We start from the raw sequence: 130,964 nt of genomic DNA on the forward strand, positions 1-130,964 counted from the left end.
CACTCCCTCGAGGTGAGCAGGCATCAACCCCCCGCTGGCATCCATTGCCATTCCCATGCCCCTCTCAAGATGGAGGACCTCAGACACCTGTCTGCTTGCATGCGCCTTTAGTTCTGCACGTGGACCCGGTGGCCTAAAAACTGTCCATTTGTACGGCTTTTCATGCTCAGGGCCAAAAACCACTTTCCAGTGAAGGCACACATTCCCGCTGGGCATCCTTCTCCCCCTTGCCAATCCTTACGTAGAAACGTTTCTTCTATTCAATTTAATTATAAAAATTCCAAAAAGGGGCGCCTGGGTGGCTCAGTCGGTGAAGCGTCTGCCTTCGGCTCAGGTCATGGTCCCAGGGTCCTGGGATAGAGCCCCGCGTCGGGCTCCCTGCTCAGCCGGAAGCCTGCTTCTCCCTCTGCCTGTCACTCCCCCTGCTTGTGCTCACTCTGACAAAATTGTGAACTCTAGGAACGGGATTGCTGGTGGGGAGGGGATGGGGTGATGGGCACTAAGGAGGGCATGTGATGGAATTGCCCGGGCACTGGGTGCTAGTATACAACTGGATCAATCACTAATTTCTATTCCTGAAACTAATAAAAACTCCCAAGATAGACAACTGAGACCAGTGAGCCCTCACCTTCCTCTTGGTGGGGCCACGTGGGCCCGAGTCTGAGGTCACACAAAGACTTGGCTGCTTCAAGTGCTGTGAGTACAGACGGTACCGACCAGTGTGCAGGCAATGGCACTGACGATGGCCTTGAAACCACGGAAGCACTGGCCTGACTCAGTGAATGTCCCATCTAACACACCCAAACTTCACAGCATAGACTGGAAGTTTCTAGTCAGTCTCTCTGCAGTCAAACCAGGGTAGAGGGCTGTCACAAGGGCCCCCAGTCCCCCACCTTTGCCGTTCATCAGTGTCCCCCTGGAAGCTCCAGGGCCCTCCTATCAGCCTCCCTTCCCACCAGGCCTGGAACCAACCACTTCTGCACGGCAACTTTGGGGGGGCTTTAGAAATGCAAGGGGGCGCCTGGGCGGCTCAGGTTCAGCGTCTGCCTTTGGCTCAGGTCACGATCCCAGGGTCCTGGGACTGAGTCCCGCACAGGGCGCCCTGCAAGTGAAACCTGCTTCTCCCTCTCCCTGCTGCTCTCCCTGCTTGTGCTCTGTGTCAAATAAATAAAATCTTTTAAAATATAATAAAAACAAATGATTATCTTAAAAAAAAAAGCAAGAAAAAAACAAGTTGAGCCCAAGTATTTTGATTTTGCCTGTTCAGACACTCGGCCCCACTTCTTACAGGGCTGTTATTTCCCTTAGGGCTTTGTAAGCGCGTGGTGTCCCAGGGAAAGTGCCAGACAGCTGCACACACTTCCAGGCCATCTGGTCTCCACACTGTGGTTCCCTTCTGCCGAACTGGAGGACCTGTGCCGTCTTGTCACACCCTGTCCCGGTGCTTTCCCGGCCTTCTGCTACAAACCACGAACAAAACAGCCCCAGCTTTCTAACAATTTAACCAACTCCAACTCGAGAGATAACAGCGCGAGCAGACTATGCTGCAACCCGGAGGTAAAGTCTAGGAAAAAACAAACAGCCAGAGATGACAGCAGTCAGCACTGTAGGGAGGGGGGAGAGGTGGGGGAGGCAGGAGGCTCCTTTCATTTCATTGCCTCCCCTCCCTGCCTCCGGACCCCAGCTCAGTGCCCTGTCCATCCCTCACCTCCAGAGGTGCCGACACCTTATGCGTAGCAGGCACCTAATTTCACGTCCCCCTGCTACCCCCACGTCACCTTACTCAGGCCAAAACCTCAATACCACCTCGCCTCTCCCCTACACGCATCCCCAGCGAGTCACAGAAACTGCGGCCTGGACAGTCACAGGGGGTCTACTGCAGCACCTGCCATCTTGGCTCGGCTCTTTGCTGGTGGGCAGGAGACAAACCGGAGGAAAAACGCTCTACGGAGCAGCGCTGAGACCCTTCGTCAAATCCTAAGGGGGGTGCCAGGACACCATGAAAGACCCGGGGACTCGAGACAGACGCAGGCTGCGCTGCAAGGGACACAGGGCAGGTGTGTCTGCTGGAGGGAAGAAAGGCTCAAGGTGTGCAGAGGCTCCTACCGATCATGCGCTTCAGCTGTGGAAACCGCCCCCGTGATGGAGAACGTGGCAGGAGCAGCCCGGCAAGGGCAGGGCAGCTCCACCCGTGTCTCTGAGGCTGGAGGGTCCACGGGCCGGGGCACAAGCCAGCACAGGACCCCCGGTTTGTCTCAGGGCGCCAACAACCCGACGCAAGTGTGGCCACGCCCTGCCCACAGCAGGACACCAGGAAGGAACGCTCGGACTCCGGACTGTATACACAAGTCTGTGCCTTTATTGGGCGGACGGGCTACTTGAGCGGGATGAAGCGGGACGAGTGGGTGGCCCCGATGCCCGGCCTGCCGTGCTTCACGGGCTTGTAGGTGATGGAGAACTCGCCCAGGTAGTGGCCGATCATCTCTGGCTGCGGGGGGGCGAGCAGGGCGGGGCGTCAGGTGACCGTGTGCGGACAGGACCGCCCCCGCCCACCCAGACCAGCTCCCCACGAACCTTGATTTCCACCTGGTTGAAGGTCTTGCCGTTGTAGACCCCCACCATGCTGCCCACCATCTCCGGCAGAATGATCATGTCCCGCAGGTGCGTCTTCACCACCTCGGGCTTCTCCATCGGCGGCGCCTCCTTCTTGGCCTTGCGCAGGCGCTTGAGCAGCGAGTGCTGCTTCCGGCGCAGGCCGCGATTCAGCCGGCGCCGCTGCCGCGCGCTGTACAGCTGCATCAGCTGCTCGCTGCGGCCGGGGCAGAGCGCGGCGCCTGAGCCGGAGAACGCCCGCCGGCCCCCCGGCCCCGGCCCTCCCGCCGCGAGGACACCCCCAGCCCCCGGCCCTCCGCAGGACCCCGGCCCTCCCGCCCCGAGGACACCCCCAGTCCCCGGCCCTCCGCAGGACCCCGGACGTCCCCGCCCCCCGCCCCTCCCCGGCCCCCGCCCCCCCCCCCCGTCCGCCGCTTACTAGGACATGTCCAGCAGCTGGTCCAGGTCCACGCCGCGGTAGGTGAACTTGCGGAACGTGCGCTTCTTCTTCTGCTCCACTTCCGCCTGCGCGGGCCGGGGCGCGGGTCAGACGAGGCCCACCCGGCCCGAGGCCCCCCGCGCCCGGACGGCGGAAGGGAGCCCGCCCGGCCCGCGTCGTCCCGACACTAGCTAGGCCCACCCCGCGCCCCCATAGTCGGAGGCCCCAGAGGCTTGGAGGAGGCTGCGCAGCCGAGCGGCCCGACCCCGGCCCTCACGGCGCCGCTAAACCGCGGATGGCGTCGGATGGGCCAGGAACAACCGCGCCAACCCCAAGCACTCACCATCTTGTCAGCTCTACGGAAAGGACCGCCCCCTCTGCGCCTGCGCAGTTATCACGAGGTCGCCAGCGCGCCCCGCCCTTGGGCCGTCCGCGCGGAGGTGTTTCCGCTTCCTGGGCGGAGGAGCGCGCCCTCTGCTGGCCGGAGGGCCGAGCGCGGGAGGCGCAAACTGAAGCGGCCGCCGCGGTTGTTCGGGGCTGCGATCCCGGGGGCTGGGGCTGGGGCTGGGGCTGGGGCCGGCGCCGGCCGCCTCGTGTTTGGGAGACATGGGAACCTCATATTCCTGCAGAGGTGTGCGGGTTCAGGCCCAGCGCCGCGCGGGAGCTGGCACTCCAACGGGGGCGACGGTCAGCCGGGAGCGAGGAGGAAAAGCCGGGGCGCGGGACGCCCGCTCTGCCCAATGCTCCCAGGAGGCGCCCCTCATGGGGACCTGCCAGCCTTCAGCAAGTAACGAAGTCACGTAACCGCCGTGCACTGCTAGGTTTCTGTAACACGTGTGCGGGTCTGACAGTGACAGCACGGCGGGGACAAGGGGTTAGAGCTGTCAGCCCGAGGGACTCGAACAGACTCACGTGTGCGCAGCAGGAGTCACGGCGGCCAAAGGGGGAAGCACCCGGGTGTCCGTCCACGCACTGGAATACGACCCAGCCCTAGGACGAAGGGACCCTGACACCTGCCACGACGTGGACGGACCCCGAAGGCACTGGGCTCAGCGAGAGCAGCCAGACCCAGAAGGACACATCCCGCAGGACCCCACTCCCAGGAGGTCCCCAGAGGCGTCCCATCCACACAGACAGAGAGGAGCTGGTGGGAGCCAGGGCTGGGGCAGAGGGTGCGGAGTCCGTGCTTCCTGGGGACAGCGTCTCCGTGTGGGGAGACGGAACGTTCTGGAGACGGAGGGTGGGGGTGGCTGCAGGACGGGGTGAGCGTGCTTCATGCCGCGGGGCTGTGCACCTGGAGACGGTTATGATTGCAAATCTTAATGTATGTTTTGTCACAATAAAAAAAACAACCAAACATATGGTACGAAAAAAATCATTAGAAGAATTAAAATGGTACACTAGAAAATACTCATTTAACGCAAAAGCATCAACAGAAGCATACAGAAGAAACACACACAGAAAATGAGGCGAAATGGCCGTGGGAAACCCAAGCATATGGGTCACACCGTTGAACACCAGGGGTGGAAGAGGCTCCGGGCCCAGAGCCTGCAAAGACCCTGGGGGAGGAGTGAGGTAGGTGCCTCTGCCCCACCCCGTTTCCCTGTGGGACCAGCAGCCACTGAGCCTCCAGCCCCTTCCTGGCCTCAGGCCAGATTGCTGGGTGGGGTTTGGCTTCGACCAGTATCTTTATGGGGAGCTGGTGCTTGCTGGCCGGGAGGGAACAGGAAGTCTCGAAGGAAGCCGGGCCTCCCCAGCCATTTCCACAACCCCGTGGGTAGAGCCCGATAAACTGTACCAACAAAGGGGATGTCCCTCCCTTTCCCCAGTGGGGCAGGAGCACAGGGTTGGGGGTCGCAGGATGAGCAAGTTGTGGTGCCGGGGATCCCTGGCCAGCTGGAAATCCCTGCGTTGCTTGCATGATGCTCTTTTGCCAGGGAGCCTTAATTTTGCAGAGAATTGATTTCCCAGAAGAAAGGGGCCAAGGTTTCACACTGAGAGCACATGCAGTGTGGACGGAGGGCGCCGGCCTGAGGTTCCTTCTGTAAACCGGGGCGGCAGCAGCTCCAGAGGGAAGGGGAGAGGGCGCTGCCTCACAGGACACTTGAACACTGCAGGGCCGGCGCCCCTTCTCTTGGCCTTTGAGCTGAACCCACCTTCCCTGCCCCAGAATGTGCACTGGGCCATGGGCCGGATGGGGGTTTCTGGCTGTTTTGTCCATTACTTTATCTCAGGCTGGTGCATTGGACACATCGGTTGCATTTTGGATGCATCTGTTCTTTTTACATTTTAATTGCTTTTTTAAAAGATTATATTTGTGAGAGAGAGTGTGTGCGTGCACAAGCAGGGGGAGCGGCAGAAGGAGGGGGAGAAGCAGACTCCCCACTGAGCAGGGAGCCCAGAAGTGGGACTCGATCCCAGGACCCCGGGATCAGGGGCTAAGCGGAAGGCAGGTGACAACTGAGCCCCCAGGTGCCCCTGTTCTTTTTACATTTTAAAATCTTGACGGTGGTCTTTAGGACATAAAAGTCTCCAAAGGCTGGGACCTGGGACGTGTCCCCTCACAGTGGGACCCCAGGGGGACCAGCCCTGCCCACGGCTGGGTTTTAGGACTTCAGACCCCAGCAGTGTCAGAGAATCAGTGTGGTTTGGGTTTGCGACAGTGGCCCTCAGGCCCCTGCACACTAGAACAGGGGAGGACTCACCCATTTTGTTCCTAGCTGATTCCCAGGGCCAGGTGCCCCTGGACCCAGGAGTCCCTCCCACTCTCGAAGAGAGGCCAGCCCAGAGCCGAAGAAGTCCTGTGTGCAAGTGAACTTTGACTCCCCTCCCTTGTCACTGACGGTCACAGCCCCTTTTATCTGGGGAGAGGGGCAGTCAAGAAAATGGACAGGAATGGAATATCCAGAATACCCAGGGCTGGAAAGGCCCGGCACACACCTTGTTGGCCAGGCCCTGTGTGTTAGGCAGGGGAGTGGCCACTGAGGGTTGCTGGAGCTCATTCCCACCCCACCTCCTGCCCCCGGCTGGGGGTCCTAGCTAGGATGGCCAGGCCCCACCAGGTGCCCCTGGGGCGTCCACCCAAGCTCTAGGGGCTTGGGCCACCATGCTGCCTCCTGCCGGCCCTCAACTGGGTGTCCCAATGCCCACACCATCCACGTCAACAGCTCAGTTTGTGGAAAGGTGAGTGGCCTACCCAAGGCCACAATCCAGGTGTCACTCCCATGGGATGGGGGAGGCCTGGCCAGTCCCCACCCAAATCTGTCCAGGCACCTCTCCCTCGGCGCTCAGCGAGCGGCCACTGAGCCTGGAACCTGGGCCCCTTCACACTGGATCTGCAGCTTTCACCAGGCTCCCCCAGCCCCAGGCCATCTTAAATTCACATCGACTACAACGCCAAGACCCTAGGCGCACCGTGGTAGGGCCCTGTGCTCCCCACTCCAGCGGGCCGCGCATGCCTGAGACCGCTGAGGAGGCTGAGGGCCAGTGCAGGTCTTCCCTTGGGGACGCACAGCCGAGAGCGGGGAGGGAATAAAAGGACACAACGTGGGTTTCTAATCCAAACGCACTTCTCTTTATTCAAACCAGGGTCAAACTGGTCAGTGGGGATGCCCTGAAACCACGTGTGTGGGAGAACGGCTGACACAGCCTCCCTGTCCCTGCTGCCGGGGCGGACGCGGGGCGGTGCCCGCAGAGGCTGGGCAGGCGCGGCCCCCACCGCGCACCTGCAGACGGCGCAGGCAGGTCAGTCGACAAAAGCAAGGAATAAACAAAAAACAAAACACGCTCAGTAGACTTCTGTAAGCTCCCAGAGTTTCTGGACCAACGAGCCCCAACCCTCAAAGCCAGGAGTGAGGCACTGAGAATGCCCCTCACTGCCACCAGTGCCGACGGAAACCCTGCTTTAAATTAAAAAATAAGCCAGTATACATCGTAGAAAATTTCTCTTAAAAATCTCACAATTTGTAAATGTATATTTTTTCTTTAACATAAAAGTTTACAATATACGGTAAAACAAAAGGCTCAGGAAAATAATTCCAAAAAAAAGGAAGAAAAAGAAACCTGAAGTTTTTGAATTAAAGCTGAAGACATTTTTTTTTAAACCCTGTTGTTGAACCAGTGACGTTTTTTTATTGTGCTGATGGGTTAGAGAAAGAAATATATTTAAAAACTTCAGTCCAGACACCCACAGCCGCCTCCAAAAGCCTCTCGCCCCCCTCCCCCCACCGTCGAGTCGCTATTTTTCTGCCAAGTTTGTGATTGTCACGAGTTCACAAGTTCTAAATCCTGGGTCTCAGCCACCCCGACGTCCACAAGGCGCCGGCCGGCTAGCGTCGGTACGGGTGGAATCCTTGCACGTTGTGGTTCTGACCTCGTCCAAAGCCACTGCCGCCGGCGGGGGGGCCCCCCGAGCCTGGCACCGAGGGGCCCCCGTAGGAGGGGGGCTGCTGGCTGGGGTCTGAGAAGCCCTGTCCAAAGCCAGCCAAGTCCTGTCCGTAACCTGTAGGGAAAAAGCCCGGTAAGCTCGGGAGGGACGGCAGCTCTGCGCGGACGGCCTAGGAGGGATCAACGCCCACACAGCCCATCCTACTCCCCCACAGGACCCTGACCACAGTCTCTGCGCAGAAGGAAAAGCAACTCAGAGACCTCGAGGACCCCCTGGTCTGTCCCATCCGTCCTCATCCTTGGCCTTGCCTCCCCATCCACTCCCAAGGACCCGGGGCTGGGCCCCGGCGGCCCCTCTGAGCCACTGGAAACCTTTGAGCTTGGAGACGTAAGAGTACCTGGCCTGGCTCCGTGGCCCAAGGGCTTCTAGAAAGTTTATTTTTGAGTGGAGTGCACAGGGAACTCAGACACAGCCCCCAGAATTTAAGAAAATGTCAGACTAGCACCAGGCCTCCCTCCCAGATGACCGCCAGACCCGAGACAGTCCTCTCTGCAGAACTGACCCAACCTGGCAGCTTCCATAAAACCGACGGGTGCAGGGAAAGACTGTGTGCCCAACACCAGGTGTGACTCACGGCACCACGCCTGCAGAGACTGCCTGGGTCGGGCAGGTCCCTCCTCCACACAGGACCTAGACCCTGCACCTGCTGACCTCAAAAGGCAGGGGAGGCGCCTCTGGAAGGGGAACAGCACCAGACTGCACACCTGGGATGGAGGTGTGTCCCGGGGGCCCCGGGTCCCCAGCAGCAGGTGCACGTAGGCACGGGGGCCTATGTCTGCTGCCCTATAGAAGCAGACCTCCTGGGGCCAGTCGAGATCCTCGCCCCGGCAAGGGCCCCGTCCCGAGGGCACCGCCAGGTCCACCCCCGCCCAGAACGGCAGAGGCGGCGTCCGCTGCCCGGGTGCAGGCGGAGTGGGGGTCGTGGATGAGGAGGCGCCACCTACCTAGGCCACATCACTGCTCAGCCTGACCATAAGGGTGTAAACAAAGTATGGGCCCGAAGCCTGACGGGTCTTGAGAATAGGTACCCAGGCCTGGTAAGAGACGAGACCAGGGTGACTACCCCAGGGCAGCCTCCACAGAGGGGCGGGGCCACGCTGGCGGTCAGCACGTCCCCACCCAGGGCTGCTCACGCACGCCAGACGCCACATGTCCTGCTCTGGGGGTGGGGGGCTGACAACCCATGGCTTGGGGACCGCTGCCGGGCACGGCGCCAGGGGGGACAAGCCTGTATGATGCTGGGCTGCCGGGAGCAGCTGGCCAGGGATGGCATTCAAGGGCAAGAACAGCTTCAACTGCAGACACAGCGGTCTTAGGCCAAACACAGTTTGAGCAACGAACTGGGACTGGCAGAGCCCCAGGCGAGGAAACGTGGGCTGAAGCTGTGGCTCCTGCAGGAGCCCCGGGAGCCCTGGCGACAGGCAGCAACCCCCCCCCACCCCCGCGTGGCCCAGCAGAGGCGGCAGGAGACCCCCAGATGAGGGCCTGCTTGATCCGGGACACCTGGCCCAACCCTGTCCTCACACGACCTCCTCCCTCACAGGCTCGGTCGCCACCCTGCAGACCCCAGGCTCAGAAGCACCTCCTCCAGGAGCAGCCCCTCGAGTGAAGCCCACGGTAACACCCAAGCCAGTGTGCGCCCAGACCAGAGCCACGAAGCCATGTGGCCCAGAGGTGCCCGCCCCGTGCTCAGAAGAAAACGAGGCAACCAAGGAACAGGGCCCGCCAGGGGTGCCCCAAAAGCCCTCGCGTCATCCTCCTAGGGGCCCTGTCACAGCTCCGGGCTCCCAAACCCACAGGCCCTGGAACACCTGCTGCACGACCGAAGCTTTGCTAAGACTAGCTCCCTGGCCAAAACCCAAGAGACCGAAACCCTGCTTTCCATCTTGCTCGACCCTGTCCAACCAGCCCCTGCACAGCGGGCCTCCCACCACATTCCCGCTGGCGGGGAGGAAGGCAGGCGATGGCGGGGCCAGGTCTCCAACTCACCGTACTGACTATAGGGGAAGTCTGGCTGGGCCGTCGGAGGCTTGCTCATGTCTGGGGCGGCCTGTGACGGAGGCGGAGGGAAGGCCAGAGGTGCTGCCCCGGGAGTCGCAGGTGGAGGAGGGACCCCCGGGGGGGCGAACTGATCCGGTGGTGGGGGTGGAGGCCCGTAGCCAAAACCTGCACACAAACAGGAGAGAAAGCCACAGACACAGTGCACGGCCACTTCCTGCTGAAACCCACTGAGCGGCCAGGCCCTGGGGACGTAGCTAGGGTGGGCCCGGGGCCGAGCGTGAGGCAGGGACCCCACAGACAGTACTCTTGAGAAGGACAAAGCCCACCTGCCAGACGCAGCACAGCCCTCCACCACAGCAAGCCTTCCACTGCATCCTGGGGCTCGACACCCCTGTTTCTACCCACCCGTCTTCTGGTTAGAACTCAAATCAGACGTGGTCCAGGCCAGGGAGAGGCACACCTGTTCCATGAGGGGCCACATGGCTGCCAAGCGGCCTGACCCAAGCTGGGGTGCACTCCGACAGAACACACCCGGACCCACAAGCACTTCCCAGCAAGACTGTGGGATGACTGTCTGGGCCGGCCACGTGGCACGTGGAAATGACAGCAGTCAGCCACAGTGTGTCAGGCAAGGGCTTCTCATCACTGCTGAGGACCTAGCCACCAGGCGTGGCCGCACGGCCACCTTTCTACCAAGGGCTAGCACAGAGCCTTGCAGGCGCGCTGGCTGCCCAAGGCCCAGGTGCCCCACCGCAGAGCCGAGCACAGGCGAGAGCTCCTGACACACTCAAGCCCCTCACTGCCGAGTTACGACACCAGGTCCAGACGCCCCAGCGAGAGGGCACACTTCCCTCTCAAAACAGATGTGCCACCCACACGGCCCTCCGAGCAGAGGGACCAGGACAGGCAGCACCCCAGCCACGTGCCTCAAGCAAGAGACAGGCGCAGGCTGCAAGGATCATCTTGGGATGGGCCCCCAGCCCCCCTCCAGGGGCCCGCAGGACTTACTGAACTGTGGGGGGGCACCGTAGCCCTGTGGGAAGCCCTGAGGAGGGGGGAACCCTCCGGGAGGGGTGGACACGATGTAAGAGGTGAATGGTGGGGGCGGTGGGGGAGCTCCTCTCCCTGCAGGCGGCGGTCCATAGCCACCTGGAACACAGGACGCAGAGGTGAGTGAGGGGGAAAGGGTGTGGCGCACATAGCTCCCAGCTGCCCAGGCCCCCCGGGGGCCCACCCCAGTTCAGATTCGGTTCTCTCTTGGGTGCCCACAAATAAGGACTTACCAATTGCCTGTCCTGCCGGAACCCACATTCCTAAACAGGAAAACAAAGAGGGCGGTCGGTGTCCTGTCCGTGTCCCAGCCTAACAGCTGACCCACCCCCAGCAGCACTCGCCCTGCTGGCAAAGCCCTCCTGGAAACACTCTCCAGGGGCTGGGCGTCCTGCCGCGCTGCGGGCACGGGGAGGACGTCCCGGCCCCGAGGAAGGCATCAGAGGAGCCCGTGGTGTCAGGAACACAGGCACCTGAGTGTGGGAAAAGGGCTGCCACTCGTGTCCTGCTTCTATGGGGGAAGGCTCCCCAAGAGAAGCCTGCTGGTCAGGTGGCCCTGGCTCTTCGACAGAACCCACCAGAAAGGGTGAAGGGGACACCCACAGATTAGGGGCTCCAATGAACGGGTGGGACCTTGACCTTATGCTGGGTGGTGGGAGCCTCAGGCCGGCTACCAGTCAAGTGCTAGCGGGCAAGAGCTCTGGTCTCAGTAACTGGTCTCCTGTGGCTGTGTCCGCCCCCCCTCCCCGGCAAAGACTTATTTATTTGGGGGAGAGAGAGAGTGACAGAGAGCACAGGTGGGGAGGAGAGAAGCAGGCTCCCCACTGAGCAGGGAGCCTGACACGGGACTCAACCCCAGGACCCTTAGCCGAAGGCAGACGCTTCACTGACTGATCCACCCAGGAGCCCCTGACTATGTTTTATTTTGCGATAAAATATTTTAAAAAAGACAAGTCTGAAAGCTTTGGCTGGCTGGTGGGGTGGTGTGGAGGTGGGGGTGGGGCGTGCCAGGTGCCTCTGGGTGCAGACAGACCCACCTGGCCTCCTTTTGCCCCTCCTTGGACACCGTCCCTTCTTTGCACTTCTAAAGGAGGCACAGGCTACCAGATCCCGTCCTGGGGGCCCTGGGAACCTCAGCCCTTCTGCCAGGCTGTCCTTAACCACTCTGCTGACCCTTCGCGGAGGCCGTGACAGCCCAGCTAGCATCAGCCCAGAGCCCAGGGAGCAGGAGCAGATTCAGAAGGCCCAGGAGGCAGGACTCTGTGCCCCCTTCCGGCCGGACAAAACCCCCAGACTCCCTTAAAGCATCTGATCGGAGCCTCTGAGATGGCCAGGCCAGGCCCGCTTCCCACTCTAACCTCACTGACAACTGTTTCCCACGGTGCAGCACTTGCTGGGGCGATGGCGGCACTGACAGACTCTACGATCCACCATCCACCCGGTCCTCCCGGCTTCCCCTAGGGGCACTGTCCGGCACGGCCACGGACCACAGGGACAGCACGCGTGGCCGCACGCGGCATCGAACTCTCCCTTAGATGCACGTGGCCTCCTCCACAGCACGGCGCGTGGGGCGAGGACACTCCTGCAGCTCCGCTGCCTGCACTGAGACCCATGTGCTCAAACCACAGCTGGGGCCTCACACAGGTGGCCCAAGCACACCACCGAGGGTCACACCACACTCACAGGGGACCAGGTGAGGACGTGGAAACCAGCTCCTTTCTCAACTGTGGGCCGACTGGACAGCACCCCTCTGGTTCAGGGGCTCTAGGGTTCCCAGCAGAGCCCACGTGCTGGCTCCTGGGATGAGCACACAGCTCTGCATGCCAACCCTGCAGCTGGACAGGGAGGAAGCCCCACCTCTGCCGTCATGTACTCCCTCAAGGCCTGCACACCTGTCCAGCCAGCACTGAGCCCCACCTCTGCAGGGAGTCTGCAGGAAAAGGGGGCGACTATGGGGAGCTGCTGCCCCTCAGGCTTGGGACCCTGGCCTCCAAGCAGGCCTCCGTGACACGGCTGCCGGGGCGGGGGGGGGGGGCGGGGCACGACCGGTTCTGGGTACTGGAGCCTTACCCTGCGGGCCGTATCCTTGCTGCCACGTAGGTGGGGGCTGTCCCGCCCAGCCATTGGCGGCATTGGGCACGACCCGGCTGCCCCACTGACTGGCACCTGGCTGTCCCGGCGCTTGGCTTTTGCTGTCCCGTGGCTCAGCCCGTTTAACTTCCACCTAGACAAATGAAGCTCTGGTTTAGGGAGATGCCGAGGGTCCTGGACCCCCTTCCCTTCAGACACACCCTCAAATAACTTACGACTACACTTAGCATCTTATTATGACTTAAAACTAAATACTTAACTATAAACCTTATTTAGGCCAGTATTTTTTTCTTTAAAAATTTATGATTTTTCTTTTCTTTTTTTTTCTTTTTTTTTTCTTTTTGCTTAAAACATGTTTCTCAGGTACAACAGATGTAACCGTAAGACATGTTAAGCCCTACCCGCTGCAGAGCACGGACCGAAGGCCGAGAGCCCTCAGTTTTGTGTGACAAGGGTCTTTCAGTCAAGGTGAAATGACAGCTTTCTCCTTCGATGGCCTCGTCACCCCAGGGACACAGAGACCAGGACCAAACAGTCGCAGCCCTCTTTCCGGGCTCTCAGGGCCCCAGCGCGGCAGGAGCCGGACGCCACCCCAGCCCCACGGTGGAGGAGGGAGTGGAGGAGGGACCTCCGCTGGGCAGAGCCAGGCCGGCAGACACACAGACCTTTCCAGAGCCCGCCCACCCAGCCTGTGCTTTAAGCTCATACCTGAGAAACACAGTTGGTCTACTTAGGTGTTTTATTTAAAATGTCTAATGGAAGATAAAGACTTACCTTCCCCAGGCTAACGCTTAAAGAATCTCAATTAACTCAAAATAATGTCAGAGGGAATGGATGTGATAAAGAGAATCTTACATTACATCTAACAAAAAAAGTAAACAAACATGCAATAAAATGGACATTTGAATCAGTAAGCAATCTTCATACTGTGTTAGGTCAGCAGCCCAGGACCCTTCCTCTTTTGGACGTTGCCAGGATCCGCAGCACTCGGAGGGGCTGCACCGCGGGAGCGAGCGTGCGTGCCCTCCTTGCACCAAGCGCTGTGGCCGCCAGAAGGCCCCCTCCCCTACGCAGCTTTTATGATGTGGGCAGACTGACAACTCAAAGACCCCCAATTACAGGGCTGCCTCAGCACTGAGTCTCCAATTTTTTTTAATGATGAATTTTAACGAGAAGGAAGAGATAATAAATCCACTTGGAGTCATCCTTGGGGTCTCACAGTCTGGTGGGCTAAGCATTATGTATGCAGAATTCCATCAGTTCTGCCTTCAGACCCCTTCCCTTTGGAGAACAAACAGGAAGTGGGACAGAGGCACAAAGACCCTACCTTCCTGATGCCCCAAGGACACTCCAGGATAGGAACAAATCCCCGTTAGCTCAAGGCGATGTGACAGCAGGACCAAGGGACCCGTTTCAAAGAGCTCGAATTAATGAGTCTTCACATACTCTCCTTAAGGGAATTTGGTTCCTGCTTACAAGGCAAAGCAGCCCTTGTAAATTTTTTTTTTTTTTTTTTTACTCTCTTCCTATCAGAACACGGATGCACTCTGGTTTTAATTAGAAGTGGGACCCAAGCCCTTTACGGGGACGAACCCCCACCAAGGAACCGAGAGGCTGCTGTGGCCTGCCCACCAGTGAAGGTCGGGCAACGGGAACAGGGCGAGCCGGGGGCTGCTGCCAGGAGCCAGGCTCCCACACATGTGCACCTTACTTTAGAAGTCGAGCCCCATACCGAGAAGCCACCTCAGTCTCCGCTCTGTGCTCCGTGCAGACCAGACTCAGACACCGATGCGTCCTACAAAACCGGGGCGGGGCCGGCCGCCTGGAGATAGGAGCAGATCCGTGCGCTTAGCAGCCTTTCTGCCCCTAGAGCAGGACCAGGCTTCCTCCAAGTTTTAAATGTCACAGTACCTTAAAATACTGAACGTGGACTCCTTTGAACTTGTGTTCATAACTGGCATGCGTCCTTGAAATCTGCATGCTAATTTTAAACTAAAAGCTTCAATGAACGTCGGAGCGAGATTTGTGTCTGCTGCTGAGGTTCAAATGGAATTAATTAAGCCCGCAACGAAACCTCACCACCTCTATGTAAAAATAGCTCCATGCCGCTGTGTTTATCAACTTTCAGGGAGCGGCTGTGGGGCTGGGGTGGGAGTGCTGGAGAGGCAGGAACTCGTGGTGCCTTAGTCCCTCCGCAGTATCATGATGGACAAAAACAGCCGTGGTCCCGCCCCGAGGGCAGGACACGTCAAAGGGAACTAGGGAACGCCGCCCGCGTGACACCCGCCCGCCGCCAGGGTGGGCGAGCAGGCTGCAGAAGGGCGGGCACAGGAATCCTGCAGAAATGCGGACCCAAAGCCTCTCACTGACTCTAAGAGATCCCACTGCAGAATTTCTACCAGCGATTCATTTTAGAGTGAACCTCCCCAAGAGCTCTGGGGCCCCAGTCAAACGAGCAGGGGCCCCATTCTGAGCCGGCCGTCTCCGCGGCAGCAACACAGTATGAAGATGACACCAGAGGTCACTTGACTGCATGGAGTTAAGTACTACCGAGAGCATGTGGTCGGGACCGGAGTTCCACAGTAAGTGACCCAAGTAAAAAGAACCAATCCTTCAGGATGTTTACGTCTCTTTCAGTTTGACGCGGAACCTGTTGTCAACGGTCCGCTGCCCACCACACATCGGGGGCGGCAGGAGGCAAATGGAGTGAAGGACAGACATCTGAAGGAGTGGTCACTGAAACCAAGCCTGAGGCAACCTGCAATTTCACTGGAGGCCAGCCCAGGAGGCCCCCACAGACCGTGCCCCTCGGCCGGGGGGCCACCCCACCCACCGGTCCCATGTGATCCCGAGCGAGGGGCTCCGGGAGCAGAGCCGGCGAGACGGGAGACGCCACGCCGCGGACAGAACCCCTCGGGTAGGATGGGCCCCTTGCTTCTGCAGGAGGAGGCCCGAGCCCACACAGCACAATAGCCCAGGGCGGCTCGCCCGGCCCTCTTTCTGTCCCGGAATTATGTTTCCAGTGAAATCCCTAAGTTGCCTAAGACTTGGTTTGGTCTTAAGGTAAAATAAAACTACAACTACACACTTTTTTGCCCATGATGTCGTGAAAATGCATGTTGACAGCCTGGTCCACTGATTGTTCGTCCTCGAAAGTAATAAATCCAAAACCTAGCCAACGACGAAGAGTGAATCAAGGTAGCAGGGCGTTGTGACACAAAACAGGATGATGAACAGTATCAGGGCCGGGCCGAGGGGTCGCCCGAGGGTTTCAGGGAAGCGCAGTGTGTGAGGCTGCAGGGCGGGGCCCGAGCCGGCGATGGAGGCAGGGTTCCGCGTGAAGACACCGTGGGAACCCCCAGGGGCTGGCCTCAGAGAGAGGGCGGCCTGGACAGGAGAAAGGCGAGGGCTGGGCCCACGCGCGAGCCCGGTGCACCCGGTGTGTGCCAGAGCACCCCGCGGAGGGGACCGCGGGTCGCGGGCGCTGCCTCGGGCGGGGTGTGTGCCGTGGGTGCGCGGCTGCTTTTCTGAAACCCAAGATTCTCCCCCTCGGCTTGCAATTTGCTTTGCAACTAGTGCTGACAGCAGCCGTATATCGTTCTAGCGCGTTAAACAGAAGTACGGTCTCTACACAGTTAGTGCCTCGCTAAGCTTATCCAACACTGTTGGGTAAGCCCAAGGAGTCCTGTCAAAGTAACATACGTCTGTATACAGGTATCTATCTGTACATATCTATGTAAATAAATACACAGAGATACAGGCCACAACGGGTTCCAGCAGGTCCAACTCTGCTGTCAGCAGCAAGAGCAAGAGGCACCATACCATCGAAAAGAGAATTTTAAAGGGAAAAAAAATTTAGCATCTCCCAAACACAAGAAAGTGGCAGTATAAACGAAGTTTGGTCGGTCTGGGTGAGTGTGACCGCCCAGCTAACGTGGCATGTCTGGTCCTCAGTCGGCTGCACTGTCTCCCCCGGGGCCCATCTGCTCTAAGCACAAAAGGACGCGTGCGGCAGACAGCTGCCAGAAGGACCCCGAAGAACAAAGGACGGGTGAGGGGAAGGGCTGAGAGCCCAGACTGGGCTCAAGAAGGGCATGGGGTGCGGAGGGGGGCAGAGCAACTGAGCGTCACGTGGCCGGTGCAAAGAGCCCAGGTCAGGCCTGCGGTGCGGAGCGGGCAGGGAGGGGGCGTCGGGAAGCAGCAGCCGAGCCCAAGGCCTCTCAAGCTGACGGGAGAGGGACGCTGAGGCTGCAGAAGCTGGGCTGTGTGGGGAGACTGTAGGTAAAACCTTGGGATGTGTGGGGGGGAGAAGACAGCTCAGAAACTTGGGAGATGACAGCCTAGCAGGGAGGGACACCGGGACTCAGGCGGCTTCTGATGTGTCTCTGCACACGCGTGTGTCTGAGTGTGACTATGCACACACTTACGCAAGAATCTGCACACGGCGCGCGAGGAGCGGGGTCACGGCAGCAGAACAATGACAAGACACACAGAAGGAGACAGAAGCTGGAGCTGGGGGAGGGGAGTGGCGGGGGGGATGCCAAAGAGGAAGGTGTGAGGCGAGCAAAGGCAGCGGCCAGGGCGAGGGGCGAGGTCAGGGCTTCACTGTCCCCAGTGAGACACATGCAGAACCCTCGGGTCAGGGACAGGGACATGGTCTTAGATTGGCCGAGGGGGAGGAGGGAGGCGGAGCCCTGGAAAAGACCTGGGAAGGGGAGAGAGCAGGATGAGCTCTCTGGGACGCCCCCAGCCCACCGGGGGCTCCTGCTGTCGCTCCCACCCTCTGCTGGCCTCGTGCTCGCAGGGACCTGACATGGAGGACATTGTGAGCCCCCCACGGGAACATGAGCCCCAAAGTCAAGGCCGAAGTGCCCTCCCCGCCAGCTCCTCCTGCCTGCATCCCCAGCCCACAGCGGCCTGGCGTGCTCCCCGGGCCCAGGGCGAGGCCTCGGGGGCTGACTGGGGGGTAGGACTCTAAGAGCAGCCGTCAGGATTCCCATGTCCTGAAGTTTCACAAGACCGGAGGCAAATGGTAGAACACAACATGGGTGATGAACAGCATGTTAAAAAGTTAACATTTTCTCCAAGTGCAGGAGTGTTTGCAACCACAGGGCCCGGTGGTCCGTTATAGCGCAAGAGGCGGTGAGTCTTGGGTAAGGAGCCCGGGGCGGGGCGTCTAGGGGTGCGTCTGTCTGTCAAGAGGCGACATCACCACTGAGGAAGCGGACAGAAACACACTGAAACTTCGTTTACACCCCACTGGAGCAAAGCCCGTTCCCTCCTCTGACTGCGGGACTGGCCTGTACCTGTGTGATATAATTTAGCACCTGGAGAAGAGAAATCTAAAGAGATATCGTTAATCACAAACAATTCACAGAGAGAAAAGGAAAAACAACTTACTTAACGTTACTGTACTTCACTATGAGACACTTAAGTACGTCACTAAGCATGTACGCTACGTTAAAGTTAAGCTAAGACTTAACAGCTTAATCGACATGAAGTGAGGATACGTCACTTATCATGGAGGAAGAGAAGGATGGAAGTTCAAATGGCAAACTATTCTCCAGCATGGCGGGCGCATGCTGCGGCGGCGCCGGCTCTGTGCGCTAGGGGGGCCTCCGACGGGGCTGGGGCAGGGGCTGCACGGCGCCCAGACTGCCAGGGCAGCTCACACAGCCGGTCCAAAAGCGGTGGATGCACCAAAACATACGGCCGGGCACAAACAGCAGCAGCCACAAAAAAAATTTTTTAAATAAAAACAAAAATAAATAATAATAATAAAAAAGGGCACGGAAACCAGGTGCCCGCCGTCCCAGCCCCACAAACCCATCAGGACGTGCGAGCGCGGGCAGCTCCCGAACGCCACAGGGGTGCGCTGAGGCGGCTCCTCACCCTCCTCCCGCTGCCCCACGGTCTCGGGGGAACAAGAAACAAGAAAAACAGGGGAAGCCTGGGACGGATAAAGGGAAGTCCACGTTCAAGCCGAGCTGGGGCAGACCTAGCCTGACGCCGCGGGACGAGACCGGCCTGGGCAGGGACTCCAAGCGGGACGCAGCCCTGTGTGACAAGTGCACCCTTCGAAAAAAGCACCAAGCTTTCAGTACACATTTAAAAACAGAAACCATATCAAAATTCATGTCACGTTGTAAAAACTTCAAAAGAACGAGCCAAAAAAACCCTGTGACGTCTGACCTTGGGAAGCAGACAGGCTGGGGCTGCACAGGAAGGGCCTACGTTTTAATCGTGTCTCCAAATCATCCTTCTCTGAGGCAATGCTCGCTACCACCACCACCTAATTGTGAAATAGTTTGCCATCTGAAGGGGGCAGGTCAAGGACAAACTCCATCTCTTTTACCTCGAGGCCTCTGCTTCTCTGCGTCGTAGATCATAACCACTTCTGTAACCTGCAAGAGAGACGAGCGTTCGAGAACCCGGGTGCCACGGGCAGCCACGGGCACATCTGGCTACCACAAAACTCCTGAGGCAAATGACAGCTTGGGAACATCTCCAGACACTCCTCGGGAAAGTCCTGAGGCAAAAGGCCGGCCTTATGGGGTTTGATGCCTGAGACTCATGGGACCCAAAGGAGGCCAAGGGAAGTGCATGCTGCCCCTGCCCCAAGTGCTCACGGGGAGCCCCACACTCCAGCTGGGGAGGTGAGAGCTGGGAGAACCATAGTGCGCCCTTCCATTCACAGACAAAGCCCAAGGCTCGGAGGCTGGGACAGGAGGACCCAGAGCTCTGGTGCTCAGCCACACACTCCAAGACCACCCATCTGACCCGCACGCAGCTCGGCACTCCTGGTACATGTCCAGCCAGCAAGCAGCCCTCTGGGGGCCCTGGCTCACTGAGCACACGTCACCATGTGCTCTGGCGCTCCTCATTCCTGGCCCAGGCCCTCGGCATGCTCAGCCCCCCGCCCCCCGACAGACCGGCGGTCCCACCAACAGGGTGTGTGACCCGGTGGGAACCCGGGGTGACACCGTGCCTTTGCCTCCAATGACTGGGATGGCCCCCCACATGAGCTTCTTCCCTACTACAACGGAGTTTCCTGCAGGAGCCCAAGTAACTCTAAACCCCCATAAGATTCTAAAAGATTTCAGCCTCTTCCAGAAACAAAACCAGCCTCCAATGACTGGGATGGCCCCCCACATGAGCTTCTTCCCTACTACAACGGAGTTTCCTGCAGGAGCCCAAGTAACTCTAAACCCCCATAAGATTCTAAAAGATTTCAGCCTCTTCCAGAAACAAAACCAGCCTTGGGAGAAGGTCGGCTGTCACTTTCTCAGGAAACACTGAGAGGTGACAGGTCCAAAACTCTCACGACGCCTAGCCAGAGAGTGAGTGCCCGGCAGCCCGGCGGACAGTGTGAGCTGCCAGAGCCGGGCAACACCGGTTCCAGGCCAGCGGGGTCTGCACTGCTGCTCGGGGGACCTGGGCTAGAACATTCCCTCCTGTGACGAGACAGCAGGCTGGCTCCCACGGCCAAGCCAAACCCTGCTTCTCCCTGACACCACCTAGCGCTTTACACCACGGCGCTCACAACCAACCCAAAGGGCCTTCCAGGAGATGGGCCTGGAGAGCTTTCGTCTGCCTAAAAAAGCAGTAAACCCTCTCCTGGACTCTGGCTTGCTTTGGGGAAGACACAGGCCCAGAGGAGAGAGCTGCCAGGCTTGACCTCCACGGACATCTGGCTCTACCACTCCCACCCTGACCCGCCGTGCTCTGGGGCAGGGACAACTCACCACTCCGAATTTCTTGAAGTATTCCCTGAGCTCTGTCTCACCACAATTGTGAGGAATCCCACCGACAAATATCTTATTTGATTTACTGTTATCGCTCCTGGGTCCTTTCTGCTGTTTTAAGAAGGAAAAAACGGTTAGTCTGCGTGGGGAGCCCTCACAACACTCCCCATGGTGAGTATGTGATGCACGCTGCACTGGTTTTAAGACCCAGCTAAAAGCCAGACCAAAACACTCCAAAAACCCACTAAAGAGAACCACAATCAGCAAATATCTAACTCTCCTTTCATTTTCCTACAGAGACCTGTGGCGACTCGGGGTCAGGCACAGGGGCACGTGCAGAGCACGGGGTGGGTCCTGTGTCCAAGCATCCGGAGTTACAACAACTAGAGAGCACAGAGCTCTACGACCTCAAAGGAAGGACTCTGGGTTTGGCAGCCAGAACGGTGAAAACTAGCAGTTTTTTCAGCTTTGCAGCGGGTAACAAAAAAAGGACTATGGGAAGTTCTCGCTCACCTCACCTGAACCCAATGATCCCACCCTCGGCGGGGAGGGTCTCACCTCGGAGGGAAACGCTCACCCAAGCTTGTTGACGCTTGTGCGCAGAGGAGGACCAGAACCTCAGCTCCCGCTCCTGGGATGCTGCCTCCCCCCTCACTGCACTCCTCGCACCCCCTGTCCTTCCTGTCCAAGGGGCTTCCGGGCTCCGTTGTCCCAAAGGCTCTGGACCAATGCCGCTGAGCTCTGGGGCGGGAGAGAGTCTCACGGGTACACGTAGGGGTGCTCTGCCTCAGTAAAGCTGCTAAGAGACTAAAGGACACGAGCAACCAAATGGAACCTGAACGTGGCTGGGATTCCAGTCTGAAGAGAAGAGCTACGAAAGCCCCCTGAGAAGTGACCCCAGGGCCGCAGGAGCACTGTCTGGGCACAGGTGGTGCCAGGGGCCACTGCCGACATTCCCGCTGTGGGGGTGGCCGCTGTGTGTGAGAACATGCTTTTAGGAGACACACGCTCCAGAACTTAGGAGTGGACACAGGCAGAGATGGGATGCAAACACAGATAACAAGGAAAATATTAACAACTGATGAACCTAGGCAACGTGTCTAGGGGTTTGATATATCACTCTTCTGAGTGTTCTGTCAAGTTCCCAAAAAGTTTCCCAACGGAAAACTGGGAAAATAAAAACTGTTCCAAGGGTCTGAAGGCCCTGTGTGCCAGCAGCAGTTGGATCCTGCTAGAAATGCAGGTTCTCGGGCCCTGGCCCAGACATCTGCCCTGCCTCCAGCCCAGCTCTGGCCAGGCCCTCCTGCTAGGACAAAGGCGTCCTGGATGATGGTCTTCTCTGAGACCTGCTGGGTTGGGGAAGGGGAGGGATGGGTGATGGACAGAGGATGGGTCTGCTCCAACTGGCCAAGCATCAGGGGCCACCCACAGCTCACAGAGAACCCCCGAGGAGCCGCCACACGGGCGAATTTCCGAACCAGCTGTTCCAACAACCAGCAACCAGGCTCTCGGACAGGGCCAGCTGGGCCCTTGCCTGTGAGCTGCAGCACCTGGAAGGGAGCAGCCAGCAAGCAGAAAGGTGTGGGGGGCAGGGGCAGAGGGTGCTCTGACACCCGCCCCCCCGGGGCAGGCTGGGAGCCGCCATGGCAGAGAAAATGGAACTCAAACTGATCACAAACAGGTGTGGAGGTCCTTTTCTGGTTTTCAAGGCAGACGAGTAAGAACATTCTTGGCTACAAGTAAATACACCACTAGACAAATCCGAGCAGTGCTTTGGTGCTCAGACAGCAAACCAGAACATCTCCGCTGCTCTCAACGGTAGCGAGCAAAACCACCAGATCCAGGCACGTATTTCCTTCCTGCTGGGGCCGTGGCGCACGTGGAGAGGCCCCACCCAGCCCGGCCTCTTACCCATCCTTCCTTGGGCCGTGTCCTCTCTGGCTGCATCCCTCGAGGCGTGCATGGCTTTGGGTCAATCTGCAGAAGTTTCAAACAAGTCAGCTGTAAATATGAAGCTACTTTCTCTAGAAAAGGTGTCAGCAGAGCAAACAAGCCCATGCCCCCAGTCGATTCATCCCAAATCCAGGCCCTACTGCCCCATCCAGCCTAAGCCCAGAGCCGCAACCCTCTGAAAGTGCACCCCGCTAAAACGCTCCTTCACGTGCACGTCCACCGAGGCCCGGCGGCAGAGGCAAGCTGACGGGGCGGCGCGTGGCAGGGACGGAGGGACAGGAGCAAGCGGACTCCAGGGAAGGACACTTACGTTTCGGCCGTCTAGTGTGTGTGGTCTGCTGGCCAGCACCGTCCCCACACAGTTTGGGTCTTTAAATTTGACAAACCCAAAGCCTCGAGACTGGTTGGTGGTTTTATCTTTCATGATCACACAGTCTACGACTTCTCCATATTGGGAAAAGTAGCTGCGTAGAGTCTCTGCTCAGAGATTGGGACAAAAACACAAACACACACACCAGAGTATTAAGCACTGGCTCAGAGCTGGTGTGTCAAGCACACAGGCACACATGCTCCTAGTTCTTCAGCCTGACCTGGAAAGTGTGGAACCAGCAACTTGTAAGCTGGCTTGTCAACTGACTGGGAGAGGGGGGCATGGTGGTGTGGGTGTGCATTTGTGTGGAAGATGGTCAAGGACAGGAGACCCACGGGAATGGACGGGGTATTGCAGACACAGACACATTATGTGTTCACACGAATTAGAAAGGGTGCAACTGACAATGGCCGCGGCCACAGGTACTGGTGAAGTCTGAGGGAAGGCAAGGTGACCACCGGAATGCCAGCAACCACTGGCTGCTTCCTCCTCAAGCCTGAGCTCAGGGGCTGCGCCAGCAAGCCTCCAGGCCTCCACACGCCACACACCAACAGTCTCCTGCCCTCCGTACCCCTCCCGTAACTCTGGTGAGACATCAGGACAGCCCCCAGTCAAGCGCCCCTCCTCCCCAGAATTCAAGACAATAAATCAATCAAGAATTAAAACAAACAGACAACCCAAGGTAAGAGCGAGCGATGAGTGCACACAACCTGCAGACCAAGGTCACAAGCCTGCACGCGGTGCCTGGCACGCGGGCCGGTCCCCACCACCTACCTTGCGTAGTGCTCCAGTCCAGACCGCCCACGAAGAGCTTCCTGCAATCCAACAAGGAACCACTTAGCGTCAAGACAGTTCTCACCTCAGCCACCCCATCCCAAGGCGGGACTCTACAAGAAGCCGGTGCAGACATGCTGCCTTGTGTCGAGGTCAAGGCACTGACACATGTCCGCCTCAACCACCGCCCGGCCTCGTCAGCTGTGGAAGCAATAAATGACTCTGAGATCTGCCAAGACGGTGGGGGTGACTGTTACAACATGCAAGTGAACACATGTCCAGAGCCACACGTGCGCAGGGAGAAAACGAGACCTTGCAAACAGACTGACAGGAGCCCCCAAACCACAGGGGCTTTGGGGTGGGGTTATGGGGCATACTTCCCCAGTGCTCTTGCAAACACTGTGGACTTAGAAGTCAAGGTCTGAAAAGCACATGCAACAAAATAGAATGACGGGGGCTCTAGGACAAAGCCTCCGGTACCTTCCACGTGGTCATGAGTAAAGACCCACAAATCACTGGAACGTCCCTGGAGCTCCAGACTCAGCACTGGAGCCCCGTCCCACATCTCCCACCCCAGGGTAGCCTGGGCTGCCCTTTCAGGCAGACACATTAGAACTTTTCAGAGGAACCCCACAGTTGCCCCTGTTGCCAACTGGCCTCTCTTCTGCCCAGCACACCTCTAGGGAAGTTTCAGAACCCATAGAGCCCTTCCCCTTCCCCTGGACTGGCGAGGCCTGAGGTGAACTGAGGCACTGGAGCGGGTCCGGAGGCAGGCCCGTGTGGTAGGGCCACTCCAGCCCTCACTGGTGCCACGCTCACTGGCATCTCTAAGAAGCACGGGCCCCTCAAACATCATTCAGACCTCCCACAGCTTGGAAGGTGGGTATGACAGAGGCGGCGGGGGAAGGGACTATGAGCACTGTCATATGCAGACTGGGACCTGGACGCTAACTGGCAAGGGCTTCAGATGCCAGCATGTGGCCGAGGCTCAGTCCCCGTCTGAGACTAAGGGTCCTGCAGTCCCGTTGTCTGCAGCCGACCACACCACAGTCAGCTTGAAGAAAAGATGACCCCCGCAAGGGTGATGGCACTCCTGCCCCTGAGCAACAGGGGTGACCTGTCCTCCACCCCAGGACAGACCCCGTCGAGGTAGCCAGTGCACCTGTCACCCCTGCTCCATCCAGGGACTTGAGCTCCAGCGTGCCAGCCCCCGGCAAAATGCCTCCAACAGGCGGCAGGACTGTCAGGGGCTTGGTCCCACTCCAGCCTTTTCTCTGAGGAGGGGCATTTTGAATTTGGTGTGTGAGAAATACTGTCCCCACCACCAGACGGGTACCCTCTGCCGTCCTCAGAATGGCCACAAACAGGCCACCACGGTAGGGGCAGGCCCTTCTGTAAGGACAAGTCTCATCGAGCAGCAGAGAGAGGCTCCCGTCTAGGCCTCATTAACTGAAACTCGTGTCTCCTACACACCCCTTCAGAGTCAGGCCAGGCATCCTCCGGCCTCCCAACAATCCCGGGGGAGCGGGCCTCCGCGGCCACCCAGGGCGCTGCCGCCAGCGAGCGAGCTGTGCCTCAGGCCCCGCCCCCGCAGGGCCTGGCACCCAGTAGGGGCGCAGAGCGGATGACTGAAGGCCCCAAGGCCGGCTGGCACCGCTGAGGAGCTGCGTGTCTGCCCACCCCTTCCACACAGGAATGAACAAGGGTTCGCTGTGGAAAAGCAAATTCATGCAGGAAAAAGAGATCTCAAGCATTCTCAAAACACAAAACCTAATTCACGGAGACAAATACCAGCTTCTAGTTAGCATGCATCCAACCAAAACAGTAAGGTCATAAACAGGTATCCTTCCAAGCAACCCAATCCTCTGCCACCCACCCACCTATGGAGGAAGGAACTCGTCTGACCAGTCCAGGCTTCAGCCCTTGTTTCAATTTCACAATCTGGCATGAAGGAGAAAAGACCAGAAGCACCATCACCCGCACAACTGACAAGGCTGGACTCTGCCCTGTGGGTTGGACAGCAAAAAGCTATCCGCGCTGCACCCTCACTCCATCATCTGGGCCCTCCTTGTGCTGCGCTGATTTCAGAGGCTCTCGTTCTTACAAAACAGCACACACCCAAGGGTCCACGTGAAGGGTCACGGGGCCCCGCTCACTCCCCAGTACTTCACCCGAGATGCACACGGCGTCTGGGAGAGGCACCCACAAACAGGGCAAGATGTCAGCCACTGCTGAGTGAGCAGGGAAAAGAATATCCAGCCACTCTGCTTACTCTTTTGCAATGTTCCGCAAGTCTGAAGTTAGATAAAGTCCTAAGCTATGAGAAATTTTCACTACTGAGGGAACAGCAGGATCTCCCTCTCCCCTGGCCCTAGGCTCTCTGAGCTACACACCAGGGGACACCTTTGCAGGCTCCCCGTCCATCAGGATGGAGAGCCCCAAGCCTCCAGACAGCACCGGGCTAGCTGCTCTCCCTGTTCCCATTTCCTCTCCTCCCACTCCAAGGGCGCACTTTCCCCAGTCCACACACAGGAGCCACAAGGTTCCCAAGGTCCTGGGAGGCCCCCTTCAGAGCCCCAGCACAAAGCCCCAACCTCTGAGCCCCAGAAACCACAGGGCTTTGGCAGAAGCAGCCAGGAACAGCTCCATCACTGCCTGGGCAGCAAAACCATCGCTAGTCAACAGAGATTATGTGCACGCCTGACACAGAGTGGGGGGCTGCTCGCCCTGCCACCTGTCCAGCGGCACCCAGACGGTCTCACAGGGCACTGTGTCCATCTCCGGCGTTGATGGGATTCTGCAGATTAAGGGGAGAGCTGACTGCGTGCTTCCCCCTCCAGCCCTTCCCTGCTCTTAAGGGTGCAAGAGTCATGATTCAGCTGAAACTGACAGTCAGCACCCCCCAGTCCCCGAACCCCACAAACCAACAGGGACCCCCTGGCTCCATCGGGCCCTGCCAGGTGACCCAGAGTCAGGTTCCTGAGGGGGAACGGGCAATGCCACTACCAGGAGGGCCCAGGAGAGGTGGCTCCCAGGGCCTGCACCTTGACAGCAGGTGCTGGTGACTTCCTCTTGGAAGGGGCTCTGCAGAAGTAACTGGGGGCACCCAGCTCTGGTTACCTCTCCCCTCCCCCACCCGCTGGGATGGAACCCCGCTCTGGAGGACCACGCCGCTCTTGCTCTGTGTACTTTAGGGCAGCCACACGGTACTGGTGCCAGAGAGCAGACCTTCAGCAGCTTCCCCTGGTCCCAGCCAGCCACTGCAGGCTCTGCCCCCTCACAGCATGCGTGCAGGCTTCAGAAAGCGCCAGCTTGCCTGGTGAGGCGGCCACCAGTAAGGCAGCAGCGGGGCAGAGTCTGGCTCTGGAGGGCAAGCAGCACAGGACCTGGGACCAACCATGGTTGTTTAGGAAATGGCTCTTTCTGCTTAAAGTACACACGATGTAGAGCCTCTGCACCTTCCTGCCCCTCCAGTGAAGTCACCCTGGGACCTTGTCCCCCTAAGTACGTCCTTGTTTCCCTGCAGGGAAGCAAGCAGCTCTAGGAGGAACACACAGCGCTGGCCCAGGAGCCAGGGAGCCACCCCACTTCAGGGCCCTTTCACAGCAATAGACAAAGTCCGGGAAGCAACTGTTGGGGCTCAGGCCTTACCCCAAAGCCTGCCTGTGCAGGCCCTTCCCTCAGCAGCTCAGGCTTCCCTCCTGCCAGCAAGGTGAGATCACCCCCTCCCAGACCACTGTGCGGGTCGAGCAAGAGAAATGCAAGAGAAATGCAAGAGAAAATCCCAGGATGCCCCAGTGCCTGGCATGAACTCCCGACACCCACAGACTCCCACTGTGAGCCCCTCCACCTGCGCTCCCCCAGACAGGACCAGTGTTCCCCACCACTCCCTGGTACCAGGCAAGAGCCTCAATCAAACACGTAACCTGCGGAAGACACCACTCACGATTCTGAGACAGTGTGACACCGTGTGAAAGTACAGTCACCCCGTGAAGGCGACAGTGGTGCAACGTACAGTCAGGCCTGGCCCCGATCCCCGCCATTCCCTGCAAGGCCTGTACTGGCTCACCAGGAGCACGGGACTCCAAGCTCTGGCTCGTCCTACTGGTGACCTTGGCCAAGCCTCCTGCCCTTCTAAGCCTCGGTCTGTCCTGCAGAGAGAAGGGTTTGACTTGGGGCAGAAAGTTCCAGTACAGCTCCCAGCAGGGGCTCTAGGAAGGGTATCAGCAGGGAAGCACTCTGGGGGAGTTTCTGCGAGCAGGGCAGGCACATCACCTGGTGAAGGTGCTCAACCCACTGCCAACGCCGAAAACAGAAGTCAACCAGGGCACCATCAACCTTACAGGCGTCAAACTAGTTCCTGCTACAGCCGACAAATCCTAAGCCACGGGAGCAAGTGGCAGGGACGCCTTGGGAACCAGGCCGAAAAGAGCAGATGTCCCCAAACAGGTGTCTCATTTACCAGAGGATACTGGGCGATATCTGGGGACATGTGTCATTGTCACAACCGGGGGTTCTCCTAGTACCGAGTGGGTGGGGGTCAGGGATGCTACTCAGCCCCCGCAGGGCCCAGGGTGCCCCAGATGTCAGCACTGCTAGGGAGACTCTGCTCCAAAATGCAAAAGAGAAGCAACACTAGCTTCTACCCCCAGAGGTCTCCATCACCCTCTCCACTGCAAGAAGCAGCCCCTTCCCCACTCAGGACCTCTCTGAACCAAGCCATTAGGGCCCCTCCCACCTCCTGGGCACTCAGTGAAAACAGGCATTTAACAAGTCCCCACTCTTCCAGGCCCAGGCCTCTGGCCTCACCCTGTCAGCACCCCGGGGACTGATGGGACTGCTGGGCCGCTGGGACAGGTGGGGTCACCCGCTTTCCATGCTTCAAGCTCCAGCAGCCATGGACTCGTGCCGCCTCCCTGCACCTTCTCTCAAAGTGACCCGCATGCTGCCTCACTTTCTCTCTGAGGAGCCCCTCCTTTCCCCGGGATTCCCCCCGCGAGGGTGTCCAGTTGGCCCTGCCTTACCCACAGAACACGCGCCCGATAAAATCTTCCTCAAGCCTCTCTCCGGTTCCACAACACAAGCCGGCTGCCCTACAGGCTGGTGGAACAAGACACCTCCGGCCTAACAGGAGCCAGCCCGCCCCCTGCACCTGTGAGCACCAACAAGGTGCCAGGCGCCTTTGGAGGCCTACCAAAAGACCGGGGGTCTGATCTCCGTAAGGCTTGAGCCGGTGCCAGTTCCAGAGTCGGAACCGAGAGACCCCCCCCCCAAGGTGAGTGCCTGTACCCCTGGTCGCTGGCCCCAAGGGAGGCTATCAGCCTGTTACACACCTGCTACACAGGGCCACACGTGACACTGCTGCTCCTATCAGCCCTCTGCCCTCAAGACCCAGCCCTCCCGCTGCTCTGGCTGATAGTGACAATCAGAACGATGAAAACACTAACTAAAACCACCGGTCTCGGCCAACTTCCTCTCTCCCGCCAGACTTCACAGGGACCGCTGAGCCGGCTCGGGTACAGCCACGACTTGGTGAAGCTCTCCCTTGGAAGACTCAAACTCAGGAGAACACACCCCCATTGGATGGCACCCCATGCATCCACACACTTGCTGAGGCCTTGCCCCTCCACCCCTACATGAGGGTTCATGTTAGGGAAAGGGGAGCAGCCCTTCCCGCCTGGCAAGCGCTCCTTCAGAAGTCACTCAGACGAGGCTGACCAAAGACCAACGCAAAGGAGACTGGAAATGAAGGCGGACGTCGTCAGAGATCACTCGGACCTGCCACATCCTGCTAAATCTGCCATGATCTGGAACTCAGTGCCACGCTCACCCCCACATGGTAACCACCCCAGCGTAGGCAACCGTGGCCCGCTCACAGGAAACTGCAAGACGGCCCTTCGTTGGGGAGCCCAGGGGAGTCACCCGCACTGTACGAGGACAGCCAACGAGAGCGAGGAGATAAAGTGGACCCTGGACTCCGTCATCAATGGAACAGAAACAAGGATCCTACGTAAAACAGAAACTGGCCGACGGTTTTTAGCAACAGAGTTCTACCTGCAAAGCAATTAAAGGGTTCTGGGACACCTGTACAGCTTTAAATCCCAGGCGATCCGGGTGGATATGCAAGAGTGGGGAGGAGAACGTGGCCAGGAAGGGTCCCCGAACCCGTCCTGCTGCTAGCTCCACAGCGTCCCCAAGTTGCCTCTGCAGCCCCAGGCTTGGATCCTCGCAGCACACCTCAGGGGTCTCCAGGCTCCCTTTCCTCCTAACCTTTTTCTGCTCTCCCTGCTGAGAGAAAGAAGCAGCCCCAAGCCTGAAGACCCCCACCCTGGGCGGTATGTGGTTGCATTCTGGAAGGCCAGCACCATGGGGATGTGGCAGGCCCACAGACTCTCCTGTCAGGCTCAGCCCCCCTTCTGGAGCACTTTCTCCCTATACCCTAGTTTCCCATCAGAAGTGCTGCAACTTTTCACCCATGTAACACAAAGAACTCACCGTCTTGCAGTCCCTGGACATGCTTTTTAACACAAACCAGACCAGAAGTTAAGGGTCCTCTTCCCAGTCCTCTATGGTGTGGGGTTTTGAGAGACAAAGCCCACAAAAGGCATTTATGTCCACAGGAGTAACGTGGAGCTGGAAGCCCTGTGGGGCCAGTCATACCCCGCAAACAATGACTTACCAAATTAAGCACTCGAGCAGACACACTGCATCTCTTCAAAGCTAAGGGCACTGAGAAGCGTACACCAGACCACAGACACCCAGCCCCAAACTGCACAGAAAAATGTAACCGTAAAACCATGCCGATAGCCTAGGAGCCGCTCTCTGCAAAGAAAACTAGACCAAACCCCTCAACTAGGGCAGAAATGGATTTCCTAGCTCCTCTGGGATCACTTGCTCACATCTCAGGCTCCTTTAGCACTAGACAAGGCTATAATTACAGAGAAAAGCTCCGCTCCGGTCAAGGAGAGAGCCCGAGGAAGCGAGCCTTTTCTGTCCACCCACTGGAGGTATCTTTCTTCTTTCTTTTCAACGCGTCTATTGGTGGGCTCGAGGGGGCTGAGCCGGAAGGTACTCCAGTTGCAGACCCCCCATCGGACGGTCGGTGCGCCCAGCGCTCTGGCTACGGCTGGGCTCGGGGGCCGGTCCCACGTGACCTTGGCCCTCGGGCCCTGAGTCCGCGCACCTTCCTTTTCTTCGCACTTCGGGAAGGGTTAAGAGTGGCAACGGGGCAAGCCGCCGCCCCGACGGCGGGGTGGAAGAAGTTGCGCGGCCGCAGAACTGGCACGTCCGGGACCGGGGCCGCCACGTGCGCCTCTCCGCCAAGTTAGTGCGCGGGCTGGGGGAGCCCCGGGAGCCCCAGGTGGAACACCGGCACCCAGGCGCCCGGGGCGCCCCACAACCCTCCGCTTTCCGCTCGAGGTCCCCCCCCGCGAGAAGTCCAAGCGCCGAGGGACACAAGGCGTCCCAGAGCCCCCAGGCTCCCGTTCCGGGTCCTCCTCGGACAGGAAGCAGCGGGGGTGCGCCCGGACCCTCCCCGGGCTCCGCTCGGGGTCCCCCAGCCAGAAATCCAGCCGCGGGGGCGGACAACACGCCCCGGACCGCCAGGGTCCCCGCTCCCGATCCCCCAGCGGGAAACTCGGGCGCGGCGGCGGCGGCGGGGACGCCCTGACCGCCCCCCCAACACCGCCCGGTTCCCGTGCCGGGTCCCCCTCGGCCAGGAAGCGGCTGCGTCCGCCCCCCCCCGGGCCCTCCCAGGGCCGTCCCGGCCAGGAAGCGGCGGGACGCCGGACTCCCAGGCTCCCGCTCGCCGCCCCCCGACCCCGGCGGCCCCGGCGAGGGTCCCCGGACCCCCAGGCCGCCAGCCCCAGCGCGGCCCGCCGGCGTGACCTTGACGGGGGCCGGGGCGGCGTCTGGGCGGCGGCGGCGCAGGCCGGCGCGTCCTCACCCGATCTCGTCGGCGCCCGAGTTGTTCATGGCGGCGGCGCTCGGCGTCCCGGGCCCCCTGGCTCGCTCCCGCCTCCGGAAGGTCACCGGCCCCGGCGCCCTCCCCACAGCCGCGGCCCGGATCTGCGCAACGGCGGCGGCCGCGCTGCCTCCTCCCCTCAGCGCCAACGGTCACCGCGCGCCCCCGCGCCCGCGCCGCCGCCCTGCGCACGCCCGGGCGCGCTCCCGCACGGGGCCTCCGGGGGCGGGGCCAGGGGTGCGCCCGCCGGAGTGCGTGCCTGCGTGCGCGCCTGCGTGCGGTACAGCCGCACGGCGGCCTTGCTCCTCCGCAGCTACCAGCGTCGCCGCGGAGCGCGCTGGGAAGTGGAGTCCCGCGCGCCGGCCCCGCCCGGCGGAGGGGAGCGCGCGGCCGAATCGCGAGCGGGCGTGCTGGTGTGCGTGTGTGCGTGCGTGCGTGCGTGCGCGCTCGCGCTCGGGCACTCCGAGCTAGGCACCGCGGGGCGCAGGCGCGGCTGGGCTTCCTTGTTTGAGCTCAGGTCGGAAGTGGCGCGCGGGGTCAACGGTGGGTGGAGGCCACGCCAGGTGCGGGGTCACGCGAGGCGGCGGTGCCCGTTTCCTGGCCCGCGTCTCGGCTGCCCCCGCGGAGCTCGTCTCCCGGGAGGAGAGGCTCAGGGGAAGAGCTAGCTGGGCGTCCCCGCCGCGTGTCCCCGCCGCTGCAGATGCGGTTGTGGGGTCAGCGCTGCAGGCGGCCGCGCAGCCCAGCAGTCGCCCGGCGCGTCCGCACCTCGCGAGGACCTGTGCCCTGCTGTCAGGCGCCAGCGAGTTCATTTATTCATCACCGTAAAAGTAAATGAACGGAGGGAGCGAAGGAACTAGGTCACGGGCAGACAGCACAAAACAAACCGTTCACAGCACCCCTCACTTCCCCCGCTTTATAGTTTGCAGAGCACGTGGGCATCCGTGTCACTCACAGGAGTGGCCCGAGGAGAGTAACTCCTTAGTTCCCATCTGCAGGTGGGAGAGGGAGGTCCCGCCGAAGGGAAGGCAGTGGTCCCAGCTAGCGTCGGGCGGGAGTTCCGTCTCCGCCCTGGGAGCTGTCCTCACGTACCGCTCTAACGTTCTGCAAGTCCCGAGAAATCGGTAGCTGTTGGCAGGGACTGGTACCCCACTGCGGGCCCGGGGGAGCTGGAAGGACGTACCAAGACGTGGAGAAGAGTGCGCTGGGGACAGGCTTAGCTGGGTGTCGGTGATGGGTTAGCAAACATGAAGCAGACAAAGGCTGGAGGCTCAACAACCCCACATCCAGGAATTTATCCCCCAAATGCTGGCCCCACGGTGTGCACAGAGATCTCCCGGGATGCTCACAGCCCACTATTAGAAGAGCAGACAATTTGAAACAACCCACACGTCCATCCATTGGTATCTGCATAAATAAACCATGAAATACACAGGATGTGGTCAAATGAAGGAAGGCAGATACAAACTGTTTAAAATAATATATTTTTAAAAATACAGAGACTGGGGTGCCTGGCTGGCTCAGTCAGTAGATCATGCAACTTTTTTTTTTTTTAAGATTTTATTTATTTATTTGACACAGAGAGAGAGACAGCCAGCGAGAGAGGGAACACAAGCAGGGGGAGTGGGAGAGGAAGAAGCAGGCTTCTAGCGGAGGAGCCTGATGTGGGGCTCGATCCCGTAACGCCAGGATCACCCCCTGAGCCGAAGGCAGATGCTTAACCGCTGTGCCACCCAGGTGCCCCAAATCATGCAACTCTTGATGTCAGGGTCATGAGTTCAAGCTCCACATTGGGCATACAACCTACTTAAAAAGATGTATTAAAAATAGAGACACCTACCAGGGATAAAATAACAGAGTCATGTACCTGCCACTGGAATAAACAGATGTTAGTGCTTTGTTACGTTTACTTCATATCTTTTTAAAAAGATAAACTAGCCAGTTGGTTTTTCCCTCCTTCCCAACTCATTTCCTACCTCCTGCCCCAGAGCGAATGCTGTGACAATAATGAGTATGTGGACCCTTGAGTTTACTCCTAACATGGATGTATGCGTACCCAATGCACAAAATATAGTTTTTTTTTTAAAGATTTTATTTATTTATTCGACAGAGAGAGAGACAGCCAGCGAGAGAGGGAACACAAGCAGGAGGAGTGGGAGAGGAAGAAGCAGGCTCATAGCAGAAGAGCCTGATGTGGGGCTCGATCCCATAACGCCGGGATCACGCCCTGAGCCAAAGGCAGACGCTTAACTGCTGTACCACCCAGGTGCCCCCAAAATATAGTTTTTTAATGTTGTACAATACATATAAAATTCAAGATCAGAGCCATCTCTAAGTGCACAGCCCCGCGGCATGAAGCACACTCACCCCGTCCTGCAGCCACCCCCACCCTCCATCTCCAGAACGTTCCGTCTCCCCACACGGAGACGCTGTCCCCAGGAAGCACAGACTCCCTACCCCCAGCCCCAGCCCTGGGTCCCACCAGCTCCTTTCTGTCTGTGTGGACAGGACGCCTCTGGGGACCTCCTGGGAGTGGGGTCCTACGGGATATGTCCTTCTGGGTCTGGCTCCTCTCGCTGAGCCCGGTGTCCTTGGGGTCCGTCCACGTCGTGGCCGGTGTCAGGGTCCCTTCCATTCTAGGGCTGGGTCATGTTCCAGCGTGTGGACGGGCCGCACTGTGTGTCCTTCATCCATGGACGGACACTTGGGGTGTTTCTACCTTTTGGCTGCTGTGAACACAATGTACAAATATCTGTCCAATCCCTCTTAATTTAAATGTTATAATTTTGCATATAATAGTATATACATACACATACATATGGTAACATGGATATGGGCTGGTAGAGCAGGGAGGCATGGGGCAGGAACCACAAGACTGTTCTGTCACGGCTGCCATGTGGCTTGTAAGTATCTCATTCACTTACTGTTGGTGTGTGTGTGTGTGTGTTTTAATTTTAAAACTTTTTTTTAAGTAGGCTCCACGCCCAGCGTGGGGCTCAAACTCATGACCCTGAGATCTAGAGTTACACACTCCATGGACGGAGCTGGCCAGGTGCCCCACTTATCACTTATTCTTGCTTATCTCCCCCAGTAGGCTGTGAGCTCCAGGGGAGTCAGGATGGGACCCCCAAAGTAAGGGACTCCATATGTGTCTGGTGAATGAATGAACAGCACCTCCCATGACCCATTGCTCTACGACAGGCCTGGCAAACTTCTTCTGTATCGAGCTAACTAGTAAATATTTTTGGTTTTGTTGGCCGTAAGGTTTCATGGGCATGACTCTCCTGTACTATTATAGCCAGAAAACATGAGAGTCCTGATGTTAACAAGTGGAGGTGGTTCCGTGCCAATAAAACTTTATTTACCCACACACAAATGTGAATGTCATATAATTTTCATGTGCTGTAAAATAGTCTTTTGGGTTTTTTTTCAACTATTTAAAAATGTAAAAACCATCCTAAGCTGTACCAAAAACAACAGCAGGGGGATGTGATCTGCAGGCTGATGCCAATTCCGTAACATTTGAATGTTTTGATCAAATGTGTCACCTTTCTACTCAGAAGTATACATTTATGTATATATATTATATATGTATATATAATCTTTTAAGACTGGAGTCAGACACATCCCGCCTTGTATCCTCTCTGCCGTGACTTGCTGTGCACCCTCAAGGAAGTTGCTTTCCCCCTCTGATTCCAGGCCTGCAGGCTGTGAGGTGCAGACAGTCACAGCACACACTAGGGTCTCTCACCAAGACTGGACACAAGGAATGACCGTATGTCATTCACTCACCGGTATGAGCAGGAACAAGAGTGGTTAGCCCACCTGAGAGAAGCTGGAACAGACACCACTTGGCTAAGTTGCCAACCAGCCTATACTGTGCCCACAACTACTTTCTGGGATGGAGTCCGAGTTGCATGTAGGTGACCACTGGGAGGTCCCTTACCTCAGGGGCACTGAAGCCACAGGGAAGGCTCTGAGCTGACCGCCCCCTCCCTGCTTTTGCTCAGGATCTGTGCGGGCAGCAGCCTCTGAGGGCTCCCCACTGATCCCTGCTTTCTGCTCTTCCTGGCCCCGTGAGACCTACCGCCGTGTGCCTGGCTTCCAACCAATAGAGTGCAGCAGGGTGAAGGGGTGTCACTTCTGTGATGAGACTGCAAACAATTCTGAGACGGCGGATTCTCTCCCTGGGTCTGACGGAGTGTGTGGTCACGTCGGGGGGGCCCACGTGGCCAGGAACTGAGGCCCTCCCGCCAACAGCCCCAAAGGAACTGGACGCCACCAACAGCCAGTGAACGGGCTTGGAAGCGGATCGCTCCCTGGAGGAGCCCTCAGGGGCCCCCCCGTAGCTGGCGGGCATGCCGACTGCAGCGTTGAGACGGCGTGACCAGAGGACCCGGCTAAATGGTAACAAGCGTGTGCTGTTGGAAGCGGCTACGACTGGGCTACCTTGTCACACACCAATAGCTAACAAATATAACCGCCTTAGGCAGGGCATCCCGGGGCATCGTTTAAACTGGGTGACATTTAGCCAGTGCCATCTGTTTACCTGGGACGCACAGGGCGCCTTCCGCGCGGTGGCCGCTAGAGGCCCCTGGGTCCACCGCGCAGTCGCTCCCGGGACCGCCCCTCTGGCCGGTGGGCCAGCCCCGGCCCCGGCCCCGCCCCCCGGCCCGCCCCCCGGCCCAGAAGGCCTCGCAGGGACAAGGCCCGCGCGTCGCGAGCCGAGTCCAGGTGCGCGTTCCAGCCGCAGCATGAGCGCCCCCGCCGCGCCCCCCATCTTCGCCCCGGGCGAGAACTGCAGCCCCGCGTGGCAGGCGGCGCCCGCGGCCTACGACACGGAGGACATGCACCTGCAGATCCTCGGCAAGCCGGTGATGGAGCGCTGGGAGACCCCCTACATGCACGCGCTGGCGGCCGCCGCCGCCTCCAAAGGTAGCCGGGGGCGCAGGGGTACACTGAGGCTGAAGGTCGATCAGATTCGGGGTCCAGCCCGCTCTCCAGCTGAGGTTTACCCGCGCCTCTCCGTGCCTCTGTTTTCCCGCTTGCAAACTGAGGCCAGTGGGGGGCAACGGGCAAATAAAAGGGGGTGCTGCAGGCACGCGCTTGCACATAGTAGGCGCCTCCTAAATACCGGAACCTCCTATCCAAGCGTAACGGGCCCCCACACCGCATGGGGACGACCTCCGGTGGAGCTCAGCCGCTGCGCCCGCATGAGGTCCGGAGGCGGGGGCGACCGAGTGGGGGGCGCTGCCCTGGCACACACGGGGAATGCTCCTGCCCGAGTCCCCAGAAGTCCCGCCCGGGCTAAGAATAGCTCCGGGAAAGCTGAGGCTGGGCAACAGCTGCAGAGGTGGCCCTGTGCCTCGGTCAGAGGCTGAGGGGGCTGCCAGGGGCGGGGCGTGGGTCCTCCGGGTATCCGCGTTTCTACCTGGCAAATGAGCTTATCCAGCGTCCCTGCGTAGTTAGGGTGTTCCCCTCACCTGTCCTTGGGCCAGTGGGGACCCACCTCCTCCCCAGTTGTTCCAGGCCTGAGGCCTCAAACCCACCCCCCCTTCACTGTAGCAAGGGTGGGAGGGTAGAGAAAAGTAACCAACTCAAGAGATAAGCACCACCAGGGCTCAAAGTCCAGGGTCTGACCTCCCCACTGAGGCCAGGCCTAAAATCGGCTGCCCACGCCTCCCTGGCCCCTGGCCAGAGCCCACACTGTCTGCTCAGAGCCACTGTGTTCCAACCCCCCCCCCCGGCCCCCGCCTCTGCCCCACTTGTGCCTTCCTGGCCTTGTGGCAAACATTTCTCTGCAAAGGCCCTGCCCCTGTGCCCCCTCCTCCAGGCAGCTGGCCAGCCCCAGCCTGGCGTGATACCGGGCTCTTTGTGTGACCAGGGGGCCGGGTCCTGGAGGTGGGCTTCGGCATGGCGATTGCGGCCTCCAAGGTGCAGGAGGCCGCCATCGATGAGCACTGGATCATCGAGTGCAATGACGGCGTCTTCCAGCGGCTCCAGGACTGGGCCCAGCGGCAGCCACACAAGGTGCCCACCTCTGCCTGTCCCCAGTGGGGGTGGGGGCCTGGGTAGCCGCAGATGGAGGAAGTGGTGGTCTCCCCGGGGAACTCCTCTGCCCTCTCCCTTAGAGCAGGTGGGGAGAGCCTGGACACCTGGGACCCTTTACCTTTTTGTCCTCCCCTGCCCCTAGGTGGTTCCCTTGAAAGGCCTGTGGGAGGACGTGGCGCCTACCCTGCCAGACGGACACTTTGACGGTGAGGGGCTTGGGAGCTGGGGGAGGGGGAGCCTCTGCCTGAATGTCCACCACTAGCCCGGTCCTTGGCTTGCGGAGAGACCTTGTAGGGAACACACGCAGCAGGCCCCTTTAGAACAGCTGCAGGGGACGCTGTCCCGGGGACGCAGCACGTGGCGAGCTCTGGGCGAAGCCGGGCTCCACGTGCACACACCGTGGCCCTGAGTTCTGGCCCCCACTTCCCATGCAGGGATCCTGTATGACACATACCCGCTGTCTGAGGAGACCTGGCACACGCACCAGTTCAACTTCATCAAGGTAGGACCTGCTTGGGGGAGGGGGAACGGTCACCCCCCAGGGGTGAGTGCAAGTGGCACCTCTCCTTCCTGTTTCTCTGACCTGCTGGGAGGTGGGAGGCTCCCCGGGCAGTGGCTTCTGCCCATTCCCTAGACCTCCCTCCTGACCACTGTCCCCTGCCCAGGGCCATGCCTTTCGCCTGCTGAAACCTGGGGGCATCCTCACCTACTGCAACCTGACCTCCTGGGGGGAGCTGCTGAAGTCCAAGTACTCGGACATCCTCACCATGTTCGAGGTGTGCAGCCCGGGGGCTCCCTGTGGGCCCCTGCCCCAAGCCAGACAGCAACCTTGGGGCTGCAGCAGGAGCAGCCTGTGACCTGGGGAGGGGCCCTGGCCTCAGGGGCTGATCTCCTGGGTGGATTGTGACTCTACTTAGAAGTCAGGTACGGGGCTCTCAGCCGCACCACCGACCTTCCCCGGCTCCCTAGCGCCCTCAGGACACGAGGACACAGCCCAGGCTTCCCCCCTCACTCTGTGCTCCTCCACCCAACAGGTCTTTATTGGTTTAGGGAGGCTGTCCCTGCTGTGTGGAGGACGTGAGCTAGGCAGCCTGCTGGCGCCCCTGGATACTCAGGACCTTCCTACCTGAGTTTAGACACCTGGAGGATGCCCACCCGGACCTGGGCTCCCTGTTCTGTCAGTCAGCAGTCAGGCTGCCGCGCCCAGCTCCCAGGGGCCTTGGGAATTGTGAATGCCGTTCTAGGAAGAGTAGGCTCCGTGGGTGTCTCATGAGGCCCCTCGGCCCTGCAAGTGACCTGCCGCCCCCTCCCCCCAGGAGACACAGGTGCCCTCCCTGCTGGAGGCAGGCTTCAGGCGGGAGAACATCCGCACAGAGTTGATGGAGCTGGTCCCACCCGCCGAGTGCCGCTACTATGCCTTCCCGCGGATGGTCACACCCCTGCTCACCAAGCACTGAGACCGCTGGGCTTCCGGCTCAACCACCGCTGGGCTTCAGTCCCGTCCCCAAGCCCCCACTCAGTGCCTCTGCAGCCCGGAGTGCAGGCTCTGGGCTCTCACAGCCCTGGGTTCGGGTCCAGACGCACACCCGCAGGGGGACGGAAGGCAAGCGTCCCGGACCTTCCCTGCAGTGGGGATCCCACGACCCTCCTGTCCACGTGCTTGAGGATAAAATAAATGCTAACCCTGGGCTTGCCCAACCTGCAGGACCGTATGAACGTGTGCTTTCACGGACTTCTCCTGCCCCTCCAAAAAGTAAAAAAACAAAACATCATCGTCTGTAAAACGGACCTCCAGGGAGACAGTGGGCCACTCTGCCCCAGTAGCTCTGCACTGCACGTGACCCTGCATGTTACTCCCGCCCCCCCGCCCTGCAGGACCAGTGGATCCTCAAACCCCCTCCCTCAGTTGGCTACAGGGGGGTGGCGCTCGTCAGGGCCACACAGCCTGAGTCCCTGGTCCCACGCAGTCAGGTCAGGGTGAGAGCCTTGAAACAAAGCAAAACCTTTAAACCCAGCCGTGCTCCCCAGGACGCTCACCTCACCCCTAGATGTGTAGAGCACTGCCCTGACGCCCCCACCATCCCCCGCTGCCCACACATGACGCAGAGAGGGGAGGTGGAGGCGAGCTGGGGTATGGGTTTATTGGCCGTCCTGAGGGGCGCTGCAGGGGCGCAGCAGGGGCGTGGCAGGAACCAGACAGCCGGCGCTACCTGGGCCGGCGCTACCTGCGGTACCAGATCCTCAGTTTCCTCTCCCTCTTGATCTTTCTCTGCAACTGCAGGATGCCGTACAGCAGGGCCTCGGCTGTGGGGGGGCAGCCTGTGGGCGGGACCGTGCCTCAGCCTCCCTGCTGATGGGGAGGGGGCGGAGCATTCGGGCCCAAGTGGGAGGTGGGTCCACAGCTCATCCTGGACCCTTCGAGGGCAGCCAGGGCCCCCCCAGACCAGTGATGGATTCTGGGACCTGTGCCCATCCTCCCCACTGACCTGTCAAAGGGGCTGCTTGTCAGAGGGAGGGGTCTGACCTGGGGCCCCCAGTCCAGCACCTCCTCTAGCCTGTACTGCCCAGGCTGGGGGTGCGGCCCCTCACAGGGAAGGAGCTGCCTGAGTTATAACCCTGGCAGTCAAGCCATGGGCAGTGGGGAGGACTCGGCTGCCCATCCTGGGCACAGTTGCCCTGGGAAGACAAGTGTGGGTGGCCTCCTGACCCCAGGCCACACTAGCCCCTGGTGGCAGTGGGCCACTGAAAGCAGGGGTGGAGGGGCAAGCGGAGGGGGCAGAGTAGCCAGGCCGGGCAGGGAGGCCCACACGGCCCACAGAAGGGGAAGCCCTGGAGAAATGTACCCTACAGTCCCCGTGCCCACCACCTGCCGGAAGAAGCAGAGGAACAGGTCCCCTAGGTGGTGACCTGTCCAGGACCTGAGGGGCCTGAAGGACAACCACAAGCATGGCCAGCCCTTTACCCCCAGCTGGCCCTGGGCCCAGCATCTCGCAGTACCGTCCCAGGAGTCCGCCTGATGGAGGGCCTGAGGCTCTGAGTGGAGACCTGTCCCCGGTCACACACCCAACAAGGCAGCTAAGCAGGGCCTGGCCTCGGGTCTGCAGGGTGGAGTCCCAGGTGTCCCCCCCATGATGGGGGCCACCCCGGGGGCCTGGCATGGCTAAGGCCCTCAGTAAACATCTGCAGGACGCTAAACAAATCACCATCCAATGTCCTTTTGAGGAGTGCCAGAACGTGATCTAAGCTTTCCCAGGGAACCTGGAATTGGGGCCTTGAGTGTCCTCTGCTCTCTGGGCCTTGGGTCAGCTTTCTGTGCGGGCACTAGGAGCCCAAGAACACGGGGCTTTCGTCTGCAGGCTAAGCACCGTCGGCTGACCCCTGACACTGCAGGGGAAGAGGCCCCGAGGCCTGAGCGTGGCCAGACAAAATACAGCATGTCGAGCCGAACGTGGGCTTCAGACCACCAGCATTTCTCCAGTATGAACGCACTGCAGACATCCCCTGTTCTCCTGACAGATGTAACTGGGGCCCTGCACTTTTATTGGCACAACCTTACCACCCTGGCAATCTGGGGTCCGAGGGAGAACGAACCCCAGGCACAGCGGTCCTGGTCTCCGGAACCAGGCTCTCCTCTAAAGCTGTGTTCCACAGGTTTGCACCGAGTAGGTGGCACCCGCGAAGGGTGATATGAAGACGGTCCCGGGTCTGCAGGCCCACCCAGCTCAGGCTAAGCCCACAGCACCAACGGGCCCAGGTCTCTTCAGCGGGGGGGCCTTCGAGGGACAAGGGAAGAGCAGGCTGGGGCTTCCCTCTTCTGCTTGGACCTCCATCTGCTCGTCCTGAGAAGAGGGGCCCATCGCCTCTGTGGGCACGTGGGGCCCTGCGACATGGGAGGGGTGGGCTCACCTGGGACGTAGATGTCCACGGGCACGATGCGGTCACAACCCCTCACGACAGAGTACGAGTAGTGGTAGTAACCTCCTCCGTTGGCACAGCTGGGCGGGGGGGGGGGCACAGTGAGGGCCACGCTGTCCCCCCCCCGCCCCACCCCCATGTGCACCGCCTTCAGGAGCAAACGGGTGCCAGGAATGGGCGGGAATGGGATGTGGCGTCCCAGAAGAGAGAACGGCCACCTGAGATCTTCTGTGGGCCCAGGGAGAGGAGAAGCCCACAACACTCAGGGAGGGAACCAGACACAGAAGGCCACACAGCATGTGAGTCCATGTGTGTGACACGTCCAGGCTCACCCACAGCCAGGAAGGAGGCTCGTGGGGGCCGGGGGCTGGGGAGCGGATGGGAGAGGTGACAGCTGATGGCGACAAGGTTTCTTTGGAAGACGATGGAATATTCTGGAACTAGGGGCTACAGCTGACAGCACCGTGAATACGAGGACTGTCACGGAACAGCGCACTTGAACAGGACGGACTCTGTAACCCAAGTTCTACCTCACGGAACAGTTAGGTGAGGAAGCAGCTGCTGGCAGCGTGGAAAAGGGACTGGGAGAAGGCGGCAGGCAGGAGGGCGAGGAGCGTGCAAACGGCCCACGGAGCAGGGTGCCGTTTCCGTCCATGAAGCAGGGACAGGGACAGAACAGGGGTGACTCTGAGCGGCACAGGAGGGGTGCCCTGGGGAGGGGCTGCGGGGTGTGCTAGGGTCCAGATGCCCCCGTGACCGCGGCAGAGGGAGTGGAGACGGGCAGGAGGCGCACCCGCGTGTCGCACGCACTCACCTCCCCATGGACACGACGTAGCGTGGCTCTGGCATCTGGTCATACACCTGCAAGAGATGGGGGCGGGGGTCTGGGTGCGGCTCGAGGCTGGGTGGCAGGTGGCGGGCCTCGGAGCCGGGCCTACCTTGCGGAGCGCCGGGGCCATCTTGTTGGTGAGTGTGCCGGCCACAATCATCACGTCGGACTGGCGCGGGCTGGCACGGAAGACCACGCCAAAGCGGTCCATGTCATAGCGGGGTGCGGCCATGTGCATCATCTCCACAGCGCAGCACGCCAGGCCGAAGGTCATGGGCCACAGGGAGCTCTGCGGGGGCAGGGCACTCAGCCGCAGGGGACGGTACCACCCCCACCCGCCAGCTCAAAGCCCATCAGCCTGGCCTCCCCACGGCAGCCACGCCACCTCCAGGCTCCGAAGGGCCCTCAGATGCTTGTCACGGGCCCATGTGCTCAACAGGAAGGTAAAGCAAGGCACACGTGGGTCAGTACTTGCCAGCAGCCACGTAACCAAAAACATAAAAAACCCACGCCCAGATGAAATGAGTTTTAATGACCTAGTTCACATAACCCAGCACATCCTAGATCCCATCCTTCCAACATGGGCATGCGCTGCTCCGAGTGCCTGGAAAGGCACACATGGCACAGGTCTAGACCCTGCAAGTGACTCGTTCATAACACTTCCTCATGTCCAAGGACGCCCAATGCCTATTCCTCCAGGAAGGCTTCTTGGATGCCCTTGGCCACCCTCTGACCATTTCCTCCATGCATGCGGTCCTCCTTTCCCCCTGCCGTACTCCCCTGCCAGAGCCTTCTCTGCTGTCTGTCTCACCGGGGACCTGGACACGTCACAGTCGCCCCACTTTGTGCTAATGCGGGTGACCCTGACAGCATCTCAGGTTTGCACAATTAGGACCAACACGGCAGTGGGCACCTCTGGGCTGGGGCTGCAGGCCCTAGCGGGACGTTCACCATGGCCCCATCGGTTACACAGACACAGGCACACAGGAACGACCTGCCCCTGGGCAGCCCAGCACACCGGAAGGAGCTACTGCCCTGTTAATCAGGGGGAGACACAGACATGCACACAACACGCAGACTGTACTGGGGGCGGCGGAGCGTTTTCGGGTTTTTCCCAGGAAGGGGCCACTGTTCTAGGCACGCACTACTTTCCCAGTTAAAATCACTTCTACATCGGAAGAGAAGAAAGAAGAATAAATAGAAACAGGAGACCCACAGAAGAGAGACAGGTCATCTTCCCTGGGGATGGAGGGAGAGACAAGGAAGTAGGGCAGGGGCACTGAGAGGACATCGGGGTCAGGTGTGCACGTGTGTGCACGTGGCAGGAGGCCCGAAGGACGCAGGAGGGGTCAGGGCTCACCCGGCGGGCCCAGTTGATGAGGTCGTCCAGCTTGGCCACCACATACTCGCCCCGGCTGCTGGGAAGTGCGGTTGATTTGGGGACCACGGCTCCAGCTGTGGACGCAGCAGGCTGGGTGCTGGGTAAGAACACATGGCAAGGGGAGGGGGGGCATTAGCCAGGCAGGCACCCCGACACCCCCATCCCATGGTGGAACCCAGAGCAGCCTCTCAGAGGGCAGCAGCAACCTGGGGCCATGGCCTGCTCTGGGGCAGCACCAGTAGGAGCTGGGCAACCAGGGTCAGCTCTGGGGCCCACAGCACCCCAGCACTAAGGCCTGGGGCAGGACGTGCTTGCTGAACGAGAGAATGAATGACGGCTGCCGGGCTGTGGCCCCAGCCGGCCTCTGTCCCTGTGGGAACTTGGTTTCCCCATATGGAAAACAGGAGCTCTGCTGATGCACTATCAATGGCCCTTCTGGTCTGGGGACGTGCAGCCACTGTCTTAGACATGCAGGAGGGGGCTGGGCAAGGCTCCGAGGGCAGGGACCCATGCTGCATCACCCTGATGGTGGAAGGAGGGCCCTGGAGTCACCAAGGGCTGCTGCGGTGCCAAAGGAAAGCTCTAGGATGTGCAGGGTTCCAGGAGGGCTGGCCTCACCTGCTGGGGCTGTCAGCAGCCACGCTTGAGTGGACACCACGCACCTGCGTAGCCACGCCCATACCAGAGCTGCGGGGAGAGGAGGCGCACATGAAGAGGAGCCTGGGGTGTTCCGAGACACTGTGACAGGGGCTACACTGGAGCAGGGATGGGGAAACCACCTGGGGGCCAAATGTGGCCCTCTGCCTGTTTTTATAAATAAAGTTTTATTGACATGCAACCACATTTCTGCCTATCCGCAGCTGTTTTCACAAAGGCAGAGCTGAGTGGTCTTCACAGAGTCAATCTGGCCCTTCATGGAAAGCCTGCTGAGCCCTGTCTAAAAGGTGTCTGGTTTTCATTTCCTAGTTCTCTCATTTCCCCTATTTTTCCCTTGATTTTACAGTGAATGCATTCGATTCGTAGGAAAAAGGTCTTATCAAAACAAGGCAAAGTCACCCCAAATCCGTGTGCTCCTAGAAGCTGCCCATCTCCCCTCCTTCAGGAAGACTCTCTCCTGAGATCGGCCATGTCCCTGCCCCAACAGAGCTGGAGATTTCACTTCTGGGCTCTGTCCACTGAGAGGGCGCGGTGACTACCTGCCTCCCTATCCCAAGGAGGCCTACTTGAGTCTGCGATCTGAACACATGCACCAAACGCCCTCCTGCAACAGGTAACGAGTGAGTTGTGAGGGAACCAGGGGCAGACAGACGTGGGTCTGAATGCAGGCTTTGCCGCCACCTGGACTGTCCCCACAGAGGGTCCTGAACACCACCTGCCAGAGGAGACTGCCGGCCCCCGTTGCTGCCCAACTCACTGTGTGACCTTCAGCATGTGGGCCCCCCATCTGATGCTGCTGAAGGGCCCTCCCAGCTCCGGGGTGTTCCGTGCACCACCACCCCCCAACGAGCCCTCCCTGGCAGGGCCTTGTGGTGGGGGAGACGGCAGACACTCACCACAGAGCAAGGATCCGGCGCAGCAGGCCTGGGGCTGCAGAGAGAAGGACACGGGGTGCAGGCAGTACATCAGACGGGGAACCAGCCTCCAGGAGTTTGCCCATGAGCCCCACGCCTGGCATGTCCGTCCTCTTACCTTTGGCCTATCTAAATTCCACCTAACAAACACTTGGTAAAGAGAGGTCTTTCCGAATGTGACCTACACAGTGTCCCTCCCCTGCATAACATCCCACGGCCGGAAAAAAGGCCAAACCACACCCGGCTGTCCTCCCTTTCCTTCTGCACCGCAGTGTCGCTCCTGTCTCAGGGCCTTTGCACTTGCAGTGCCCGCTGCCAGGAACACCCTGCCCGAGGAGGGCACACGCCAGCTCTTACGGGGCAGCTTTCGGTCCGCTCTCTCGATCCGGTCACCCCGCTGTACCCCCTTCTCTGTGTTGTGTGGTGCCTGTCTCCCGAGACGCCGGGGCCTCTGTGCCTGACAGGCTCCCGGCCCTGCTCTGGGCCTGACAACCAAGCTATCGGCCGGCCCGGCTCCGGTGCGCCCCCCCCCCCCCCCGGCGCCTCGGTTGCCTCGGGCGGAAATCCAGGGGTGGGGACGCGCTCGCAGAGCAGTAAGCGCTCTTCCCCTCCGAGCAGCCGCGGGATCTAGCCGTCCGGACCCTGACGACGGTCTCCGCCCGCAACCCCAGCACTTGTATTCTGTGCGTCGCGCCCCCATCTGCGGAGGGCAGGTCTCCGCCGCGGGCCGGACGGGGAGCCCCGGAGGCCTCAGTTTCCCCGCCTGTCGGGTCTGCAGTGCCCCCACCGCGCCGCTTCGCCCCGGGGAACGAGAGCGGCGGCATCCCGCCCCGGCCGCGGACCTGAGTCCGCCCCTCCCGCGCAGACGGACGGAAGGCGCCCGGAGCCCCCGGCCGCCCCAGCCCTGCGGCCCCCGACCCGCTCACCCGCCAGCGCCGCCATGTCCGCCTCGGCCTTCAAACAACCTCTGCGGTCCGTCCGCTTCAGCGCTCCGGGTCTCCAGGGCCGGCTCCCAAAGCGGCTCGGCTGCTGAGCGGAAACCGGAACCCGGCCCCGGGACGTTCCGCCTCCGTGGCCTTCCTCCCGCCGCGCGCCCCTGGACACCCCACCCGAGACAGGCCGGCCTGCGGGTGCGCGGGGAGCGTCCTGCAAAAGCACGGGGTCGCCGTCGTCTCCTTACCTCAGCAACAAAAGCTCAAAACAGCGTCCCTGGGTGGGCTCGAACCACCAACCTTTCGGTTAACAGCCGAACGCGCTAACCGATTGCGCCACAGAGACGGCGCTGCCGCTTGTCGCCCCCTGTGCTTCTATGAGGATCGCGCAGCCGGGCAGCCGGGTGCGGGCGGCGACTGCGCGCGGGCGACGCGGCGCGAGCCGGACTCCGGGCGACAGCGGCTCCCGCCGTCCCGCCGAAATAGCTCAGTTGGGAGAGCGTTAGACTGAAGATCTAAAGGTCCCTGGTTCGATCCCGGGTTTCGGCAGCTATTTTGGAGCCCCTGCTTTCCTTCCGCAGAATGTCACCCACTGTGCAGATGAGGGGCAGGGCTGCTGGCCAGGCCGACGTGGGGGACAGAACAGAACCCTCAAACCCCTGTCTCCACCCCCAAGACCATGACTCCAGCCCAAACCTGGACTCCACCCCAATTCCCAATACTTTTTAAGCGGTAGGGTTAGAACGAGCGCTAATTGTAAAACGAGCGTTGCTGAACAGCAAAACCGGCCGAGGAGAGTTCGCAAGAGCACTTGCCCCTCGCTCCTCCGCCACTAACTGTTGCAGTCCTGCTGGGTTTTACATTGGGGGAAACCGAGGCTCACACGGGCGAGGGCAGGTGAGCGGCAGGCGGGCCTCCTGGCGGGACCACACCAGCCCCCCCATCCCTGCACAGCCCACCTGGTCTCGCTCCCCGGGAGCTGTCCTCTGGGGGAGGGGGCGACGGGGCGGGGAGGGAGGGGGGAAGTGGGAGGCCTCTTCCCCTTTCCTCCCCGCTACCGGCCAGCCTGTGGAGCTGGATTTTGTAACTTACTTAAATGAACTTTGCATTTCAGAATCGTTGGAGTCACAAGAGCTGGTGACATAGCAGAGTTCCTGTGTCCCCAACACCCAGTTCCCCTGTTGCTAGCAGCTGACACTGCAGGACACATTTGCTGCACTTCCAGAAACTTACTGAAGTCTGACCTCCGTGCGAGTTTTCTGCTTTCCCATAATGTCCTTGCTCTGTGAGCGAGGAACCCTGGGGACCAAGCCCCCAGCCCCAGCTGAACTTTCAGCCCTGGCGACATCTGAGTGGCACCTCATGAGACCTGAGAGTCACCCAGCCACCTGCCCAGTGAATTTCCAATCCCACCGGAACCACGAGAGCGCATCTTCTCCAGCTGCTAGGTCACAGGAGAGAACACGGCTAGGATCCACTGGCCGGTCAAGGCTGCTTGACTGAGGGGGGAGGTGAGGTGGACAGGGAGGTCAGAGCCAGTCTCCTGGGAGAGCCCTGCAATAGGAGGCCAGCTGGGGGAGTGAGCAGGGTGAGAGAGGGATGGGCAGGGAGTGGGGAGGGGAGCAGAGTCTGGAGGAGGGACCAGGCGCAGGGAGCCTGGGCGGTAGGGGCTGTCAATCAGGGACCGGGGATGGGAAGGGATGCACTATTTCTTGTGAAAGTGTGCTTCCCTGAGGTTTCAGATTCTTACCCTCTAGTGAATTACCATTTCTTCCCCCTTTTTAAAAAAAAAAAAAGATTTTATTGGGGCGCCTGGGTGGCTTAGTCGTTAATCGTCTGCCTTCGGCTCAGGGTGTGATCCCAGCATTCTAGGATCGAGTCCCACATCAGGCCCCTCCGCTGGGAGCCTGCTTCTTCCTCTCCCACTCCCCCTGCCTGTGTTCCCTCTCTCGCTTGCTGTCTCTGTCAAATAAATAAATAAAATCTTAAAAAAAAAAAAAGATTTTATTTGTCAGAGAGAGAGCGCAAGCGCGAGAGCACAAGCTGGGGGATCTGGGGGATCTGGGGGATCGGCAGAGGGAGAAGCAGGCTTCCCACTGAGCAGGGAGCCCCATGTAGGGCTCAATCCCAGGACCCTGAGATCATGACCTGAGCTGAAGGCAGATGCTTCACCAACGGAACCACCCAGGCGCCCTGTGAATTAGTGGTTTTTTTCTTTAAAGATTTTATTAATTTTTATATTCACTTATTTTTGTTAAGGTTTTAAGACCCAGGACGGCCATCGGAGAATGAACTGGCCAGATGTCCTCAGCGCTGAGGGCGAGAAGGGAGTAGGAGCCAGCGGCCAGGGCTGGGTTGACGCATGCCGTGGAGCATGGGGTGCGGTGCTGGGGGCAGTCTGTCTCTCGGAGCAGCCCAGCTGTGTCTGCTTCTCCAGGGGCCCCCATGGGGCTGCCAGCTGCCAGGCTCCGCGCCCCCCACACCTGCCCGGCAGCCTTAGAACGAGCACCCTCAGGGTCCCCAACAAGGTACAGACCCGGGACGTGGGTGTGGAGGGGCTGCCTTGGCAGGATGAGTGCAGGCAGGGGCACGTGCATGCAGCATTGGTGGCCCACCTAGGCCACGTCAGCCAGCCCCACCAGCGGTGGACCCAGCCATCGGGCTCCCCCAGAAGGGGCGAGGCCCACTTTGGAGACAATGGTGGGCTGTTTTCTATGGAGGAAGTGACCAAGTGGTCCGGCTTTGGGCTCTATGGTGGATGGGAGCCATCGTCCCTCTGTGGTCTCCCCTGCCGGCTTGGGGCACGGTGGCCACAGGGACCCTGGGGACAGGCCCCCCCAGCCCCACCCTCCTGAGGCAGGCTCCCCCCCCCCCCCAACCAGGAGCCTTCTGGAGCTCCGGCTCAGCGTGCCATCTCCCCTGGCCTCTCCAGCTGCACAGATGACCTGGGGTTCTCCGCGTGGCCCCGGCCTCTGCCTGCTCAGATAGCACCTTCTCAGGGCTCGAGCCCACCCGCCCCCCAGCAGGCTCTAAGCCCCTGCTGCAGTGGCTGCTGTGGGCTGAGGGGCCCTCCGTGGAGGGGAGGGGTGGGGAGGCTGACCCTCTTAGACACAGCAACCCATCACAGGGCGGGGGTGCTACCCTGGCCGGGTCTCGAGATGAACCCCCCCACCGTGTACTCACTGTGCAGCGTCCCAGCAGCTTAGAATAAAAAGTTCATTTGAGTATGGCTTTGACAGGCCACAGAATTTCTGTGACTGTGTGAGGACGGGCCACAGCAGGTCTCCAAAGGCCAGGGCCGGCTCTGGGGACCCTCGGGCACCGGTGTGACCCACCAGCTGCCTCCTTTCTTGGGCCTGGGCAGGGACATGAGTCTGACCTCCAGACAAAGGCCTTGCTTCTAGACAAGCAGCCCACACAGCACACTCCTGTCCCTGCGCAGACCCCACGGCTTCTGTGGGCGGGAGGTCCCAGCCCTCCAGGCAGAAGAGAGGCCGGCCAGCCGGTGAGACAGTGCTCAGCCCCAGACTGGATGCAGCCACACGTGAAGATCCACACGGACGGGGCAAGGCAGTGGTGGGCTCGCACTGCGACGCACTGCCCACACGGGGATGAGGTGGAAAGCGGCTGCCGGAGCGGTACCGCCGCACATGTTTCCCAGCACAGGGAGTCACAGCAGACACTGCAACGCGAGGAAACAGGAGAGCGGCACCGCGGCCTCGGGGCTGCCTCCAGAACAGGGAACCATAAAAAACACACACGTGTTCTGCAGGAATGCACTCACATCAGGCTCTTTCTTAAAACTCCTGTTTAATGTTGGATACAGTGCTTTTTAACATAAACCCAAATGTGCACCTTATATTAAACGATACAGTACAGTCACAACTAACGATATGCAGTAAAATAAAACACATTTTTCTTTCAAAAACCTTTCAGGAACCATACCTTCCAAAAAAGCCAGGAAAAGCGCACCCACAGAAGAGAAGCGAGCACACTCTGGGCCCCGGCCCTGCAGACCGCGCTCACGCCCCAGCCACAAGAGCCGCGGCGGCCCCTCCAGCGTCAGCACCGCTGACTCCTTTCTTCTAGGAGTTGGTTATCAAATATTTCTTTTTCCCTTCAGAAAATAAAAGGAGAAAACCTCATTTTAGTAATTCATCTTGTCTTAGAATATGAAATAGACAAGTCCGTGCTTCCTGGGGAGAGCGTCTCCGTGTGGGGAGATGGAAAGTTCTGGAGACGGAGGGTGGGGGTGGCTGCAGGACAGGGTGAGTGTGCTTCATGCTGCGGAGCTGTGCATTTAGAGACGGTTACGATGGAACATTTTATATTTTGGAACATTGTGCGTTTTATCACAATTTAAAACAAACAACTTTTTAAAGAGTGTGAACTATCAAATCATCCTAATTGAACAACTCCCTGATAAGAAGAATTACATTAACAGGTGTTTGGGGCACCCCCCCCCCCGGGTTGGTGATAGCAACAAAGAACACGGATTCTGACAGTGGGCAAGTCCACGTGAGCACGTGGCTGCTTGGTGGGCACCCCTGGAGGTGTCACCACAAGCCGAGGGGGAAGGAGGTCGATGGCTGTGGGGGCGGGGCCAGCCGGCACTTGGTTAGAGACCGCGTCCCTCGAGTCCAGAGAAGGAGGCCTCTGCCACCGTCGGCACGGCCAACATCATTTACGTGGTGCACCCGAAATGTCCACGGCAGGTCAAGAGCAGCGGCAGAGTGTGAAGACGGACAATCGTCCTCACAGGCACAACGGCCAGGCCCTTGGCCGTGGAGGAGGAAAGCGCCTGGCTAGACGGGGGGCACGCACTGGCTCCGACCCTGCTCTCCCAAGAACCCTATTCTGTATTTGCGTCGAGGGCACCGCGCTGGGCCAGATCCAGGGACAGAAACACCAAGTCTCCCCGCTGCCAAAGGCCCTTCGTGTTCCGCTGACTCCTGCACACAGAGCCAGACGGACTCTTCTGTGGATGGCTTTGCAGGCAGCCTCCCCACCGACCGAGACCTCCTGGCCTCCTGGCACGTGGCAGCACCCTCCCCGGGAAGGAGCGCGGCCTCCTGGGAGCCAACTTCGCCGTCCAGCATCCGTGACGCTGGGCCCAGTCGACCCTGGACAGAGACCCTGGACTGTGACTCTAGTTGAGTCTTCAGCCTGTCACTGCCACGTGGGCCCAGCCTGTTCCCAGCAAGGCCTGGCAGCAAGCCCAGAGACGGGATTAGAGGCTCTGGGGGCCAAAAACCCCAGAGCGGCTAACCACACCGACGGAAGAGAAGCATCTTCATCACGGCATTCTTCCGACCAGCTAGGAAGGGCCCGGGGCGACCGCTGCCGTGTAATCTTCCTGTGCTTTCTCAAACGGCCACGGCACTGGGGCAAGGGGAGAGAGCTCGAAATGTAAACGGGAGCCCGTGAAACGCGCCCAGGGAGCAGCCCCGGTGGACGGCCTGCGGGCCGCGGCGTGGGCCGGGGTCCAGCTCTGCCTGCTGTGACCAGCTCGGGGACACGCCCAAGGAGAACGCGGCCAAACGCTGGCTTCACAGGGTCCCTCTGGCAACTCCTAGCCAACGGAGTATGTGGTTCATTCACCCACCGCACCTGGATCAGCGTGTGGGCAAGAGGGGCCTCGAGCCCCAGCCGCCAGCACGGCGAACGCAAGCCCTTCAAGCCACGCCGCCGCTGGCGTGGGGGCAGCGCCCTGAGCAGCCTACCGGTAGCTGAGGGACGGTCCCTTGAGGTACTTCTCCTCGGCTGTCTTGTAATCCACGGCGTCCACAGCCGCAATCGCGCAGATGATGGCCTGCAAGAGGGCAGAGGGCGCTCAGCCGCGGGCAGCGGGTCCGTGCTGCCCGTGGAGCTCGAGGGGTGCGCGTGGGGCCCAGTGCAACTTCGGAGCAGCTCCCACAGACACGCACGGGATCTGTGAGGCCTCTGCTCGCAGGGACTCTTCTGCGTCACATCCATGACGTGGTCTTTGGGATGAGACACAAGAGTTCATGTCACTAAAAGCAGAAAATGAGGCAGGACCAAAACCAACAAGCCCGTGTGTGAAAACTCGTGAGTTCACAGTGTTCAAACAACAGGAAAAACGCACAGCGATCGTCCAAGCACATGGCACGTGTGACGCGGAGAAATCCTTGCTCTTTTCCTCAGAAGAAACAGAACTGTGGTTACTAAAAACGTGATTTTTTATTTTTTTTAAAGACTTTATTCATTTGGGGGGGGGCGCATGACGGGCAGAGGGAGAAGCAGGCTCCCCACCGAGCAGTGAGCCCCATGCGGGGCTAATTCCCAGGACCCTGAGATCCAGACCTGAGCCGGAAGCAGATGCTCCACCCACTGAGCCCCCCCCCCCACCGCCGACGCCCCACCCCGAGGAAGGAGCCTGTGTGGGGCGTGTGGCCAGCGAGGAAGGAGCCTGTGTGGGGCGTGTGGCCAGCTCGTTTGGGAGAGCTCGCGACTCTCAGTCCCAGGGTCCTGAGTTCCGGCCCCACACTGAGCATGAGATCACTTCAAAATAAAATCTTACAAGTCAAACAGAGCTTAACGTCTAGAACAGGGCCTCCCCCGCCCCCTCCACCCTGGGCACTGCTGACATCGGCAGGCTGCTCTTGGGGGGCGTCCCGAGTACTGAGGGGTTAGCAGCAGCACTGCCCCCCCCTCGTGAGAACCACAGCCGTCCCCACACGGGGACCAGTGTCGCTGGGGCAGAACCACCCCTTCCTTAAAGACACACACTGCTGTACTTAAGCATAAAAAACTTTGGGGATTCCCCCCATAATAATCGGGAGGGAGCTAGAAACACAAACAGAGTGAGGTCACTACCCCAACTGGGTGCCGGGCACGCAGGCTTCCTGATGCTGTTTTCCTTTCGTATGTATTTGAAGCTTCCAGTTATAAAGGCAAAAATCTTTGACCTTGGTAACTTCTCCCACGCGTGCCCACACACGCCCACCAGGGCCCCGACCTTCAAAATGACCAAAGGAGTCGCGTGTGTGCTTCTGCCCAGCCGAACCCCGGCTGGCCGTCCAGGAGAATTACAGCAGCCCTTTCCACAAGCAACATCGATTCCAGAAACGTGTCCACGTGCACATGGGGACAAAGCACGCGGCTCTCGTCCCCCCGCACTGGCCACGGGGTCTATACACTAAGGCCCTGTCACACCACCCAGGGAAGGCCAAGGCGGGCGCCGGGCTCCACGCTGCCGTGGCCTCCCGGGCACACTTCCGGAGAATGACGTCCCCGCACCAAACCCCAGCCCCGTGTGGCTGGTGGCCCGGGTTCCGGGCCCCGGCTGCAGACCCCCCACCCGTCACTGTGCACGGCAGCCCTGCCGTCTACTCAACTCACTTCAGGCAGAAGAACATCGAGGATGAAGCGGATCCTGTCGCCGTTGATCCGCGCCAGCGTCCTGCTGCCTGTCTCCTGGTAGACGCCCTGCAAGTACTTCACCACCAGGTCCAGCTGCTCCTCATCCTCCAGGTACGTCTCCACGCACGTCATGTACTGTCCCGAATTCAGAAACGTCTTCAGCCACCGTGACGGCTTCCTGTTCTTCAGGATGGCCCGCAGGTGGCCCTCAGTGCCCCTCGCTTTCACGATGTACTCCACCAGCTTCTGGTTGGCCCGGTCCCGGGCAGCCCGGGACCGGTCAGGGAGCACCTTCCTGTAGGGACGCCTCTTCCTCTGGGGGCTCCCCACCACAGGCTCCTCGGGGTCTCCCTTGCTCAGCTGTGGGAACCTGGTCCCCAAGACATCCTGCTGGATGGACTTGCGGACGGGATAACCTGCAGACCAACGACACACCCGTGGGACTGCCAGCCTGTGTGGGAGGGCTCCCTCCTCCTCCCTTCGCTGTGCTGTCTGGGGGCTCTGCGGGAGAGGCCCCCCGGGCCCCCGGGCACAACCACCACAGCCCTAAGGGCTCCTCCTCTGTGGGACCCCACGTCTCTCCCCAGCTCAGCTGGACACCAGTGTGGCCCACACGAGCAGAGCCCCAGGGCTACGGTGGGACTATGAGTTCACCCAAAACTCGAGCAACCAGGAAGGCAGGTGCAAAGCGCCACCGTTCACACATCTTGGAGAAGAGGCCGGGTGCCCGGCGGACAGGGGGGTGGCCGGCATCGTGCCTGTTCCAGGCAATCTAGGGTCAGCCTCGGGACAGCACAGGCTCCGCCCAACAACAGCCTCCCGAGCTTCAGACACATAGCACGGTTGCTTTGCTCCTCCGAAGAGGAGCCGGCGCACTTACTTATATCGGCGGCGTAATATTCCAGGAAAGAGCCAGCAAAAGAGCCGCAGCCTGCAAAGGAGGCAGGAGCCCCGTCACAGCGTCAGAGGCGCTCCGGGACCACCCTGAGGGACCAGGGTCAGCGTGCCTGCCCCGCGTCAGCCCCACCCGGACCCCTTCCCGAGAAGGCGGACGGGACACCAACACCAACGCTGCCGTCACGGTGCCACACGCCCCTGGGGACACCTAGAAAGGCTACTGTCTAAGGATTCCCAACGGCCAGACTTGTGGTGGATGGAAACCAACTCTTTGATTCGAAGCAAACTCCACCTTCCGTTCACACCCAGTATCTCCGTCTCTCCCGGGAGTCTGCCCACCTGCCCTTGTTGGGGACAAGACTGCCACAAGCCCAGGCCGGACGGCCATGCAAAACAGGCCTGTGCTCTGTCCCCAGCCCAGTCCCTCTGTCTGAGGGCATGCAGGCCCACGTACCCAGCCGGACCCTGTAGTCCGTGATCAGGGAGACGCACCAGCCGATGGCCTGGTCAAAGTCCTCCTTGGCTTCGTTCTGCAACAAGACCCAGACGGCAGCTGTCAGCAAGAGGCCACAGGGGATCCTCCAACCCTCCCTGTGCCCTCACCTCCTGCGTCTAGGCCACCGAGCCGGCAGATGCCCCCATGCAGGGCTGCTGAGGTCACATGGGGAAAGGCCCAGCTGCTCAGAAAGTGGTCACGTGGGAGCGGTGTGCTCTGGGACAGGACAGCTGGGGGCACCCCAACGTGTGGCTGATGTTACCCAAACAAGACTTGAAAGTCACGCAAAACAAATCCTTCTAAGAGATATCTTTGTACGCTTGGCCTAGAATGGTGTCGGCTCAGTCAGGAGGAAGTGCTGCCCTAGGACCGAAGGATACTCGGCCACCGGTCAGGGCACCACCTAGGCCTCAAGGTCCTCACCTGCAAACTGAGGACAATGCACCGGTGAGGACACCTGAGCTGGGACGATGGCTCCCTACCTGAGATCCACTTCCTGGGTTATGGCCACCTCAGCCTGGCCTTCTTCCTGTGGCCGCGGCACGGGGCGGGTGTGGGACATAGGGACAGCAGGCGCTGCCGCTCCTTGCTCGGGAAGGCGGGGCTCAAAACCAGGACTGTGACACCGGGCCGGACCATCAACAGACCAGGTCAGTCCGAACAGTGGCTCCAGGGGGCGGAGCTCTTGCCACCGAAACAGCCCCTCAGTGGCCCCGTGCACCCCACTTCACAGGTGGGCCTGGCTTTTCTCGGGGAGCAGGAAGACGGGCAATAGGCCTCGTCCCAGCATTTGGATTATGTAAGGCCACACACCACCTTTGTCACAAAACACAGGTCCGTGTTTGGGGCACCCAGACCTCAAAGCAAGATTCCTGCTCTCCTTTCTGACTCCCCCCCATTTTGGGAAAGCTATCCAGATTTCCGAGAGTGGCCGTGGGGTCAGGGCCAGCCCCTGGCCTGGAAAGTTGGGTGACCAGCTCCCCACACTCGTGGGCTTGTGCTTCAGGGAGCATGGAAGCTCCTGAGGCCATGGCTGGCCCTCTTTCAGAACCGGGCCCCGCCCACGGGTGTCCGGACAGGGACTGGCTGCCCAGGACGGGCTGCCGCTCAGAAGCAGTGGTGACCACACTCACAACAGACAGAAGCAGAATCACCTCACAGGGACACACACATCCGTGGAAGAAAGAGAAGGCTGGGGTCTGACGTGGGTGCCCACCTTCCCAACGCCCGCCCACACCGCAGCCCATGTCTGCTCTGCTCAGGGAGACAGCCGGTGGGCAGAAGGCTCCCCGGACCGCCTCCCCCGTCGAGGTCCCAGGCAGTCCACGCCGACAGGAAGGCTGTGACGCGGAGCCAGGAACCCGCTCACTGGGCTGGGACAAGAACTGCACGGGGGCGGGAGGAGGCTAGAAGACCCCTCCCCTCGGTGGGGTATGTATTGGGAAAGCTGGTGTAACACACACAGCACCTCAGGGCTGCACAGACAGTGGGTGGAACGGACAAGCGCCTCGTGGCTACTGGGCTCAGTGTACGATCAAGGGCCAGCCACGGCACCTGGGGGGCTCAGCCACTGGCAAGCCCAGGAAGGCCCCTGTGGGGCGCCATTGCAGCCGAGCACTCAGGCCCCCCAGGCCTCCCCCCGTGCCCCCCCCCCCCCCGTGCACACCTGCAGGCCTGCTGTGCCCTCGGCACCGTGCAGGCACAGCCTCCGAACCATCGCCTGCACCGAGACGCCGGCCTCGCACCCGTGCAAACCGTCCTCTGCGCCAAAGGCTGTTCCCTTGCCTGGACAGTGGGGGGATGGCCGGCAACCTCCCAGGGCCGTGGTGCTCCCCACCAGGAACGGCTGGAGCTGAGCCCGACAGACCCCATCACGCGGGAGTGCACAGCTCCCGGCCGCCACGGCGGCCCCTTACAGGGGCATGAACAACAATGCACCTACCAGGAGGGCCTGCTTCTCTTTGCAATCAAAGTGCTTCAATCTTTTGAGAGACACTGTGATGCTGGAAGCAGAGAAATGAAAGTTAACGTGAAGGAACATCATCTCATAAGTCAGGACGATGGTTCCCTCTCCTCTGATGAAACTAGTAGGGACCGTGGGGACCTCTGCCAGCAGCAGCTGCCCCAGGAAGCCCGAGACAGGCCCTAGGGGACGTGGTGAGACACACACATTCCTGGCCACCTATGGGAGATGGAGGCAGCACCCGGGGGCCAGAGGGTCCGAAACGTGTTTCCAAAGTGCCTTTGAGCAGACAGGCACAGGAGGGTGCATTTTCATCCCAAGATTAAGGATTGGTAGCAGATTACCGGACAACTAACCAAACGGCAAAACAGGTGGAGGCAGGGTCGCTGCTCACAGCACCTCCGACGACAAACTGGAGTACGGTTTAGGGGAACGGGCGGGATCCACTGTGCGTCTAACTGGGCTGCCTTTCAAAGTCGGCAAATGAGGTTTGGAAACTGGACTGTCTGAGCAGTCCCTTTCAACACAGCCTCTGTCTGGACTCCTCTTCCGGGGAGCTGGATCGCAGGGGGCACGAGAGACCATCCTAGCCCTGGACCCCGGCCCCCTCCCCACACTCCCGGCGCCCCCGAGCCGGCAGGCCTTCACCCGGGAAGCGTCTGCAGAGAGCGGACAGCTGGGTTACCCTCTCCCTTTCGGATCCATGTGCCCCTCGATAAAGAGCACACTGGCTTTCTTCTCTCTTCGCCGGACGCTCTTGACCTGTTGACAAATCCAAAACAAAGCATCAAGAACCCAGAAGAGGCCATGTGTTTGAAATACCTTCCTGACTTCTTTTCACCGTGCAAGATGGCGCATGGCTGGCGTGTGATAAGGAATGCTACTGGCTGGGGGGCACAAAGGCCAAGCCCCCAGGTCAGAGGCTCAGACGCCACCCCGTCTGCTGCTTGCACCACACGGTGCCCACAGGTGAACAGCAGCAGGCCGCACGGGGCTCTGTCCTCTCTCATCACAGAAAGACCCAAGCCTGCTGCTACCCGCCACCCTTGCGCGCGCCGCTCTCTGGACTCAGCAGGACGGGCTCATTCGCATTCTCGGGATGAGCAGTGAGCTCAGGCAGGTGGGACCAGCCGAGGACGCAGAGGCGGCGATGCCTGACTCAGACCAGCCTCCTCCCTGCCCGGGGGTACCCCCCCCACCCCCCACCCGCGTGTCCCCAGCGCAGCCGTACACCAGAGCTGGCGCCAGGAACCTGTGACCTTGGAGACCCAGCAGGGCCCCCAGGGAACTGGTGAAAATGAGGAGGAGAGGTCCAGGAAAAGGGTGCCAATCACAGGGGAAACGAGCGCCTGCCATGAAGTGAGTACTGAAGGGAGGCCAAGGAGCCCCGATACACGACCCCCCACAATGGCGCAGAGACGCTGCACGGACACCCGCACTTCATCTGCACGTCTGTTCAAGCTCCACCTTCTGCCCGGCAAACCCCGCACAGATGTTGACCCTACCGCTGCTACAGCTGGTCCGCCCCCTCCAAGGAGGCCATGCTGCCCATGGGAGGTCAGCCTCACGGCGACAACAGGAGTGTCTCCAGCTCCTGCAAACACCCTTCCAGATTTACAGTCACTGTTTCTCACTACTAAAGCCCTAGAGCTGAACCGTTGGAATGCTGTCTACGCTGGAGAAGGAAGGCGAGGAGCCGGCATGCTGCCTTGGCCTAAAGGGTAAACGGACAGCCCGCGCCGTCCAGGCACACGGAGAAAGCAGAGCCAGGAATTCCACCGCACACGCACAACCGGTCCCCACCCTGAAATCTGAGCCATTTAAAAGCTCCCACAGGAGAAAGTCCTGGGCGCACGGTATTAGAAATCAGCAAGCTGCACACATTGTCTTAGGCAGGCTTTCCTGACCCTGCTCAGTCATGACTGGACCTAGGACCCTCACGCTCAACTGTGCCAAAATACCCAACTCCCCTTACTCAGTAAACGTCTCCAGAAACCCTGTTTAGAATTACAAGGCCGTCGGTTTCCCCCAGTAAAGAGCTCTCCCGGGCCCCAGCAGACACAAATGGGGGGCGAGGGAGCAGAAGTGCAGGGGCTTCAGTGGGGTGTCCCCGAGGCCGCTGGTGCTTACCACTGCGGGCCAGAAGGGGTATTTCTGGTGTTTAAGCCAGACCAGCATTCCTACTTCAAACGAGCGTGGTTCTAGAATTAAAAAGACAAACAAAAAAATAAACAGCAAGTCAGAGCCACATCCCACACCAAATGCACCAACTGAAGAAACCGCAATTGTTGCCGGTCCCTTAAACCTGACTGGTCAGAGGTCGTGTGTCGTGCCCCCGGTTTGGAAGGTAGTCTCATGACAACGCTGGCTGGCGACTGAGCGCGGGCGACGCGTGCTGCTGCTGAGCGGGGACAAGTCGGGGTCAACTCTGTACCGCTGTGGCCACTACTCCATAAATCTCAAATTATTCCAGACTCAAACATTTTTTAAAAAGAGTGTGGCACAGAAACTCCAACAAAAGAAGCAAATTCCTAGAAAGCTCCTCAGTCTCAAAAACCGGGCTTTATCTTCAAAGGAAGAAAATAATGAATAACCAAAATCATCATCCAGTGACCACGTATCTCTGAACAAAATTTAACAGGATTTCCAACCAAATACAAACTCCAAAACGGATCATTTAAATGTTGAAACAATGAGGTAACGAAAGCTTGCAGACACGAGAGGCTGCTTTTCCAAGCGGAGGCAAAACGAGCCCCGCTCCCGCGGTGCCCTGGAGGCCAGCGTGGCCGCGAGGCAAGGTCTGTGGACAGGAAAACGCCCGCAGTGAGCGTGCAAAGGACTGTCATCCATCTGGTGAGAACCGTCAGGGCCCCGTGAGGACAAATAGGTCACGGGAAACACCCAGACGGACGTCAGGCTGCCGGAGTGGGGGGGACAAGACAAAATCAAATGGAAGCAAAAACCAGGGGGTTTCTCGGGGCTGTGGTGACCTGGGCCCCCGCCGGCAGCAGGTGGGCGAAAGTGCCCTTTTAGACAAAGGCACGGCGCCCCTTCTCTGGCCGAGTAAGTCCCACTCCTGGGAGCGAAGCCTGCACGGTTCTTTCCCAGAGGCACGTGCCAGGCACGTCGCAGGCCCCCAGGCGTGGAACCATCAAGGCACCTGATGGCGGGGGAGGGCTCGGTGAGGAACGAGCAGTGGCTGCAAAGAGTTATCAGAAGACCACAGGCAAGTGTAAACTGTGTCCGAGTTATCATCAGGGCACAAAGAGCAACGCACGCCTGTAGCACAGATACAGAGAGGTGCTGCCGGCCGGCGGACAGGAGCCGAGTCACAAGGGCACGCCCTGCCTGCCGCACCAGCGTCGGCCTCCCCAGGCGCCGGGTGTCGCCCCTGGAGAGGTTCCCCCCACTTCCGCATATTATTTTTACAACATCTTATGAATCTGTTATTATTTCATAACGAGAAGGCTATAAAACCCCAGACGACGTTAAAACGAAGAATCAGTGGGTGAGTCTAAAAACGAAATTCATTCTGACGGACTCCACGAAACAGACTACGTTGCTGTCGGTAGTTGGTTCAGGATCCTGGGTCTTTATTTCCAGTCCTTCCACAAAGAGAACTGGGGGCGTGCACCTACGCATGTCTGCTCTGCTGCGGACAGCCCGTGCGCGTGGGAGGGGTCCCGGCCCCACTGCCTCTGGCCGGACACCCTGCCTCTCTGGACAGACCTGCAACTGCCATCCCCCAACGTCTGGAGGCAGCGCCAGGCCACACCCCAACAGTGGCAACTCCCAACTCTGCACTTGGCTGTCCTTCCGTCCCACGGAGGGGACAGGATGACACGCACAGGGAGCAGTGTGCCAGCAGGAAGAAAATAAAGCAGCGAGAGACGTTTAGCCGAAGACGGCAGGGACGCCGGCCGCCTCTGCCCAGGGGCTCCCCTCGAGCGGCAGCACATGCTCTCACTGCTTCTCCAGACTTACCGTGATAGAAAAGGATTCTGGGCGGCTCCTCGTCGTCCTCGTCTTCCTCCAGAATGGAACGAATGGGACTGAACTCCACTGACTCTCCTGAAGACTGACGGTCTGCCGGTGATGGGGGATCAGATTTCACTGTCACCGTCTCAGAGACTCAGCCCAAGAAACCCACTTCCTGATACACGACCGTCGACGCAAACATAACAGATTCCGTATTACAGATTCCCACGTCGCCAGATGCAGAGTGGGTACGCTCTCGTCAAAGGACACTTACAGGAAAAATAAACGAGAGACAAAGAGGGTGGGGGGAGAGAGGCCGAGGGGCAAGTGCACAAGCGGCGGTGTAAGCAGAGCAAGGGGACGGCTGGGGGCTCGGTCTCTCCAGCGCTGAAGCGGCCGGGGGGGGACACGGGGACAGCCCGCGCCCCTTCCTGCCGCCTCCGTATGGGCCGGACACCGAGTCTAAACACATGACGTTTAAACTCAAGGCAGAAACCGGAGGACGTGTGTAGACAGTGGGTCTGCAGGCACGGAAGCCCACAGAAACTAACAGCTCTCAATCAGCAGCTCAAAAGAAAGAGGGACGCGGCCACGCTCAAACGAAAGGAGCCACCGCGCAGGACTGTCGCCGCACAAAAGTGCGTCTCCACAGGAACCGGGAAAAAGCCGGGAGCCCGGTGAGCGAGTGAATCACTTCTGAGATTCCTGCCCGCTCAGGAGGCGTGCGCTGCGCTCCTACACGTCTGTCGGAGCCTGGCCCTGGGGGTGCGGCCGCGGCCTCAGTGCAGCCACCAGGCTCGGCCCGGTGCCCCACGCCCTCTCCAGTTCAGAACAAAGACACAAGGATTTGGGACTAGTCATAATTACAAGCCGGTGGGAAACACAGAAAGCAATCCGGCAATCCTTGCTCTGCCTCTAGTTTGATACGACCTCATCAGGATCAGGTTAAAAAACACACGAGTGCCTGAGCTGCATTGGCCACGAGAGAACCCAGATCCGCCCTCCGCCAGCACAAGCGAATCTCGGCCACAGACCTTCACCTTCCTCCGGCAGGAAGCGAAGATTCCTGGTCTCCTCCGTGGAAGCGCGGGGGGCGGGCAGGCTGCGTTTGGCAGCACTGCGCAGAGTCATGCCCCCCCCGGGCCCCTGCCTGGGTGCCACCCCCGGCCCCAGCTGCGTGGCGGGCGGCCTCTGGCTGCCATCCGGGCACAGCCGCTTGGCAGGGCGGCCTCGGGCATCTGGGCAGGTGGGGCGCCCCGAGGTCGGGAGCACAGTGGGGCCACTCAAAGGCAAACCCGGGTCTCGCCCTTTGGCCCACAGACCCTCCTCCCTAACGCAGGGAGGTGACCTGGGGGCTGCCGGGCTGCTCTCTGTTTCACTGTCTCCCTCCGAGAGCGAAGGTCCTCTCTGACACCAGCTAGGCTCCTGTGCTAAATGTCTTCCCCTTTTGCTCGGGGCCATCCGCCTTCTGCGGCACATTCTTGATCCACTGCCATCCTGAGAACCACCTCTGGCTGAAGGAACCACCAAGGCTCGTGGGCTTTCGTTTTTCCCGAGCGCCTTCCTGTGGTCCACTTTGCACTTGGGGTCCTTTCTACAAGGGGGTGAGCCCGACAGCCTCGGGCGTACACGCTCCCTCCTCGGGGGTCCACAATTGCTCGGCACGTCTTCCCGGAGACCAGAAGAGCTGGGGTCACAGAGCGAGGAGGCCAGTTTCATAGGCCTCTCTCCTGAGGACAGAGCAGTTCTTTCTTCCCCTGAAGAGGTTTCTTGAGGCAAACTGCTTCTCTGGTTCAAAACATCCAGAGCCACTCGAAGCGAGCGTCTGTAGGCCAGCTCCTCTAGGGGTTCAGCAGGAACCTCATTCTCGGAGGCTGCGGGGAGAAGGAAACAAAGCCTGGTGATGACCAGGCGTCTGGCACTGCCGTCAGAGCAGGGCCCCCTACGACTGACTCGGGCTGTCATACCTGAAGGGAGGACTGACCCTTCTCAGCTCCGTCTTTCCCGGAGCGGGACAAGGCCACAAATGACAGCTATTGTTCGGGGCTGCGGGGCTCCGCTTTTCCAAACAAACTGCCTGACCCCAGCCTGACTGGGTTACGAAGATAAATCCCTCCAGATCACAAAAAAAATACCACCAGCAAAACGTACTCAGACGCTTCCCAAATCCTCCCAGCCTCACAGTTTCAACTTCAATCAGGCTCAATAAAAACCCTTGCCAACTCCATAAAGAACTCTGCAACGTGTTCTTGGGTAGCGGTGGGGGTGACAATCAGCGGATGAAAGGGACCCATTGTGGGCTGGTGGATTTTCCGTACTTCTGTGCGAGGGCGTTTCCAAGCCAGAAAAGAGCATCGCGGGCCTGGAGATTTCAGCCTGACCTCCTCACTGCCACTGTTGCCTTGACTCACCCCGACCCACTGATACGGCACTATTTACGTGAACGAGGTGATGGACGTGACATCACAACTCAGCGAGCATGACCCCTTCCCGGGTTACTAGTAACGGCTCCTACAGACCCCCAGCCCCACACGACCCAGGCAAACGAAAATGAGCGTCTGAGAGGCGGTGGCGGACGCTGCCTAAGGTCCAGGGGATGCCGCTTTGAACAAAAGCGGTTTTCCCAAAGACAGAGGAAAACAGACCCTATTTCATACACACCATTGGAAGGATTTCTGGTCAATCTTTCCACGAGACTAAGAGCGCTCGCTACAGGGGGTACGTGCCCCCACTCTGCGGCGGCAGAAAACACTTCTGCTTAGGTTTGCCGAGCTGCCAGCAGGCGAGCGCACAGTGAGCCCCAGCACCGTGGGGCTCGGGCCCTCCCTCCCGCTGAGGAAAGGCAAAGGGGGTGGGTGTCTGCGAGGAGAGCCCCAGCGGACCACGGGCACCTGACAGCAATGCTGGTCTCCCCAGAGCTTGGCTGTGGAATTTAAATACACGAGCCCTGCTCTCAAACCCCGGGCAGAGAATGACCCAGCACGGACAGCAGTTTTAGTCTTCCTGTGGGATAGGGGGTGGCGGGGAAGGAAGCATCTCCCCCACCTCCTCACGGAGGTAAATGCACACTGGAGGCCATGGCTGTGACCAGCAGACTCCAGTGCTCACAGCAGGCCACACTGGGAGTCAAGAACAGGATCGGTTCTGGAGCAAAGTCTGGAACGGTTTAAGAAAACAGATCCCTTTTCCTCTTCTCCTTCTGCTCAGGGTGACCTGGGGAGCAGGGTCTTTCCATTCTCCCACGCGGGCTCTTTGGTACTTAGAGACATGCTCTTACCCAGGGAGGAGGCGATCCGTTCGATGTGGGCCGTCTTCAGGGTTTCCACGTCTGTGCTTCTCACCTCAATTCTGCAGGGACAGAAACACCCGTTATCTGCTACCAGCCAAGGCCAGGAAGACATTTTCAAACATGTTTTTCTTTAGATGACAAAAGAATTAGATTCATTTTATTTCTTCTCAACCTTCAACTTAAACCAAAAGTCACAGCCAACTAGGAATTTACGTGCCTGAGGTTAGAGGCAGCGAGGACCCTGGTGAATGTGGTTTTTTTTATTTCCTTTTAAGACAGAAAAGGTTGGCTGGATTTAAGAGTAAAAATGAATTCAAATTGTGACTTTTATGAGGCGAATCCTACTTTCAACTGCGCAAATAACTCCTTTGTTAGATTTTCAGAGTAGATGATAATGTCACTAAAAGCTGTTTACAGCCCAGCAGGTGTGTTTTAGTTTAAAAGGATGCACGTTCCTTTTAAACTGGAGTATTCAATTACCTTCCCAGCCGCAGGGAAAGTGTGAGCTGGGGACTAAGCAAGCTTAGGAGGCTGCTCTGAAGAGAGATGGGGACCTGGGGAAGCTGTAACTGGAGCTGACGAGGTTTTATTCTTTCTGAATTGGGAATTCTTCCCTTAGACACAGCAATACCATGATCATACGTGATCTGGGCGTTTTAATCATCCTGGGTAATATTATGTTCTTCCATCTCCGGATAATCAAGAGCAAAAGAGTAATGTGCTTCCACATAGTATGTGCCTTCTGAATACTAAACAGTAGCTGCTTATTAGACGGACAAGCTGAGACATCAAACATTTTAAAACTGATAGGCCTGTCACAAGTTTCTGAGAAAAAGACACACCAATCTGCAGGAAGGAACCATCCCTACGTGAACCCCAACAAGAGTTTCCCCTGCGTATAATTTATATTCACCCGATTTCCGCACTGATCTTACACAGAGTACCTCACATGGATCTTTCGATTTCCAAAGGGACATTAAAAAAAACAAACCAACCACCAACCAGTCTTTTCCTCTTAAGATTATTATGAGCACAACTCTGTTGCAATAACTGAAAAATTACTAAACCCTTAAAAGTGGAATTCACTTTTGGAGGGGGGGATGCAGTATCAGAAATCCCACAAAAGTAATACTAAAAAAAACCCACAACACTTAACTTTTCATCTAGGGACAATATTTGAACACTTAGAAAAAATTCCTTCTTTCTTTTATTTTTTGTCGACATCTCAGTTCTGGCCAACACCTACATTAAAGAAGAAAAAAAAACTGTTGTTACGAAGACCTGAGGAACAGTTAACACAAACACTAGTAGCACGTAGATGCAGACGGCAGCTAATTCTTAAAACACACGACCTGGGGACTTCAGCAATATCCTGTCCCATCCCGTGACTTCGAAGATGGGGGAAACCAAGGCACACAGGGTCAGTGGCAGACACCGGCAGGGAGCAGGGCCTTGGCCTGGCAGTCGGGCACTCTCCCCGGCCTGTTGCTAGAAAGTCTCCCCACAGCACTCCCGTTATTTCCCAGGGCAGGGCTCCCTTCCTGATAGTGCCTAGAGTTACACACTGCCTCACACGCCTTTCTGAAGCTGAATCTGGGTTTCTTTTTTCCTAAGTGTGGAAAAAAAGACACTTCGGAAAGCGTAACCTTGTAAGCACCAGACCAGAAACCCCATCCGGCGGGGACCGAGGACGGGTGCCAACAGACCCAAGCGTCAGCTGCTCGGCTTGGTTCCTCCGCAGAAGGACCTCCCAGGTCTCTCCTGACAGAGGTTTTCCTTGTCACCCCAGAGTCCTGCGCAGCCCCCGGAACAACAGACCGAAGGCTGTCACCTTGGCAGGCCACAGTCGCTTCTCCCATCTGCACAGGACATACTGGGCGTCCGTCATGACTTGGACTCATGTGGCAAGGGGGAGCGAATGGGCACAGCCGGGGCGCTTGCAGGTCTGACGCGGAGCGCCCTGCAACACAATTGGCACAGTGGCTCGGGGGCCGCCTGCGGACGGCCGGGCCGGTGGTGGCACCGCGCTGCGACCCGGCCCGGCCTCGGACGCCCGCCGCCCACACCACACGGCCGCGCTCACGCCCGCAGACGTGCAAACGGCTCCCGAACAGACCGTCCCGCGCCCGAGGCCTGCCTCCGCCCCGCGCTCACACCCCGCCCCGCCCCGCGCGGGGACTCGGCCCCAAGCGCAGAGGACGGCGCCTGCCGCGGCGGTGTCCCTCAAAGGACGGGGACAGCTGCACCGCTGTCCTCCCGGCCGCCCGCCCACGGGCACCGCAGCAGAGGGGTGCAGGCCGAGGCCGGGCTCGAGGATAGGCCGGGGAAGGGGGGGTGCACGCGGCAGGGCGGGGCCTCGGCGAGCAGGGAAGGGGGCGCACGCGGCAGGGGCCGACTCGAGCCCCCGGGGACCCTCCTCTCGGGGTTCGCCCCTCCCCCCAGGCCCGGCGCGGCCGCCTCAGCCCCCGCAGGCCGACCCGCGGGACACAGCCCGCAGGGCTCACCGGGCGCCCGGCTTCCGCAGCGCGGCGTCCCCGAGCCCGGCGCGGAGGACTAGGAGGCCACGGCGGCCCAACGTCGGCGGCACCCGCGCCTTCCCAGCCGCCTCCCGCGCCCGCGCTCACCGCCGCCGCTGCCGCCGCCGCCGCCGCCACCGCCCCCCGGGGGCCGGGGGCGGGGCCAGCTTCGCGGAGCCGCCAAGCCCCACCCCCGCCGCCGACCAATGGGGCGCGCGTAGCCGCCCCGGGACCCGCCCCTTCCGCCTGGGCAGGCGTGCGCGCGGTTGACTGATAGGCGCTGCGCGGACGCGCGCGCGGTTGATTGACGGAAGCCGGGAGGGGGGCGGGTGCGAAGCCGAGGGGCGCCGAGCGGGCGGCCTCCGTCCGGGCCGGCCCCGCTCTCTTTGTGAACCCGCCTCTGCGCGCCGCGGCCTGGAGAAGGCGCCCCCTCCATCTGCCCCCCCCCCCCCGCCCGAGAGAACCTTCCAGAGCCTTCCAGAACCTTCATGGTCCTGAGGCGCCACGTGCTGCCGCGGTGCCCACGGCGGAGCCGCTAAACGCAGCCCGGGAAGCAGGTACCAGCGCGTGGGCCGGGCTCCGGGGTCGCGTCGCCTCTTGTCAGCTTAATCCCCAGGCGTCGGCCAGCCGTGACCCTGAGCAAGCGGACGCCGCCAGGCCTGTGGCCCCGAGCTTCACGCCCCCCGCGGGCGGAGGGGCGGGGAACTTGGGGGGGCAGAGGGGCAGGGGGGCGCGGGGGCTGACGCCGGGGGGGAGGGGCGGGGGGGCAGAGAGGCGGGGAGGTGCAGAGGCCGACGCCCGGGGGGAGGGGGGCAGAGGAGCAGGGAGGCGTAGGGGGGCAGGAGGGCGCAGGGGCCGATGCGTGGGGGCGGAAGCGTGGAAGCCCAGGGCAGGCAGGGAGCGGGGAGCTGACGCCTGTAGGTGGGTGGGTGGATGGAGGAAGGGGACGGAGCTGACGCCCGGGGAAGCGGGGGGGGGGGGGGGGGAGGGCAGGAAGGCGCTGCCGCCGGGAACCGCCCAGCTCCACCGACGCTGCGCCCTGTTCCCGCCTCCGGGTGTAGACGGTGTCCGCGGCTCTGGGCCTGGGCACGGTGCCCGCTGAGGTCCCCTTGGGGCCGTAATGAGGGGGTAGGATGGGTGCCGACGGTAGTGGAGTCCGAGTTCGGAGGCGCGTTTGCAGAGTGCGGGTTCAGCCGTGGTTTGGAACGGCTCGCCCTCGGCCGTGTGTGGGTCTGAACGTGGCTGCAGTCGTCGTGGGTCAGTAACGAGGTTAACACGCCGCTCAGCCGTCCGCAGGTTAGCCGCGGTGGAAGCCGCGCCGCCGGGCCCTCGGCACGCTGGGCCGCGCGGGGCAGCGCCAAGGAAGCCTTCCCGGACCGCTGCTTGACCTCGTCCGCCCCGGGCCTTCCGGCGTTCAGAGCCCCGGCCACAGTCTCGCGTCTGTCAGATGTGCTCCGAGAGCCGTGCGGTACGTCGTGCGCAGACGAGTCCCGCGAGTTTCCAGCAGCGCAGTGGGCTTCGCCGAAATCCACAGAGACCCTCCCAGATGCTCGAGCAGGACGGCGGTGTTGGCGCCGCGTTTGCAGGGGGAGTGCTTCCCGGAAGCCTGAACTGAGCCCCAGAGGGTGTGCCTTGTTCAAGGGTGTCCTCTCGGCGTCTGTGCTGGTCCTTGGAGCTCCTGTAGCAGTAGCCTCTCGCGCAGCGCGCAGCGGGCGTCTCGGGTGTGGGGTGTGCGGCAGCTGTTTCAGGGACTGCCTGCTACCCGGGCTGGGTGTTCGGTGCTGAGCAAAGTGGCGCTCAGGGAGCTCAGTCTGGTGGAGAAGACACGTAACAGTAGTGACGGCAGCATCCCAGCGCTTTACAGTTACCAGCTCATTTATGGCGGGAACCGCAGAAGGTCGGTGTCACGACTACCCCGTTACTTTGGTTATCCCTCTACCACAAAGCAGCGCAAAGCCTATTAACCAGAACCAAGTTTGCTTCCTCACCGTTACGCAGCCTGGCCTGGGTTCCCCTGGGTGCTTCTGGGTGCGCCCTGGCTGTCGCGTGTGTGCTTGGAGGGGGGCGTCGGCAGCCGGGCTGGTGCCTCTGCCTGTGCGCTCAGGGCTCCTCCACCCTCGGAGGGGTCCGCGCTTGCTCCGATGGCGTCACTGGAGTCTGCCATGGCCACCCAAGGTTCCCAGGAGCACAACCCATTTTACAGACAAGGAAACCCAAAGAGAAGAAAGTTGACCCATTCGTTCAAGTCAGAGCTGAGATAGTGTTTTTAAGATTATTTTTTTATTTATTCCAGAAAGAGAGAATGAGCAGGGTGGGAGAGCATAGGCAGAGGGAGAAGCAGTCTCCCCCCTGGGCAGGGAGTCGCATGCGGGGCTCCATCCCGGGACCCCAGGATCATGACCTGAGCCGAAGGCAGACGCTTCACTGACTGAGCCACCCAGGCTCCCCCAGAACTGAGATGTGAAACGGGAAATCTAGCTCCAAAGCCCAGACTGTTACCCATTGTACCATGAACCACATACAGGTTCTGACAAAGCTAATAGAGGAAGAGTTCGAGAAACCGAGAGAGTAACAGAGACAGTTCTGTTTGTGGCCAGGGTTCGGGGGTGGAGGGGATCATGGAAATGACATTTAGCCTGAAAACCTGATGTCTGAATGGCCTGGGGACTGGGGGAGAGTTTTCAGAGCTTAGGGGGCCATGCAAAGGCCCTGGGGTGGTGGAAGGCCCTACTTGTCAGAGAAAGTAAGTGATGCCTGGTGAGGCCAGGAACAAGGGTTGGGGAAAGCAGAGGGAGTCCCTCAGGGCTTAGGTGTGCCCTAGGCGGGTTTTTTGTTTTTGTTTCTAATTTATTATTTTATAATAATCACAGATTCACAGAAGTTTGCAGAAGGAGTCCAGAGAGGAACCTTGTACTTGTCACTCCCCTTCCCCCCATGGTTTTATTTTGTGTGTCTGTAATACAGCTTCACAACCAGGACGCTGACATGATACAGTGGTGTGTGGAGCTTTGAGCCATTGTATGATGCATAGATTGTGTACCGCCCACCCTAGTCAAGACATAGCTACAGAGAGCTCCCTCCAGCTACCCCTGCTAGACCCCCACCCGCCCTGCTGCCATCTCGTCCCTGGGCACCACAGATCTGCTGTCCATCTCTAATTCCCTGAGAATGCTCTGTAAGTGCAACCATACAGCACACAGCTTCAGAGACCTGCTCTTCCCACTCGGCACGATACCCCAGAGAGGCATCCAAATTCTCACATGCCTCAGGAGTTCCTCCTTTTTGTTTGAGTAGTGTTCCATGTGGTGCACGTGCCGGATAATCTCCCTATTTTGAGGTCCCTAGTGTCAGTCCCATGTATGCATCGTTTCCAGGGATGAGTGTGTGGACATCTTTAGGACCCACCTATCCCACGCAGGGGATCGAGGAAGAGTGGAGGGTGTGATCTAGGGGCTGGCATACCACGTCTGCCCTGCGTTCCCAGACCCAAGCATAGCCGCACAGCTGGAGCTAGCTGCTGGCCGGCTGGGAACTTGTCTTTATCCTAGGAGCCACTCCCCCAGTTGTAAGGGAGGTGCTGCTACTTGGAGAAGGGACATTTAAGGACAGCTAGCAACCCCTGCATCAGAGCCTGTCCCTACCTCACCCCAGGGGCGGTTGAGAGGAGTCACCAGGCCCTTGCCTGTGAGTGTCTTGTAGGCTGCCCGGCACCCCAGAGCTGGGGCCCTGGTGGGCACAGGGAAGTTAATTTCAGGGAGGCAGGTGCTGTGGGGTGGACAGAAGACCTACATATTCGGGTTGGCTGGGCTCCTTGAGCACGTCGCCTCTGCCTCAGTTTCCCCACTGTGAGTTAGGGGAGACCGCATTGGGTGTCTCACCTGTGAGCTGCTGCCTCTTACCCATAGTCACAGTGGTAGAGAAGGGTGGTTTGTCTGTCCCCCACCCAGCCTGGGGGAGGGGCCTGGCCTTCCCTCCGGGGTCTGTGGGTCGGGAGCCTCAGAGTGCGGTCCAGAAGAGATGAGGATTGAGTGACTGGGTGAGTGCCCAAGTGGGCAGATGCCTCCCTGGGGGGCTGCCCGGGGGACTGTGCCAGGAAGCCCCACGTAGACCAGAGCAGAGTCTGTGGTACTCAGGACCCTTAGCCCCGTAGCGTGTCAGATAGAGGGAAGGCTGCTACTGTGACTCTAGGGGGCTAAGAGACCCCAAATAGAAAGGCACCCACACGTCCTAGGTGTCTTCTGCTGAGACTTTAGGTGCGAGCAGCCGCACCACCAGCTCTTGTCCTCCCTGCCTCCTGTGGGCTATCCTGGCCCAGGCTTTCGCCTGCTCTGTGTCTTTGACGGTGTGGCAGGCAGAACACTAAGACAGTCAGTGGCTCACGACCTTGTGTAATCCCCTCCCCTTAAGTGTGAATAGAATTTGTGATGTGATGGGTGTCATGTCTCTGATTATATGGTACAGGGCAGAGGTGAAAGGATCTTCTGGATGGAATGGAGGTCCTTCAGCAGTTGACCTTTAGGGAAACCTGGGTGGCTCAGTTGGTTAAGTGTCTGCCTTCGGCTCAGGTCATGATCTCAGGACGTCATGATCCCAGGATCCTGGGATCAAGCCTGGCATCGGGCTCCTTGCTCAGTGTGGAGCCTGCTTCTCCCTCTCCCTCTGCTGCTCCCCCTGCTTGTGCTTTCCCTCGCCCCCCCCCCATTTCTGGCAAATAAGTAAATAAAATCTTTTTTAAAAATCAGTTGACCTTTAGTTAATGAAAAAGAAAATTATTTTGGTGGGCCTGACCTAATCAGGAGAGCCCTTTAGACGAGGGACTGGGAGTCCTCCTGAGGTCCCAGGGACTCTTCTGTGGCCAAGGAGAAGCAGGACACCACAACGTATGCAGCTGCCCAGAAAGGAATTGTACCAACAGCCCTGTGAGCTTGGAAGGGGCATCTGCCTCAGAGGCAGCATAGGCCCAGCCAACCCCTGGATCACCACTGCAGACACCCTGAGCACAACACCCACCCACGTGTCCCCCAGGCTCCCAACCCACAGAAACGTTCAGAGGAGCGTTGTTTTAAGCCTCTAAGTTTGCTGTCACTTGCTACGTGGCATACCTCCATCCGCCGTGGTGGAGTTCCCAAGCTCCCTCTCCCGCCTTCGTTGATTGTTGTTTCCATGGTCTCCCCGGCCGCCTTGCCCTCCAGAGGCCCAGGTCAAGGTTCAGCTGCTTCAGGGAGCCCTCCCTGGGAGCCCACAGCCGGTCTGCACCTGCGGTGTGGTGGTCACTGGTGGGGTTCCCGTCTGTTTAGTTCTCCCTCCTGATGGCACAGGGTGACTCACACTTCCTACCCCAGTCAACGCAGGCATGGCTGTGGCATGGGTGCCAGTGGAAGAAATGGGAGCCCAGCACTGTGGCCACATGTGTTCACCCTCCTCTCCTTTCTGCCCACCCCAGGAACCGGTTCTGTCTGCCCCTGACCCGGCCAGTCCTGAGAGCAAGGAGGACAGTGACACAGTTGAGTCCCACAGCTGTAGTGGATGACTGGTGGCGGAGTTCCTTTGGCTGCTGTGATAGCACCGTCGCCTGGTGGCTTACAACAGTAGCCATTATGATCTCCTGCTTCTGGAGAAGTCTGAGGTCTGGGCAGGACTGGTTCCTTCGGGGCCTCTGAGGGAGGGCTGTCCCACCTCTGTCTCCCAGCTCCTGGGGCTCTGGCCATCCTTGGCTTGTGGACACATCCCTCCCCTCTCCGCCTCCGTCTTCACATGGACTCCTTCCCTGCCTTGTGTCCCTGTTTCCTCTTTTTGTAAGGACACCCGTTATTGAAGTCAGGGCCCATCCTACTCCATTATAGTCTCATCTTAATTGCCAGCAAAGACCCTACTTCATCAGGTTCTGAGGTTCTCGGTGGACGTGACTTTGCAGGGGGACACTGTTCGGCGCAGTCCCCGTAGCACGTGAGAGAAACGAACCTTTGTTGTTCACAGACGCTGAGCCGAGGGTGTTTGTCACATCGTGCAGTGTCGCGGGTTTACGCTGTAATGTATGTACTGGTCTGCGTGCTTGTCTTCGGCTGGATGCTGACCTCCTGCCAGTGGGAGAGGGCGTATCATTCATTGTTGTGTCGTACAGGACGGGGAAGAATTCATTTTACCAGCCGGTACCAGAACATATTCTGGAGACGCCAGTGGGCTTGTTTAGGAAAATACCTTAGTTAGCACTAGGGAGCGGTCGGGGCAGCCCTTAGGATGTGAGGGGAAAGGGTGCACGAAGAAGCCACTAAGCTCAGCGGGAGGAGGTTGCCGCCGTTTTGGAAGCGAGGGAGAGGAGCCAGGAGAGGTCACGGCCCCTGCCGACGCCCCGTTCGGGGGCCCCTGTGCGGTGGAGCGGAGCTTGGCCAAGCCTCCCTGAGCTGAAGCAGAGGACGAGCTGCCAGCCAGCCTCACAGGGGGGCAGTGGAGCCGGGCCCCGGACAGCTCCACGAGCACGAGGGGCCTGGAAGGCACCTGCCGCGTGCAAGGAGCCGAGGAGACCACGCTCCCAGTTCGAGCAACCCTAGTGTGCCCTGGCGCTCCTCGTCCCGCCGAGACCCTGAGTGTTGACCCAGCTACGGGGCTGTGCGGACGCCGGACGCCCGGTGGGTGCAGGGCAGTGCTGGAGGAGGCGGCGGACGGGATTCTGTCATGTTCCTGAGCTCTGTTGGGTTACATTGGGCCTGTATTACCTCTATCATTGTTTTTTAAAAAAGGTGACCAAAAAAGTAAAATATTTTAAAACCACCTATGTTATGCTTCCCTGGTGTGGGACTGGCCCCTCCAGGCTGCTGAACTAACTGCTGTGTGCCCATCTTGTTGACCCCCTTCCCAGCAGGCTGCCCCACCATCGGCTGTCCTGGGGGCCCAGGCCCTCACTTGGCTTGCAGGGCCTATCGACGGCTTTGCCGGCAGCCGTGAAGAAGCCGTGCGCTCCTGTTCTCCACGCTGATCCCAGTTGTGGCACTAACTGGCTTTGATGCCGCAGTCTTCCCTCCTGGGCAGCGCTGCCGTTTGTGGCCTTCCTGGGCACCAGGGAGAGTTGAACAGCACCCCTAGTCCCCACCCACTCGATGCCAGGAGCGCCCCCAGTCATCTCAACCACAGACGTCCTTGGATGTTGCCCAGTGTCCCCTAGAGGCAGGATGCCCCCTGCCATCATTCCTGGAGGTAGCCTCGAATGGGTCCACTCGTGCCCTGGGCTGTCCTTGAGACAAGCTTGGTCCCTGCACCCAGCATGGGCTCACTGCCTGGTGAATGAAAAAATGAAAGAAAGGACAGCCGTCACAGCAGGCGGCTTTCTTCTCCAGAACTTCCAGCTGCCCATCGGGACTTCCCTTTGGGTGGTGGGCCACTGTGGGAGGAGGGGAGAGCCCCGTCTGTCTCCTTGACCACCTCCTGCCACGCCGAATCTGGCTTTGGCCGTTTGCATTCAGCACGTCCGAGGTGGTTCCTCACAGGGCTCGTGACTTGGCACCGTCCACCCGGGCTGTCCTGTGGGATGTGCCCAGGATTAACGAATCAAGATGAATCGTGGACGGACAGCTTGGGGTGCCTGGCCGGAGTTTCTGCACAGATTATAGATCGTATCTGTGTTACTTTTCTAGGGTGATTGTAACAAAGGACCACGAGCAGAAATTTGCTGCCTCCTACTCCGGGAGACCAAAAATCCAGACTGAAGGTGTCGCAGGGCCGTGCTCCCTCTGGAGGCTCATCTCCCTGCCTCTTCCAGCCTCTCTTGGCTTTGGTGTCTCTTGGTTTATGGACCAGTCTTTCCTCCGTGTGTCTGTGTCCACATTCCCTTCATCTTATAAGCACACTGCTCGTTGGTTCTGGGTCCGTTCCTACCCTGTGTGACCTCATCCTAACTACTAACTTGCATCTGCAAAGACCCTATTTCCAAATAAGGCCCATTCACAGGTTCCCGAGGGTTAGGACTCGGCATAATTTTTGGGAGACACATTCAACCCATCAAAACCTCACAGTTAGTGAGCTCCTCACCATGCCTCACCGTGGGTCAGAGTTGTTAGCAGCCTTGCCCGTCACACTTCTCCAGGTAAAATACAGGACTGCATTGTTAGACCCATGTTAGGTGCAAATTATCGGGTACACGTCATGTACGGAGTAAATGCTCATTAGATACGTTATTAACATACAGATGATCGTTTAGTCCAAGTACTTCATTACACCTTGAAGATATATCTGTTATATGTATAAATTTCAACAATAACTGGGTGTTCTGTATTTTTAGTTGGCAAATCTGGCAACCCTGTTTAGTAATTGGATTTATAGACTTTTCTCCAAAGGGGCAAATGGAACTTGTGGGAACATTATGTTGATATCACTATTTCTGCAAGAACCTTTGGTATGTACCAGTTGGAGTCTCCTCTTGATTAAGGGGAACGCTTTCAACAGTGTCTATGAGTGTGTGCACACAGGCCTCCAGAAACCGAGGAAAACTGGTTATGAGACACATATTTTGAAACATGACGGGGCGGGCACCTGGGTGGCTCAGCTGGTCGGGCGTCCGACTCTTGATTTCGGCTCAGGGTCCTGAGATCGAGGGCCATGCAGGGCTCCCTGCTCAACGGGGAGTCTGCTTGAGGACTCTCTCTCTCTCTCTCTCTCTCTCTCTCTCTCTCTCTCTCTCTCCCCCTCTGCCCCTCCCCCCGCTGACGCGTGCTCTTGCTCTGTCTCTCTCACTCAAAATAAAATATTTTTAAAAACATGTTGGCTGCCTTTTCTAATCAAAATTTAAAACTAATTTTATTGTAGGTTTATGCAGATAAAATTTGCATACAATACAACTTACCCATTTAAAGTGTGCAATTCACAGTGTTGTGCAACCACTAACCTCTGTCTAGTCCCAGAACGTTCCATCACCCCAAAAGAAGCCCTGTCCCCATTAGCATTCACCGCCCCTGTGATGTGCCTGTTCTGGACAGGTCACACGTGGACTCACACGCTGTGGGGCCTTCTGTGTCTGGTTCCCTCCCTGAGCGTCGTGGGCTTGGGGTCCGTCCCCGGGAGCAGTGGCTGTCGGTGCCCCACTGCTTTTTGTAGCCCAGTAATGATCTTGGGGGTGGTGTGAGAAGCTAAAATGGCCACAGAAAGACACCCATATCCTAACTCCTGGAACCTATGGACACTGTCTAGCAGAAAAGGAATTTTTAGATGTGATTAAGTTAAGGATTTTTTTTAAAGATTTTATTTATTTATTCATTCGACAGAGATAGAGACAGCCAGCGAGAGAGGGAACACAAGCAGGGGGAGTGGGAGAGGAAGAAGCAGGCTCCCAGCGGAGGAGCCTGATGTGGGGCTCGATCCCATAATGCTGGGATCACGCCCTGAGCTGAGGGCAGACGCTTAACCGCTGTGCCACCCAGGCGCCCCTAAGCTAAGGATCTTGACGGGAGATGATCCTGGATTATCTGAGTCCTGGTGTCATCGCAGGGGCCCTGATAAGGCAGAGGCAGGGGATTTGACGCACACATAAAGGAAGAGCCATGTGAAGCTGGAGGCAGAGACTGGAGGGACACAGCCACAAGCCAAGGGACCCCCAGGAGCCAGAAGAGGCAGGATGGAGCCTGCAGAGGGAGTGTGGCCCAGCGATTTTGACCCGGTGAACATGACCGGGGCCTACTGACCTCTAGAACTGTGAGGTATAAATCTGTTTTAACCACACAGTGTGCGTGCCATTAACTTGTTTCTGCTGCTGTTACGGGCTGAATTGTGTCCTCTCCAAACCCATATGTTGAAGTCCTAATCCTCAGGATGTGACTGTATGTGGATTCAGGGTCTTTAAAGAGGTCATTAGGTTAGAATGAGGTCCCAAGGGTGGGTCCTAACCCAATAGGACTGGTGTCCTTATAAGAAGAGGCGATTAGGGCATGAGAGACCGTGTGAGGACACGGGCAGAAGATGGCCATCTGCACGCCCAGGGGAGAGGCCGCAGGAGAAAGCAGCCCTGCCACCACCTTGCTTTCAGACTTCTGGTCTCCAGAACTGGGAGAGAAGGAACGTCTAGGTCCCCTGGTGTGGTATTTTGTGGTGGTAGCCTGACTAGACGGAGAGCACAGCCTGGGTAACTGCTACCAGCTTCTGCTTGCGTCCCCGCCACCGCAAGGACGTCCCTGCACACACGTGCCCGCCCTGGGATCTGCGCCCGCCGGGCCTGGCTGCTGACTGAACTGTGGGCGTGGAGGGAGCATGGTGCAGCTGCTGTGGGAATGAGTCTGGCAGCTCCTCAGAAAGTTAAAAATAGAAGGACCATATGACCCGGCAGTCCCACTCAGGGTATCTACCCAAAAACACTGGAAGCATTGAAATATCAAAAAGATAATCTGCACCCCGTGTTCACAGCAGCACTATTTACAGTAGACAGAAGTGGGAAGCACCCCAGGTGTCCCATCTGCAGATGAAGGACACACCGTGTGGTCCGTCCACGTGCTGGAACACGACCCAGCCCTAGAAAGGAAGGGACCCTGACACCGGCCACGACGTGGACGGACCCTGAGGACACCGGGCTCAGCGAGGGCAGCCAGACCCAGAAGGACACATCCCGCAGGACCCCACTCCCAGGAGATTCCGGATAAGTCCCGTCTACACAGAGAGGAGTTGTGGGAGCCAGGGCTGGGGCAGGGGGTGGGGAGTCCGTGCTTCCTGGGGACAGAGTCTCTGTGTGGGGAGAGGGAACGTTCTGGAGACAGAGGGTGGGGGTGGCTGCAGGACGGGGTGAGTGTGCTTCATGCCGTGGGGCTGTGCTCCTGGAAACGGTTACGATCTTGAATATTATGTGTATCGTATAACATTAAGAAAAACTTTTGTAAACCCCATCCCTACAAGCCAGGCATTTCCCACACCGTGTGGGATGTTTCCTGACGTGTTCAGTGTTGGGGTCAGAGGGCGACAGACGCCCCGTCAGGAATATGACCCCGCTGCCGCCCCCTTCGGTGGCTCTCCAGCGGCCTCGTCCCCGCTCCAGCGAGACACCTGCACTCCCAGACCAGGAGAGGGTGGTGCGCTGCAGTGTCTCCTCAACAAAGAGCCAAGGATTAGGCCCCGTTGAGTTCCCATCCTGTTTGCCTTTGATTTTTTTTAAGAAGCCTTTCATTTCGACTATTAGGCATTTCAGGGCAGGCTGCACAGTGTCATCTGCATTTCAAACAGGTGTCGCTGGGGAGATTGTTTCCTTCCTCTTTTCTGTTTCCTCTTCTTCTCCCAGACGTGTAATCTGCAGCCGCTTCTATTTGTTTTCCTCAAGGTCCTCCATCATATTGTCTCACATTGTTCCCAGACGGTCACCGGACATGGCCGCCAGCCCCCAACCACCACCCCTTCCAGGCCCCACCCAGCGCCCACTCTGCTCCTCTCTGGGCACCCAGACCCCGGATTTCTCAGGGTCACCCCACCCTGTTTCATTTCCACCCAAGACAGTGGGAACAAGGCTCTTCCTGTGGGGGGGGGCACGCCTGGAGCAGAGCAGGCGTGGGCACGTGGCTGGACGAGTCCGCAGGTGGTGCTGGGCTTGCCCGCGTGCAGCTGCCGCCCGCGCCACACGGCCCTCCTGCAGCATCGCCCCTGTGCCTTCCATCCCTGCCATCGGCGTCGGCCTCCCTAAGTGCGTCAGAGCCTGGGCTCCCGCAGGGGGCTGGCGGCTCAGTGAAGAGTCCTAGAGCTCACACGGCCTCCGGGCTGCACCTGTTGGCCTTGACCAGCGCCTCTGTCCCGCCAGCAGGTGCACTTCTGTCAGCGTTTTGGATTCAGAGTGGGCTCTGAGGAGTCTGGCGGGTTTCCGAGCTTATTCTCACACGGGGCGATTTTCAAACATGGTGGCAAAATACGTGTAACACAGAATATCCCATCATAGCCGTCACTGCTTGCACAGCTCCGTGGCCTGAAGCATGCTCATGCCATCCTGCAGCCACCCCACCCTCTGTCTCCAGAACGTTCTTTCTCCCCGCACGGTGACTCTGTCCCCAGGAAGCACTGGGACGCACCACCCCCGGCCCCAGGGGCAGTTTGGAGACCTGGGGTCTACTTTTCCCGAACTTCTGTCTGTCATCCGTGCGGGACAGCCCAGCGCAGATCTGGGCAGGAAATTAAAGCTGCAAGTGTTTATTTGAGCTGACTCCTGTTTTATCGTTGGCCCAGCTGGTGGGTCAGCTTGTGATACAAACTACAGTGTATTTAGGCTTTTTAGTTCTTTTAATAAGGACCAGATGAGTTCACTCTCCAGTCTTCCTAAAATGAAGTGGGGCACGTGGTCAGGAAGCGTCAGTCTCCTAATCGTCCAGAATTTCATTCTCCGGATGCAAAACTGATCAATAAAAATGTTTAAAAACATAGCTCCAGGGGCGCCTGGGTGGCACAGCGGTTGGGTGGCACAGCGGTTAAGCGTCTGCCTTCAGCTCAGGGCGTGATCCCGGCGTTCCGGGCTCGAGCCCCGCATCAGGCTCCTCTGCTATGAGCCTGCTTCTTCCTCTCCCACTCCCCCTGCTTGTGTTCCCTCTCTCGCTGGCTGTCTCTCTGTCTGTTGAATAAAGAAATAAAATCTTTAAAATAAAACAAATAAAAAAATAAAAACGTAGCTCCAGGGGCGCCTGGGTCGTGCAGGGGGTTGAGCCACCGACTCTTGATTTCGGCTCAGGTCCTGATCTCGGGGTCCTGGGATCGAGCCCCACGTGAGGCTCTGCGCTCATCGGGGAGTCTGCTTCTCCCTCTCCCCCACCCCGCTCATGCACGTGTGTGGCCCTCTCTCTCTCTCCAAAATAAATCTTAAAAGAAAACCACATAACTTGTCAGAGCGATAGGAGAAGAAACCGAAATTTCCGAAATGACGAGAACGTCAGGAAAAGGAAGGGGGTGTCTGCACCGCCTCGTGCGGAGTGGGCTGTGGGGTCTGTTTGCTGAATGTCCATCCCACCATTTAGGGTCCTCCATCCATGGTAGGATGTTGGCTGCAAACACGGGTGCCCTGGCTGGCTGCCGGGTCACCTATGCCACCGCTCACCGGCTCACATCCTCACTTCTGGTGCAGTACGGCCAGAATGTCTCCATGGACACTCCCTTTCTTGGTTGTAGGAAAACCCCAGACTCTGACACCTGCTTTCAACAGTGCCATACATCAGGATATAGGGGAGCAAGGGAAATGCCAGAAAAAATAATAAAATAAACCTCTGTGGGGTCCCAGCGCACATTTGCGGCATCCCCAGATCGTGGGTGTGCTGACACTGCTGTGTGCCAGTTCCAGAATTTGCCTTGTGCCCGGAGCGCTCATGGCAGAGGCTGCCCCTGAGTGTTTCCGGATAAAGGGATGGCTTCCTGGGGAAGGGGCATCCTGTGACCTGACCGGAGGGGGTGCGAGTCACTGTGCACGTGTGCTGGAGTGACGCGGAGATGCAGGCATTTGTGAGTGTGTCAGACCAGTGCGCTCTGGATAGGCTGTGTGGACGAGCAGTGTCCATGTCCTGGATCTGTGCTCTGCATTCTGGGTGCTCTGTGTGCAAGATGGTACCATGGGGGTGGGGGTCAAGTGTGCACTGGACCTCCCCGGACATTTCTCTGTGCCTTTCAGTAACTGTTTCAAAGTAAAAAATTTAAAAATACGTTTAAAAAACCAAGATAAGGGAAGTGTTCTAGAAATCAGTTCCCTCCCCAAACTGGCAAGGCTGCACCGTGGACAGACGTGAGCAGGCACCCGTGAGACCACGACACCGTGTGGAAGGCCTTCACACTGCCCGCGGCAGGGCAGGGAGAGGGGTGAGGCTGGCAGGTCTTTCCCATTTGGGGAGCTGCCCCGTTCTGTGTCCCCCTGTGCACAGCCCATTCAGGTCCTAGAGGGCTCCTGTCTGGGGGCCTGGGGAGGACTTGGATCAGCCCAGCCCCTCCCAGCCAAACCATTCCCAGAACGTCTGCCTCTGCCCAGACATGCAAGTCACAAGCTCAGAGGACTTAGGCTGTGGTTCACTGGTCGGGCCCCAGCTCAGCAGGGACGAAGCCTTGTGGTGTATTTAAAAACCTCACAGAGTGGCGCCTGGCTGGCTCTGTCGGGGCCGGGGAGGAGTGAGACACTTGAACTCAGGGTCGTGAGTTCAAGCCCCACCTTAGGTGCAGAGATTACTAAAAAAATTAATAAATAAGCTTAAAAAAAAAAAAAACCAAACCCACAGAACATTGTGTTTCTGCCAAGCCGTGTCAAGGCCAGAGTCCCCTACACGGGAGACAGATTCTCTGTGTCCTTGTTAGAAAGAAGGAGGGTGTTACTCTTCCACTGGACTGCCAGAGGTTCTGGCAGCATCGGGGAAACGCTGTTTGTCCTGAAATGCAGACTCGATGGAGCCCACAGTCCTCCAGGTGAGAGGGGGCCGTGGCTTACAACGACGTCCCCCCCCCCCCGCCCCCGTGCTCGCGGCGCCCCGGAGCCAGCGCGTCCTGCAGCTGCCACACCCCACGCTCCTCTGGGGGACGTGGGAATGGCAAAGCATCAGGTGGCAGCCGGGGAGGGGCGGGCACGAGGCCTGCTCGGGTCACGGTAGGACAGTGCCCTCTGAGAACTCCAGGTCCTTCCCGGCTCCGCACACGGTACCAGCCCCGGCTGGAGGTGGTGAATTGGAAGGAAGCGTTTCAGCTCTGTCCCCTCCTCCCGAAGCAAGCGGTCCGCGGCCAGGGATGCACCGGGAGATAGGACTGGGCTCTGAAAGACCTGGACACGGAGGACGTGCTGGGCACAGGGGCAGGCCAGCCACACCAAGAGAAGGCGGGTTCGGGGCTCCAGCTGGGACCTCCGAGTTCAAGGGTTGGACTCCTAGACCTCAGAATGGGGCTTTGTTTGGGAACAGGGTCACTGCAGGTGTCATTAGTTCAGATGAAGTCATACTGGGGGGGGGCAATCCAATGATAGTATTTTTATACGGAGGGGACATCTGGGTGCAGATGCACGGAGGGTTGCCCAGCCGGCATGGCAGGGCTTCTTCCCTCAGCGGTGCAGCCATTCAGAGCTTCCCGGGCACCGCCGGTCCCCACCCCTCGGTGGTCTTGACCACAGCCGTCCCAGATGTTACCTGCTGTCCCTGCGGCAAGAGAGCTCGCGGAGCGCCACTGCTGTGGGCACGTCTCCACCAAGGGCTCTCGCTGATGTCCTGCCTTTTTCAGCTAAAAAGAACATATAGTTTCTTTTAAAATGGTCCTTGAGAGAAGCCACTGCTCTGAGAAATATTTACTTCTGAAATTCCGGAAAGGACATACATTTAAAAGTATATATATGAATAACCAGAACATTCGAGTATTTTTTTAAGGACACAAAGATGTTACTTTTTGTTTCCAGATTCTGGGATCTGAGGTTTTCCTTTGTTTTTTTTCGGAGTACGATTCCCTTTATTTGAAGTTGAAAACCAGGGCAAAGTAGACATTTCATTTAGGATTACAGACACAGGCGGTATCCTTTAATTTTTAAAGGTCATAAATATGAGTAAAGCACAAAACTCCAAAACTGAATAACTTTAGAAAACCAGAGAGCCTCCGTTATCAGCAATGCAAACTGTGTAAGAAGGTGTCCTCACGCCCCCCGCCCCCAGGACCTGAACCCAGCAGAGCAGCTTGGGTGCCCCAAGAAGTTCCCGGAAGAACCCACAGAGGCAGGTGTGGACAGCATTCCCCCCGAAGCCCCCACCCCAAGGTAACCACGGGGAAGTACCCGCTAAGCCCCGGCAGAGACTCATTCTGCAAACTCCCCACGGCCCTCGGCACGGCTGCCCTTGGCACCCGAATCAGGGAAGGCTGAGAAACCGTCTCAGCCCAGAGGAGCCGAAGGAGATGCGACAGCTGAACGCTGCATGGGACCCCGGACATGGTCCCGAGACAGAGGACGGGAGACGAAACGGGAAACCTGGAGGGCCGTGAGCCTGAGTTAATACCAGACTCTGGGTATTGACCCGTTAACGGTGATGGGCGCACCACGCTAGCGCCAGGCGTCAGAACAGGGAAGACCGGGTGCAGGGGACATGGAAAGGCGCTCTCCTGTCTTCATGGTTTTCCTGTCGGTGGAAAACGACTGTAAGACTCAACATTTACCACAAAGCAATGGGAAGAGCGAACGTGGCTTTGAGAAAGGGCTTTGGAGGTGTAAGGACAGGGGCCACACGGAAGCCGTGAGGAAGTAAGTGTGAAGGCCATGCACCGGCTGCCACGCATCCAGCCACACGAGGGTGGGGGGGTGACCTCAGAGCTCCCCCAAGAGGCTGGGTTCTTGGAGCTGAGCAGTTCTCTATTTGGGGAACCCGTCTGGCCAGGGCAGGGCCTTTGCACTGTCACGTGGTGTCCATGGGTGGGTCATTCCCTCCCAGGGCTGGTTTGCTGGAATGTTCTTGCTTTAGCTCCTGTGAAGGGCCTTCTGCCTGCGTTGCGGAGGGCCAGCCCGGGGTCAGGGGCTCTGCACAGCAGCGTCCTCAGGGCCTGACTCCCGGACCCGCTGGGCTGCAGTCCCGGCCACCTCCCTGTGCTCCTGCACCCCAAGCTGTTGCCGTGCGCTCTGCCCGGCACTTCCACTCTGATGTGCTGACACTTTGTGTCCAAGCAGCACGTGTCTTCCGGGGGCGTCCTACCCGTCCGTAGCCTGTGCCGGTTAGCGAGGGCAGCTGTGACGACGTGCCTCCGCCCAGGCTCCGGAGCCAGAAGCCCGGGATCAAGGCATCCCAGCGCGGGCTCCTGCTGAAGGAGAACCCGTCCCAGGCCCCCCAGCTTCACGGGGGGGGGGTCCCCGGCGTGCGACAACCCCACATTGTCAAGCAGACCGGGTGCTGCTGCATTGCGGCTAGGTGCCCACAGTCCCCGCGAGAGACGGGCTGGGCGCCGTGTGACACTGCACGCCGGACGGTGGTTCAGAGGGCGCACTCTGCCACGGTTCTCAAAACATGACAGAACACCCCAAAAACAATCCAGTCGTATATGTATAATATGTGAATTATATCGCAATAAAGATGTGTCTTGAAAAATATGATGCAGCCTTAATTTTTTTAAGTATATATTTTATTTTTGAAAATACATGTGTATGCAGGGGTGCCTGGATGGCACAGTCGGTGAGCGTCCGACGCGTGGTTGCAGCTCGGGTCCCGATCTCAGGGTCGTGGGGTCGAGCCCCACGTCAGGCTCTCTGCTTGAGCTTCTCTCTCACCCTCTGTCCCCCCGCTCGCACGCACTCTTGCTCTAAAATAAATCTTTAAATATATATGTATGCAAAAAATATATGCGTGCATGTATTCATTATGTGTGTACATATGTGTATAATGGTTTGGTGGGTATTTTCTGTCTTTTCTGAGTTTTGTTCTCAAAAATTTCCACCATTTAAGAATTTTGTAATGTGAGGGACGCCTGGGTGGCTCCGTCAGCAAAGCGTCTGCCTTCGACTCAGGTCAGGATCTCAGGGTCCTGGGATCAAGTCCCACGTGGGGCTTCCTGCTCAGCGGGGAGTCTGCTGCTCCCCCTGCTTGTGTGCACACGCTCTCTCTCTTTCTCTCTCTCTCAAATAGATAAATAAATAAAAATCATAAAAAAAAAAAAAAGGAAAATGCATTATGGAGGCTCAATATGTATGATACGTTGATCTTCCTCCCAAAACCCGTTACCCAGCCTGACCGCGAGAGAACAGCAGGCAGACCCCGGACACGGCCTGTCTATAAACTCACTGACCAGGTCACAAAACACAAGGCAACTCTGAGAACCCGTCTCAGCCCGGAGGGGCCTAAGGGGGTGTCGCGTGGGATCCCGATGGGCCCTGGGACGGAGAGGGACACCAGGGGGGACTGAGGACGAGTGAGTCGAGTAACACGTCAGCACCTGTCACCTGCCGTGGCAGATGTGCTCGCGAGGGGCCAACACGGACCTGCGGCTGGGCCGGAGCTCTGTGCAGCTCTTCTGTACTCACCGAAAATAAGACTGTCCTCAAAACCAGGGGCTACTCATCATGACACTTACCCTAAAAGATCAGAAAATGGTTTAAAAGCATGGCATTCCTTGGCCTGTGAATAGGGGGCCCTGTTGGTCCTTGGGGGCTGCTGATGGGTCACTTTGGGACACGCTGTGGTCACAGAACTAGGGCTTACACTGGACAGCTGGTCTCCCGGAGCCACAGGCCGCCTGCTTCTTCCTGTCCTGCCTTCGAGAGTGACCAGAGGCTACACCACGCTGGGCGTGGGGCTCGTGGCCCAGGCCTGCAGCGGGAGGCGTGGAACCGCCCCATGCCACAAGCAACAGTGACACGACCCAGGCCTGGGCGGCCCACGGACGTCTATCTCCCCGCCGCCCGGCAACTTTGAGACTGTTTACATTTTCACCTCCCGGCCAATGATGTGTTTCACTCAGCATTTGATTTGGGAAGCAGGTTTCTCTGATGCCCTTCACGTGCCTGAGTCCATCCTGCTGGGCCAGGAGCCTGGTTCTTCCAGGCGTGTGCAAACCCTTTGTGGCCACGGTGTTCTCGGCACCACAGCAGCCACTGGGCTCCTGCCGCAGGCAGTGGCCAGTCTTCCACAGGCCAGGGTCTTCGAGGGCGGCGCCCCCACCCTCCGCCGGTGCACAGCGCATGCGGCCAGCCAAGGCTCATACCCGCACCTCTCCAAATAACGTCCAGTAGGGGAAGAGTGCCCCCCTGGAAGGGCCCCTAGTCTCCAGCAGCTGAGACCAGGCCTCCGGGACACACACACGAGCCGGGGGCCCCCACAGGTGAGCAGAGCCCCAGCCTCAGAGCAGGCAGCCTGCTGCGTTTGGCAGGGAGGAACCCGGGACACCCCGTGACCGTGAGCTTCAGACAAACGACCAAGAGCTTTTACTGTCAGCACGTGTGTGCAGTGTTGGGACCTACTTACGCAAGGAAACCATTCCCAAGCACATGGCGTGTGATTCTGCTGCTGGGGACATCTGAACAGGCCAGTCCGCAGAGACAGAAAGTGGGTTAGTGGGTGCCGCAGGCTGGGCAGGGGGAGGGACAGTGACTGCCAATGCGGACGGGCTCTCCTTTTGGGGCGATGGAATGTTCTGAAACTAGATAGAGGTGTTGGTGGCATAGTCTTGTGCATATACGAAATGCCACTGAATTGTTCACCTTAAAAGGATTGTTACATAAATTTCACCCGGGTTTAAAGAAACTTCAGGGACCACTTCATGTTTTTAAAGATTTTATTTATTTGACAGACAGCATGAGCACAAGCGGGGGGGGGGGGCGGGGTACAGAGGGAGAGGGAGAAGCAGACTGCTCGAGGACCCTGGGATCATGACCTGAGCCGAAGGCAGACGCTTCACCGACAGAGCCCCCCAGACGCCCCTTCAGGGACCAATTTAGAGGGGAATCTGTCCCAGGAGCCTGTGCATTCGGCAGGGTGGGGACACCAGCCACCCCCCAAAGCCCTGTTTTGCCGGGCTGGAGGACATCCTGCAGGTGGGGCGATCTGGGGTCCAGGCAGGGGCCATGACCCCCCACCCAGGACTCTGCAGCCAACACGACCACCCCGGGTGTGAGCGCAGCCCCTCACAGGCACCCCCACCACCGCTCAGCACAGAAGTCCGCCGCGTTGGCGAGCAGGCGCACGCACTGGCGTCTCCTCTCCGGACCCGCGTGCCCGGTTGGATGGAGAATGCGCCAGCCCCGTGGCAGAGGCACCCCACGGCAGAGGAGCAAGGCCCGGCCCGCGGGGGCACCGGGCAGCCGGATCCCAGTGCACATGTCAGGCCCACCCGAGTGAGGATGGGCTGCCCGGCGAGGCGCAGAGCGCGTGGGGACCGATGGTGGTTGCTGGGGCGCAGCCGCTGTGGGTGAGCCGCAGTTCTGCTCTGGTTATGCGTGCACCTAGGAGACGAAGCGCCGGTGTTTCATTCACGGCTCTGGGCTGTGTGACTATTATAGGCTCTTAGCGGGAAGCCTCTGCCAGCACCAGCCGCTGAGATGCGCGGGCTACCTGTGGTCGCTGCGCTTCCGGGCCTCTCCTAGAGGCCGGGGAGGACGGCCCAAGGCGCTCCTCCAGGGCACCGCCGCGCCCCGCGGGTTCTGCCCCCCGCACCAGCTCCGGTTGAGAAACGTGCAAACGGGGGGCAGGGGGCTGCTGCTGTGTTAGGTGAGATACCCCCTCTAGCTTATTGCCGCCCGTGAATCTTTGCCCTGGACAGCTCCGCAGGCTGCGTTTGCCAGTCAGCTAAACGCTGCATTGTCTATCATCTTGTATCCGGCAGCTCCAAGGGCATGGCCCTGAGCTGGGCCGCTGGGCTGCGGGTTCCCAAGCCATCTCCCGCCTGACCCCCATCAGGCCAGCCAGTCTGCGGCTCGTGGGTACTTGCCAGCGTTTCCACCTCTCGCCCCTCAGCCCGAAACCATCTCCTGCGCTCGGCCATGCCTGTCGCTGGTCACTTGGCATTGAGGGAGAGCCCATGACCCCACGGGGAAACAGACACTGGTCACAGTTCAGGATTCTGCCGGGCAGGACAGCCAGCACGAGATGGAGAGCCTGCAATGGGGTGCATAGGCTGCAAGGACAGGAGCCAGCCCCCCCTTCTCCCCAGAGAGCCCGCAAGTGCCCAGACGCCATCGGCCGAGAGAGGCTACCCGGCCTTGTCCAGAGGGTGGAAAGGAAAGTGTCCCTTATTGTCTCCCCAAAGGGACACACAAAACAGGGACAAAGACAGCCTGCCTGGAAGGCCTCTCCGCCCCCGATTTGCACAGTGGCCCTGGGGACGCGGACGACAGGGCAGGGGCAGCAGAAAACGTGGGACGACAGCCGGCTTTGTGTGCCGTCGCCTTGCCGCCAGAGAGGCCGGGGCCTTCTGCAGCCGTGTCCATCCAATTTCAGGAGAACCGGAACCGTGGGAGGGTTCAGCGGGCCCATTGTGCCCTTGCCTTGCCCCCCCCAGCACCCCCCGGGACTCCTGGGGCCCAGCAACCCCGCGGGCAGTCAGCATGGCGTTTTGGGAGAAGGCCTCGCTGAGCGTCGGGCCCTGTCGCTGGAACAGGGTCAGGGCTGCGGCCTGAGGCAGCTCGGGGCACAGAAGGTGAGCCCACCGTGAGTGCCTGGGCTCGCCCCTTGTCACTCACCAGCAACCCGCCTCAGGTCATCCTGTCTCACCCTCCTGGCTTCAACCTGCCGCCCCACCATGGTGTCTGCCCCCCGTCAGCATGGGCATGGGGGAGGCCCTGCCTGCTGTGCGGAGGGTTCGTTGGGGCTTTTGGTCTTTGGTTTTAAGACTTTAATATTGTTGGCAGGGGAAATTTTCTAGAAGGGCAAAGAAAGCAGCATTTTGCTTGGGACCAAAGGAGAAAAAAAAACTCAGAACAAGACACAGCATTTCCCGCCTGTAGGAGGAGTGGGCAAGTGGCTGTCTGGCCTGGGACGGGGCCAGCCGCCAACGCGCACCTATCCCCTGGCCACCTGTCCCCTGCACTTCCAACACGGGCCGTGTCTGCCCCCAGCGTCCAGGGCAACCCTAGGGCCCCCGGGGAAGGGCTGCCCCATGACACTGTGGTGGCTGGACTCGAGCCCCACACCTCCAGTGCCCCGAACCGCACCACACACAGCACGGGACGTCCTTGCAAGACGAGAGCCCCGCCCGGCCCAGGAGACAGGACACACAGAGCCTGGGTGGAAATGCCGTGGAGCCCAGGCCGGCTGCAGGTGACAGAGGAAGACAGGGACCACTAGGCACCTGGGAGGAGACAGAGCTTAGCCTGACGAGAATCACTTGACACTTAGAGTAACATCCTGCCTTTGAGGACTTTTCAATCAGCCCCGTGGAGAACGCATCACCCCCAGCCTTGCCACGTGCACGGCTCCGTTTCCCCCGCGGCAAGGTGACAACTGTCCGGAGCTCGCCCCGGGGGCCGTGAACGCCAACCGCGGCCGCATCTGGGAGGAGGACAGTCTGCCCGGGGAAAGGGTGGGACAGTCATCAGAGCCAAGTGATAAATGGGGTGCGTTGGCACGAGCAGCCACGAGACCGCCGTGCGGGGAGAGAGGCAGGCGGAGCCTTGGCAAGATGCGCCCGTCCGGGCCAGCGCGGGCTCAGGTGAACGCCGGTGTGGCGTGCTTTGGTGTGGCTGCTTTTCTGTATTTCTCACGTTTCCTGTAATGCTCGGGGCGTGCTCTGTGCACGGGGGCCTGGTGGCCGGCTGGCAGCTCAGGGAGACGGGAGGGCAGGTGTCCAGGAGCCGGCCCGGCCCCGGCCGGCTGTGACACTAATTCCCTGTCAGACCAGGGGTTAGCACTGCCCTTGTGTGACCCTCCTCTGAAGAGCCGTGACAACTGTGAAATCACGGGCCGTCGGGTCCAGGGGACCGCAGATAATGACGCGAGCGGTCATCCGTTCAGCCCGCTGAGACACCGACAGTCTTCCAAAATGTAGGCCTACGTCCTCCAAAAACGTTCAACTGCTGTTTTTGTATTGTAAAAATATGTCCTCCTTAAAAAAAATTTTTTTTAAGTCCTCTCTATGCGCAAGGCGGGGCTCAAACTCACAACCCGGAGATCAAGAGTCACACGTCCCCCTGACAGCCAGCCGGGTGCCCCTGAAAAAAACTGTCTTTAATTCAGGAAATGGACAAAGGACAAAGGAAAAGAGGCCAGGGACCAGTGTCAGCGTCCCACGAACACACTCAGGGAGCTTGTGTTTTTATACACATGGCATCCTTTTTCTTTTTATCTGCTTAAGTTTTTTTAAATTTCACTCTTATTTAGAAATAGCGACAGGTTCACAGGAACTTGCAAAGATGGGACGGGGAAGCCGCCGTGCCCATCCCCCAGCGTCGCTCCGTGCATCTGCGTAGGGCGGTCGTGAAGCCGGGCACAGACACTGGCAAGCGGCATGAAGACCTGTGTACTCTGCCCCCCAGGCCAGATCCAGGGCGTCCCACCGGCACAGAGAGCTCCCTCCAGCGACCCGCCAGCCCCGCTTACCCCACTGCCGTCCCTCACCCCTACGTGCCACAGACCGCTGTCCGTCTCCGTAAGTCTGTCACCGTGAGAATGTGCGCTCCGTGTCCTCGGAGAGCAGCACAATACCCCGAGGGTCCAGCCAGCGTGTCAGCCCGCCATAGTTTCTTCCTTTGTCTTGCCAGCTAACATTCCGTGGTGTGTGGACCAGCCGGTGTCCTGCGGGCTCGCGGGCTGGGTCCCGCCCGGGGCCGTGGCAGAACAGGTGCCAGGCACGCTCCTGCTTGGGTTCTCAGTGGACACGAATCTTCGTCTTTCTGGGAGGAAGGCCGGGGATGAACACGGCAAGTGCGGGGTCGTGTCCTGAGTGTTTCACACGCTGCCTAGTGGGCTGTTCAGTCCCTCGTCGCCAGATGCGGACACGCGTCCCCATTTTCGTGGCTCCTCGGGATTCCTCCGGGCGGGGAGGCGAGATGCCGGCCACGTTCGCTGCTGGAGGGGGCGCAGCGCCCGGCACACAGCACATCCTTGAGTGTGACGACCCTCGGACGACGTGTTTCTAGGAGTGGAGTCCCGGGGCGCCGGGCCTCAGGGAGCACAGGTGTCTGCGCTCACGGCCACCTGCTCTCCAGTGAGTTTGAACTTCCTTCATGTGGCCTTTTTCTGCAAATTGAGATGTAGTCGACCCAGCGCACTGTACCCGTTTCTGGCGTAAACATAAAGCCTTGGGGTTTGCGGACGTTGGAAAGTGATCTCAGCAGGTCGAGTCCGCGCTCATCGCCACGCCTTACTGTCTCCTCCTTCTGGGCAGCGGTGTCAGCGGGACCACACATCACGCCCCGACGCTTGCTCTTGGCCTAACCGGACGGTTGCCCCTCAGTCGTGTCACCCGCGTCCCTGCCTCTGGCAGCCGCCGTCTGTCCTCTGGACCCCCGAGCCCGGGTTCTGGCGTGGATCCCATGCAGGAGCGAGGTCACGCATGTTTGCCTGTCTCTGCCTGACTCATTTCACTTCCCATGGTGTCCGGCTTTTAAAGACAGTTTACAGAGGCCACTGGTAAAAAGGTGTTTGTTTTCAGCACTGCATCTCTGCTAGGTGCGGGTAGGAGGGGCCCATACACACGACAGCCGCCGAAACTCCGCCAGGCCCGTCGCCACCGCTTCCCTGAACGTAGAACAGCAGCTCCGCTCGGTGAACCCTTTGCTCACCGGGGCCGCGTGTCCCCTCCCACCCGTCACTTTGTTCCTGCGGAGAACCGCGTGTCCCCTGACTCGGCTCGTGCTGTCCAGGGCTGCTGGTCTTTGTTGGCTCACAGAGGAGTCGTCCGGCAAGGACAGTCGCTGTGTGTGGTGTGTTGTGGATTCTCGGCACTCAGATCTCGGACGCCTTCTCTCTTCACGGTTCCTGGCTTCCGGAGTGCGGTGAGAAAGCATTCCCTCACCCTGGGATTTAAAAAAATACTCATGTGGAATTTCGTCTAGGACTTTATGGATCAAGAATGCCCCCGGAACATATTTTTCCTGCAACATATATTTTGAGTGAACTTTTTATTTTGGGACGATCTGTGCCTTACAGGAAAGTTGGGTTCCCACACTCCCAGCCCCACGCACCCCATCTCCACATCTGACCTTCCCCCCAAGAAACAGGCACAGGCCAAACTGGTCTGTGAGGTGAGGACCCTGAGGGGCTCGGGCTTAAAAAGGCCCCCGTCCCGCGGGCTCTCTGCTTGCCCTTGCGTCGGAGCGAGCCGAAGCTCCGTTCTGTCTCCAAGGGGAAGGCCAGAAGGTTTGTCATTCTCTGAGTTTCCTCCCAGGCGCCCCACACCCCGGGTGACATCTAAACAGAACCGGATCCCCAGCGTGATGAAGGCCAGGAGGTGCGGGGAGATCTGGGCCCTGCAGGCGGCCACACCCCTCCCTTCGGTGATCTGTGGGGTAACACCTACGCTTCACCCCACACCCGCCTGAGGTCAGACCCTTCCCTGGAGCCCCGAAGATCACAGACCCCGGACCCCTTTCCAGCGGGAACCACCACCCCCAAGCAAGGATGAGACCCGCCTCCTTTAACGGGTCTCGCAGACACTCCCGTCTGTCCCTGTTGCTCTCCCTTCTTCTGGCTCTCAGTGGATGTCTATCCCGGTGAAGCCAGGGACCCACTCGGCTGGTCCTGCGGGGCCCCCTCTGCATCCCTGGACTCGGCCTGTGTCATGCAGAAATCCCAACCTTTCAGGAATGGATTTCACTGTTTTTCTGGTAACGTCTTGCCTGCTCCCGGATCCCCCCAGGATTTCTGCTCGTCTTCAGTTCTTCTCTGGCCAGAACTTACTGTCCTATAAGAATCTGCTGGATTTTTTTCTCCCATTGGCGTTTCTGTGAATTACTTCTAATCTCTACAAGGTGTGTTTCCTTATCCCTCGGTGTTATGGGTTCAGTTTTGTCCCCAAAAAGATAGGTCCCCACATGTCCCACCCGTGATGGGGCCTTCTTTGGAAATAGAGTCTTTGCAGGTGTAGTTAGGGAAGATGAGGTCACGCCAGAGTCAGGCAGCCCCAAATCCAGCGATGCGGTGCTCAGGAGACAGAGAGGTGTGGACAGAGACACACAGAGAAGCCACGTGTCCATGGGGATGCAGACTGGCGTGACGGAGGGGTCCACAAGCCAAGGGACTCCAAGGATCGCCAGCAAGCCACCAGCTGCTGGAAGAGGCACAGAGGGTCAGCCCCGTGACACCTTAATGTTGAACTTCTGGCCTCCAGACCTGGGTGGGAACACATTTCTGTTGTCTGAAGCCATCCTGCGTGTGGTCATTCGCCATCCCAGCCCCAGGAGCACATGTGCTCAGGCGCTCGGAACAGACCTGGGTGCAGAGCTCCGGGAAGCCTACGGGGCCAGGGACACTGACTCACTGCCCAAAACGCTGCCCCAGAGCTCACCGCAGCAAGGAGCCCCAGGCAAATATCTCCCCACTCGGGCTCCAGGGCCGCACGTCTGCGTTTATTGGAAGAATCGTCGATACAGGCTCGGCAGCCAAACACAGCATCTGTTCGACAAGCGTGGCAGCGAGGCGGGCAGGGCAGGGGCGGGGGCGCAGAAGCCCGACCTTGTGCACGGACGGGGCGCCATGAAGTGGGCCAGCATTGCACGCAGCTGCCGGGCCGTTCCTCCGAGGCGGACAGGATCACCCTGCGACCCAGCAATTCCGATGCTGGGTCTACACCCAAAGGAACCGGAAGCAGGGACTCCAACAGGTACCCACCCACAGCCCCTGTTCGCAGCAGCAGGAGTCACAGCGGCCAAGACGGGGAAGCACCCCAGGTGTCCGCCTGCAGATGAAGGACACACCGCGGGTTCCGTCCACGCGCTGGACACAACCCGGCCCTAGAACGGAAGGGACCCCGACAGCAGCCACAACGTGGGCGGATCCCGAGGACACCGGGCTCGGTGAGAGCAGCCAGACCCAGAAGGACACATCCCGCAGGACCCCACTCCCAGGAGGTCCCCAGAGGCGTCCCGTCCACAAGAGAGGAGCTGGTGGGAGCCAGGGCTGGGGCAGGGGGTGGGGAGTCTGTGCTTCCTGGGGACAGAGTCTCCGTGTGGGGAGACGGAACGTTCTGGAGACAAGGCTGGGGGTGGCTGCAGGATGGGGTGAGCGTGCTTCACGCAGGGCTGTGTGCCTGGAGACGGTTACGGTGGTGAATAGAAAAATAGAAGAAAGAGGTAGCAGCTGGTGCTCTACCCACGGGTCCAGGGTCGGCCGGCTGCTCACCGGGGCTGGGGCTCCCAGTGTCCCCAGCCGCACAGGCAGCCAACGCGGGCCCAAGAACGCTCGGCCGCCTCCTTCTCTTCTCTGGTCCCACAGGCCATGTGCAGAATCGCAGGAGCTGTAGCAGCACCGCAGCAAGCCCTGGGGGACGCGCGTGTCGTGCCGCCCCAACACCAAGGTCGGGGTGACGGCCGAGACCCTGGGCCGCTGGAAGTTGAAAAGGGCCGTGTCCGGGCCCACTAACCAGAGAGGGCCACGCACCTTCTGAGACGCCCGTGGCTGCAGGTCACCACCCCCCCGGAGACCCAGGGCCCCAGGCCTGGCTTCTCCTGCTCCGCCTCGTGACCCCCCAAAGATTCATCCGTGTTATAAACCCTGGAAACTGAGTTCGAGCCTACTCATAAAGGGTTTTTGCAGATGTTACAAAGGATCTTGAGGTGAGATCATCGTGATTAGGGTGGGTCCTAAATCCAATGACAAGTGTTTTTCTGAGAGACAGGAGGAGACCACCACTTGACCACAGAGGCAGGCACTGGAGGGACGCGGCCACAGGCCAAGGAACCGTGGCGCCCCCAAGACCTAGGAGAGGCAGGAGGGACCCTCCCTGGAGGCTCCGGAAGGCGCTCTGCCCCGCCGACCTGCTTTCCAGGAACCAAGCGCAAGGCCCAGCACGTAGCAGGAGCTCGGTAACCATCTGGAAACCAGCTGCGCGTCCGCCCGAGTCCACTTGCTGACCCACAAGCCCCAGCCACGGGCAGCCTGGAAGGCGCCCAGCAGGGCCAGTGTCCCCAGGACGGCCTGGGGCAGTGACCCAGACACCTGCAGCCATGCACACCACCATCTGGGGCCCTCCAGCTCCCTGGGGCGTCCCAATCCACCCAGGGGCTGAGTCCCGTCAGCCTTTGGGGCCCTGACCCAACACAGACTTTCAAAAGAAAGCTACCTTTCGGGGTACCTGGGTGGCTCACTCGGATAAGTGTCCGATTCTCGACTTGAGCTCGGGTCACGATCTCAGGGTTGTGATTGAGCCCCGCATCCGCTGTGAAATGGGAACAGTGTCCACACAGAGGCAGGAACCCCCTGGCTGGTCTGGTGCTGGGGTCACCTGCAGAGTCCTGGGTCCTCCCTGGGGGCGCAGGCTGGGCAGGGAGGGGCTGGGGGGTCGGCCAGAATCCCAGCATCCCCCGGCCCATAGCACGTCTGCAGCAGCACGGAAGAGGCCAGGGTCCCCTGCGTCCCTTCCTGGGGCCAGATCCGGCTCCCTGCATCCAGCCCCCCACATCCGGCCCCCCGCACAGCACAGATTCTGCTTGAGATTCTCTCTCCCTCCCCCACAGCTCACTCGCCCTCTCTCTCTCCCCCTAAAATAAATAAACAAAATCTTAAGAAAAAAAGTTACCTTTCTATAGCCATGCACGGGCACATCTCTCAGCCAGGAGCAGGAAGGCACCCACACGCTACCCAGGGACGGACCTGAGACCCCGACGCTCAGGGAGGGAACCAGACACAGAAGGCCCCACGGCGTGGGAGTCCACGTGTGTGACACGTCCAGAACAGACTCCTCCACGGACGGGAAGGGGGCTCGTGGGGGCCGGGGAGTGACAGCTGATGGGATGGGGTTTCTTTTTGGGCCGATGGAATGTTCTGGAATTGGATAGAGGCGGTGGTTGCAGGACTCTGTAAATGTACTAAATGCCACTGAATTGCTCACCTAAAAATGATTGTCTGTTGTGTGAATTTCATCTGAATGAAGAAGTTACCTTCCTAATTCCGTGCTTCATGGGCACGTGTGGTCCCTGTCCCCTGCAGCGGGAGTAGACGCTGTGGCCTACGGTGAATAAGGAGCCCGTGTTCAGCTTGCCCTCCAGGGAGAGAGGTGTAGACAATGCCGTTCTCATGGAACCGCTGAAAAGCCATGTCAGCAAAGGCCCGTGGTCCCCAGAGCTGATGGCGGGTTGCATCCAGCCTCCCACTGGCCATGACGGTCCTTAGATCCTGCAGGTGGAGCAGTGGCCTCTGAGCAGGGTCTCAGACCCCTGTGATCCCTCCCGGGGCTTCTCCATCGGGATTGCTGCTCCCACGTCTGCAAATGTGAGCCTCCGCTCTGGTTCAGACCCGCGGGGGCCGCTGGGTCCCTGCCCCCGGCCCCAGGAAGGGACGCAGGGGACCCTGGCCTCTTCCGTGCTGCTGCAGACGTGCTATGGGCCGGGGGATGCTGGGATTCTGGCCGACCCCCCAGCCCCTCCCTGCCCAGCCTGCGCCCCCAGGGAGGACCCAGGACTCTGCAGGTAACCCCAGCACCAGACCAGCCAGGGGGTTCCTGCCTCTGTGTGGACACTGTTCCCATTTCACAGCCAGGAGCACTGAGGCTCACAGTGGCTGCAGCTGGGCCCCAGACCCAGGCGGCACAGGACCAGGATGTGCCCCCGGCCCCCAAGCTCCCTGAGCCCGGGGCCAGGCCCCTCGCATGGGCAGGGGAGGGGAACGCATCTGTTCTTCTTAAACCTCCATCTTTAAGCCCACTGTTGCCTTGGCAACAGTCTGCGGCTGACCTTTGTGCAGAAAAAAAGGGTGACCTTCCCAATGCAGTCCCTCCTCCCCAACGCTGTTCATCTACCCCCCCGTCCCCCCACCCCTTGGAGCGGTTTAAAGGCATCTGTCTAAACAATGCATTATGGATTTCTCCGCTGGCCTCGCACAGCCGGAGAATTTCAATCCAGACAGCTCAGGCTTGCCTAAACTTGAGGAAAGGAGAGTGTCCCGGGAGTGGAGGTTAGAAATGCATATTCCAGGGCCAGTGGGGCGGTAGGGGGTGGGGGGGAGGTTGTGCGAAGGCAGCCCGTGATTCATGAGGCTTAGTTTCCCCGTCTCTCAGGCAGAGCAGTGCAAGGACCCTGCAGGTGGGGTGACCAAGCCAGCACAAGCCTGCCAGGCTGGGGCCAGTGACAGGCGTTCGCTGAGCCCAGAGGCACTGCCACTCCCTGGGGTTAGTCAACCCATGTGTGGGCCGCACTCTCCTGACCGGGACCGAGGGCCCTGCCCCCACTGCCCCCTCAGCTGGACGCTTATCCAGGCCCGAAGCCACTGCTGTTCTCAGGCTGCAGGATGGACGCGGGTGTTTGGCTCAGCTGGGTCCGTCCCCACCAAGGGGTGGGCTGTGGTCACCTGGACCCTCGACACCAGCAATCTGTCCCCCGCCAAGTCCTCGTCCTCCCATTGCTCAACCAGGCAGAGACAGGAAAGGAGGACAGGAGAAGTAAATTTCCTCCCAGAACTTCCATTGGCAGAGTTTCTAGCCTGAGCCCCTTCCCCTGCCTCTAGGCAGCCCTCCCTGCGTGGCCCTTCTGATGGGCTCACTACCCGGTCATGTCCCTCCGCTGCTGTGGCTCCCCAGTGCCCCTGGGAGAAAAACCAAACTCCTCCCCCACCTCCCCCTACTTGGCGACACCGGCCACTCACCAGCCTCAGGCCCTTTGCACGTGCTGTTCCTTCTACCTAGATGCTCAACTTCACCAGAAGTCTGGCTCTCTTCAGGTCTCAGCCCCAATGACACCTCTTCCAAGAAGCCCTCCAGTCCCTTCCCTTAGAGTTTGCCAAGTCAGAGAGAGAGGAGGACAGAGAGAGACAGACCACTCCTTCCCGCTCATGGACTACCAGCTTCTCGAGGACCGGCACTAGCTTTCTCTTTGTGTCTTCTTTTCCCTTTTTTGGTTCCACATCACTTTCAGACACAACGCGTGTTAATTTTGTGGCCCGCGCTGTCCCAGGCACCTTACAAATACGAGTTCATTGGACCCATAAGCACCAGTTACCCTGCTGTCCAGAGGTGGAAACTGAGGCCGAGGGAGCATGTCTCTTGCTGCTGCCGGTCGGCGCCCCCGACACGCGCACGCGTACTGCACCGTGCTCTGCGTCACGGGATGAGGGCCCGCCCGAGCGGCCTCGTGTTAGCCTGACCGCATCTCCGAGGACTGTGTTTCCAAATAAGGTCCCACTCCAGGGGTTGGACTCGGACACAATTCCACCATAGCGGCATGTCCGTGAGTCTGTCCTCTGCACAGAGACCCTGGTCTCCTCACCTGCCTCAGGGTCCCGGGGGTGCGGTCACATTCTGAGGGCAGTGCCTGAGGCTCCCCTCTCTGAGCACCAGGGTCGGGCCAGGTGGCCCTTCCTGGGGTCCTGGGAGCTCGGCTGTGGCAGATCCCACAGGGCCTGAACCCGTTCCTGGGTCTCCGTGGCCGCACCACGTACAGAGCTTCGGGAAGCCGGGAGCAGCAAGGTGCAGTCCCTGGGCCCCAGGAGCCCCACCTGGCGGTTTCTGCTCACCCTCAAACCCAGAACTAGAGCCAGCGGTCTCCTGGGCCGCAGAGCAGATCAGGGTCAGCACGGACGCTGGGCTCAGGGAGGCCAGGAACAGCAGCACCGAGAACCCACACACAGCCCTGCGCCTGCCTCCTCCCCCGTGTCTGTCTGTGTCTCCCACCCGCAGTGTGACCTTCGGCCCTCCCGTGTCCATGGAGGCATGGGTCACTACGATCCGGGAGAGTCAGAGCAGGGCAGTTTCCAGGGCAGGGTCTTGCCCCTGCCACCTGCCTCCGCCCCCAAAGCTGGTGGACAGGGGGCCTTAGAATCACCGTGCGGCTGCAGGCCGGGGTGCAGGTGGAGCCCCCTCCCACCCCGCCATCTGCCCCGTGCTCCCCCCAGGGTGGGCAGTGTTTGGGGACCACGGGAGGAGTGTTGTCTCCTGCGGGTCTGCTTGGACACAGCCCTCTTTACGCACTGGCCTCCTGCCACCTCCCGCGGAACAGGGACCCCGTTGGTGGGAGGTGGGGACACCGTTTCGCAGTGAGGAGCAGGTGTGTCTGTAGCCTTGAAGGTGGGCACGAGGCGCTGTCCGACGCTCTGGCCGGTGGGGACGCAGCCGCCCACCCGAGCACCGCGGGGGAGACCTGCAGCCCTCCCACCAAGCCCGCGAGGCTTCTCCCTGGGGCCCCCACGCACCCCCAGCCCTGCACGGACTCGCGCTTTGCTCTTGGCCTTGACGGGTCCTGACCTTGTGTGAGGGTTTAATGCCATGACAAGGTCAGGTGACAGCGTTTTCAGGAATAGCATCCCCTTCATACGCGCCAAGAGGGGACACACCCCACTGCCCACCAATGGCTGAAAGGATACACACGACGTGTCCCCCACGCACCGGAGCGTCCCTCGGCCGCGAGCAGGAGCGGCACCCACACGCGCTGCTCCGGGGACGGACCCGAGCCCCCGACACTCAGGGAGGGAACCAGACACAGAAGGCCCCACAGCGTGGGAGTCCACGTGTGTGACACGTCCAGAACAGGCTCGTCCACGGACAGGCAGGGGGCTCGTGGGGGCTGGGGAGGGGACTGCTGATGGGGAAGATGAAAGTGTTCTAGCACCTGCTGTCGATGGGTATGTGGCCTTGTCAGCGCACTGGAACAGATGAATCGTGCCCTTTGCGTGAATGAACTGGAAGGTATGTGACTAGCTCAGTAAAGCTGTTTAAAGACGTGACGTTTCCTTCTGCCCTGTGTCACCTTTCCTCCCTGACTGGAAGTCCACCCCCAGATGAGGCACAGCCTCACCTTCACCTGGGGCCACGTGCAAGGAAGCCACGTTTGGAAGCCCTGGAAGATAGTGAGGCTCCCATCTCCGGAGGCATGCGAGCAGAGCGCAGCAAGCCATGGGCCGGGCCCCCTGCCCTGGCCTCTGCTAAAACTGCCCAGCGTCCTGAGCCTTCCTGCCAGGTGTCAGGGGGCCACAGGCGGGGGCGCTGTGCTGAGACGGCACGCGGGGACCGGCGCCTCAGGGGCTGCTGGGGCCTCTGCCACGGCGGGAGCAGGACATGCACACGCATGTTTGCATGCACACATGTAACTGGGGATTTTCCCCCTTTTCTTCCAGTGAAGGGGCCTGTCATGGTCGCGGGGCATCGGTGACACCGTGGATTTCATGGTGCTTTCATCACCACCCGCCTGGCTCTCAAAGGCGCCTCTAAGCCCTTCTCCTCGGATTCTCTACGTGGGAGCCTCCCCGCTTCCTAGCAACTTCAAACGTCCGATCCTATTACGGTGGGGGGTGGAGAGGTGGCCTTTTTCCCCTGACGCGGGCTGGGCAGGGGCCCTGGGGACCCCCGTTAGGCTCCTGATGTTCCTGCAGGTCTCAGAGGGTCCCTGACGGTGTCCCACCCCACCTCGCTGCCTGCCCGGGAGCCGCGGAGGGACCGCCGGCCGTCCTCACAGGCTCTTTCCTCCCAGGCAGGAATGCTGAGCACACAGTGGGCCATGGGCACCGAGGGGCCCCGCCGACATGGCTCTCCCAGCTGAAAACACGACTCACTGGGGCCCCCCTTACATCTTGTCCCCCAAGCCTGAGTTCCCTTACCCAGAAAATGGGGACAATGGCACTTCTCATTTCCAGCTCTAGCCAGCCCCTGCACCCCTGCCCTGGGGGAAGGAAGCCTCCCGCCTTCCCCGCCAAGCTGGGACCCTCCTGAGGATCTCCCGGCCTTGCGGTGTGGACAGCAGGGATGTCTGATCGCGTCCTGGAATTCAAACTGACTGACCTCGAGGGCCCCAGGGAGCCACAGGGGCATTTAGGCGGGGGACGGTCCCGGTCGGATCTTCGAGGAGTCCCTGGGTGCCCGGAGGAGGGAGCTCGGGGCCGTTCCTGGGATGGGGGCAATGGACGCTGTGTTGTTCGGGGTGGGACAGACGGGGAGTGGGGAGGACGCGGATCCCTGGGGACTCCAGCCCCGGGGTGCTGGCCTGGAGGGAGGAAGGCCCAGACCGCGTGCCTGCGTGCGGCATTCACACTTGAATCTCCTCAGGACACTGACCAATGCGGAGAAAAGACAAGACAAAAACTGGGAACACCCACACATGGGCACATCCCTCGGCCACGAGCAGGAGCGCAGCGCCCACCCGCGCTGCCCCGGGGATGGACCCGAGCCCACGACGCTCGGGGAGGGAACCAGACACAGACGGCCCCGCGGCGTGTGCGTCCACGTGTGTGACACGTCCAGGACAGGCTCCTGCACGGACTTGCGGGGGCGGGGGCCGGGGGAGGGGGTGGGGGGATGACGGCTGATGATGAGGCCTGCTCTCTTGGATATTAGAATGTTCCAGAATTAGAGGTGATGGTCACACAACCTTGTGCTAAAAACAACTGAACTATACACTTCAAACAGGTGAACTTCACGGTACCTGAACTATCCCCCAATTAAAAAACCGAGAAGCTCTGGGTAGGACCTGGTTCGCCTGTTCTGTTAGTCTACACCGTACGTTTTCGAAACCCATTTGTGTCTTGTACTTGCTGTAGCTTTCTGGAAGCAAGGGCCCGTGCCTCAGTCTCCTATGGAAGCTCTTTGTAATAAATACTGAAAGTGGGTGTCAGCAGGTGGGGAAGGCGCACCTGGGCACAGGTGGGTGGCTGATTGGGGTGGCAGTGCTGCTCTTTGCCTGGCTGGCCAATGGTGGACAGGCAGGGAAGGGAGCAGCTGTGCAAAGGCCCTGAGGCAGGGACAAGACTGGTTTATTCCAAAGATGGACTAGGTGGCCGGGTCAGCAGGAACGGGGAGAGGGTGGGGCCAGGTGCACCCTGGGGTGAGGACACAGGCCTGACTCTTGGTGCCTTGACCTCACGTGGGGAAAGTGGCCAGGGACAGGGTACGGGGGCAGAGCAGGACGGCTCAGCGGTGCTGGACTCTGCAGCCCCAGGCTGTCCCCTGACCCCCGGAGCCTCAGGTGGGATCCAGTCGTGGACTGAAATCCAAGCCTGCTCGGTCCCCACAGCAGACCGCACCCTGCGGGAGGACGGGGTTAGGGGCTTCCTCCCACAATGAACATGAGAATGGGGTCCAGAGCAATGTGGCCTTCCTGGGGCCCAGGGCCCAGAAAATGGCCCCCACACGTACTGGTTACACCAAAGGGGGGCCCCAGATGTGCCAATACAGAGAAGGTCATCCCAGATGTGCTAATCACACGCCCCCCCCCCATGTGCTATGAGTGACCAAGCGTCCTGTGCCCCAGCTTCCTTCGTGGGAATGGGTCTCCTGCGAGAAAAAGCCAGAAGCCCCTCGCAGGGTGCAGAGGGGGGAGGGGGCCCGGAGCAGGCTTGGGGCTTCTTCTGGGGGCTCGGGGAGGCAGGCAACAGCCTGAAGACGCCCCTGGCCCCTGAGCTCACTCAGGCCATCCTCATCTCTGCGGTCCCTGTCCAGGCCCCACCCAGACCCCCACCCAGCCCCCCTGGTCCTCACTGGCCTCCACTCCAGCCCCAACAGCGTGCCCCTAGGCAGCCTCAGAGAGCTGTCAAACAAAGTCATGTCCATGGCATCACTCTCCTGCCCTCACCCACCATGGCTCCCCAGTGCCCTCCACAGAAAACTCAAGTCCCCCCACGACCTACAAAGGCTGGCCCCGCCCACCAGCTGGACTCCAGTGCCCACCCATGCAAGACCCCCCCCGCCCCCGCCATGGGGCACTGGAGAAGCTGTCTTCTCTGTGCAGAATGCTCACCCCCACCCGATCTTTCTCCTACTTTACATTTCAGCTGAAGCATCACCTCCTCAGAGAAAGCCCACTAATCCACCAGGTCACTGAGCCCTGGACCCCTGGGCGGGGAGGGCGTCCTGGGGACGGTGAGGAGTCCCACCCAGCCCCCACCCTGCCTTCACCCCACCGTCGGGCTGAGCACCCAGCCTTGGTTTCCCCCGCTGCCAGGCTGGGGATTCTGCCCTCCACGGCGGGCATCTGCACGCGGCAGCCGGCTCAGGGATCGGGGTCAGGGCTGGGCCCGGGGGTGCGTCCTGAGCCCACTCAGGTCTGTCCCATCGCTTCTAGGGCCGCTGCTGCGAGACCGAGAACTGAGCATGGAGGCTGCGTGGGAGTTCACACACAAGGTCCCGCGACCGACCTGGGCTCCGAAGCTCCGAAGCCAAGGTGGCAGCGCCCGGTCTCCACCGGCCTCCTCGCTCCACCTAGTGGCGGCCAGAGCCTGGAGCCACGAGGGGCCCAAAGAGGGCTCCCAGGGCCCACAGCAGGGAAAAGGCTCCCCCAGGGGCAGGGGGACGGGGCCTGAGCAGGGCTGCGGGTGCAGAGCCATGAGGGGGCGCCTCATCCCTTCCCCCAGCTCACCTTAGAGAGAAGGGTCACCCACAGTCTCTCCTTACACGGCTGGGAAACTGAGGCCCAGAAGGGACAGGCAGGCATGCCCCTAAGGTCACACAGAAGGGCAGGTGAGTTCCAATCATACTCCAGGAACGTGGGACCCCATTTATGTCCGTCCTCCTCACCCCAGAAACGGAGAGAGGCCTGGAGTCTGGACCTGAGGCTCGGGGAGGACGGGGCTGGGGTTGTTGGCTAAAGAGCCTGCTGTAGAGGAAGGGGCCGTCCACACCACTGTCCTGCTTTGCTCTGGCCAAGCCCCAGCTCTGCCGCCCACCCCGTAACCCTGGCCAGCAACCTCCTCACTATGCTGTTGCTTCATACGTAAAATGGGTGTAATTACAGGGTAGCTGTGAGGTTCCAGGGAGGCGAGGCCTGTAAAGCCCATAGGTCAATGTTTGGTATGTAGTAGGTGCTCAATTAATGTTGGCTGTTGATTATCTTTGGGTGGTATTGTCACCAAGCCCCATCCACCCTCCCCCCTGCTCCTATCTTCTCACAGGCTCCCACCATACAGGCTTCCCTGTGTTCTTCCCGGGCGCTGTGCTCCTTGCTGCCTCAGGGCCTTTGCACATGCTACTCCCCTGCCAGGAAGACCCCCCCTCCCTTTGCCCCCTTACCCTGATTAATTCAAGTTTTTCCACTTTGCTTCCCGCTGTGTCTCTGGCATTCAACACGGGATCGAGGACACAGCGGGCACTCCAGAAATGCATGAGGTTGGATGAAAACAGGGCTGGCCCCAGACTGCCCTTCCCCACCTCCTCATGCCATCATTTTGGGGAAACTGAGGCCCAGAAAAGGACAGCAACAGCGGAGCCCTCTCATCAGCAGACGGGCCCCAGGATGTAGGAGGATAGGCTGATGAAACCACCACTCCCCCCGCCAACCCTAGCCCCCAAGGAGGGTCGGGCTGCAGAGGCAGAGCCCAGGCCAAATTGAAATTGATTGTGGGGAACAGCTCGGCAGGGTGGAACAGACACGCGGCCACTGGGGAGCACAGGGGCGCCCGAGCATGCGAATGCATTCCAGCCAGCGACGGAGAATGGTTTAATCTTCAGTGGAAGCTTCAAGCGGCGGCCTCCCAGGAGCTGGAAGCTGAGGGGCTAAGTTGCAGCAGCTGGCCGAAGCAAGGACCCCACCCTCCTTTCACTCATTTGCCCCTCTGTTCCGGAAGCGCCCCTGCAGCGCCACTGTGCGCCAGCCCCGACTCTCGTCATCTTAGCTCCTCCTCAGCCTGCCCTGTGGGGTCGGGGCACACAACACAGCCCTCGGGTGCATCTTTAAGTGCCTGCTGTTTGCCCCGCTCTGGGCCCAGCCTGGTTAACGAGGTTGCTCACGGCCTTGCTGTGCCCTGTCTGTCTGCTGGGGAGGCCCAGAGAGGAGAGAGCTCGCCCAAGGAAGGCGAGTGGAGATGGGAGCCCAGGTCGCGAAGCTCGGTGGGCAAAGCTTCTGCCAGCATTTCTGCAGCCCTTGTCCGGGTGGGAAAAATGGTCTTGAAGACGGTGGGAGCTACAGAGGAATCTAGAGCATGGGGAGGGCAGAGGGGGAAAACCCCTTCTTATACTCCAGGGGAGGGTTTCCTGGGGCCTTCTTAGAGGGGACGCCTAGGCCATGGAGCCCCATAGCCATCCCCTACCGCACAAGGTACCACTGAGGCGCAGAAACCAGGCACCTTCCCAGTCAGGCCAGACTGCCCAGGCACTTTCTGTTTTGAGGCTCAAAGAGGTCAGCCACTGGCCCACCGTTGCCCAGCCTGGAGGCAGCGGGACCTGCCTTCCCTCAGTTTCTCCCGCGGGCCTCGGCGGGGTGGTGACAGACACGTGGCCCACGGGGCAGCTGTGTTCCCCTGAAGCCCGGGCGACTCTGACCCGGAAACCCCCCTTGGCGACGGGGGCGGGGGTCACACCCCGACCCGGCTCTCAGGGCCCCCAGCCATGCAGCCCTCAGCCCAGGATTAGGGGGCCAGGGTCGGGGGTCAACAGTATTTGCCGCAGCTCCTTTCAGGCGGCAAGCAGATCCGTTCTCCCTGCCACCTCGAATTTGCCGGACAAAGGCTCGGTGGAGCGCCCGGGTGGAGGGGCGGCCGAGCACCCCTGGGAAAGTCCCGCGGCTGCCTCTGTCCACGTACCCCATGCTCCGTAGGCGCACCCCCGCTACGGACGGGGACACTGAGACCGGGAGAGGGACTCAGCCGGGCCGCCGCCACACGGGAGGCCGTGGGGCTCAGGGTCCCATGGTGCTCTGTCGGGCTCAGCGGCTGAGGCCGTGCCCCTGCCGGCGAGGGGGCGGGGGCCGGCGGAAGACAAAGGCGGCCAGGCTGGGCCCGCAGGGGCGCGTTCCGCTCGTCAGCTTGGGTTCCACTTGAGTCCATCCTGGACAGGCTGGGTAATCCCTCCCCCGACCACTGCTGGGCCGTGACGACTTGAAGGGGCCTGGCGGGCCTGACTGACAGCCGGGCGTGGGGAGCTGGAGCCCCCCAACGTCCTCCCTCCAGCGCTGGGAACAGTGGTGACGATGGGGAAACCGAGTCATGGGGGGGCACACACAGCTGCTCACATCACACAGCAAGGTCCAGACCCTCAGTCGGCCTTGCTGGGACCTCCCCACCCCCACACAACCTCACCTGGAACCTACAGGGACTCAGGGACCTGGGCCCAGGAATCACTCACCTCCTGTTCATTCCCCAGCACCTGGGTGGCGGGTACACAGGGGTGGCTGGAGCAGAGCCAGATCAGGGCCCCAGGGAAGAACCACAGAAATGGCTACGTCCGACTGTCCGCCTGCCTGAGCTCTGCTGGGTGGGGCTGTGGGGTCTCATCCTGCCCTCCTCCCTGCACACCTGGGAGCCTGGAAGGATCTCCGCAGGTGGGGCTGGCATCCCAGGAGGAGGGAATCACGGGAGCAGAGGCCAGACTCGTAGATCGTGAGGGTGGGATGGGACTGGGGGAGTGTGGGGCCAAGCTGGGGAAACTGAGGCCTCGAGGGAACTGGGGTCAGTGTTCACACAGCAGACCCTGGAAGGGAGGCCAAGGGCTAAAAGCCCTGCCCGGGCTCCCTGCCACCCTCAGAAGGAGAGACAGACGCCCTCTCTGCCAGCCCCTCCTCCCACCTCAGCCTTGGCCTCTTACATGTAGTCTACCGCCCGGCCACGAAGCTGGGCGTCCACCTGAGCTCCTGGAACGCTGAGCCAAAGTGTGGGCGTGTCCACGGTGACTTCAGCTGGGTCCCGGGACCCTGAAATCCCGGCCCTGGGATCCTACGTGTCCCGGGAGGGCTCCCACCGGTGGGGGGGGGGGGGCACTGGCAGGTCTGTCCCGTCAAAGCCTCCAGTCTGTGGCCCCCGACCCTTCACACCATTAAGGCCACCTTTGGAGAGGGGTCCACGCTGCAGCGCCCTGAGTGCGCACGGGGCAGGCGTGCTGGGTCTGGGCCTATCTGGGCCTCTGCTTCCCCAGCTATAACATAGGTGCGGCCCTCTGCAGAGGAAGACCTGGCCCCCTCTGCCTCAACTCCTGGGGACTGCTCCCCACAACCCGCAAGAGACCCCACTCCCTTCGTTAATCCACCAGCCGGCCCTCGCCTCGGTTTCCCTTCCTGGTGGCCTAATCCCTGGATTGTCAGAGGCTGGTTTTACATACATTTAAAGGCTTTTCATAATAGATTTACTGGGCCCCAGAACAGGCCTCGCTGCCTGGCGATTAGCTGCTCCTTAATTGAAAACTCCCTTCCCTTCCCTCCGCCCAGGCTCAGGAGGAGGGAAGGGGCCAGGGAGGACCCCGCAGCTGTGCAGGCCTCAAGGGGACCTCCCCGCGGGCTCGAGTGGGGTCTCCCTGGCATCCAACATGACTGGGGCTGTTCGGACCTCGCAAGGAGGATCTGCTGCTGACCCCAGCCCACGAGGGGCTGGGCCAGGACTCAGACCTGTCTGTCCCACGCCCAGCACCCAGGGCTACCCCAGCCCTCGGGTGCTCGGTGTCCTTGGTTCAGCTGAGGAGCTGGCCTCGCCCCAGCCTGAGCCTGTGGGCCCCCTGGGCTCCTACTCGGGGCTCAAGAATGTGGGTGTTGGACTCCTCACCTCACTTCCGGATCCCCTGAGTGTCTCCCCAGGTGCTCAGCAGGCTGCAGGGGGCAGGGAGGGAAAACAGAGAGCCAGTGATGTGTCTCTACCTCTCCGCCACCCCCCTGCCCCCCAGCCATCGCTGCCAGGTCCCCAACCAGGTGATTTAATTCCATTTGTCGCCAGGATGTGGGCCGGGTTTATTTATCTGGTGTATATATGTATTTTAATTTAAAGATCTGCCCGCCAGCATAGCTGACTCTCGCGGAGCCCCTACTGCCTCCTCATCTGAGAGAGGCCGTTCCCCACCACCGCCCCCATACCAGGCACTCCCTAAGGAGTGAACAATGGAGAATGAGGCCAGCACCTCCAGCCTCGTCCCGCTGGTGACAAAGAGCACTTGATTTGGAGTCCATGCACAAAACACACTTATCGGACCATTGAACGCACGTTCAGCAAGGGGCACTGACTTTGTGCCAGACCCCGGGGCTGTGCAGGGATGGGGGAGCCAAAGGCGCCTGGCTCGCGGGGACAACTCTTCAGTGCATCGAGAATCCCAGGCTCTGAGCCCCTGCTCTGTGCCACCGTAGCACCATTTTTCCACGTGAGCAAACAGGCCTGCACCAGAACCAGGGTTTGTCTGATGTCTGGAGCTGTGCCCTCAGCTGTGCCTCAGTTTCCCCTCCTGGCCACAGTGCCATCGAGAGCTGTGCCTGGGGGTGGGTGTGAGGAGTGATGCTAGAAGTCCCCCCCCCGCGCCCCCGTGTGCGGACCCGCTAGCACTGCCTCATTAACACTCGGGCCGCAGAGGGGGGCTGAGATATTGAAAACCATAATTCTGGCACCTGGCAGGGGTGGGCCAGGCAAAGGCGCCCGAGAGGGGCCGGTGGGCATTCCCAAGCAGGTCCCGCGGAGAGCCCCTCTGGGGGTGCCCCCACGGCAGGAAAATAACAGCCTCTAATTTGGGCTGCTCACGGCCCAGCGCCCCCACCTCCAGCACCGACTGCTGGGGGGGGGCCTTCCCCCCCAGGCCTGCCGGCACCTCAGAACCCACGCTGAATCGACCTTGCACGGAGAAGGGTTCCAGACTCCCCGTTACTGCTGACCAGGGCTGCTGCGGTGGGAGGCCCGCCCCCCACGGGCTGGAGTGAGGACAGTCAGGCCCTCCCCCATCCCACCGCCCTCCCCGCTAAAGGGCCGCTCAGGCACCCACAGCGGGGTGCGGGCTGTGGGCCCGGGGGTGGATGCGACCCCCTTCCGGCCTCCGCCGTCCCAGCTGTAAAACAGGTCTCAGATGGGTTTCGTCTGCGTGGCCGATGCAGCTCAGCACACAAGTGGGGAAGCCGAGTCCCCGCGGGGAAGGGGCTCAGACAAAGCAGGCCGAGCGGGAGGAAGAAGAAAACCCGGCCTCCCCTCCAGCCTCCTCACCCTCTCAGAGACCCGAGCTCAGGCCCTCAGTTTGTAAATGGGGAAACTGAGGCCCCGAGCGAGGAGCCGGGACCTGAAGGGGGAGACGATGCTCTTTCACAAGGGAGAGAGCGCAGGGAGCAGAGTGCCCGGTGGGGGACCGGCCGGGACAAAGGCACGGAGGAGGGAAGGGCGGGCCTGCAGGGGGCCGGGCGCGAGGCACCGGGGACGGGTGGGGAGGGGCCTGGGGAGGGGGCGGGGCCTCGCGGGAGCGGGGGGCTGGTCCCGGGGCTCGAGCTGGGGATGGGGTGGGGGGCGCCGGCCTTTCCCGGACTCCCCGCCTGTCTCAGGTCCAGGGCCGCTTCTGGAGGGGCGCCCCCGCCTCGGTCCCCGCCCGCGCCCCTCTCCGCGCCGTTGCTCCCAGCTGCCGCAATAGGCTTTTAAGCACTTAGAGCCCGCAAACTGGTGCGAGGGGGTGGCTGGGGCCGGAACCGCGGCCTCTCGCCTCCTCTTCCTCCCTCAGGACCCCTCTCCTGGCTGGGGCAGTGCGCCTGACCCGTGCCTCGGTTTCCCGCTCGTCTGACAGGGGCAGCCCCTCGGAGGTGCCATTAGTCGATCATTCCGACGATCCCGGGAGCCCCGGGGGAGGCGTCTTGGCGGGGGTTGGGGTGGGGGCTCGGGGAAGCGCCGTTAATAACACCCCCTCTCCCCCCTGCGCTCCATCAGTGTGCGCCCTCGGGAGCTGGAGCTAGAGAGGGCAGGGGGCAGAGGGTCTCTTCTGGAAGCTTCTCCCACCCCCACCCCAGGAGTCAGCCCAGCCCCCAGGCCCAGAGGGAAAGGCCTCACCCACCTGTGGGGGGTCTGGACTTGAACCCACAGCAGAGCTCCAGCGCCCCCGACCCAAGCAGGTACATCAGAGTTTCAGGGAGAGGGCAGCCCCCTGGGGTCCCCAACACTGCAGGAATGTTTCCTGGCTGCTGGTGGGGGGACCCTGGTCTCATTCCCTGGCCTGCCCTAGGCCCCGTTCAGATCCAAATCCTGACCCCACAGAGGCCTGGAGCTCACCCCAGATTCACTCCAAGGACCAGTAGGGCCTGGTGGGGCCTCTGTCCCCACCTGCGCAGGAGAGGAGTCTCCCCCACCACTCAGCGTCTCGCACAGACCGCACTGTTCACGAGGGCGCCTGGATGCATTGCCTCTGGGCCTCTGCTTCTGGATCGGGGTGCGGGTCAGCGGGGACCAGGGAAGCAGCAACCCCCGCCCAGAGACTTTCTCCCAATCTCTGGCCTCAGAGGGAGGGGGCTCACCCCAAGCATCCCCTTCTCCACCGCTAAGCAGACAGCCCCGAGGTTCCTGTAAGTGTGCAGAGAATCCACAGAGGCCACGGGCAGTGGCTCTGGTCTGCCAGGTGACGGTGCAGGGAGGGAGGCCCCCAAGTGTGCAGAGGCCTTCTAGACGCCTCCCTGGAGACAGGCCAGGTCTCAGTGCTCAGCCCCCCACCCCAGTCCACTCGTCCTTGGCTTCCAGCCCTGCCCCAAAGCCTCCCATGGCTCCCCGGACCAGCTTCTGTGCACACCCTGGAGCTTCCCCCCGCAGCCTCCATACAGACTGGGCCACGAAATGCCCAGTTCACCCATCAGTCCGGTGGCTGTGGCTGTGCCGCCTGCCCTGTGCTGGGCATCCAGGCCCCTCCTCCCCCGGGCCGCACCCAGCCCCGGCAGCCAGGGAAGGGGACCAGGTGGGGACATGAGCCCCTCCCACGGCAGTCCGCCCCTCTGGCCACACCAGCCCAGCTGCAGCCACTTAATTTCCGGCTTCTGTGTCATCTTGCTGTGATTTACGGTTCCCCGGGGGCTTCTGGGCTGTGAACTTGCTTTTTATCTGTCCATCGTGGCCTCCCGGCCACCTGCAACCTGGATCGGGGCCCCAACAGTGTGGCCTCCTCCCATGGCCCATCAGTGCCCCCAGTATTGGGCCCGGAGGCCACAGGAGGGCCTGGCACTGACCACACACACACACACGGGAGAGGCTTCTGAGATGCTTGCGGGGGCGCTGACCCTGGGTGGGAAGCAATCCGTCTGCTACGTTCACTCTCTTTCCTAGTGCTGCTGATTCCGCACTCAGCAAGGATCGATGGAGTGCCTCCTGTGTTCCAGGTGCGTGCTGGGCCCTGAGGACCTGGCAGGGACCAGGCGGGACAGGGACCCCGCCCCCCGGGAGCTGACTGACTAGAGGAGGTGGGGGACCAGATCTGAGGAGGCCGTGGGCTGGGGGTGCAGACGTCTGAGGCAGGGCGCGCGGGCAGAGGGCACAGGCCCTGAGGTGGAGGTGGGTGTGCGCAAGGGGGGCAGAAGGTCCCCAAGGGAGGCTCAGGGGTGAGGACCCTGCAGATGACACTGTGGCCTTTCCTTGTGGGAAGCAGGAGCCATGGGGGCTTCTGGCTGTGGGACTGTGATCAAGAGGTTCTGTGGGGACCCCTAAAGTCAGGGTGGTCCCCATCAATCCTGAGGGTGAGGGGTGCTGGGGCCTTGGGTCTTTTTCTCCAGTGCAGATGGAGAGGGGAAGTGGGGCCCCATCCAAGACAGGCCCAAACCAAGACAGCCACAAATCTGACCGGGGGCCCAGCTCCATCCCCGAGCAGCCGTCAGGGTTGGGGAACTTCAGGACCCGGAGCGCTGTCCGGCGGGGGCCCTGCGGGGGGTGCCCATCTTTCAGCTGAGGCCCGGGTGCCGGCCACAGGAGCCTCGCCTGAACGCAAGTGCAGCCCTGGGAGTGAGCAGCCACCCCCCCCCCCCCGCGTGGCGACCGTGGTCCCTGAGGCAGTGATCTGGGGCTGGCGGCGGACAGGGATGGTTCCTAAGAGACCCAGGCCCTATGTGCGGGCGCCGGGCAGTGCAGGGCCGTGCGTGGGTGAGTGCGGCCGTGTGGCGCCCTGCACATGTGCGGACGTGGCTGTGCACGCAGCAGATGACAAGTCCGAGGGGCACTGGGTCCCGGTGCTGACCAAACAGGACTGGCCCTGCCCCCCGGGAGCTCCTGGCCCACGGAAGGGAGCAGATAAGAATCAGATCCCACTTGAGAGGGGTGGGCTGAGTGGCCCCGTGGCCAGGGAAGTTGAGAGAGGACAGTTGACCTCGTCTGAAGGGTCTGGGGGAGACAGCCAATCGGTGACCTGTGGGAAGAGTATGCCAGACAGCGGGAACAGCACGCACTAAGACCCTGACGTGGGAACAAAGCTATTTCTGAACTCACCCATTGGAGGTCACCTTTTGTGTTAACACTTTGTCTTAAAGGAGGGCCTGGGTGGCTCAGTCAGTTGGGCGTCTGCCTTTGGCTCAGATCGTGATCCCGGGTCCCAGGATCCAGCCCCACATCTGGCTCCCTGCTCAGCGAGGAGACCGCTTGTCCCTCTCCCTCTGCCCCTCCCTCCACTCCTGTTCCTTCTCTCTCAAATAAACAGATAAAATCCTTCAAAAATCCTTAAAATAACTGGCTGGAAACACCTTAAATGTCCATGAATTGGTGAAAGGATAACCAAAATGTGATATATCCACTCGCTGGAATATCCCTCGGCCGCGAGCAGGAGCGAGGCACAGACAGGCACTGCTCCCGGGAAGGACCCTGAGCCCATGTCAGGGAGGGAACCAGACACAGAAGGCCCCACGGCGTGTGAGTCCACGTGTGTGACACGTCCAGAACAGGCTCCTCCACGGACAGGAAGGGGGCTCGCGGGGGCCGGGGGCCGGGGCGTGACGGCTGATGGGGAGTGATGGCTGATGGGAACAGGGTTGCCTTTGGGGACGATGAGAATTCTGGAATAGGTAGTGGAGCTGGTTGCACAAACCTGTGAATAAAAACAATTTAAATGGATGGACAGTGTGGTATGTGAATTATATGTCAATAGGTTTTTTTAAATAAGAAAATTAAAGTCAGTTGCTAGGATTCCACTCCATGGTCCCCGCGTGGCCATCCCTCTGGGTCCCTCCCCTGTGGCGAGGGGTCTTGGGAAAGCAGCGTCAGGGAGGCCTCCTCCCCCTCCGAGCTTCGGGGTCCTCCCCGTGGAATGGGGGGTCCTTAGGGTCTCCCTCCATGGTGCTCAGCACAGGTGTCCCTCGTCCATCCCGCGACACGGGGCAGGCGGGTGGGGCGCACACAGGGGTCTTTGTGTGGCTCCCTGGGTTCATTAAGAGGCAGGCCCCGTCGCTGGGCCCAGCTCAGCTGAATTAATTAGCTGAGAGCCTACCCTCCCTGCTAATTGTGCCCGAGAGGCTGAGGTCCTGTGGGTGGCACCAAGGGGACAAGCAGCTGAGGGGACCTCCATCCGTTGGCCCTGCTGGGTGGCCCCCGACCTGTCCCCGCCTGGGGCGAGGCTGGGGTGAAGGCCCCTGGGGCCCCACAGCCCTCGACACATGCCTTTTGCAAAGCCAAAAAGGGATTAGGAGGCAACAGATAGACCCCTACCCTGGCCTGGCCTGTTAGGGAAACTGAGTCACACTGCAGCAGAGCTTGGCGACATAGAGGTCAGAGAATGTGGTTGGACCCTAAAGGAGCCATTGTGAAATCGGAGGGTCCGCCACCCCCAGCCCCAGCACGGAGGAGGGAGCAGGGGGTCTTGACCAGCCCTGAGGTCCTGGCTTCTGACGCACTCCTGCTGAGTCCATGGTCTCTTCCCTCCCTCCTCCCAGCTGCCCCCCGGGGAGTGGGGGGCTTGTTCCCATTTCTCAGGGGGGTAAACTGAGGCCCATGGAGGGCAATGAAGGACAGCGCCCCGTAAAACGCTCATCCCAGGGCCTGGCCTCCAAACCACCCAAGAATCTGTCATGATTGACCCCAGATGCTCCTGGAAGACACCCCTCCCTGGCAGACACCGGACGTGACTCCGAACTGTGGGTTCCAAGTGCCCCTCCGACGGGTTCGGTGGCCCCAAACACACACTCACACCCTTGAGGCTTATGCTCGTTTTATTATAAAAAAATACAGAATCCAAAGTTGATTGTAACGGAGGGGGGAGCCTGCACCCCGAGCTCCGGGCGCGGCAATGCGCTGGCCGGCACGGTCTACAAAACCCCCCCGGGCGCCAAGCCGCCTCCTGGCACCCGCATGGTATATACTCATATATAATATATAGAAAACACGGATCAGGAAAGGCGGGTAGAAGTATGAAATCCGTATAAATGCTGTTTGCTTCTTTAAAGTGTTGGGGGGTCTTTTTGGGGGGTGGCCCCCACATTTTGCTTTGTCCTGTCTTCTTTTCTCTTATAAACGTCATTAGTTCCTAGAGTAGGGGAGGGGCTCTGACAGACCATCGAGCTGATTGCGAAGTGTGGCTTCTACTCTAAAAGTCCCCCCACCCCCCGCCAAAAAAAGGTGCCCCCCTCCCAGGAAGGGGTAAGAAAAAGAGAAACTTCCCAGGCTGTCCTTAGGAATACAGTAAAAATAAATCACAGTATATGCTCGCTGGCTCTATTTACAGAAATGTCATGTCTTCTTGGCCTCGGGGGCGATCGGGTGAGGGTGGGGGGGCGGGGGGGCCCCAAGCAGTTCTAAGACTCGGGGGCTGTGACTCTGAAGGGGCCCCCTGGTGACACATCCTGGATTTCCACTCTGGGAAAGGATCACCAGGAGCGAGGAGGGTGGGGCGGGGGACAGGGGTCTGCGGCGGGCTCCCGATTCCTGGACCTGGACCGGGGCCCGGGGGCACTCGTCCCTCACCCCTTCTGTCTCGGACCGGCCTGTCCCAGGGCGAGTGGGAGGTCCAGGGTGGGTGGGCTCCAGCCCGGACCCAACAAATGGAGTGACCAGACCAAGGGTCTCCACATGCCTGTGCCGCAGGGGGCCAGGGACCACCGCCCCCCACCCCGCCGGCCCCTTCCATTCTGTTTCCTTCCCAAAGTTACCAGCAACAGCAAGGAATAAATTAAATTAAAAACTCAAGTCTTTCTGATTCCGCCGTAAAAGAAAACCACCGCTGAGAGGTTCCTGGGTTCTCTAGCACGCTAGAAGGGCCGGCCTGGCCAGGGGCTGGCCGGCTCCCCGGCCTCTCGGGCCTCTTAGCCCCACCAGGGCTGGTGCTGGGGCGGTGGACAGTCCCCTGCCTGGCAGGGGAAGCACCAGTCGCGGGAGAAGCGGAGTCTCTGTCTGGTGTCCAGGCGGGGCCGTCCGTGTGGCCGGGACTAGGAGCCCAGGAGGGTCCACAGCACGGGGACGGTGCCGAGGACGAGCGGGCAGCCGCCCAAGCCACTGCACGAGTTATTGCTGGTGAAGATCGGCTCGGGGGCCTCGTACAGGGTCTCGTCTGGGGGGACAGGGAGACAGAACGGTCATCAGGTGGCCCCGCCTCCCTGCCCTCCTCCCTAGCCGGCCGCACCCCCACAGGCGCATTCGGCTCCCTGGAGCCTCAGCCACGCATCCCGGTGGGGACAGTTCTGACCGTCTGCATCGGGGCTGGGCCTCCAGGGCAGAGCGCGGCACACCACAGTTGCCAAATCGTGCTGTCGGCACCTGGGTGAAGTCACAGGGGCTGCAGAGACCCCCTCTTCTTTGGATGTGGCTGCGACGTTTCAAGAGTTCAGGACATGGGCCTTTAGGTCTGTCTCGGGGAACTTTCCTGATGCTCACTGTTGGCTGAAAAGGGCTATGGCCTCAGCACAGGGCCGGGTCCTGGACTTCACCCTCACTCCCGAAGGTCTGAAATGTCCTCATGTACAGAAGGGGAAACCGAGGCTCCAGACAGAGGATGCCCCAGCCACTGCCGAGGTGGTGGGACTCCCACGGCCGTGCTCTGAGCACTCTGGCTCTGCTGACCACTGAGCGGGTCATTTGGGTTCAGAACACAAGGGTGGGGACTGAACCCCGCACGGTGCCCTGATCACTTACTAGTCGGCCGAACGTAAACCTTCAGCCTCAGGCAGGGTCGGTCCACAGCATTGGGAGGCGTGGCAGCTGGAAGAGAGGGGGATGGGGACTGGTGGAGTAGGGGGTTCTCAGTGCCGGAGACCTCCTGGGGCTATACCCCCTGCCCCACACTGGTAACTCAACCCTGACGCAACGCCACGGGAGGTTCCACCCCTAAAACTCCTAATCACACATCAAAGCCCCAGACACAATGCCCTCTATTTCCCAGAAGTCCTCCTGCACACTCCCCCTACCCCTCCCTTTCCTGAATGAACCCTGACCCCAGAGAATGGGGTGTCTGTCTGGTTGCATCTCACCCCAAGGCAAGGTTCAAATGTGATGAGCAAAAATATGTTTGTTTTGAACAGATTAGCAAAAAAATCAGTATAACCAAATGATTGATCTGGGATCAAATACCTGCTATCTGGTGCCAGTGGGCAACTCACCCCCCCTCCGGGCCTCGTCCCTCACACAGTAAGTGCTTTGAAATGATGACCTCCGTCTGGGAGCCAGAAGAAGCCAGTAACCCCTGGGGGAGAGGCTGCACTCCCACCTCCCCCACATGGGGAGAGGGACCCACATTGCTGGAGGCAGAAGCACATTGGGTCCTCGTGCCTAAAATCCCCGCATTATTGCTCCCTGCTTCTTGGCCCACACACCGGGCACCCTGGGGGGGACGGGGTGCTACTGCGGTGTCAGCAATGAGTCCTGGGGAGGGGGACTTGGGGCCCAGGACAGGGAGGGAGAAGGAGGCTTGAAGGCCAGTGGGGGCCAGGGGGGTTCACACTGTGAAGTCCATTCATGCACACGGGCCGCCTGTCCCCTCGGTGGCTGCCACCTCTGCCCCCCCCAAAGCCCCTCACGCTGGGAGATGAAGATAAAAAAGCACGTAATAAAAATAACATTCGTCATAGAGATAGGACGAATAATTACAATAATTATCTTTATGAAACTCCCGTCCTGGAAAGAAAAATGTAATTTTTCTCATATTACGAGGACTTAATTTAAACACCTTCTTCCCCCTTCCTCCACCCGCTTCTTCCTTGAATTAAAAGGAAAAAATCCAAATAGAGCAGAAAGGAAGAATGGGGCCTTATACAGTTTAATTTGACGCAGCGGGAACCAGGGTGGCGAGGGGCTGCCTCTCCCCACAGCCCCAGGGGCAGAGCCCTGCTCCCCACCTGGCTCCCCAGAGGCCCCCATGTTGGTGGGGGGCAATGCCCAGACCCCCAGGGTTCCTGGCTAAGGTTTACAGAGAGTAAAGAACTGCAAGACCAAAGCAGGATCCGAACTTGAACCAAGGCCCCTTGGGACCCCCTCCACCCCCATGTGCAGCAGAGCTCAAGCCTTGAAAAGCACCTTCCACAGTCCTTGGGGAATCTTGGGCCAGGTGGGCCTGATGGCAGGGAGATGCTGGGGAAGCGCCTGGGAGACCCCTTCCCAAGCCAGGGTGTGATGGGCAGAACACAGGCTCTGCCCTCCCCCTGGCTTTCACCATGGTCCCCTCCCCCACCAGATTCCCTAGGCCTGTTTCCCTCCTCACTGCAATGGGCGAGAGCACCCCTGGTCTCAGCATGGGACAAGCTGATGGTGGGGCCATCCGCCCCCGCCCAGAGGCCCAGTGGCCTGATCCAGAGACTGAGGTCACAATAGGGAAGCTGTGGGTTTGGACTCTGAGACTCAGTTTTCTCATCTGCAAAATGGGGACTCTTGACAGTGAGGCCTCTGAGGCTTTCTGGAAGGATGATACCATTCAAGAGCCTGACCCCAGGGAGACAAAGGCCAGGGCAGGACGAGGGGTGGCCCGGAACTACAGTCCGGCCCGGACCCCATCACCCCATACCCGGCCTCTGCCCCCACTCTCCCGCCGCCTCCACACCTCCGCATTCCCCGCCCCCTTCCCCCCCCACCGCACTCCGGCTGCCTCCCTCCGCATCCCCGCCCCGCCCCCTCCTCCCCCTCCGCTGACCCCGTGTCCCCACCTCCCCTCCTCCGCGCCCTCTCCCCCCCTCCCCGCCCCGCCTCGCGCCCTCCCCCCCCCCGTCCGTCCCCCCCCACCCCGCGCACTCACAGATGTAGTAGTACTCGTGGCCGGGGCGGAACTCGAAGCCGAGGGAGAAGGGCGTGAAGAGCTGGAACTTCTCGGAGAACTTGAGCGGCCCCCCGGGCGCCGCGGGCCGGTTGCACTCCCAGCGCTTGAAGCCGCGCTGCCGGTGGTCGCAGGACGCGTGGCCCTCGCCGTTGACCATGTACAGCACGTAATGCTCCATGCGCTCGGGCGGCGGCAGCGGCGCCCCGTAGTGCGGGCAGTAGATGTCCAGGTAGTCGTTGATGCTCACCTCCACCGTGTAGCCCCCGCCGTCGTCCGCCGCGCCCGCGTGGAACCTGGGCCCGGCGGTCCGCGCGGGGGGCCGGTCGGGGGGGGGGCAGGAGGGGGCTGGGTCAGTGCAGGGGGTGGGGGCTGGGGGGCCAGGGGGCCGGGAGAACGGGAGAAGCTCCAGGGCGCGAGCCCACGTGCCCCGCCTCGTGCCCCGCCTCGCACCCCGCGCCCCCCCCCAGGCCACCACGGGCGCCCTGCGTCTCCGCAGGGGCGGTCGCCAGGCATTCTGGGTAACCACAGGCCACCGAGCAGGTGCCCCGCGACTGGGACCCCCCTCTCCCTTCCGCAGGCCGGACACCGAGGCTCTTCTGTGGCAAGCAGGGCTGGCACAAGCCGTTTCCCCCACCGTGAAGTCCCTCTCCAGAAAAACGTTATGGCTTGACTTCATGGCCCCTCCTCCAGGCAGCTCCCGGTGCTGCCCCCCTCATGCAGCCCCCTTAGCTTTCCTTCTGCAGATCTGCCTGCCAAGAAGATACAGGGTGGTGCGGGGACACAGGCTGGGTGTTCTAGGCCCCTCTGGGGCTAGTTCTGACCCCTCTCCTAGCCTCAGTGTCCCAAGAAGGACATCCCAGCCCAGCTCAGAGGCACTCTGGTTTGGACCCCCAGCCTCAACTCCTTCAATCCCATGTGACCCTAGCAAGTCCAGGATCCTCCCTCCAGAGCCTCCAGAATTTGGCAAGTGCCCCCTCCAACCTCTTGGTCACCCCACCAGGTCCCCCCACCCCTGATACGTCTGCCCACCGCCCTGCTTCCCAGCCTTTGCCCTGGAGGGCCCACCCGTCACACAGCCTGTGCCCCTTCCTTGGGGAGCCACCCCCTCCCAGACCCAGCCTCATCTGGCAGGATGGAGGTCAGCTGAGAGAGGGACAGGCAGCTCCCCTCCCCCACTGTCACTGCCTCAGGCTAGAGCGTCAGGAACCCTTAGATCTCCCTGGCGTGGTCCCCGGGGTCCCTGTCATGTGAGGTGGGACAAGGGGGCCTCCGAGAGGAGCTGATTAGCACATAAAAGGCCCAGGCAGGGGAGGGTTGGGGAGCAGACCCCCAGGCTGCCCCTTCTCCTTCCCTGTACAGGCTTGGAAGCTGAGCCCCAGCGAGGGTCCACGGCAGGGAGGGCCCCGGCTGATCGGCCACGCCATGCCTCTGTGCCCACCGTGAGAGCCGCCACAGTCCAGGGGGGGGAGCGGCGGTGTGGACCCCATGCTGGGCGTACAAATTGGCACAGCGGGCGCCTGTAGGGGTGGCTGGATTATCAGATGGGCCCCCCTGTGGCCCCTGAGACTCTGCACCAGGTCGGGGAGAGGGCTTCTGGGGCTCCGGAGGTGGGAGTGAGGCAAGCAGGAGACCTTGCTCGCTTGTGCCTCAGTTTCCCAGTCTGACAAGAGAGATCTCGTGGTGATTTCCAGTCTGTGGCTGAGATGGAGGCTCCAGGAGTTCCTGGTCGGAGAGTCGGAGGGAGCAGAGTCACCACCAACCCCTTCCCTGCTCTTGGGCTCGTCCAGGAATGGGGAGCTCAGCCCACCCCCACAGAGGTGGGTGGTGTTTATAGAATCAATGGCTAGAGCAGAGACTCAGGAAGTGGGGTCACGTGGGGCTGCAGAGAGTTCTGTGTTCGGCACAAGTTTGCACCCAGCTAGGTCTCGTGGTTCATTCCCAAAGCCTCAGTTTCCAACTCTGTACAGTGGGGACGGTCCTTGAGGCTGATCAGGAACTCCAGGCATATACGCAGTAGGTCCTGCACAGGGGTAGGCTGGGGCAGGGCCAGGCTGGGGCAGGGGCAGGCTGGGGCAGGGGAAGGCTGGGATAGGGTCAGGCAGCGACCCTGCCCATCCCTTGGGCAGCCCCTCAGCTGGCCAAGCATGGGTGTCTCGCGGACTGGCTGTGTTCTCCAGCCGTTGGGCAAGATCGATGCAAAAGCCACTCCAGGCTTTTTCAAAAGTCATTTTTGCTCCTTCCCAGCCCATTGAAAGCCCCATTGATCAGCCAATCGATGACAGCCGTGGCCAAGCGCCTGCCAGGACCACCCATGCCCAGCCCTGCAGGGGAGGTGAGGGAGGGAAACCTCGGGGTTGGTGAGGGGGATGGGACGAAGAGTGTAAGGCCGAGCTGCAGGTGCTGCCGTCCTGGCTCTGGCCCTCTCTGGTCCTCAGTTTCCCCTCTCATCCCTGGCATGATGCAGGGGATAAACAGCCTGAAAGAGAAGAGCTTAGCTCTCTGCAGGGCTTTTCTCCAGACGAATGGACTCTGGAGGGTGGGGCTGCCGAAGCACCACCAGTTCTCCCCACTCCACCCCTGCCTGTGCTTTTCCCAGGATGTCTGTCCTTCTCCCCTGCATCAGACCAACATCATTCTCCCCCTCCTATTTCATCTTCCAAAAAACGTCCAAAACCGAGGCTGCTTCGCTGGTCAAAGGCTGGATGCGTGGGCCCCACCAAGCAGGCCAGGCTCCTGGCCTCCCAAAATCCAGGGCTTGCTTTTCTGAATATAAATCAGACCCTGTGATCCACTGGCTCGAAACTCCCCATCACTCGGAATGAAACCCACATCCTTCCAGGTCACAAGGCCCAAAGACCCTGCTGTCCCCACTGTGGTCGCCCTGTGATTGCTCCCAGCTCACTCCCTTCTAGCCACACCTGCCTTCCAGCTGCTCCTGTCCCCGCCCCAGGGCCTTTGCACATGCTGTCCCCTCTGCCTGGAATGCTTTCACCCGCCTCTTCCACCTCATCACATATCTCGTTTCAACATCATCATATTTTTACCTTTACATAGTCTGCTGTCTGTCCTCCCGGACCATGGGGGTCAGCCTCCTCCTCCACCCCTTCCCTCATTGCCAGCACAGGCCCCGTATGCAGTATCTCGACACGTGTTTGTTGATCAAACAAAGGCCAAAGACTCAAGGTCTTTGAGGTGCTAGAGTCACAGGAAGCAGACGGTGGCCCACAGTGGGGCGAGAACCCCAGGCAGGTGGGTCCCAGAAGCGCCCCCACCCAAGCTCTGGCTGCCTAAGTGGACCATTTTTTTCCCCTCCCCAGCTCTAAAATAGCGATGGCCTTGCTGCGTTGGCATTCCCGGTTCCAAGCTGGCGGGCAAACCAGAGGCAGGCGCCTGGCCCCTGTTCAGGGTGGTGCCTGTGCGGGGGAGGGGCCCAACCCCAAAACCAAGCTGGTGCGAGCAAAACAAAGCCTTCGTCTTCTCCATTAGTGCGGAAGCGTGATGTGCAAATGCTCCCTGGGAGCGGCAGACAGAGACAGCAATTCTCACTAAGGGGTTAATGACTGACTTGGGATGGGTTCCCAGACAGAGGGCTCCTGAGGCTTTCAGACGCACACCCATCCCCCTCCCCTGCCACACCTTCACCCCTACTCCTGTTCACCTGCCAACTGTGCACTCCTCCAGGCAGCCCTCCCAGTCCCTGGTGGACCCAACCCTGCCTGCCAACCCCCACCCCGCCAACCGGGGGCCTGCAGCTAATTAGTTTCAATCGGGCCATTGTCAAGTCATTAGACACTAATAGCAAAGCAACTAATTAGGAGTCTCACCCACATCGGGGGCGGGGGCGGGGAGGGCTGTGCGGCTTCCCCAGACCAGAAACTGAGGCAGGGGTGAGGCGGGCAGCATGCCAAGGCCCTGTGCTCCCCTGCAGCACTCAGGACCGTCTCCCTGGTCTGAACCCAATCACAGGTCCAGCGAAGGGGCCGACACATGCCTGTCAAGACCCCAGCAAAGAACACACTCAGGCCAGCCCTGGGTGGGCAGCAGGGTCCTGAGGCCCAGGCTGCGGCACGGCCAGCCAATCCCCCACTCCCAGCAGGGCCTCCAAGACCTCAGCACCCACCCCTAGCTCCCTGAGGGGTCAGGAAGACATCTCCCTCATCTGAGACCTGGCCACCTTCCTCCTAGAGCTGGGGTGCTGGGGGGGGCCTCTGAGAAACGGGGGCCCCAAGGGGGTGCAGGGTCAGCCTGGGTGAGGGTGAGCACAGCCTCCTGTGTGCAGGGGGCAGCCTGAAGCCGTGACCCCAGGGCTGAAGCCAGAGGTGAAAACAATGAGGTGCGGGGCAGGGGGCACAAAATGTGGGGGCGGGGTGCCACAGGGTCTGAGGCAGGCCATGGCCCAGGTGCATGCGATCTCGGACAACCCCTGCCCCCCACGGTGCTGCTCAGACACAGCCGCCTCTAGGAGGGGGGGACATTAATGGGACCTGACTTCCCCATGGCCATGGATGAGTCACTCCCCTTGGCGCTGGGAGGTGGAGGCATAATGGGGGGGGCGGGTCACACAGGGTGCAGGGCTGTGGCGGGGACAGTTGAGGGGACAACCGGGCTCACGTGGTGGACGGAGCCCCTCGAAGCCACGGTCCCCAGGTCCGGCAGGGAGACCGAGGCATGGCGGCTAAGCCCTCCGACCCGCGGGTCAAGGCAGCAGGCATGGGGGCGAGACCCCGGCCAGGGCTGGCCTGCCAGAGTCCAAAATCTGGCCAAGGTGAAGACTCGGCCAGCTTCTGTGCTTGGGCCCACCTGGCTTTCCGCTGTGCGGACGCACAAAGGGGGCTGTGCCCTTCCCCTGGCACGGCGGCCGGCGGGGTGGGGTGGGGGGGAGATACGGCCAAGCCCTCCTTCTGGACCCATCTCCAAAAGAGAAAAATCCCCCCAGAGCACACCACAGGGCAAGGTTGGCTGTGTCCCCGCTTCCTGAGAAGGAGGGAAGGGGCAGGGGGGCGTCATGCGGAAAGCACGGGTCCGGCCTAGGGGTTGTGGGACGGGCGCTCGGAAGCACTGCCTCCCAGACCGCCATTCACGCACCTGCCGTCCCAAGAACAACCTCACCCATGATCCTGAGGACCCTGCGGACCCCACAGAGACGTCTGCTGGTGGGCCCCAGGCCTCTGCCACTGAGCCTCTTTCTTCATCTGCACGCGGACGCTGCCCAGGACGGTCCACGGTGGGGAGGGACAGAGGCTGGGGACGGGGAGGATCCCCTCTCCCTTCAGGCCGCAGGGAGCCTGCACACCCCAGCTTCAGGCCTGAACAGACGTTGCCGGCCCCGGCAGGTGGGGGCGCCTCGGCCTGACCTACCCCCTCGCGCACCCCATCCCGCACCGCCGCTCCTCACCCTGCCTTTGGGGCTGCACAGTCGCTGTCAGTGCGAACTTGGGGCCCAGCCCCAGAGGCCCCCCTTTTTGCCGGCAGGAGCTGCCTGGGTTTCCCTCTGAGCCCCCGGGGTCACAGCCGTGGCTTGCCCAGCCACACGGGCCCTGCGACACGGGACCATAGGGCACACCTGCCGGCCCCACTCCACGAAGGAGACTCCTGCCGCCTGTGGTGCCCCGGGCCCCACCCTCCGGCCCCGAGTCCCCAGGCCCACAGGGCCTCGCTCTCCAAGCCCTGAAAGCCAGGCATGCTAACCTCTCTCGAGCAGCGCCCTAAACCCTCATACGGCAAAACACAGCATCGCCCGGTCAGGAGGGCCAGGTGAGGCTGCAGGGCCGTGGGGCCCAGGGACACCCGGCCCCTCCGCCATGGGGAGGACGCTCTCCAGTCGCCATGTTCCCGTCCGCACCCCCCGAGACCCCACTGAAATGCACATGCAGCCTCATGTGAGGGCAGCCGCCAAGGCCCGACCTGTGGGGTAGGGCGCGCTCCGAGCCCCGAGCCCCGGCCCGCGTCGGCACCTCTGTGGCCCCCCGGGGCGGCCGGTCTCCAATCAGGTGGGGCACTCTCGGGGGCGGCGGGTGCCCTGCGTGGCGCCAGCTCTGGACCTTGATGGCCCCCCTGCACCACAGGCAGCACGGGGCCCGCGGGACGCCCGCGCATCCCCCTAGCGAGGACCCGGCCAGCTCCAGGAGGGGACAGAGGAGCTGCGGGGCACGCGGGGAGAGCAAGGCTTGCACCATCGGTGTGCACGGCCTGCCCCCGCCGCGGAGGCTCTGGGACAGCCAGACACACATGTGCGCTCCACCCCCAGATCTGCTGAAGACACATGTGTGCACCCCTTGACAGCCCCGTGCTCCCCGCAACAAACATGCACACACAGGGCCGCACGCGCACCCCAGACACCACATCCATTCCACACACAGACGCTGCGCAAACATACGCGTGCACTCCGGCACAATCACGCAGACACATGTGCAAACACGCCAGAGCCAGGGCCCCCGTGCACGCGGAGCACATGCGTCACCCTGCCACACGAGTCCCCGTGTGCCCTGCACCTCCTGGGGCCCCCAGGGCCCCTGTATGTCCCGGACAAAAGCCCGCAGCTACACGCGGACACGGCCTGAGACGGAGAGGCGCACCCAAAGCTTCCCCGCACAGCGGCACACCAGCCCTGCGGGAGGGCGGCTGGCCCAGGACCCCCGGCCTGGACACCCAGCGGCCAGCCCAGGGGCGACCAGGTGGGGGCCGACCGGACAGACGGCTGGACAGCCAGCCTGGGGGGTGCGGGGGCCTGATGGCTAGACCGGACACCAGGGCCCCACCCTACCCCAGTGGTGAAGTGGGTGCCGGACTCCCTCGGCAGCGTCCAGCCGCCGCGTGAGCGCAGGGAGCACGCTGCACCGCAGGAGAACGTCATCTGGGAAGCGGAGCCACATACTTCATACCGTGGTGCGGGTGCGAGGCCCGGCCGGGCGAGGGTGGCCGGCCTCACCGCAGCGCTGCCTCTGCCTGTCCGTTCCCCCTCTGAGCACATCCGTCCCTCCGGCTCCCCCCCTGACGGCCCGAGCCCCACTCCAGTGTGCCCAGCCCTCACTCTGACCCCCTTCCTCGCCTCCCTTTTGTGTGTGCCCCTCTCTCTCGGGCACGGCCCCCCAGTCCTTGCATTTCCCCGTCTCCACCTGCCACCGCCGCTGATTTGTTCCTAACCCAACCAGGCCTGTCTCTCGCGTCCCTACCCGTGGGACTGCCTCCTGCTTCAGGCCTGCTCGCTGACCCTCACCTCCGCCCCAGGCCACTGTCCCCGTGACTGGGTGCCTTCGGGAAATCTCCGTTCCTGGGTACCCTTGGACCTGAGGCCCAACACCACTCCTCCTCCCTTGTCCAAACACACCCTGTCACCGGACACAGGTTCCAGGCCAGCCACCCCTGGACAGCCAACCTCCTGGGGGCTCCCTAGGCCACCGAGGCCCTCGGTCAGCTGGTCAGAACAGGGCCGACAGGTTCAAAACAGGAGGTGTCCGAGTGGCCGGCCAGAGCCAGGCACCGCGGGCTGCCTCTGTCCCCTGGCCGGGACCCTACCAGCAGCCCTGTGGCAGGTGGGGCAGCAAGCAGCCCCAACCACCCCCTCCCGTCCCCATCTGAGGCTCCTCATGTGTTTGGTGTTTGCTAGAACAAAGGACAGGCTATGCCTGGGACGGAGATTCCAAAGCTGAAACCAAAAACTTGGGCCGGGGAAGCCCTGCCCGCCGGGCTCCCCCCCTGCCCGCTGGGCTCCCCCGCTCGGCCGCAGGGAAGAGCCTTAATCAAACCCACATGTGACCGATGGGGCAGGCGGCTCAGGGAACCCGCTCCGCGGTGGCCTGGCTGTCCCTCTGCAGCCCAGGGTCTCTGCCCTCCGCCCCGGGGCCAACCCCACAGCTGGGCAACTGAGGGGGGGGGGTCTGGGTGCGCTCCCTGCCCCCCGCGGCAGGACACTGGCTACCCTTGTCCCAGAGTCTGCCTCAAAGACAGCCCTTTATGCAACTTTCTGTCCGAGGATGGAGGACACCAGGGGACAGTAACGGGATGGCAGGGGACAGTGGGCTCTGGAGGGTGTCTTGGCCGGCACTCGAAACAGAGGGAAAGTGACCAGTGGCAGAGGGACAGGAAGCAGGGAGGCTGGCCTCCCCAGTTCCTATGCGCAGCCCAGCCAGCCATGGGAACACGGTGTAACCGGGAGTGCTGGGGCTGACCCCAAAGCCATAGGAGCGCCAAGCCCCATCTCCCATGGGACCCCCAGCCCCCTCCAGCCTTAGAGAGCCAGAGAAGGCCCAGAGGTTTCTGCCAACGTCCAGGACATGGTCAGTCATCAGCAAACTTTCGCCCCACAGATTAACAAGGACTTCTGTGGCCCCCAGATTGCACTTAGCGCTAGGGTGTGCGGAGGGTGTGCGGGCAGGCAGGGCGCCTCAGGCTGGGCATGAGGCCACTGGGGTCCCCACCCCAGCTCTGCTCCCCTCACGGTGACCTTGAGCCAGCCACTCAGCCATTCTGTGCCTCAGTTTCCCCATCAGCGCCAGGAGGACGGGAGAGGCTGCTACTGGGTCAAGACTCCTAGGACCGCTGCCCCAACCCCCGCAGTGCCTCAGTCTCCCCATCTCTACAAAGCTCGGACCAGGGACCCCCTGGAGCGAAGGCAGTTATGGGCTGGTAGGAAGGAATATATTAACTTCCCCAAGTTCATGGGGGGACCCACAGCAGGACGCACCCAGGGACCACTTGCCCTGGGGGCCATGGTCCCCCACCTGGCACAGTTCGGCGACAAGGTTCCCCGGGGATCTCCACGAACTCCGATGCTGTGGGGGTCCCCGGAGAGGCCCCAGGATGGGGGACCCCCAAGTCCGGGGAAGGAACTCAGGGCTGCGCAGCTTCTGAGGGTGCCAGAGGGGGTCCCCCAACTCCGGGGGCCAGCGGCGCTCGGGGCACGCAGGGCGTCCAGCGGGGCGCCCTGGGAGGGGGGGTGGTGGAGGCTGCACGAGGAGCGGGAGTCCCCCGAACTCCGGGGCGCCGGAACTCCCTGGGGGCTCCCGCGGGACCCGGCGCCCCCACTCCCGAGGCGGAGCCCGCGGGGGCCGCCCCGAGCTCGGGGCGCGAAGGCCCGGCCGGGGCGGGGGGCGCCCGGGGCCCCCGGCGCCGCCTCCCCGCGCGCGGCCGCGCTCACCTGGGGTTGCTGCGGTTCCAGTAGACGGCGTAGCGGTCCGAGTTGGCGCGGGCGGCGTCCTCGGCGCGCGCGAAGGGCGGCGGCGGCGGCAGCGGGAGCAGCAGCAGCAGCAGCGGCAGCAGCGGGCGCTGCGCGGGCGCCATGGCCCCGGTCCGGCCGCCCCGCGCTCGCCTGGCCGCCGCCTGCCAGCCGTCTCCGCCTCCTCCGCCGCCGCCGAGCGGGCGGGCGCGGGGCGGGCGGGAGGAGGGCTCGCCGGCGCTTGGAGATCCCCGGCCGCCCCCGCCGGGGCGCGCGCGACCTCGGGCGCCGAGAAGGCAGGCGGCGGCGGGCGGGGCGCCGGGGTCGCCCCGGGCGCCGGCCCGGCCGCGCGGACTCTCGCAGCGCGGGCCGCCGCCGCCGCCGCAGCCGCTGGGGAGGGGCCGGGGCTCCGGCCTTTGTCCCGCCCGAGCGCCGGGAGGGCCGCGGGCGCCCCCTCCTGCCGCGCCCCGGCCACGCGGGGGGCTGGGCGGGGGCCTCCTGCTGCACTGCGCCCGCCACCCCGGCCGCACCGCGCCAGGCCCGTCCCCGGCGGGGCTGCGCGCTGCGGGCATCCCCGGGGTCCTGCCCGGGAGACGCTGGACTCGGCGGGACTCCGTGCCACCCTCCTCCCCATTACCATCCTCACAAGGGCCTGGACGGGGTCCCTGAGTTCCTGTCGATTGGGCCACCAAGGCAGTCTGCAGGGCCTGGCCGCCAAGAGGAGCAGCAGGCCAGAGATGATTCACCCCGTCTCCCCTCCATCATTCAGACCTAGACCCCAAATCCTCAACTAGGCTGAGCTAACTCCCTGCCTCCCTGCTCCCCAAAGTCCAAAGCGCTGGTCCACTCCTGCCCGCCCCCCCCCCCCCCCCCCCGCCCACAACCACTTCTCCTCGTGGGCCTCTGTTTCCTCTTCTGGGAAATGGAACCAGAGTCCCTGCTTCAGCTGCTACCGGAGGCAGGAAGCAAGGCAAGTCATAGGGGCGGGTGCGTGGAGTCCACCTGCACCGCTCAAGGTGCGGCCAAGCAGCCCAGTGTAGGATCCAGGCCAACAGCAGATTAAGTCACTACACAGGTGAAATCTGACGGGGCAGAAAGGCCGGAAGGGCATTTGGGCAGAGGGCACAGTTTAAGCAAAGGCCCAGAGCGTCTGACCTGTTCTGGGAACTCAGAGTGATCCCTCCTGGGGAGCTGACTACAGGCAAGGAACTGGGGGCCTGTCCCTCCACTGCTGTCCTTAGCACGCCACAGCCTCTCTGTCTGTAGAGGTACTCTGTCACCAAGTGCTGGCTGGAAAGTGCCAGTGGCGCCCACCCAGGTCCCACCTCTCTGGGTTTGTTTCACTGCCCCAGGCCTGATCCAGTGCGAGGTCCAGGAGCCAAGACCGCTTGAACTAGAAAGTTCCCACGCGAGGGATTACTGCAAATCTTTCCGGGAACCGTCAGAGACCAGAGATTGGCAGACCAAGCTTCAGCTCAGCAAGGTGGACGGACCCACCCCAGCTACATACCTCCAGTGTGTCCTTGGTGTACCCCACATGTGTCTGGAGTTTCTTCCTCCCCCCACTTCCCAGCCTTTGCTCAGGGTGTACCCTCTCTCAAGGTCCTTCCCTTTTTCTTGCCATTAAAATTTTGTTCATCGATGCATCAAGGCCTGTCCCCCCCTGTGCCCCACCACCTCCACGAGGTTCGCAGTCCTCTGCTCTCTGGGGAACTCGGCCTGTCTGTTCTGGGCATTCTGACTTCTGGGTCTTGTCCTCTTACCTGAGTAGGGGTACCCAAGTCCCAGGGTAGGCCCCGTGGCTCTATAGAGGAGGGGGGCACTCAGTCCACAGCCAGTGGCCAGGGCAGGCCTAGGAGGCCCACAGAAGCCCAGAACTGGCCTGGGGTCACTGGCAGGGCCTTCAAATGGACTCCCTGACTACCCCTAGAGTGAGGGCCTGGGGTTCCAGCAACACAGGCCGGCTCTCCCTACTCTATGGGTCTGGCTCTTTGAAGAGCACAAGGGTGGTTGCTCCGGGGGCTTGGGATCTCTTTCCCGAGCACAGGTATGGAAATAGGGCCACAAGAACAGGGGGGCCAGCATGGTGGCCCAGTCCAGTGTCCTGCCTGATAAAGAGAGGCCTTCTGGAAGCTCCCTCCGTCCTCCAACTTGATGGGACCTCACAGTTGGGGCCCGGGTCTCTTCTGTCAGACCCAGCAAGACTTGGACCCACAGGGGTGAGGGGAGCTGGGCAGGGCACACCAGGCCGAGGGGCTGGCCTCAGCAAAGCCCCCCCCCCCCCCCCCCCGCCATGGGTCTGCTCATTTGCATGCAGGGGCCACCAAGGCAAGAGCCGCCACTGCTGCTGCGAGCGGATTTGAGCTGAAGCTCTGTTTTCCTTCTGTTCTTGTCTCTCTCTCAAGGTCAGAGCCAGAGCAGGGACAGGAACAAAGGCGCGCGTCCCCCATTCAACCTCTCTGCGCCCACCGGCTGCTCCTGGTGGAGGGGCCCCGGGGAGGGGAGGGCAGGGCAGCTCCGAGGCCTGGCCCCAGGCAAGGTGGGGATGGGGGCACAGGAACAGCTGCCCAGCTGCTCCTGGGGACTCCTGCCCTGCTGGGGCCACTGTGGGCATCTGAGAAGCCCTGCCCCCCCCCAGGGGGGGCGGCGGCCATCCTGGCCTCCAGGTGCAGCCAGCAGGGGTGTCAGCTGGGGCCAGGGGTCATTCTGGAGTAAGCTTCCTCTGGAGGCAAGAGTCAGAGATCAGGTTCCCTCTGGGGACAGGGGTCAGTCTTGGGTTCAAGGCTCAGGCCAGATCACAGGTCACTCAGGGTTGGCTGACAGAATAGGGTCTCTGATGGGGTCTGTGCCTGTCCACCCTGGTCTTGGGCGTCTGCCTCAGGGGAGGTTCCTGTCCAGGCCAGGCCCAGACTTGGCTCCTAGCACCCCTGACCCCCAGCCCAGCACTCGCAACCTGCTGCCCACAGGGTACGCCCCCGTGGTTTGGGGTCAGCCTCCACACCTCACGTTTGAAGGCTGCGGCGCCCGGGCAGAAGCTAACACCGGGCAGAAGTTTCTCGCTGAAGAACAGATCAGCCCAAGTCTGCCTCCTGCTCTGGCTCTAGGGGTCTTCGGAAGCCCCAGCTCGGCCAGGCGGGGCAGGGGCAGAGAGGGAGACCCACGTGAGAGGGAGCAAAGGAGCCCCCTCGCTTCCTGGGAAGACGCCTTGCCCTGACCACTGCCAGGGGCCATCAGCCCGGGTCAGCCTGGCTGTAAGACGCCCCCGAACCAGCCTGAGGTGCCAGCTTCCATCTGCCTGTGTCCCAGACGGAGAACTGAGGCCGTGCCCAGTGTGTGCTGCTGGTGACAGTGGTGGGGAATCGGGGTGCCAGGAGGGGCCCTGAGGGTTCTGGGTGGTGAACCCGTTCAGGGGACACCGGTGTGTATACACGTGCGTGCGTGTGTCCTGTGTTGTGAACTGTGCCGCCCGTGAGTGCAGGAGGTGGAGGGAGGCGCTTGTCTGCACGGGCACATGGGCCCTCAAGCCCGCTTTCATCTCCAGCTGACAGGCCCCTCTCCTGGCTTTTAGCCGCGGAGAACTTCCTGCTAATAGTGCATTAACCTTGGGGGGGCTGCCAATTACGTGGTGCTCCTGCAGGGGGTGTGGGTGCTCAGTGACTGCTGCTGACAGGCCAAGGGCCGGAAAGCCGGCGGAGCACCCCACCCTGCCCAACTGGGGTGGGCATGAGGCGGCCGGGCTTGAGGCGGGGGGAGACACGGAGTGTGTTCCCAGCTCCGGATGGCAGAGCGCGGGGTCTCTCCTGACCTCATTAGAGTAATTAATGTGCCTTTTGAAGCTCGAAGAATCGCTCAGAGCTGTGGGAAAGGGGCGCAGATCACAGGGCAGGAGAGCTGGGGACGGCGTCTGCATGCCTGGTAAAAGTGTGTCCCAATGGGTCCGATACAGAGAGAGACGGAGAGACAGAGGGACAGACGGAACAGAAAAGCAACTGAAAGAGACCGTGCGGCTGGAGATACAGACAGGCAGGCAGGCGGGCGGGCGGACGGTCAGATCACAGAATTGCACACGAGCACAAAAGCACAGAGACCCACGGTGGGGACAGACAGAAAAAGAGCGAGAGCCAGAGGAGCGGGGGCCTCCCGGGGACTCTGGCTTCTCTTCTTTGACCTTCCTGCTGGACCCTCAGTGCAAGACCCTCCCAAAGAACAAGGTTCGAAGAGCAGTCAGGGAGGACTGCCTGGAGGCACCAGCTGGCCATCAGAGGAGAAAGGGGAAATGTGAGCAGACTTGGGGTGGGGAGGAAGCCAACTGAGATGCCCAGGGAAGCAGACTAGGGACCAGCGCAGAAGAGCCCAGCTGCAGGGGAGCGGACCGGCTGGCCGTGGTGGAGACAGCTTCTCTGCACCCTGGCAGCAGGCAGGGATCCAGGCTGGGCATGGTGGGGAAGGTCAGCGGGCCTGGGAGGTAGATGGGCCCACGGGGCTGACGGACCCTGAGCAGGCAGCAGGCTCAGCCATGCCGCCATGGACACGGGGACAAGGTGGGGCTTGGGATGAGGCACGAGAAGCAGAGGGCCCCGCTGGGGCCACACCAGGACAGGCCACACCTCCCCCAGCCCCCCAGCTCCCGCGGCCAGCAGGGAAGAGGCTGGGTGGCACAAGGCTGCCACCTGCTGGCAGCGCCCCACAACGACAAGCCTGCGGTACCTCAGGCCAGTGGCCAGCCGGGGGAGACCTCAGGCTGGTCGACCACTGGGGATGGGGGGTGACAGGCCAGAACCGAAATCTGCCCAGAAACAGCAGCTCACAGGGAAAACAAGGCCCACAGAGAAACCCGCCGAGCTCCCCGCTGGGGCTGGGGTCGGCTT

At 60.6% G+C, this 130,964-nt stretch overlaps 6 protein-coding genes and 2 non-coding genes across 18 annotated transcripts; 2 read left to right on the plus strand and 6 right to left on the minus strand.

Annotated features, from left to right (window-relative positions):
• Positions 1-2,337: 2,337 nt before the first annotated feature.
• Positions 2,338-3,432, minus strand: RPS15 (ribosomal protein S15). The gene is made up of 4 exons (XM_045800183.2): positions 3,375-3,432; positions 3,032-3,117; positions 2,575-2,809; positions 2,338-2,488 (listed from the first exon to the last, which is right to left on the minus strand). Exons 1-4 carry the CDS (start codon positions 3,375-3,377, stop codon positions 2,375-2,377), a joined length of 438 nt encoding a protein of 145 aa, XP_045656139.1. The 5' UTR covers positions 3,378-3,432; the 3' UTR covers positions 2,338-2,374.
• Positions 3,433-6,578: 3,146 nt separating this feature from the next.
• Positions 6,579-31,598, minus strand: DAZAP1 (DAZ associated protein 1). 5 transcript variants are annotated; one of them, XM_045800188.2, is made up of 13 exons: positions 25,343-27,209; positions 23,463-23,503; positions 22,629-22,795; positions 22,277-22,342; positions 20,366-20,476; positions 18,976-19,024; positions 15,709-15,791; positions 12,600-12,753; positions 10,763-10,792; positions 10,488-10,628; positions 9,468-9,644; positions 8,423-8,512; positions 7,394-7,532 (listed from the first exon to the last, which is right to left on the minus strand). In XM_045800188.2, the coding sequence occupies exons 1-12, from the start codon at positions 25,408-25,410 to the stop codon at positions 8,433-8,435; spliced, it is 1,167 nt and encodes a 388-aa protein (XP_045656144.1). In that variant the 5' UTR covers positions 25,411-27,209; the 3' UTR covers positions 7,394-7,532; positions 8,423-8,432. The 5 variants fall into 5 exon arrangements, with proteins under 5 accessions (XP_045656143.1, XP_045656142.1, XP_045656141.1 ...); XM_045800187.2 differs by lacking the exons at positions 8,423-8,512; positions 25,343-27,209 and adding an exon at positions 31,408-31,598 and having other exon boundaries at positions 6,579-7,532; positions 20,366-20,473; XM_045800186.2 differs by lacking the exons at positions 8,423-8,512; positions 25,343-27,209 and adding an exon at positions 31,408-31,596 and having other exon boundaries at positions 6,579-7,532.
• A 2,431-nt stretch (positions 31,599-34,029) lies between these two features.
• Positions 34,030-46,232, minus strand: NDUFS7 (NADH:ubiquinone oxidoreductase core subunit S7). Of its 2 annotated transcripts, none has more exons than XM_087867448.1 (8): positions 46,096-46,232; positions 45,152-45,185; positions 44,217-44,285; positions 43,578-43,695; positions 42,327-42,506; positions 42,203-42,249; positions 41,380-41,468; positions 34,030-34,151 (listed from the first exon to the last, which is right to left on the minus strand). In XM_087867448.1, the coding sequence occupies exons 1-8, from the start codon at positions 46,109-46,111 to the stop codon at positions 34,138-34,140; spliced, it is 567 nt and encodes a 188-aa protein (XP_087723574.1). In that variant the 5' UTR covers positions 46,112-46,232; the 3' UTR covers positions 34,030-34,137. The 2 variants fall into 2 exon arrangements, with proteins under 2 accessions (XP_087723574.1, XP_045656147.2); XM_045800191.2 differs by lacking the exon at positions 34,030-34,151 and adding an exon at positions 39,590-39,792 and having other exon boundaries at positions 46,096-46,230.
• GAMT (guanidinoacetate N-methyltransferase) lies at positions 36,104-39,177 on the plus strand. The gene is made up of 6 exons (XM_045800190.2): positions 36,104-36,357; positions 37,307-37,452; positions 37,616-37,679; positions 37,908-37,975; positions 38,139-38,249; positions 38,790-39,177. Exons 1-6 carry the CDS (start codon positions 36,177-36,179, stop codon positions 38,928-38,930), a joined length of 711 nt encoding a protein of 236 aa, XP_045656146.1. The 5' UTR covers positions 36,104-36,176; the 3' UTR covers positions 38,931-39,177.
• A 141-nt stretch (positions 46,233-46,373) lies between the features above and the next one.
• Positions 46,374-46,447, minus strand: TRNAN-GUU (transfer RNA asparagine (anticodon GUU)). The gene has a single exon. It is a non-coding gene; the product is annotated as a tRNA-Asn (tRNA).
• Positions 46,448-46,577: 130 nt separating this feature from the next.
• TRNAF-GAA (transfer RNA phenylalanine (anticodon GAA)) lies at positions 46,578-46,650 on the plus strand. The gene has a single exon. It is a non-coding gene; the product is annotated as a tRNA-Phe (tRNA).
• Positions 46,651-49,892: 3,242 nt separating this feature from the next.
• On the minus strand, positions 49,893-67,127 carry PWWP3A (PWWP domain containing 3A, DNA repair factor). 5 transcript variants are annotated; one of them, XM_045800209.2, is made up of 14 exons: positions 67,108-67,127; positions 65,939-66,067; positions 65,264-65,349; positions 64,096-64,166; positions 61,853-62,692; positions 60,825-60,926; positions 58,971-59,041; positions 57,526-57,602; positions 56,820-56,880; positions 54,836-54,911; positions 54,365-54,415; positions 53,464-53,900; positions 51,825-51,913; positions 49,893-50,218 (listed from the first exon to the last, which is right to left on the minus strand). In XM_045800209.2, exons 2-14 carry the CDS (start codon positions 65,993-65,995, stop codon positions 50,164-50,166), a joined length of 2,073 nt encoding a protein of 690 aa, XP_045656165.2. In that variant the 5' UTR covers positions 65,996-66,067; positions 67,108-67,127; the 3' UTR covers positions 49,893-50,163. The 5 variants fall into 5 exon arrangements, with proteins under 5 accessions (XP_045656165.2, XP_087723575.1, XP_087723576.1 ...); XM_087867449.1 differs by lacking the exon at positions 67,108-67,127 and adding an exon at positions 66,732-66,823; XM_087867450.1 differs by lacking the exon at positions 67,108-67,127 and adding an exon at positions 66,612-66,792 and having other exon boundaries at positions 61,859-62,692.
• Positions 67,128-112,907: 45,780 nt separating this feature from the next.
• Positions 112,908-126,331, minus strand: EFNA2 (ephrin A2). 2 transcript variants are annotated; one of them, XM_045800231.2, is made up of 4 exons: positions 126,079-126,245; positions 116,922-117,235; positions 114,833-114,898; positions 112,908-114,251 (listed from the first exon to the last, which is right to left on the minus strand). In XM_045800231.2, the coding sequence occupies exons 1-4, from the start codon at positions 126,219-126,221 to the stop codon at positions 114,130-114,132; spliced, it is 645 nt and encodes a 214-aa protein (XP_045656187.1). In that variant the 5' UTR covers positions 126,222-126,245; the 3' UTR covers positions 112,908-114,129. The 2 variants fall into 2 exon arrangements, with proteins under 2 accessions (XP_045656187.1, XP_045656188.1); XM_045800232.2 differs by lacking the exon at positions 112,908-114,251 and adding an exon at positions 114,263-114,580 and having other exon boundaries at positions 126,079-126,331.
• Positions 126,332-130,964: the final 4,633 nt, after the last annotated feature.

The sequence above is a fragment of the Ursus americanus genome, chromosome 14 (assembly GCF_024610735.1).
Source record: "Ursus americanus isolate L20-20 chromosome 14, mUrsAme1.1.p, whole genome shotgun sequence".
NCBI classification, from domain to species: domain Eukaryota; kingdom Metazoa; phylum Chordata; class Mammalia; order Carnivora; family Ursidae; genus Ursus; species Ursus americanus.

Coding starts and splice junctions, on each gene's coding strand:
- DAZAP1 (XM_045800184.2), bottom strand. CDS start 25,410: ATGCCAGATTGTGAAATTGAAACAAGGGCTGAAGCCTGGACTGGTCAG. Junction 15,792..18,975: donor AGAGAAGCAGAGGCCTCGAG/GTAAAAGAGATG, acceptor GTCGTTGGCTAG/GTTTTGGATTTATTACTTTC. Junction 10,793..12,599: donor GCAAGGATACGGCCCGCAGG/GTAAGGCTCCAG, acceptor TTTCCTGTTTAG/GAATGTGGGTTCCGGCAGGA.
- RPS15 (XM_045800183.2), bottom strand. Junction 2,810..3,031: donor CAGCTGCTGGACATGTCCTA/GTAAGCGGCGGA, acceptor CCCCGGCCGCAG/CGAGCAGCTGATGCAGCTGT. Junction 2,489..2,574: donor TCAACCAGGTGGAAATCAAG/GTTCGTGGGGAG, acceptor GCCCCCCCGCAG/CCAGAGATGATCGGCCACTA.
- GAMT (XM_045800190.2), top strand. CDS start 36,177: ATGAGCGCCCCCGCCGCGCCCCCCATCTTCGCCCCGGGCGAGAACTGC. Junction 37,453..37,615: donor CCCAGCGGCAGCCACACAAG/GTGCCCACCTCT, acceptor CCCTGCCCCTAG/GTGGTTCCCTTGAAAGGCCT. Junction 37,680..37,907: donor GCCAGACGGACACTTTGACG/GTGAGGGGCTTG, acceptor CTTCCCATGCAG/GGATCCTGTATGACACATAC.
- NDUFS7 (XM_045800191.2), bottom strand. Junction 42,507..43,577: donor TCATCAACTGGGCCCGCCGG/GTGAGCCCTGAC, acceptor CTGCCCCCGCAG/AGCTCCCTGTGGCCCATGAC. Junction 39,793..41,379: donor CGTGGACATCTACGTCCCAG/GTGAGCCCACCC, acceptor TCCCGCCCACAG/GCTGCCCCCCCACAGCCGAG.
- PWWP3A (XM_045800209.2), bottom strand. CDS start 65,995: ATGACGGACGCCCAGTATGTCCTGTGCAGATGGGAGAAGCGACTGTGG. Junction 54,912..56,819: donor AAGAGAAGCAGGCCCTCCTG/GTAGGTGCATTG, acceptor GTCTTGTTGCAG/AACGAAGCCAAGGAGGACTT. Junction 54,416..54,835: donor GGACTACAGGGTCCGGCTGG/GTACGTGGGCCT, acceptor CCTCCTTTGCAG/GCTGCGGCTCTTTTGCTGGC.
- EFNA2 (XM_045800231.2), bottom strand. CDS start 126,221: ATGGCGCCCGCGCAGCGCCCGCTGCTGCCGCTGCTGCTGCTGCTGCTC. Junction 117,236..126,078: donor TGGAACCGCAGCAACCCCAG/GTGAGCGCGGCC, acceptor CGCCGGGCCCAG/GTTCCACGCGGGCGCGGCGG. Junction 114,252..114,832: donor GGTTTACGTTCGGCCGACTA/GTAAGTGATCAG, acceptor CTGTCCCCCCAG/ACGAGACCCTGTACGAGGCC.